The sequence below is a fragment of the Vidua chalybeata genome, chromosome 11 (genome assembly GCF_026979565.1).
Source record: "Vidua chalybeata isolate OUT-0048 chromosome 11, bVidCha1 merged haplotype, whole genome shotgun sequence".
NCBI classification, from domain to species: Eukaryota; Metazoa; Chordata; class Aves; order Passeriformes; family Viduidae; genus Vidua; species Vidua chalybeata.
Window position 1 is genome coordinate 16,442,012 of NC_071540.1, and position 144,179 is coordinate 16,586,190.

At 39.5% G+C, this 144,179-nt stretch overlaps 1 protein-coding gene and 1 long non-coding RNA gene across 2 annotated transcripts; one reads left to right on the forward strand and one right to left on the reverse strand.

Annotated features, from left to right (window-relative positions):
* Positions 1-56,070: 56,070 nt before the first annotated feature.
* On the forward strand, positions 56,071-112,541 carry CDYL2 (chromodomain Y like 2). The gene is made up of 7 exons (XM_053952906.1): positions 56,071-56,430; positions 88,479-89,073; positions 97,122-97,339; positions 104,122-104,294; positions 108,774-108,984; positions 109,667-109,810; positions 111,933-112,541. The coding sequence occupies exons 1-7, from the start codon at positions 56,407-56,409 to the stop codon at positions 112,089-112,091; spliced, it is 1,524 nt and encodes a 507-aa protein (XP_053808881.1). The 5' UTR covers positions 56,071-56,406; the 3' UTR covers positions 112,092-112,541.
* Positions 88,664-119,007, reverse strand: LOC128793593 (uncharacterized). The gene is made up of 5 exons (XR_008432838.1): positions 118,360-119,007; positions 112,390-112,491; positions 98,741-98,877; positions 94,893-95,116; positions 88,664-88,749 (listed from the first exon to the last, which is right to left on the reverse strand). It is a non-coding gene; the product is annotated as an uncharacterized LOC128793593 (long non-coding RNA).
* Positions 119,008-144,179: the final 25,172 nt, after the last annotated feature.

The window sequence follows — 144,179 nt, forward strand, 5'->3', positions numbered from 1 at the left end:
GCTTTTGAACAATTAATTTTTCATTATATCAATCCAATGGTGCAGTCCATGGAGAGGTAATTTGATGGATCTTTTACTGCCACTCGGCCTTCCTGACTCTGCCCTCCCACAGGAGCATCCACTCTGGTTTCCATGTGGCTGCCACACAACACCAAGCACTGACAAATCTGGGCCCCAGTTTTGATGGGCTGTACTCAGCCAATAACCACAGCTGTGGAGGGAGAGCACAGGAGATGCACCCAAAAGTGCCCTGCTGCAACTCACTCTGCAATGTGGGAAACAACATTTCCATTCACGAGCTAAGCTATCTGCCCAGAGAAGAATGCATTGCTTCATGGAGAAGGATGAAGTATTTTACCTCTTCCCTGGCAGAAGGGACAGAATCTAGATTCAATCCTGTGCCTGGAGGAGCATTTGTACTGGGACAGACTGCACAGTTAGAGCCTGGTCCTGCCCAGCGGCAAAAGGAATTGGTTTTTCATTAAAAAAAAAAAAAAAAAAAACACTTGTTAAATTTTTTAGCTTCTTATTAAATACACTCCACTTGTCTGAACAATAAAATTCAGTAAGTTACCACTAGCCATGTTATCGGAACAGTTTAATTTTATGCCACAAGAAACACTTGCATCTGCTGATTAAGATCTATGATTTACACTTTGCACCTCATGAAAAAAGTTACCTGGAGCTAGAAGAAAGGCAGAACATTTCTTTTAATGAAATATTAATATTAGTTAATTCACTGGTAGTAGTAATTGTTACTGAGTTCATTCTTCAAAATTCCAATTTCCATTCACCATCTTGGGTGTTTTATTACTGCCACAGTGCTTGTGCCATGAATTACAGCAAAATCTCTGCAGGACAAAGATGTGCTGTGTAAATTACTCCTTATTGTAAAAATCCAAAGTTCTCTGTTTACAAAATCGTACCTAATGTTTCCATGTGTTATCTACAAGCCAAGTAAATCTGTGCTGCAGTCTGAAATAAGATTTCCTAGTTCAATGTAAACTTGAGTCATGATCAGTAAACACCAGTTTTGGATAATGGAAATACCAAAGCAAATTATGGAGCAGTTTAGGGGTTTTCAGTGTGTTGCATACGGCAGTAACCCCCTTCAGGCAGCAACAGGCTTGTCCTTGGCACTCACTCCTCATCCCTGCCCTTCTCCCAGCACCCCTGGCACACACGGGGCAGTACAGGACAGGGTGGATGCAGGAGGTGACTCAACAACCCGTGCACACCAAACCCCAGCACCACAGGGCCCAGGGCCAGGAGCAGGGATCAGATTTGGCTGAGCAGCAGCCTCTGCCCCACTAATGAGTCCCAGCTGAACTTGCTGGAGAAGGGGTGACTACCTCCACATTGAAGTCATCTCCATCTGTGTTGAGTTTGGTGTTGTGTCTGTGAAAGTCCCCAGCCACAGCTTTTGCTCCCTCTGCCTCATCAGGGCTGGTGGTTTCTTTTATCAGTTCTGTCACTGACTCATTGTCTGACTGTGGGAAATTAATTTCATTTTGTCTGCACTTCAGTTTTCTCCATTGCAAAATAGCAATAAACTGCTTTATATACATGTGTACGCCAAACACTGCACACACTCTTATCACTCAAGAAGGCTTTTTAACATGTTTTGTATGTTGAGGTCCTAACGTCAGCATTTTACAACAAACAAAGTATTTTAAACTTCTTGGCACACATTTCCATACACTAATAAGTTGCCCAATAGCAGCTGTCTAACCCATCAAAAACATCATCAGGTTCTAAGCCAAAAGAAAGATGATTTAAACATTAGTTTAAATATAAAAGTGACTGGGAGGTGAGGTATATTCAGATCTAACTGATCACAGATATAAGATTTTTATAAATATAACATCATGCTATGTAGGCATCTTCAGGCACTCTGAAGACAGAACACCACATCTAATCTTTCAGCTTTGTATAAACAGAAATATTTATGCTAAATATTCAGAGGGAGAATTATGGTTACCACTGGCTATTTCTTTCTTTTTAAAAAGTAATTAACCCCTTTTTCAGGCTAAATGTTTTCTTCATTGGTGATGATGTTTTCCAACTGGTACAAGAGATTAGTGAATAGTTGCTGCACTAAACTCTCACTTTTTCCTAAGGGGAATAATTTAGAGGCAGTGTTTCTAAACTAATTGGTCTAATCACAGTTTCTCAATTTTTATTTCACATTTCTTGTATGTCCAATCTGAGGCTGATTAATCTGTGTTACATATGCATTTGGTGGAAATAAACTTGATAAGTGATTCAAAAAATTCTAGACATTGCTTGATAGTGTGAATTTCAAGTGAATTAGAAACAGGTTTTGAAAAGTCAATGATTAAAGATCCTAAGAAAGCCAGATAGCCAGGCAAACACTCAGATAATACTTGCCTAATCTATTTTATTTATTTGGGTATTTATATGGCAGTGATTAACCCTGACATCATTAATCTTGAATGAGCATGGAAATGTTTAATTTTCATTATTTTGCTTTCAGTGTTTGCTCTTGCTTCTGCAAACATCTCAAGACATTTAGCATCTTGCAAATGCTTTGGAAAATAATTTGTTGCTAATGACTCGGACAGATTTTTTTGGTTTGTCTCCATTAATGACCGTGAACAGTGCAACTAAAAAACAAGGGCAGCTTTCCAATGTTGCTGGACCTAAAGCACCTTCCACTGGCAGTCACGTTTGGAGAGCTCATCACACCCAGCCATTCCTGAGGACACACTGCAATGCCACAAGTGCTCTGTGAAAGTCAGCCAGCCCAGCTGAACAGGTTGTGTCTCATGTGGAACCACCAGGGCGCTTTGTCAGCTTGAACAACCTTTGAGCCTTCCATGACAGCTGATTTCCACTGGCCTTTGGTTTCAGCCAGTATTTTTTCCTGATGAGTATGACTTCAGGTATTATTGACCTTGCTGTCTGAAGTGGACGTCTTGTACAGTATTCTCTCAATAGACTTGATGAAAGTCCCACTGAAGCCAATGGAGAAATTCCCATTGACTCTGTATTGGATGGAGGCCAGGAAAACTGCTCTGTGCTGTTATTTTTGGTTACTATCCATGTTGCTTCACCTTTTATAAATTGCATATTATTCATTCACCCAGGAACTACAACTACAGAATTCAGCCACAGAAACAACTCCAGGCATCCAAGAAACTCCAAGAACTGAAATCCTGACTCTTCACAGGAACTTGTACAAGACACTAAGCTGCTTAAAATACAATAAAACACAGATGCAGCAAACCTTCAGTTCTGCAGTTTTCATGAGAGCCAGGTGCTGGCATGTATATCCCTAATTGCACTGGGACTCACCCTTCTAGCAGTGTGGTAATAAAAAAATTGTGTTAAATAAGGAATGCAACTTGCAGAAATACTTTCTCATGGGACAAGCATATAAAGGAGAAGCTGGAATTTACATATGCACGGAAGAAGTGGAAACCAGAAAGAAAGGAATGAAAAAGAGCAAAGCTGAAGTAGGCAAACTGGAAGTGATGAATAGACAAATTTGAGAGACAATGTAGGGACTGAACGTGAACAAGTAAATGCACCTGTGATGCCTCAGGTTTTAGCTTTTCTATTTTTCACACTCTGTGCTGCTTTAGTGTGTGGTTCTGAGCTTCATATTAGGGGATGGTGAGCTCTCTTCACAGAGCAGGGAGACAAAATAATTCCTTCTCTAGCTGGGGACCAAGGACAAATGATCCAAATCTCAGGCCCAAGAGCAACATGGGCTGAAGAAAGAAAAACAAGAAAGATAGGACTTCATGGGCTAAAGCTGGAATTGGACAATTAACTCCAATATGCAAATGGACCAAAACTTATAAAAATTAGGGACCCCATGATTGGTCATCCATTTTGTGACCATTTTGGTTCATCTTGGGTGCAGCCCTGGCTGGGCTCTTGTGCTGCCCAAGGTGAATCCGTTGAGGCCTTTTAATAAATCCCTACTTTATTCTTTAACTCTGTCTAGCCTCTGTTCTAGGTCAGCCTTCACAAGGCATCACCTGTAAGAATAAATTGTGTATTATTCCATTTGACCCTCATCCAAAAGTCCTTTCTCCATCCCTTCCCAACAGGACTAGGCTTTGTGAAGCCAATCTTGTTATTCTGTGCAGGTCTGGGAGTAGTTCAGTTGTTGTATCTTCCTGGTAGAGCTCACTCACAGCTGTGTCTGAGTCCCAGCTGCATTGGATCCAGGCACATTCCACAGACCTGCCAGCTCTCCCAGCGTGGATTCTTGTCTGTTGCTTACAGCAGGAGAGCCTCTGCTGCTCTGAGCAGTGGCTGAATACATTTTCCCAAAAGCTGGATGTCTGGGCATCCTGAGCAAATGGCCATTTCACAGGAATGCTGAATCACACCTGCAGAGGAGCCGCTGCATCAACTGCATTGCCCGCATGCTCCCGAGGCCGTGTGCAGATGTGCAGCAGGGCTGCCCCAGCTGGGATGTGTCGCATTCGCTCTGCATGGAGCCAGCAGCTGTGCAGCCAACTCTGAACAGGATGCTCATGGACCTGCCAGTGTTGATAGGTGTATGGCTGAGCTCTGCTTGGCCCAAGGGGGCTCCAGCATTGCTTTTACCTTGGCCTTTCTGAAGCACGTGATTCTCCTCCCCTGTATACACCTTGATCCCTGGTTCACAAACCCTCCTCTCCTTTGCTTTGGTCTTTCTAGGCAAGCTGGTCCTGCAGCTAAAAACATTCCTCCTACCAACACAGCAAAGCTCTCAGTGTCTGCTCCCTTTCTCAGAGATTATTTGCATTCCTCTACCTAGCAGGTATCTGTGATGCCAGACCAAGTCTTAACACACAGTTTTGTAATCCAGTTTCCAGGGGAATTACCACCTTCCAAATAGCTGAGGACAAACCTGGAAGTTATGTTTATTTAATCAACAGCTGTCCATTGCTCAGACTGGAATAGGTTCTAATGTTTACTGACCCTCCAACATAATATCACTGTGAAATACACAGCCTGTGGATAATCCCACATCCACAGGGGAAAATGGCATCAGACAGGAGCTTCATAACATCAGACCTCACAGGTAAATACAATCCTGAACATATCACGTTATCATTACATAAAAAACTAAATGTCAGATCATCATTACTACATTATAATTTCTCCTGGCATGGGAACTGATCCTGTTCCACTTAAGCCAACTTGAGTTTTGCTACTGAATTCAATTAGTGGGAAGCAAAAACATGCAGAGGAAACACAATGAAAAAAGGAAGAAGAAGACCATTTACCTCTGAACACACAGTAAACTCTTAGTTTTTCCTTTCTTCAAGTGTAATTGTTTAGGATGGATATGCAGAAAACCTGTATATAAACCTCAGTGAACTTCCAGACTCTCTGGGCACCAGAAGGATCCTCCTGTTGACCAACTGGAACATCCTGCCTGCTCTGTGGGAGTTTGCAGGAGTTCTGTTCCAGCCTTCTCATGCTCCCCTCGAGATTCATCTGTCTCTGACACGAGCAACAAGAGAGATAGAGCAGCTGGGGAATCAATAGGGACAAACTGAAAGTTATTTACAGATGTTAGCTGAGAAAATAGGAAACCCACAGAGCAGGGCAGCGTGTGCGACTCTGTCTCAGAGGGAGTGTTCTCCTGTAATTAGAACCCAAAAGGTTTTATGCTGATTTTTAGCTTTTGCTGTGAGCAACAGCAACTAATAGCAGCAACTGCTGTCCAGATATTCTAATATTCCTGACTTGGGGATTCTAGACTCTCAAACAAAATGAAAGGGAAAAGCACTGTGGCACAGTTCCAGTTATCTGCAGACACAAAATCTGCAGCATTTTCTGTATGTCAGTTTGCCACAGCAGCACAACAATGATTCAGAAGAACACAGGATGTTTATGAACCTTGGCTAAGAGCAACTGAGTTACATCAGCCTTAACACTGTCTTCAGTAAGTTCAACTAAATCTGAAATCTATTTTTAAATTTACTGATGATTCTGACCACATCTCTCCTTGCTTCACCCACTGCACCAGACTCCAGCCAGTCTGTGATCATTTAACCTCCCACAAATAAACAAGTAGAATTGAATCATAATTATACCAACCATTATTACCACCATCCCATCCTGGATGTCAGGTTTGGAAGTATGACACATCAATACTGCCCACAGATGTGTATTTGTTTCTAATCTCATAATTTTAATTGATCACTCGAGTAAAATTACACGAGAACATATTGTACTTGCAGGATGAAAGAACTGAGCAAATCTACTATATCCTTAACAAATTGCCTGTCAATTACATTTGTAACATCACACTTCTCACTACAGCCCGTAATTGAATTCACACTTTGGAAAAACAGTCCCTGCTACCCAGTTCACAAAATCTACTGTAATTTCTATTTTAATAGTTCTTCTCCAGCTCACAGAAAATAATTAACTCAAAAAATTATGACTCCTTACTCCAGACAGATTGAAACAGTGCAGCCTTTAAATTTATCCCCTAACTAGTTGATGTTATATTCCAACTGCAGTTTGTTCATATAGGCCATAAATCCACATTAGCTTCATAGTGACCACTCTGAATAACAATTCTGACTAAAGGAGACAGTAAAAATATGAATGTGAAAACCTGTCACAAAAACAAATCTGAACTTAACATTTCTAGAGAAATAGGCCTCAATTTTAGGATAGATGTTCAACACAGAAAATAAAATTGGAGTGTGCCCCTGGCACCCACCTTCCCTTCATACAGGTGGTTGCATAACTCCATGCAAGCTTTCTCACCAGCATTTTCAAGTCATTCAAAAAATTTATTTTGTTAAGTGTTGTGTTTCCAAGACTGGCCTTAATTAGCCCTGTAATGCCTCCATAGCAGGCTCTTGCTCTCAGACTTCTATTAAGACTATAATTAATTCTACAGTTCTAAATGCTCCATAGCTATAATTTATTTATGGATGTAACATATTCCTCACATCTGAAACTAGATTTGCAGCTCTTTTGTTTTTCCTAAATCTTCCCTTGATCCTTCTCTGTATATATGGTTACTATATTTTGCATTTTTATCTCCCTGACATCTTCAGAAAAGGCCTCTGGTACGGAACTTTTCTAGTTGAGTGAGTTGTGATAGTGTCACCCAGACGAAAGGTCTGCACTAGTTATTTTCTCTGAAAGGCTGACTCACTGCTATCATTTGCCTTTCCCTGTTTTAACTTGTCTTGAACAACACATTAATATTTCTGTTCTCACCAGATATCACTAATCTTCAACAGTCTTTTCTAAAAATTAGAAAGGAATGTCAGAAATGCACATTGTGCCTTCTTGAACTTTCAAAGCAAGGGAATATCAGGACCTCAGTGTTTAAAAAAATCAGTAAATAATCACTGTAGTATAATAGATTTATTTATTTTAGCCATTACTTAAACTAGTTACACTAAGTGGTTTAGGACTTTGTACTCACAAAAAGCCAACACATCCCAATCAAGCTGCCCAGCCAGCACATCCACACATCCTGACACAGCTCAAAGGCACTGCTGCAGCCCTCACTGCTAACCAGGAGTCTCACAGGGAGATAATCCCCTCAGATAATCTACCAAGAGAATGAGCCTTAACTGTTTCTTTCTTAAGAGTAGGAGTGTGTATGTCTGCTCAGACGCACTTGTTTTGCAAACAGTTCTACAGACACAAGCATGGGAAGCATCTATTTTCCAGACATTAATTTCTGTAGCCCCTGTTTACAAGGAAAGACAGGGTGGTCCAAGGGACAACAGAACAGCCCACAAGTGAACAGACTACTTTGTCTCTTCAGCTGTGTCCCTGGCATGCCTTGTGGAACAGCACATTTAGCTTTTCCTTGGTCATTTGTGCATGGCACAGCCACAGCTGGAGACTCTGTGACCTGTCCTTACCTTATTATCTGTGTAAACTGGTTTAGTCCATCTAGGAAATGCTGTTTGTATCCTGCATTTCCCTGACAGGCTCGCTAATGCTGATCCATTACTCTGTGGTCTCTGCAGTTGATACTGGAAAGTTAAAACTGCCCCCACTGAAGAGAAAGAGCAAGAAGCATTATGACTCTTTTTTTTTCCCAATAATAGGCATTATGCAACTCCACCAGAAGCATTTCCTTGGAAATCTCTCTGTTGAGTCCTCACATGCTTTCTCTGTCTCTGCCAGAATTCTGCCTTTCCTAAAAATTACCTACCCAGGAACTCATAAAAGCACAGTTTCTTCTGTTTCAGGGGTGGAGAAGAGAGCTCTGGAATGCCAATGCCTGGCTGCCAGAATACCTCTCATCCTCACCCGCTTACGTCTACCGAAGAAATGATCCTCTGTGTCTTTACACATTATGTCAGGGCACAACTGACAATATTATGGGAATTAGGTATGTAGTGTAACAAGAGTTATGTTTGCTGATCATGTGTTAAGAAAACAGGAAAGTCACTTGGTTCAGTTTCAAGTGTGTAGGCAAACCAAGAACTTACTCCTGTCAAGCAACCATACCATGAGCAGTCTGTCACGCTAGGGAAACCAGGCAATGCCACAATGATCCAGAGTCTCCTTTCCAGATTTGTGTCACATTTATTCTCTCAGCTCAGAAACACATTTGGTTCACAGAAAAAAAAAGACAAGGAATGGCTTTAAATGACTCATTTATACCTCATCCATACTGTGCTGCTCTGCAACACTTTTTCCTAAAAGCAGCCACTCCATTCAACTCAGAACCTGTTTTATTCAGAGTCCTGCCAGGGCTATTTCCCCCACTGAGAGCAGAGCTCCTGGAGTATATTTGCATATTAAATCCAACCAGACATTTCCATGATGAGGGAACCACAGTGAAGGAGAGGAGTAGCAGGTGGGTGCCAAAGAAAACCAAGGAGCTCTCTGGAATGTTCACTGGGACAGGAGATGAGCTGGCTGCTCCTCAGGTACGAGACCCCACTCATGACACAGCAGTGAGAAGAAAAGTAAACGAGAGTGTCAGAGGGAAAAGAACATGGTACTGGTGCCTCAAATTAAATGACATTATTGGCAATTCCACTAAATGAACTGGATCAAGAAATCAACCTGATTAGGGCACAGAAGCTCCTGAGGAATCAGGGGCAGGGCTGAATTAGTGAGCAAGGCAGCAAAAAAAGGCTCTACAATAAATTCAGAAGAAAGCAGGCAGAGAGAAGAGAGTTTCTGGTTGCCTGTGTGTAGAACATGTATCAGTGTTCAGTAAAAACACTGAGTCTTGCTGAATCACTTGTGATGAGGGAAGTGATAGTCCATGCATATTCCAAAAGGAAATAGAAAAGGAACAAATAATTTTTAAAAATAGAACCAGTTTTATAGATGGGAGCATATCTAGAGATAAAAATGCCCTTGTGTTCAGCCTTGGTTTAGGAAGTTTTAGGCAAGCACACCGTGATTTCTAGATACTTATCATGTCTGTACTTGAATGTCCTGCAAGAATTTCCCGACCAAATCTCTCTGTAACCCCAGCACTTGAAACAGGTGAGTTCCTACAGAATAAAAAGGGGAACAGAATAAATATTTCCATTTTATTCATTTATTTCAACCTTACGCAGTTCTTTAAACACCTGTGATTGAAACTCCTCACAATCACTTAAATTCAAGATGCAAGAAAATGATACTTCTGATTAGAAAAGCAAATAGAAATACATTTAAAGTAATTAACTGTGAAAATTTATATTAACTATCATTATTCTTTACATGGGAAAAATCTGTGCCACCTGAGAACTGGTGTATCCAGCCATTCAAAATGCATCATTTATCCAAGGCAGGAATGTCAAAAATAATCTCTCCACATATTCAGCTACACAGACTTTTACATAAATCACTGAAGATATCACCCTAAGGGAACTGAGAATGACTTGCCAATTTCATTCTGTAGGCTTGCAACAAAACTCTCTTAAAATGAATTTTGTCAAATCATAAGACCAAGGGCTGTTTGGAAAAGGCACAGTATTTTGCTGTACTCTTCTCTTCCCACTTGTGCCACAAGAGATTTCCAGAGCACACAAATTAGATAAAGAGTTGCACCTGAATCCAGCACTACTGCCAAAGCTTGTTGAATTATTCCAACCCATGACAACTAAATTAAGGAATATTGCTGTCCACAGAGTGACAGATCCATTGACTGAATCAGGAACCAGATTATCAGCGCAACGCTGTGCTATCAAACCAAAGCAAACAGGTTTTATTGCAGGCACTACAAGAAAAGCCAAACCACTCCAACTCCCCAGTTTTAAAGGAAGGATTCTTGGGATGCTGAGTAACACATTAGTGCCAGCATAAGCAGCCATGGGGAAACTCCCCATGCCAAAGAACAGAACTGGGGAATTTGCCACAGAGCATCAGGAATGAGGAACAAGCACTCAGCAAAGGCTCCCAAACAAATGCCAGTGAACTTCCAAACAAATCTGCTCTGACTGCATTGCAGCCTTCTGTGATTACCATCCATGAATATTGTATCAAATGAAGATTGCTCACTGGAACACTGAATTTTAAAGGAATGTTGCACAGTAGCTGAGGAAAGTGAACTATGAATTTTTAATTTAAGCGTTCACATCAGAAACAAGCCTCTAAAAGTTTTGGGTCTTCCAATCAAATAGATACTTGGTGTGACCTGTGAGAGCAAGTAATAAAGTTTTAATTTCAAATGCCAAATAAGAACAATGACTCCTGACAAGCAGCAGACCAAGAATTAATAAGACATGACTTGTATTTTCCCTGACACTAAAATATTTGAATTTTAATGGCATGGTATTTTTCAATCTTATTTTTTTTTAGTTTTTAGCAGAAAAAAAAATACAAAAAGAATTCAAATTCTATAGTCTACTGTCAGCCACATGTAGCAATTTATGCAACTCCACCCACTCTAACTCCCACTTATACCAAAAGAAGTTGATCCAGCTGATTCAAGCCAGTGACTTAAGAGGAGGGGGATCCAACTGATACCATTCCTGGAGAAATAACAGAACTGCAGCTCCCTGGCTAAATCCAGTAACAGGGAATTTTTTCCTTCTATTGAGGCACAAATGATGTCCAAACTTCACCAGGCCTTAATGAAGCTGAGTCATAAACCTACATGACAGCAAGTATATCAATCTCTCCCTATTTGGAACTTTGCAAGATATTTTTGCAACATAAAATTATTTGGTATCATATGCAACAATATATATATATATATATATATATATATATATATATACCAAAAAAGCCACATTTTAGGTTACACTACACAGAAGTTTTTTCAGCTGAAAAGAAATTCAATCAAGTGTGCTAACCATCTAAATTTCGGGAGCTATTACGAAAGCATCAATGAAGCACTGAAGACAGTCATTATTAATTAAGGAAATAATTAAGAGAACATGTGCACAGAACTTAATGATCATCCCATACATTGTCTAATTGATAGAAGAACATGTTATAAGCTTGATACCACTCTTGTTAATAATAACAGCATTATTTTGTCATGTAGAGCCAATACCATTAACTTCCTGTATGGCTCATTGGAAGTTCTCTCTCCAAAGTCGAGCTGAGAGGAAACAGAACAGCAGGAGAAGACACAGAAGGGAAAAATACACAGAGATGTTATTGCAGAGGTTCTGCTGAGCTGGAAAGGCTCCATGTCACCCCAGAGAAGTGACTCCTGTGCCCCAGTTAGGCAGAACAGCACATTTTAAATAAAGTGTGGGACAAAGGTAAATTTCTGTTTGCTTTTTGCAGCTGTGCTTCCAAAATAACTCTCTGCAGGAAAGAGCACCGTGGCAAGGTCAGAAGGGAGGATTAACAGCTCTGACCAGGCAGAGCTGGAGCCAGAAATCTGTGGAAACCCAATGGGGTATCAAAAACAAAAACAAAAACCAAAAACACAAACCAACAACAACAACAACAAAACCACCAAAAACACTATGACAAAATGTCTGGAGTATCTAGGCTAGAATGAGGGGGGAAATGAATTATCCATATGGAATCCTCATAAGCTCAGCCCATTCTTCAAATCTGGGCTCCTCCGGGCACCAGTGAGTTAGACAGCAGCTTTTACATGTTTTAGTGATTAAAAAATTAGATGGATTGTCAGTGGCTGGACAGGTATGAATCAGTATGTAAACATCAAGACAGAGTCCTTGTGAAAATATCATCTTCTACCAGGCTTCAAGATTATTTAACATGCCAAGACATATGTCTTAGGCTTCCAGATTAAAGCTTTCATGACCTTTGCTAAATATCATCTTTTGTTCTCCTCTTTTATTCATGTGGTGACCCATGAAAACATCAAACCTTTCTTTCCTAAACAGCAAGTGCATAATACCTGCTTTCCATTGTCACACATCTTCTCTCACTGTCACTCTTAAATAAATAAATGAATAATCTTTCTCTTACTCAGTCTCCTACAATAAATACCCCAAAAAATGTTTGCTAAGAGCTACAATAGTCAGAGTAATTTCATGCTAATATTTCATGCTCTGATTATCTCTTTTTCCAATGCATTACCTTTCAAAAAAAAACCTGTTCAACAATACTATATACACGTCATTTATGTCTTCTGACTGTTTTGTGCTTATTCATGATGCTGTTCTTTATTTCTTTGGTTGATGACACTGTCATCTGTCACCTCATCTGCCATTTACATCTCATTAATATCAATTGTGCCCTCAGGGATCAGTTTTGTCATCAGAAAATGGCACAGAGGGTCTGTAAATGGAAGAAATACCAAGCATCAGTGCCAAAAATAGCAGCGAGGCATCTCATTTCTCCTTCCCAGACCCCACAGATGCTTCTGTGTATTATCACAGCATGTTTGACAACATTCTGGTTACTAAGGTATAAGGAAATTGTATTTAATAATTACACTGGTTTTATTGGAAAATAAACTAAATAGCAGAACAGCAAGCTGGTCTTGACTGAAACCCACAACTTCCCAGTGCCCACAACCTTGAAACACAGAAACAGAAGTGACTGAAGACAAGGCTGGATCATTCAGAGTGAGACAGAAGCACTAGGATGCAAGCACTGAGGCTACTCTTCAGGTCTTCATTTCCCAAGAAAAGCCAAGTAGGTTGTGATGTAGATAAATTCTCCACAGGCCAGCGAAGGTAGGCAGAAAAAAACATTTCTCTGAATACCCAACACGCTCTTTCCATGTTTACAAACCATGAAAAGCCCCCACATTGTGATAAGGAGATGCTCTTTGGAAAGAAACTGAAATGTACCCTTCCAATGACACCATTCCAGCAGTGCTGCCAGTCCCACCCACTGGAGAAGGTGTGAGACAGGCTGCCAGTTCAGCTTCAGTCTCATGACAGATACCTGATGCCTTGAACGCTGCAAGTTTTCCTACAGAAGAACCTTGTGAGCTTTCCTGCAGCTGAGAGCTTTGGGGTTTGTTTACCTGTATGGCTTTGGAAGATGCAGGTTCAAGAAAACACTGTGAAACACCTGCTAAAGCCTTGCAGCCTACTGGGCTGTCACACTCAGATGCGCTCGAGTGTGTTCTGCTGTGCTGCAGGAGGTCCAGCAGCATGTCCAGCTCCTTCTTTTTGCTCATTTCTATTGCTGAAACACAGACCACCATTTGAAAAAATCAGTGAATGTCCATAATGTAGCACTGGGAGGCCCCTGTGAAAATCGCAGATGTAACAGCAAAATTTTATGTTCTATCAATGCTACAGTAATGTCACTCTCATTTCACATTAGACATGGCATTATTATATGGCATTGCAGCCATATAATAAACCAACTTTTAAACTATGGACATGCCTGGTTTATTTGCTTGCAATTATATTTAGTGAAAATATCTCATACTGTTGGCTGCTCAGTCACTTGCCTCTGCACCTTATTAGCCGGAGCACTGGGAGAATCCTCCACTGAGTCCCAAAAAATGCAGAGCAGCAGTCTGCACAGACATCTGCCTAACTGCAGAAAAATGAACTTGCATCCTCTTTTATTGCAAATAATGCCTACCAGATTTTCCAAGAAGTATGTGTTTCATACCTCCTCCACTACTTACCTCCACCCCCAAAACCTTTATCCTAATTTCACTCATCAGTATCTGATGTCTTTATAGAACACATTAGCATCTAGCCTGCCTCATCTTTTCCACTCCAGTGGCCCTAGATCTCATTGTGCTACGGTTTATCCATGAGGCCCACACCTTCCATGCTGCAGCATCATGATGACCGCTCATCCAGATAATCCTGGTCAGTCCTGTCACAGCTTTGACAACGGACGACTGTACCTGTCACATTAGATAAGCCATCCCATTTGCTTCACATTAAACAGCAGGACAATACATAGATATCATCTGTCACATGAGAAGCCTTGGTGAAAAGACAGCTCTATCACACACAGTACCTATGAAAATGAGAAAAAGCCCAGCAGCTGGAAGAACTGTGTTTTAATATTTCAAAGATTCCCCTTCTGAATAAAAATTAATTACAATGAAAAATCTCACACAAACACACCCCTAAAGACAGTCACTTTTCTGAGAGGTGGCCTATTGTTGCCCTTGACCCTGACCAGCCATCTTGTTTCCATCAGAAATGCTCTTAATATGATAAGTTCAAAAAATGTGAAGAATCAGACACAAATCTTCAACCAAGTGACAGACTCTGCTCCTTACATTGGCTTGAACAGAAAATGCAATTATAAGGGTTTGAAAGTCTATAAGCAGAGTCAGGGGAAAGATGCACTAGAAACACTTGGTAAAACATGAGCAGGTGAAATCTCTCTTTATTGAGCTTTGTAGGAAATATATTGCATGAAAGTCACACCACTTATGATGTTTTATCCAAACAGATTGATGTGAATGTAAATTGTCATCAAGCTTCAGCTTTTCATTACCTGAGCAGACAGGATCCTATTACCCTGGGCTCTGGAAACACAGGAGCTCTTCCAGCAAAAGTCAGGGCAGCAAATGCCTGACAGAAAGGGGCAAAGGCAACCAGGTGGGGTGATGGACACCTGACCAAACCATGAGCATCTGTACAGCAGTAACAATTCAGCTCTGTAATTTCACTGATTTAACTTTGTTTTGATCTCTTAAAACTGATTTATGGCATGATATATATCAATTATTATCAAATTCCAAATGAGGTGTTAAAATCATTCCTTGTATGCAAGCAGAAGTGAATTTGGGAAATTATTCAACACTTAGGGGACTGTATAAACTCACCTCCTCTACTGTGTGATCTGTTCTTGTGAAAGGTGAAGTTTACAGTCAATTAGAAAGGACAGTGATTATTAAGGTCTCATGGCACTGTCCTCTTGGTGAAAATCTAGAAATCAAGTTCTTTTTTAGCAGGCAAAGCCTGGCTCAATATTACCATGCACTTTTCTAAAATTCTCCTGGGTGAGCTTGGGCTGCAGTGCCCAGCTGACACCACTCCAGCTCTCACACCAGAGCCGCAGATCAGGTCAGGATCTCAGATTTTATGCCTGGACACCAGTCATAAAAAAGAGCAACATCCAAAATCAATTTCCATGGCTGGTGGAAGAGAAGTTGGAATATCTCAGAATTTGCTGTCTTCTCTCTCTCTACCCCAATCTCTAAAAAATGTAGACTTTTTTGTCAAAAAAATTAAAACTCTAAGGTTATTTCATTAATTTTCTATATTTTGATAATTTTCATAGCAGCTCTTCTACCTTATGGAAAACTTAACATTTTCACTTAGTAAAAAATTCAATTTTACATCTAGTAAAGTGTTGTATATCAAATTTTCAGGAAGCACTCTCAAGGTTGAGTTTATATTCCCTTATTAATGAGGATAAAAACAACCAAAAAGTGCTAAGAGAACAGCAGCCTAAATTTAAGACAATTGTGGAATTTTCAACCCAGATTGAATCCCAAACCAAATGTGAATTTCTCACCGAAGTGATGCTCTGCATTATCACATCTGAAACTCTTTTCCATTCACCTACATGGATTATTAGCAATCACATATTTGACTGGAGTGTGTACATACACAAAGCCACTTAGCTTTTAACCCAAGCAATATTATCATCTCAGCAGGAATCTGTAAGGGTAGAAACATTCAAGATCCTGCAGCATCCATATATTATAACAGCAAGACTAATACAAGAATTTTAATAGAATTTTCTGCCTACTGCTAACAGATTTGCCCATTAACTCTGGGAACACAGGGAGCCTCACAGGTACAAGGCAACATTTTCAAAACCCTCAAAGTGGTTTAGACATTCCTACAGGACTTGGGCTGAGTCACCAGGGAGTGTTAAAAATGGCACACAACAAAACTTCAGCCCAGGAGCTTGTTTCCCACACAAAGGGCTTCACCAAAGGCAGAGACAGACAGGAGCCCATCTCTGGGGAGGGGACTCTCAGAAGGGAAGACTGACATTAATTGGAAGATACTTTTCCTGGGGCCCACTCCAGGTGGGAGCAGAGGCAGTTGGGGCATGCAGCTGCTTGGCTACTGCAGTTCTTGCTGCAGTGGCCACAGTGCTCGAGGGTTTTCCATGCAAGACCAGCCCCTTGGTGCTGCTTCAGCAGAGCCTTGGAACAGGGCTGGGGCTGTGGCCGAGCAGACTCAAAACCCAAGCACACAGCCTGTGCCTCTGAGTGTGCTAAAGCCCAGCCAGACAATAATAGCTGTGATCAGTCACAGGTGAAATAGAAAACTACACCTAGATGGTGGAATTCACAGGGAAAAATGAATGCCTGAGCAAGTGTTGGGTTTTGTTTTGACTTGATATTTTGCTAAACCTTAAAAGATTAGTGTCCCCTTCTGTGGGTTGGGGATGCTCTGGGATCCATCTGTGATGGTAGTTACTACCTGCTCTACAGGAGAACTGTCAGATTTAATCAGTTTATACCTAAATTTTCCAGAGATGGAAATTCAATGTCAGGCCAAAGTACTACTGTTGCTTAAGTACTACAGAGCAGGTGCAGCATTTCAAATCTCAGGTGATTAGAAAACAGGCACTGCATAAAGCATAATGCAAACATTTCATGTTTGGGGCAGCTGCTGCTATGTTGCTGTTATTATTTTCTTTCATTATTTAAATTCAGCATTAACAAAAAGTTAGGTCATACTGGAAATTACTGTTTAATATTTTATGAATTTCACACATTTTTCTCTTTTTTTCACCCTTGTTTATGTACTTGGAGTAATTGATGCTTTTTAAAAGGATCGATTCATTTTTAAACATGAATCACACAATAATCTTACAGGGGGAAAGAGGAATTAGTCATAAAAACAATTGTGTATTTAAGCAGAGAAGAATGTGTAACACAAGATGGGGGGGATGGAGGGAGGCTGAGATAGACACAAAGCTGCCACAGCTATTTTAATCACCAAAAATAATAGTGTCATGGAAAAAAAAAAACTAAAGGAAAGAAAAAAAAAAAGCTGAACCAACTTCATAGCCAGCAGAGGGAGCCAGGAAAAGCTCTTCATATCCACAGTTTGGGAATAAAGACAAATTAAAACAGTTGCATCTTTTCTAATACTATTTCTCCCATCTTCCTCTTTCTGGGAAAAATCTCACACTCCTGGATTCCAAATCCAGATTATCCATTTTCAGTCCTGTGGAGGCATATTATATGCAATGAAGAATCTTCAAATATTTCAACTCACTTTCTATCAGACACCAACAGGATTTATCCCATTTGTAGAGAAAACAGAGAGTTCTGCATGGACTTGGATGACTTGCTGCTGTGGACATTGATCCTGATACCAGAGACACCAGTTCTCCTGCAGTTTTCTGCAGAGCTGAGCCATAAAAAGGATGCATGCACTGATCCATGGCTCATGCTTCTGCCAAAATACCTCCCCATAGACAACTACCCCTGAACAGAGAAACTGATACCACACCTGAGCAGAGAAATGACTAATGCTGGATTAGCCACGGGCTCAGACATTGCTGTTATTCATCAAATTGGACAGCAGATGATTTGAAGCCTTATTCAGCCAGCAACAGAAATGACTAAAGAACTTACTGGATAGATTAATAATATCACATAAATCAACTCTATTTCTAACTGAACAGACTGGAGCACTATGAGTTGTAGAAAAACCCAGGAGCACTTCTTTCATTGCAAGTTGTCTTATTTACACAGCTCTGAATTTCTCACTCTGGGCTGGGAAAATGCTCCTTTACAATAAAATCCAAAAAACTTCCTTTGGGAGAAGGGGTCCCTCCTTTGCATCAGTTCAGCATTTCTTGGGGACTCATTTTGGGCCCCGCTACAGAATCACAGCAGCAACTATTTGAGTAACCCAGAGTCTGAATGGTCTCATCTTTCAAAGAGTTGCAGCAGCATTTGACTTTGGGCAAATTGTTCATAATTCATTTTTTTCCTCATAAGAAAAACACTTGTTCCAGTACATGATAACTTTAATGTAGATCATCAGAGTAGCTCAACTAGCTCCAGTTTCACTATTGCTGTATCTTGGCTGTTCAAAGACAGAATGTTTTGCAGGGATCAAGTTGCAGGCATTCTTCTAGCCAAGTTTTCCAAGGTTTCTGAATTCAGATTTTTGTCTAATACTAAAAGAAAGATATATTCATATTCATAACCCTTCAGGTTCACAAAAGGCATTTGAAGCAAGCCATAACATTCAGCACAGCATCACTTCAGTTGTCCCACCTGAAGGACTTTGATCAACATTAGGCATTCACAATGTACCAGCTGTAGTGAGGCAGGGACCAGGATATTTGTTGAAACTTATTTTGTAAACAATTCTGGAGTGCAAGGAAATGTCAGTCTATTCATGAACAGGATGTCAACAGAAAAATTTAAAATATGATTAATAAAACCTAGCTCCTCTTCAATATTCTTCTGTGCCCTTTGGACTGCCGGAACAAAAAGTAAAACCAGGCATTTTAAAAGTCTGTAAGTTGGTTATGAGTGCACTTAGGACAAAAATGATTTACTGAAGTTTACGTCATGTGCTATTATTTTCCACTCTGACACAGAATCATGGTTGTTCAGCTCATAACAGTGATATGCAAACATCTTCAGCCTCAAGCATTTGCTCTGTGACAAGGAATACAGGGCACATTATGTTCCCAACTCTCAGAGCAAGGATAGGGCAGTATTCTACTGGTGGAACAGAAAAGAAAGGAAGAAAATTATTCCACATAGCCTGTATTTATGTAGAGTCTTCTGCAATGGTTTAAATGTTGTGTGTTTGGCTGCATGCTTTGGATTGCAAATGCTGTTTGATCTACTAGACTTACCCTGAACACAAACATATTTCCTTTGCTGTTGCATATTATTTTTTCTCTTTGGGTTTTTCTCCTGAATATTACTTAAAAGTCTTGTCAGAAAACTTTACAATGTTGTAAGCATGGTGATAAAACTCACTCATAAGGAAATACTCAGCGAGCATGTCCTAACTTCTTCTTTTTACAAATTCAGTGATTATAATAGTCCTGGTGTTTTTCCTCTTTGCAAAGTGTATACATGCTTCTAAGAGATACTGATATGTGTGCCTTACCAATGTCCTTTATCTTAAAAATAGCATTAGTTACACACAATGTAGCAGTTGCTTTGGTAACTGATTTTTCCCCTTTTAAAGGCTGAATAAATAATTGTGTAATACCCATTTAAATTGTCAGTGTATGTGATTGCATTGGTCTGAAGCAACTTTTATACCATAATTTTTTCTGTGGTGCCATGAATATGCATAAATGTTGAGGTATGGCATGATTACTAAGTAAATAACTGTGTCAGCTTGGCATGTTGTGATTAAAGGAAAGTATTTGGACAATGATGATTTTGAATAGAAACTGCAAAATTAACAAGTGTTGTGGAAAGCAAAACTTCAACTAGTTTCACTCTACTGCTAATCTCCATTTTAATGAGAGTCCCAAGTACACAGGACTTTGGGAATTAAACCATTACATCATGTGTGTTTTGAGATGATCTCAGTAGCAGAATCCAAGTCTGTTGTTTTGGGATTCTGGGCAAAGCAACAAAAATAGACAAATTTCTTAAACTGCACAAATTATTCATGCCTGGCCTGGAGTCCACTTCCCCTGAAGATCTTCATCTTTTAGAGCAGCCACAGCTCCCAGCAGAGCAATCCTGCACTGCCCTGGCTGTACAGCACATTCACAGTGCTGTGTCCCAGGAAAGCAGGGGAAACTCCCTCCAGGATTAACACCCTGGGCAAATCAGGGAGCAGCTAATTAAGGGTCAGGTAACTCCAAGGGACTTCACTGCCAGAGTCCAGCTGATCTCAGGGAGAGGAAGGAAGACACTGTATGTCTCCTGGCAAAATCAACCACATGACTCAAAGCAGGACCACTTCCACTGAGAAAGCTCTTGTGACTAATTTAGGAATGCATTTATTTTACATATGTATGGGCATACTTGGACATAGTTAAAAAAAAAAAGATAAATCATACCACTGTGTTATATAATTTCTCCCTCTAGAATGAGTGCAAATATACTCGATCTCAACTATTATAACATCTTTCTAGTAACTTACTTAAAATAAAATACTATTTTATTACCGAGAGCATTAAAATGTCATGTTTATATAGCAAAGATTTAATTAAAATTCAGATTATAATAATAATTTAACACCGAAGCATAGAGCTACATTTCTTCTGCTGAATTCAAAACAGTACATTAGCAGAGACAGATGTGTCAGGAAAACACCACACCATCACATCGGGGAATTAGGTGCAGATTGGAGCAGATGACCACATTCTTGAATCTGCTGTTGAATGCCCAAGTACGTCATCCAAACCCAGTCCAAGATTCCTGGCAGTACCAGAGAATGAATAAATAAGGGTAAGTATTTCCTAAGAGTGATTCCTTACAAAGATGGACCAACAGATCAAATGTGTCTCAGATATGCACTACCAAAGTTAACCCAACAACTCCTACTGATTTTGGCATTAGACCTTAAGAAAAGAAGCTGCTTTGGAAAAGCAGTAGCCTTGACTCAAACTCTCTAGGAATGTAAGGATGGTGGGTTAAGCAGGAGCTCCAGTCTTGAAAGTCTCAGAGGTCCTTCAAGGGTAACAATGTAGTAAAAAAAAAAGCCATGAAAAAGGCAGAACATCAAATATATAGAGGTTTATTACAATACACTCTTATTGAAGCATTTTGTAGAATGGACACACAGAGCAGCCGTACAGCTGACAGGAGTGACTTTGTGCATCACCTCCAATGAAATGTTAATCCTTCTGCACTGTTTAATTCTAACAATTTACTTTTCCTCAGCCTCTGAAAAGATTGCCTCATTGCCACCTGAATGGGCAGTACCTCAAAATTAGAAGTATCCTGGTTTACTGTCTCCAAGTGCATGATCAGGTATCCTCAAACATCATCCTGACAGCGGCTACTTTAGAAGAAATAAGCAAATGAAAACTCAAGTTGTTTAATTTTTCTCCTTAAAGGTCCATACCTACACCTTGGCCTGCTCAGGAACTTAGAAAGAATTTTATTCATTGTCATGTTATTTCCCTGTGTGTGACAGTGCAGAGATCTGTAACATCCTTGTTGGATTGGTTCCACACTCCCAGCACCTATAAAGGTTTTGATGTTTTCAAACAGCCATTTCACATAATCTGATGCCCAGTGGGACCTTTGTTCATTTAATGCTTGTTCCATGGGATTGTCATATCTACTCTGCTCCTGTTTCAGACATCTAACCTAATTTAAGACACACAGTGCCACTAACCTGCTCTGATGCCTCCCATTAACCAGAAGTTCCACCAAGTGAAGCACTTCCCTTTTATCACTATAGGCAGTGAATTTCATGTGATCTTATTTTCAACAGCAAATTACTTCCTGTTGTGAGTTCAACTGTTTGAAACACTCTGCAAAGGATCCTACGCTGCAGGAAATAGTCCTGTTCTATTTAAATATTTGCTAGTTATACAAATTACTTCCTTTCCAAATTGTTTTGCACTTTTTTTTTAGTTTTTAAATTGTTCTGTTTAATTATCAAACTGCTTTCAACTACAGGGTTGCTTATTTGGGGTTTTTTTCAGAATACTATTACTTTTAAGTTATTTCTGTAAATAATACACATTTTTCTTACATGCATTTCAACTCCCACAGAAGTATTTTGAAAAGAACTACAGCATCAGAAAAAGTAACACTGGAATATTTAAAGTTTGAAGGATAAAGTTTAAGTGACAACTAAACAGTGATTTTTTCCATTCTGATGAAGACAGACCTTGTAATGCTGACCCTTAAAAAATCAAAATAGCTAAGAAAGCTAAACATTTCCTTTATTTTTTTCAAAGCCAAAACATATGATGATTTTATTTCCAAATGGAAAATAAGGTAGTCTTGAGTTAAATTAATTGCATTAAATGAGTACTTGGAATACTTGATGAAATGTTTTGGAGGCAAATGCAGAGTGACATGAGCCTAATGAACTACCAACAGCTCTGGTTTGACCCCAATGACAGCACTTCCAGGTTGTTTCGAAAGGTCACTGTAAAAATAACCATGCATTTTTAGGATTAGCCCTGATACCTGCTTGCTCAGTGGACCAGCAGGCATCAAGCAATGACAAAAGCAGTTTTATGAAAGTTGAGTAGTTAGGGCTTAGCTCTGGGGTTGACATCAGGGTCTAATTTTAGGCAGCTGGGTCAGGCGCTGGCTCTGCCCTTCCTTGGGAGCAGCAGCCCCAGAGAGCCAGGGAGAGGAGGCTCCCCCTGGGACAGGCTCCTCTGCACCTGGCACCAGCTCAGAAAGGGCTGCACAGCCACATCTGATTTCAATGTTGACATTTCTAACACAAAAAAATGCCCAAAAGGAAAAAAAAAAAAGAAAGTAGCAGAATGCAATGATCATTCTGAATGGCTTTAATCTTCACCTATGCAAAGCTCCAAACGCAGACTTTGCCAACAAATAGGTTTCAAGAATTGCAATTAAATGTGTGAAGTAAACTATTTCTAGGGTTGCTGGGTTTTTGACACCATTTACTTGATCATCTCATTGACAATTAGGGAAAAGTTCACAAACAATTTTCATCCACAAAAAATGAAATCATCAGAGGGGCTGTAAACTCAGACTTCAAGAATGCTTTCTAAAAGCACCAAAGACCTGCATTATTTGTAAACTTACAGGAAATTTGTCTGCTGTGCAATACAATTGTGAAACAACTAAATTGTGTAGGAGGAAGACAGCATGTTGTAAGTGGTGGATGGCTCTGAAAATTAATATCAAAACCTGCACTTAAGAATGGAGGAAACTCTTTAAGTTTCTCATGCTGAAATGGAAATATCAAATTGTAGCTTATCTAGGAGCCAGTGCCCAAAATGCCTTTGTTAATAGTGTCAATACATTCCTTCTTCTATTTTTTATTGGCTATGCTTCAAAAATTTAGTCTACTCCTTCTAGATAATATTTTAACAACTTCTCCATTTACCACATTTTAATCTCACAGGGCAACAGAGAGAAAGGTCTGGTTAAATGAATTTTCTACAAAAAAAGCTGGTAATTATAGATAAGAGAAGTACTGTGAAGTTTGGGGATATTTTTTGTAGGCATCACCAACCTTTCCCAAGACTATTTGTTCATGATGTTTTGCATCCAGGGACTTTTACAGTGATGTTAAATGTTGCTTTTTGTACAGTTACAAATTACAATTGAAACTCTTTCCACAGATTGAAGATTTTATTAAGACAGACATATGTAATCATATCTGAGGAAAGAAATGTAATGAACTTACAAAATCCATGTTGTCTGATGAGTGAGCCCTAATTCTGAGTGTGCTGAATAACTCCAGTCTGAAGGAACCGGAAGGGTTACTAAACACAGAGGATATTGCAGTATGAAAGGAACACAGTATCTTCATTCAACAAAGCAAGGAGCAAGAGAGTTCTGAAATTAGGCAGAAGGCAGAGTGCTTACAGTTCTCCTTTTAATTAAGGTGATAATTTTATATGACTGTATTGAAAACAAAAGAAGGTGACTGATCATTGCTGGGAAAACACTGCCTGAAGGTCAAATTCCACTGCAGCTGCATAGAAGTCACCTGCATTTCATATAAAGGGCAGAACTGGCCCTGTGCTAGGAAAAGAAAATACCTCTAACCTGATGTGGGTTTTTTTTTGGATACTTACTGTATGATTATACTGAAGTTATTGTATAAATTTATAAATATGAGGAGCCCAGTCTTTGAAGGGTCTTTCAGAACTCATCTACAGCCATAAAAGAAGGCAGGCATTTAGACATCTTAGCAGGCTTTGCCCACCAAGACATTTTCTGGCAAGTAAAATTATTTCATTATTTTAAAGGTTGATGAAATTAAAGCATAATAAAAGCCATAAGTTACCTCAAATACACAATGACTCTCAATATGTTCAGTGCAAGATATCAGAACTGAATCAGTCAGCTGAACACTCCCATTGTGCTGCCAAGTCTTGTAGGTTAATATTTAGATCAGTGAACAGCCACTCCTTCAGATGGAGTCATCCCCTTCTGTTGACACTAGGCCAAAAGGAACTCTGATATTTCTCTCTCATAAAGGATATTACAGTAAACTTTGTGTCCTTCCCTCTACAAATACATGTTTAAAATGCAGTCAGAAATTATAAAACATGTTGTTTGACTGGAGAAACTGATAGTGTGACACAGGTTGGAAGATTCACATTAATGGCACTGTCCCCAGAATAAGTCCCAGAAAGCTTAAGTGAACCTCATCACTCCAGGGAAGGAAGGAATTTTAAAACACTGTAACCAAGAATTTAATAACTAATGGGGACAATGACTCTTTAGTTCTGTGAGCTGCTAGGTGTCTGACTGAGGAATATTTTGAAAACCATCCAGCCTTGCTGTTTACAAGAAACTACAAACCAAAAGATTCTCCAAAAACACGACGTTGCTTCATTTTACTGGGAGGAAGAATGACAAGAGGTGATTGCCCTGCTCTGCTCTGGTGCAGCCTCACCTCGAGCCCTGTGTGCAGCTTTGGGAACCACATATGAGAAAAACACAAAGCCATTAGAGAGTGTCCAAAGGAGGAACATGAGGATGGTGAAGTGGAAGTTGTGTGAGGAGTGGCTGAGGGCACTTGCACAACACTCTCAAGTACACGGTGGGATTGCTGGAGCTGCCCTGTGCAGGACCTGGAGCTGGACTCGATTTTTGTGGGTCCCAACTTCCAACTCTGGATATCCCATAATTCTATGACTGAGAGTTGACTTAACATCAATACTATTACCAGATAATATAACACACAATTTAGCATTCACTCTCATTTTTCCAGAAAGCTGCTGAAGTGAAATATTTAGAAAAACGTCTCCATCATTAACACAAACCGTGGAAATTACAATACAATGTTACCATACTTTTAGACACCAATTTTCATGTACAGAATACAAAGTTCACCTTTGGGGCTTTGTCTCATGCTTCCTTGCTTATGCTACGCACACTTTCAGGTCAATACCGCTCCTCCCAGATTCCATAATTCAGCCACAAACAGCTGGATCCTCTCTTAGCCCTGAGCTGCACTGGGGATGTGGGGTTGTGGGGCAGGAGGGTGGCCATGGCAGGGCACCCAAGCAGGGCACCACACGTCCCAGCAGAGGCTGTTGGTGCAGACCTTCCCTGCAGCACCCAGCAGGGCCAGGGATGGTGATGATGGGATTCAAGGGCTGCTGTCACACCACCCAGCAGGGTCACACCCTGGGATCCACGACTGCTACACGGTCTGACATGTGAATTGATTCCAGCAGGGACACTCCATTCTGGTTCCTTAGCAGATCTGGGATTCATGCCAAGTTTTTAGTAAATCATAATTAGGAGCTCAGATGGCAGGGATTGGTATGATGAACAGATCCAAGCAGGGAACTTGGTTCCAATCCCCTTTTTTTCACCACAGAACTAGAAGAATGACCACCCAGCACTGAGAAAGCTCAATTTAGCAATGCTTATTGCTCAGTTTAACAGAGTGAATTGCACGTAATAATCTTCCGCTCTAAGAGCAATCCGTCTCCTGAAAAATTCTACTTCATCATTGTGGACTAGCTCAAGAAGAAATTATTCTAAACTTGGCATGAGAATTCTGGATAAGATGTTCAATACTCACAACTGGACAAAGAAAAAGGTCAGAGAAGACATATTGCTCTGAACTCATTTTCCTTTTTTATAGCTTTCCAATTGTATTGGAGATTAAGGAAAGGAAACTGTTGGTCAGAAACAGATCCTCTCCTCATCAGAGCTCAACTTGCTGCAGGAGGCAGAGCAGATATTAGTCAGGACAGAGCTCCTGGGCTGAGGTCCAGCTTTGCAGCCCCAGCAGGGAATGCTCCTACAGCAAAGGATTTCTATCCCAGCCAGCTGTGGCTAAACCCCATGTCCTTTGCATAATGGAACACATAGACCAGGATGTCAGAATCCATTCCAAGGATTTTGCCAGATAACAGTTAAAAAAGATACTCATTTTTACATATTTTATAAAAGCTGATGGCTTTTATATGAAGGCTTTGGGCTTTGCTGGAGAATAAGTATGAAAGAGTCTACTTTACTTCCTCCACTGAGGTTACTTCTCTAGTTCCAAGCAGCAGGACTGCAGCAGAGTCAAGATAAAAGGGTAGGTCATGCACAATTAAATATTAATTTCTACCACGTTTTTAGAAATACCAATAAGATTATTCTCAGTATGTTGAGAATTTGAGTATTTCATTACTTTTCTTGAAAGTTTTACTTACAATAACCTGTTTGTGATATTTTCAATAATTTATTTTCACCTTTTATAATTAATAGATTATCTATATAAGATCTTATTCTTCTTATGCTGCATATTTTTTCTCACAAAGTTAGTCTAATACTAAAAGTAATTTCAGTTTGGCTGGATTTTTTGAGGGAGTGAACATTTCTTCTTAGTAACTTTCTACAGGAATTCTATGTTTGGAGGATTCTACTAGCATTAAAGTACTCTGTATTCTACCACTGATTTAAATGGGGAGATTAAACTAAAAAAAATGTATTTGGCAAATGCCATCCCCTACACTTGGTTTTGAGTAGGCACCTCTTTTTTTTTTTTTTTTAATCAGTTATAAATAGATGTCATATCTAACAGGATCACATTCCTTCTTGTTAGTCAGCACTTTAATAGTAAAATACTTGACCACTGCAACATTTTTCTACTGGAGTAGTTAATGGAAACCTCAGTATAGCTCCTATTATGTATTCAAAGTATTTGCCAATTTCCTCTCAGCATGTGAAAACCCTTATTTGTGAGCAATGTGCTTCATACACTGGGACTGTCCCAAGGAAGGCAATTACTGCACAAACTGTGGTTACAGTGTAACATCCTCCAAAGCACAGAAACATCAGGCAAAACACACCAGAATTAATTTTACTGATACCAGACCCTGCCAAGGAAGAGCCACCCTTCAAACCAGCTGTACCCAAGGCTGACCTTTCCTAAGGTAACTCAATCACATTCTATTTGGCAGCACAGTGATTTTATCAAAACACCTTCTGTTTTCATAATTGACGTCATCAATTTTTGCTGAATTTGCAGCATGTTAAATTTTTAATTCAGGTGCAGCTTCTCTTTCAGGAAATACAAAATATTGAATCATCTGAACTTTAATATACAGAAGAAACAGATTTACACACATCAGTGATGCCTCCGTAAGTTTTATGGACATCTACTTTCCTTTAAAGTACCTAACAGATGGCTCACAAGTTCCCAGAAACAGTCACAAAAGTCAAACGTATAGGTCAAACCGTCTTCTCTGAATATTAACAATAGAAATGGCTGTAATTTAAAAACCAAAAAACCACAGCCCTACTGAAGTACTCTAATATAAAAATACAATGAGCATAAAATACTCTAAAACCTCATCAGAATTCAAACTGTTCACAAGAAAGAGTGAAAAAATCCAAAAATCATAGCAAGGAAAAGAAAAATGTGATTAGGGATATACAAAAAAGAGGTTCAGGAACAGTTGTTCAAAGACTTTTCAAAATAGGCATGTGGAACTAAACAGGAAATAAAATTCATGTCCTAGAATGCAACACAATCATCTTGCAAACTAAAAACATGACAGCAAAACTCATCTCATGAGCAATGATGAAACTAAAAAAATCATGGTATTTATGACTCCTGTAACACCAAAAGGACACCAGAAATCAGACCCCAAAATACATCAACAACCATTCCCAACAGACACTGAAAGCAAGATTTTAGAAGCCAACTTCAAAATGACTCTTCACATTTTAAAAGCATCTTGTGTGATCAAACTCCTTAATTCCCTTTTAGATCCAGTTCATCAGGAACTGTGCTAATTAGCAAGGAACTTTAGGCTTACATTTTCCACTTAAGGAATTTTCAGCTGGGTTGAACTTCCAGCTGTGAAGCCACAGAGTAGTGCCAGCCTTTGAACAAACCCAGTGGGTTGTGTGTGCAAAAGCCCTCTTGCAAGGCAGACTGGAGTGACTGGCTGGTATCAGTGAGAGGGTCCCATTTCCTTAGGCAATGGTGATGGCTTTTTTTTTATAATTATGAAGGTGTTTTCAGAGCAAAACACCCACATGATTTTAGCAGAGGCTTTGCTGGCCCTCTAAGCCTACCCAGGTGAAGCTGGCAAAACATGTTGGCGTATTTCAGTGATGACTTATGCCCATTCATTTTTGTGTCATTTTGGTTTTCTTGGCATCTGGCTGTACTCTTCCTAAGGCAGTGGAAGGGGAGAAGAAAATTGGCTTTTGTAGATTTTTTCCCCCCACTGCTAATGTTGAAATGGTAGGGCAGTAATTTGTGAGTTTGGGTGATGCCTATGCAGTGAAGGCAATATCCAAATCTGGATCTTGTGCTGGGGAGGGAAGTTTGCTCCAATGGATACAGATATTTCTTATGGACAGAGTTCTTGCCTCCCCTCTCATCACTATCTCATATCTAAGATCCCCTTGCACCTTCTCTGCCTGTATATTTTTTAATATTTTGAAGTCTTTGCTGCTCTGGAGGAGGATCAACTCTTCTCATATGTTTAGAAAGAACATCACTGTTGCCTTTGTGAATGTTCAAGCAGCATGTCAGGCCAAGGAACTGCTCAGGGCAGCAAAGGACTGGAATCAGTTACCCACTGAGTTCCACGTTGTACCTCTGAAAGCATGACACAGCTCATGAATCACTTTTCCTTTACATCAGTATGGAATATGACTGGAAAATACATCCATAAACTATACAAGTTCATGTACTATAAGGAAAGATGCAATTTCTTACCTCTCATATATTGACTCTTATAGGAATTAACCCTAAATTCCCAGTAATGAAACGTAAATGAAAACTGAGATTTTGCCACGTTTTCTGAGGTCAGAGTAAGTTTTCCGGGTGATGTATCCCAGGCAATAGAAAGATTTTTGCTTCACTTTCTTACTCATGTCTTCATCACTATTGGTATCCCAATGTACAATAGGAGCTCAGCCAGGGAGAAGGAATTTTTCACTGCACAGGAGGAGGAGGAATTCCACTAAGGAGTGGAATGCTGTGTCTTCAGAACCAAACTCCAGTGCTCTGGTGCCACCTGCATTGCCCCATATGAATGTTCTTTCACCTTTCTTTGGAGCCAACCCTTTCTATGGAAGTACCTCTCTCACAGTGCAGCTCCTTCTCTTTTTTCCAATGAAACCTTCTTACTCTTTGAATAATTCCTAAATTAATTGTCCCAATCCCATGTAAAGGATGGGCTGGGTAATGAAATCTCCCCACAAATGGAGAAATAGCTCAAGCAGAAGTGATAAGCGTCAAATTCTTTTCTGAGGGCTCAGCTGAAGCCAGAGGTTAGTTCCACATTTCAAGCTGGCCACAAGGTGTGGCCCCATTCTAAAAGAGGTGGCAATGCCTGGAATGTAAAAATAACTGACGCAGACACTGCTCTACCTGGGGTTTTTCCATTACAGATGTGATATCTTAATGATAGGTTGGACTTGAATAGTCCTGCATGGAAACATTCTTTTGGAAATTAAAAAATCATAGTCTTCCGATTATTTGAGAGTTTTTTCCCTCAAAAATCCTATATAATTTTCTAGGAAGCTGTGTCACTGCTATCGAATTTTACAAGCTACTGCAAAAGTCTATCCAAGGTATCACTTACTGTTTTGTTCCAGGGGTAATCTTCAAAGTTTTGGTGGGACTTTATTAAATTCTTGTAGAATCCTACTATACTTGCTCCTATTAAATTTCCTATTGTTTTTCCACAGGGGTTTGCACAGCCTGTTAAAGCAAAAGCCTGGAGTCAGTATAATCTAATTTGGACATTCTGATGAATGAATTTAAAGGGGAAAATTGAGTCATCATTAATTTGTAACATATTGCCAGACTTAACAGTAAATACTATCACAATAGTTTTGGAAATATCTATCACAAAGCTTATGCTCCAAGTCTTTTACAAACTGGTTTACTACCACAAACAAACAATCTCAATAATTTCATGCTGATATAGACAGCTGGATCCTAAACCCCTATCCTTGAAAATATAAATTTAAAAGTCAAAATAACTTAGCTTCTACCCTCAAATATTCTCACAGAAAATAAAAACAAGCAAACAGAAAATGGTTTACTGTTATCTACTTGCAAAGCAGAGGTTTTCGTTTGAAACAAACACATTTTATGACTATCCAGGATGAACAAATTGGAGCAGAGAGCTAATAATTTATACCAGCATTGCTCCATGCATCAGGGATCTTTTATGCTCCTGGGAGGGCATTACAAAAATTAGAGTAATGTAGCAGAAAGAATGAGTTTGATCTTCCGTTACAGCATTATTCTATCACTCTTGCTTTGCATTTCTGCCAACTTCACAAGGAACATCTCAAAGACTGAGAGAAGTGTGCCTGCTGGTCGGAATTCACTGGGCTTATCTTGGACTGTGAGACTTCTAAAAAAATATGTAGCAGATGAGAAAAGTGGTATTTCCTCTGTGCTTGCTCCCTTTCATGCAGAAAGCTGTATATTTGATTAGAGTATTTAAAATCTTCTCCAGCCTCTTTGATCATATTGTTAACTTTGTTTAATTGGCTCCATCCCTGATTCAAGAGCAGGGAATTTATTGGATTCTCTTTACTGGCACATGAGCATCATAAGGGGACTGACCCAATGAGTTTCAAATGGCAGTTGGAAAGATACTGTGAAAATACTGTGACAAGCAGAAGACGTTATGAAAGTGAACTCAGGAGTCACGTTTTGAACTAATTCAGTACTTCAAGTGAAGGAAAATTCATATACACTCATTATTATTGAGAGTAAAGTAAGTAGATAAAGCCCAACTCATAGGCATTATGCATAATCTGCTTTGCAGTGATCACAGAAGGCAGCCACCTTCAGCATAATAACCCAGGAATGCCCTCACAGGCAGTATAAATTACAGGGATTTGATGCTGAATACACACACACACACACACATACACACACATATATATATATATATTTTCCAATATATATAAGATTTCCAATAAACATTTAAATGAAAACAAGATTAAAGTGGCTACTGATTTATAGTCCTGTTCTTCAGATATCAGGATACAGTTTCCAGAGGTGGTAAGAAATTAAGCCAAGAAGGGGTCTGCAATGTACTTCTCAGGGCAGGCTATATCTCCATATCTCCAGCTACAAATAAAACCCAATGCAGAATTCTACCAGAACATGGAGCTGCAGCATTTTGTAGGAGATGCTGCAATAGAAACTTCCCTGCAAAGTCTCACCCTTTACAAGACAAAATTAAGAAAGACTTTAAGAAACTTTTTCTTGTAACCAACAGAAAGTCTTTCAGTGACCCTTGGTTTCCATTATTAACTTGTAACACAGTTGAAAATAAACATCTTTACTGGAAAATAACAAGCAAGGACAAATGAGGAGGTTCTGCTACTGAAAAATACATTTCAGCATGAAAGCTCACTGGCTGAGTAAGCACTTCACAGTACTTTTTTTCAATATATATTGTAAAACAAACTTCTCACATTAATGATACAGATGTGCATATATGACAATTTTGTACTTCATGCACTTTCTCCATTCAAGGTACATTTTGTGAACAAACCTCCAAGACACAAATGTTAGTAACTCATTAGCATAACAACTATTAATATTAATAGTTGTTTGTTTGTAATATACTGTTATTAATATTAACAGTATATCAATAAAATCAGTGGCATAATAAAAACAACAGTAGCTTAAGCAACAACAAGACTTTGTCACCCATGTATCTTCCATGAAAAATAATACTAATATAAATGCCACTGGTAAAAGCATGACTTCATTCTTCTGTCACACACAAAATACCCCTACCACAGAATTAATGCCACTAAACTCACAGGCTGTACACGTGTGTTGCTTTTATCCCCCTTGGAAGGAAATAATTCCACTGGTTTTCATCATATGCAAGTCAGTTTTGCTTTTCAATCCTAAAAGAAAGGCATTGTTTAAGAATTCATTAAGCACTGTATTTTCAGTCCAGACTCCTGTGCACAAAAGGAAGGGGATTCACAGGAAGGGAAGGATTGCTTCTGCAATGGAGGCAGCCTTGCCCATGTTTGGTTTGCCACCATTCTGTGAGGGACTGAATCCTCACTAGCACTTGCTCTGGTTGATAAACTCCTTCTGCTTACCAAGACCCTAAAAAACATCTTCCAGCAGGTGTTACATTAGGTTCTAACTGAGCTGAAAGTAAAAATATTTCCTGCAAAGAAAGAAGGAATTGCAAATGCACGGAAGGTACGAATGAAATTGAGCCCCTTGAGATCTGAGCCTGCTTTCAAGACAGAATCAACAAGTTTTGTTCCTGACTATCCACCTGCTGCAGGCAAAATGGGGCTGATTTCTGTTATTGATCAGCCCACACATCGCAGTAGCTGGTTCCAGCACATCCAGTGATGCAATCTGACCAGAAAGGTGAGAAAATAGGTGAGTCACTATCCTGAGATGAGACACACACGGGCACTGATGCAACTGCAGGGGGTGTCAGTTTTTAAATTAATGCTGGAGTGCCAGAACAGCCCTCAGTCCTGGGTGCTTTGGTAAGAAGACCCAAAGTTAAGAGCCTCTCACTCAGAAGAAGCAATACTCATCTGGACCCACTTTTTAGTGATGTTTTTTCCTCCCCTCAAAAGTTACTTGGGCAGGGATGATGTGGGGCCCACTGAAAGCCACCTGCAGTACCAGAACTCTGAAATGAGGGAAAGAAATCCTTCCTGATGTCTGCAAAATTATAGGGATTTGATACTTATCCATGTTACTCCTGACTAGAGGGTCATGCATTTAAAATCTCTAGCCTTACACTAAAGCAGATGTGTGTATTAAGATCTCTTCTGTGATTCATTATCAATTCTAGAACACAATTTTGTTTCCTGAACAGACCAGCATCATAATTCATTGCTTTTCACTTGCAAACAGCTGCTATTTGCATGTGAGTGGAGTCCTGCTTCTTAAAACAAAGAAGAGAAGGGGAAAAAGTGTGTACTATTGTTCCTTATGATCGCCAGCTCCAGCCTTCATTGCTGGGCATGAGGCCTCATAAAAGAGATCTTGCAAAGCTGAGCTGCTCATTGTGTTCTTCTGCACAGCTAAGACCATGCATCAAAAGAATGTCTTCTGCTGCAATGTCTTTTCCATACAGAAGAGAATATGTGAAACTTAAAACTCCATGAAGAATGTGAAAAATCTTCAAGAGCAAGGAAAAATTAAATGCAAGCTGCTGCAGCCTCTGAACTCTGCAGCACAGCTCAGTTCTAACAGCATGAAAGGAAGAGGTGGAGTAGACAAATGATGGTAAATTGAATGAAGTAGGAGGTTAAAAGGGAAGAAAAAAGGTAGTATGTCTTCTGGAACTGAAATTGCAGGAAAACACCAGAAAGTTGGAAACCGAAAAAAGAAGTGGAATGAAACCTTTATATGCTGTGTGAATCACTGTTTGGCTAGAAACCAGGAAATAATTGCTGGAACAGGCAAACAGTGAAAAGCCATTGTAAGACCCTCAGCAGGAAACAAGCAAGATGGCTTGGGAGAAGCTGCTGGGCTGGCTCTGGACAATCCCATTGGTGATGCAGGTTAACAGAAAACAGGGAAAACAGGAATTAGGGAACAGACTCCTGCTCACTGTGAGATGTAATAATACAATGGTCTGATCTGACAAGCTACAGGAAACACTGATCCTAAGAATCATAAATTAACTTGGTAAGAATTAATCTGCCTAAGTCAAAAGGTGACGTTAAAATCTCTAAAATGGAAGCAAAAGATTTCCTTCCTCTATCCTTCCACAAACTGGATGGCTACATCTGGTTTTAAAAGGAGTACTTTTTTGTTTCCGACTAAAAAAAAAAAAATTTAGTTTTCCATAAAGTGTTGGCTTTTCTTGGTAAAATGTTGATTGATTAAAATAGAAAAAAAAACATTGCAAAATACACAGAGGGCTTTAAACTGTTAAGGTTCTAGAACAGACATGTAGTTTAAGTCTTGTACTTCCATGACAGGAAAAATAAAATGTAACTCTGAAAAGACAATAGCAAAAGTAAGACACCCTGGAAGTTTCCAAATTCAAAACTTGAGATTCTAAACCAAAATCTTTTGATTGAAAAAATTTGTGTTTTCACTGTTTACTTTTTTTTTTTTTTTTACAAAAAAAATCAAAAAGTATTTCCATTAGCTTTAAAGACAAACTTTCAGAATAATTATCTCTAAATAGACAGAGATATTTATTTAGCTTGATAAGTGCAAGAACAGTTGAGTAGGACACGTCTTTGAGAAAGAGCAGGAGGATCAGATTGTACTAACTGGGTTTAGGTTAAAAAAAATGTTCTTTTCTCCCACAAGATTATTAAGAAGCTGAAGACATTACTGCACTATATTTATCAAAGTACAAGGCACAAACAGTCACTAAAATCTCCCTCCTGTGAGGTCAGATACCGAGTCACCAGCAGGAGGATGCCAAGGAGGAGCTACTGCAGTGTGAACGAGGCTGTGGCTCCTGACCCACCTCAGAACATGATTTGAGTGAACTCTTGCTGTCAAGAGACTGGCCAGGGGAGTATCTGACCACTGTGCAATTAATAAAAATATCCAGTCCTCACTCTTGGCAAGTCTGACTTCTGGGTGGTCATTAAATATTACAGTATTAAGCCTTTGTAACAGCCATGAAGACACACTCAAGTGAAGGAGATTTTAGCCCTCGGCCATTAACATAATTAGCTTTTATTCTGTTTTTTTTCAGGCCAACTCAGAGCATTAAATGCACGTACAATTTTCCTAGTTCTTATAGAAGACACAGATGTGAGCTAATTGAAACACCTCAGAAAACATGCATCTTTTGGAGGAAATATACATTTCTTGTGCCTACTGATGTCTTTGTAATTTCACCCTCTTAAGAGATAATAGCTGCCTTCTTTTCCCCTGTAAATTAAAGGTACTCTTATTAAGTCAATAAAATAATAGTGGTAAAAGGGAACAAGTATCAGCCCATTATACTCTTGCATTGCATAACACCAGTATTCTTCAATAGAACTTTTCACTGTGACTGGTCTTTAGAAATTAGACCTCTAAGGAGAAAAAGTATTTACACAGGACTTCAAGATTTTAAAATTTAACTTCATTCTAAATTAAAAACCAATGCTTATAAAAGCTGTCACACAAAGACTGCAAAGAACAACACTAGTAGGGAATGGTATTTTTCCCAGAATACTCTTTCAGATTACTAAGCCAAATATTGTATCTCTTAATTAATAGTTGTAGATTGTTTTTCCTTTCATAAATTTTTGCAGTTGTTTTAAATTTATGAAAACTTTTGCTTTCCTGTGGCAGAGAGTTCCACAGCTGAACCCCATGGCTCTAAAGGAGCACCTTCTTTTGCTGTTCTGAACCTGCCTGATGCTGCTTTCATTTCATGCCCCACATTTTGTTGGGAGACACAGTGAGCAATTTCCTCCTCACTTTTTTCCATGCCACTCTGATTTCATGGATATCTACCATATCCTTCATGTACAGCCTAAAAAGTCACACTCTTCATTCATTACCCAAGAGGATGCAGCATCACTCCTTTGATTTGAAATGCTGTTTCCACAATTTTCCATCTTCTGGAATTCTACTGCATTTCCTTTGAGGCACGGAACTAAAAATTTGTATTCAGTGTTATGGATCAAACAGCACAACATGCAGCAAGTTTATAATGCCTTCTTGTTTGTTTATATTTTTCCTGATTTTTGTCAATATCCAATTTTTTTGACCACTCCTGGGTATTAAACTGACACATTGAACTGAGTGACACTCAACTGAGTGATGCCCTGACCCTGCTTTGAGCACGGGGGTTGCAGTATAATTTCTCTAGATGTCTCTTCCAATTTCAAAAGCTCAGTGAGTCTGGTATTCAAGCTTGGGGGATGGAAGATGAAAGATTTCTATTTTGCCACTGTTCAAGACACTGGAATCACTCCTGTCTGTCCCAGAGTTATGCACAGCCTCAGCAAACCCCGTTGGAGAAAAATGAACACAAACTGGATCAAGCACAGAAAATCATTACTAAGATGAATGGGAAAGGCAGAGCTTATCTTCCACAAGAAAACTAAATGAACTTAGGCTCAGTCTAGCAGACTGAAGCCTGCAAAGGTTTATGATTGATGTCTGAAGTACATTAGAGAGCTTAATACATTGAATGGCTATTTTAGCTATATGACAGCATTGAATTAACAACAAATTGTCCAGGAATATGAACCATTCTTGAAAAAACTCAAGCTAGAAAATTGGAGAAATATTCTGTGAAGGTTTTAAACAACATTTTCATCTCCCAGTGATTCTGGCAGTACCAAAATCAAAAGCTTATTATATTTAATATTGAGTTTACCAAGTTTTGACATTTTTGTGAGTTCTTTCTTTCTTGAAACTAAATGATGGGAGAGACAATGTAATTTTACAATGTGCTTTAGCTTTCATGAAATTTCAGACTGTAATGGAATATGACACTTGAAATTTCTCTATCCACATCTATCTCAAGTGCAATATATGCAGCTTGAATCTATGAGTTATAGCAACAAGTCAGGGAGAGGCTTCCCACAAATTCTGGATAAAATTCTTAACAATATAATGAGGAAAAACTTCAAAAGTCTCACAACTGTCTGTATTGAAAAAAGAAATACAAGCCCAGAGAAATACAGCTCTTGGAAAAGGTGATTAATGACTTAGAAATTATAGCTGCTAACTCTTTCTAAGGAGATGTCACAAATGTTTACAGAGCTAAAGCAGCAATGGTTCTATCACCTCAAATTAAGGTCCTTATTAATGACTGGAAACAACAACAAATTCCTTGAACATTAGGTCAGAAAACTCAAGACAACAGCCTATATTCTGCCTATTAAAGCAGGAGAAGAAAGTACGATCAAAGTAATCAAACTGAACAGGCTTCTACACTTGCTTTTTAAAACCTCCTGTTCTCTGACCTCCCTGTGCATGAAGCATTTAAGCTACACAAAGGTGGGGCAGAGTTTGGGAACCCATTGGCCTCAGCCCTGGAGAGCTGTTCAGCTGCTGATGTGGCAGAAGACCCAGCATGCCACATTTTATTTGAGCTGCAAAAGTCAATCTGATCGTTAGGAAGTGCAGAGCATGAGACATTATACACCTCATAAACTCTTCTAGTCAGAGCATTCTACACAAAACACTTTGAGTCACTGACTTTTTCAGGACTAGTTAAGTACATAAAGCATGTCCAGTGCATTGCTGCTACAACAAAAGGTCTGTCACACCATGCAGAGGGTTTGTGCCTACTGAAAACCAGCTTGGGCAAGACCTCCCCCTCCTCCCAGGCTGTGTCCACCCTGACACATGTACATCGTATTTTGGGGAGCACCACATGCAGGGAAGGATCAACTTAGGTGAGAGATCTCTTTGTTTCCTAAAGAAAAAGCAACAAAGCTTTTCTAACTCTTTAATTTTAAACAGGAAAAAAATGTTATTCCAGTTTTAGACAAATCTCAGCATCTCTGAGGATGATTTTATTCCTCCTTTGATGGAGCAGCATTACCACATTATCTCTGGAGTGAACAGAAGTCTCCCTACAATTCACATTTTAATTCTCATTTTAATCACTCTCTCTTACCAAGTCTTGACCTCACTAAGGGAATGGCACATACATCACTGGCCTCAGGCGAGTCAGTTCAAGACACTTTTTTGTACATAAATTATTTCTGAATATGTACGTAAGACATACAAAAGTGCGCAACACTTAAATCTTTAATTGCTATTATTGCAGATTACACGAATCTCCCTCTTATTAAAGTGGTGAACTTCTGACAGGATTTAAACAAATTACTCCTGTGTGGTGGAACAGGTCACATCTGGAACAGCCACTCCAGTCAATCACCATCCTGCTGTGGAGCAATAGTGATGGCAGTTGTCTTGTAAACTTCTTTGGAGAGCTCCTGGGGAGTAGAGCAGGGGTGAACAGGTTCAAGGTAAGCTCAGTTGTCAGTGTTTGCTTGTGGATCTTTTTCATTGTTTTAATTTAATTGCTTAACTGATTTTGTCTTTTGGACACCTGAGCTGATTTACCAGTATAATTAACTCATTTAGGCTTTAATATTCTGATCAAAAATTTAATTTGCATAGGAATACATTTATTTGCCCAAGCATATTCCTTTTTCTACTTAATTCTCCTGTCATTTTTTGAAATTTACTGCTTGAAGAGCACACTTAAATATCTCAGCCAAAAGGTCTGGCTCAATCCCGTCTCATTTGATGGGAAGTTTTTGAAAGACTTGGCTGGAAGTGGATGGGTTCCTAATGGTTCCCTGAGGGAACACCAGGTGTAAGGGACAGCTGAGTGGTCATCATTGCACTTTTTTCACAAATATTTACCTCAGTGCCAATGTAAAGTTTATATTCTTCTTTAGGGTCAACACACCCTGAACATTGAATAACTTTCTACAAACTAATAAAAGTTAAAGAAAACTTCCTTGGAGTTTCCTGGAACTCTGGATAGAGTAGAGCTCAAGGCTTTAGCTCCACTTCACTATGCTGTCACTTGAACCATCCATTTTCTTTACCTCAAAGATTTATGATGACCACAAATGGTTCAAAGACTACAGAAATAATGCACACAGAATCCTCAGTAACACATATGTAATAATATGAACATGATGGATCTTCATTAACTCAGATTCTACACTTTTAATATTCTGTGGCCCAGATTTACTGACATCTTGCAGCCATTCACTGGTTATTCTGGTACTTGCCTGTATGGAACTACTAAGAGAAATAATATATTAGCCTTGTCTCTGTAAGTTACAGTAACTTCCCATTATACATAAATGGAATCATCTGGGACTGCATCATCCTAAATACTAAAATAAATGTGGAACAAATACCACCATCTAGATGTAGCTAATTTGGTTCTATCAATATGTGCCATATTCTACTTAGATTTTCAGTTTTTCTGTAACTTCCCAAGTTGACTTAACCATTAATGCATGAAATATGTTGATAGTCAGAAAATTCATCAAAACCAACCTTAGCTAGAGATTACCACCATATTAACACAAAATGTTCATTGAGTTTTCCTGCAAGTGATCAAAAGTCACAAGACTACAGCTGATGCTGCATCTATTCTCTATTTCCCCATCATCATTTCAGTTAATACCATGAGTCATATCCCACAAGGTCAAAATGTTAAACACAACAGAAGATCCATTCTATATAATGCAGCTCTCTGTAACATAATTTAGACTTACTCTGATGCAATATTGTAAATTACTTTTGGTTTGTATGTTTAAATAATAAAATTCATGTAGCTTATAATAGGTTTTGATATTATTATTCTTGTGTTACTATAATATTGAACACATTAAAACGCAACAGGATGTAAAGACTCCAGCTTGTACCACTTCAGTGGAATTAAGATCTTTGTAACCAAGAGGCAGATCAAACCCAAACATAAATTTTACTATCTACATAGTTTAGAAACATAAGACAGGAACAAGTTCAGTAGGGCAAATAGTACAAAGTAAATTTAGTACTGAAATATATTTTCCATATAACAGGCTGACAAGTTTTTGAAGGGTTGCAAAAGGCACTTTATGACCCATTAGGAATCAAATGCAATATTTGTGGCACAAGTGCATATACTGTAACATTTATTGAGTCTATTTATCTGAGATAAAACACGTAGGATACAAAATGTGAAAGCCATTGCCATGTTTTGTTCCCATTTATTTACCTGGCCAGGATACACTATTGAATTTCCCAACTCGTTTATGACGCAGTCATGGGAATATGGCAATTGCATAAATAAAAGTCAAAATGCGAAGCTGTAACTATTGAAAAACTACAATTGCCTTTCATAGCAGTTCTTAATCTGCTCTTTCCTCACCACACAAATTTAGCACATTAACCATTTTTTGATGTTTGATGTCATCATGTGACCTTTAAAATGAAAATGCATGGACTTAAACAAAACCCTGTTCTGTAACAGATTCATGCAGTCGGCCTTTGTTGTGACACTGTTACACCTTCCAGGGCAAATGTTTGTGATGCTGGATGCCAAATATCATAATAATGGACAGAGCAATAGGAGAGAGAGGCACCATGGATCAGCATCATTGGTTTAGCCTGGTAATGAGAAGAAACCTTAAATAGAAAATACTTTGGTACATCTAAAATAAATCATGTCTTTGTTGGAAACAGTGATTAAAATACATGAAATTAGTAATGAAATTAGTTTCCAACTTCCAACTAGGCCATACCCAGACTGCAAACACAAAATAGCTTCCACCATGAACACATCTCAAGATAGAAGTGCTGGAAACTCCACACACAAGGAATTAAAAACCACCCAAATACCTGGGTCCTTGCAGTTTTTATTGAATGCACTGAACCTACAGACAGCATTCTGCCTGCACTGACAAAAGAAGTACTAATGATGGAGTCATATACTTTAATTACTTCCGCCTTTTTTTTTCTTTTTTTTGTACCAGTCATACTCAAATACCTGTAATCAGATAAACTGCTGAGTCATTCAGGGTGCACTGCTGACTCATGGCTGCTTCAGTTTAGTTGAGTCAAAGAAGAGCATGAGAGAAATTATTTAAGTGGCTGCAGCAGAATTAGAATTTCCTACCCTGGTTCTACTCACATAAAAATAATTGTTATATTTAAGTGCATAACTACCTGAAAGCTCAATAAGAGCTTTGCTTGCTGACAGAAAAAAAAGGAAATATATTCATTATGTTCTCTTAAACAAGAGGCTTCTAAACAGAAAAGGTGATGGAAATCTCACCATTTTAGAAAGTGCAAAGTTCTGTACCAGTAAGCAACCAATGCCTACCCTGGTTTTGGTCTCAGAATTTCCCATCATTTGGCATGCTGGAGTAAGTGATCTGGAGAGCTCTTCCTGAGCTCCCAGCATTTATTCCAGAGGCTTCCCCGCCTTTACGCTCTCTGTGAACAACTGCAGTTGACGTTCTACATCTTACTTGATATTTCCACAACAGAAGTAATGGGACATATGTTTTCCAGCTACAACAAGAACAATGTGTGGAGAGATGAGACTCTCAGACGAGGCAGTGCCAAATCCTTCTCTGCTGCCATGATGCGGCCCCAGTGATTTCAAGATGTGGCTTTAGGGATAAAAGAAAGAATGGAAATGCAGCTACATCACAGGCCAGCTTTAGAATGAAGAGGCAGAATATAGAGGAGTATGAGCAATATTATGAGTAACATATAATTATGTTTTGAAGCAGAACTATGAATCAAAATAGTCATTAATGGAACCCCTGAATTTATTAATTTTGGTAAAGAGGTAAGCCACTAAACTGCCTTCAAAGTGGTGTTAATAGAAAGGTCAGTCAGTCATTACCAGGATAAAGTAACATCCTGCACTTTGGAGAATTTGAATGCTTAGTAATGGATGTCAAAAGAAAAGCTGGAGTTTTTTCAGTGCATTTTAGCTGAAAATTGGAATATTCTTCACATAGAAACATACTGGGAAAAAAATTATAACCTTTTCACAGCAGGAAATGTCAGTGCTAAACTACAGAACAACAGAAATATTACATTTCTATTGGGGTTTTTTTGAAATGCTACTCTGTAAGCGTTGACTAATGGTGAGGAGGGAGAGACACTCAGCAAATATTACAAGTACTTTTTAGCCTATTTATTGCAGATGTAAGGGATTCAAAATTCCCACAGACAAACTCCACCTGTGGAAATCCAAACAGTGTAGAGCAAGGCAGCTGGGAAGCCATATTTTTTATTTCTTGGAAAATTTTAATCAGCAACAACAATATTTCATTAAATTTGGGAAAGGGGTCTGTATAAAACATGCTCTTGATTATCAGAATTGAGAACATTTGCATGTTTTCAGATTTTAAGTAAAAAATAGATGTCCCAACTAAGTTCTTCTTCCATCCCCAAAGTGGTATTTAATTGAAAAGCCACTTTCTTCCCAGAAAAAAAAAAAAAAGAAAAAAAAAATTTAAAATGTCCTACTTGTAACTACTGGTTTTAATGCTCAGCTTAAGTCTGGAAACCACTGACACTGATAAATTTGCTTGCAGTAGCAGAGCAATGCTGCAAACTTCCTGCCATCCCCACCTCCCTTCAGGGACCCAGAAATAGCTGGTGAAGTCCCACCGTGGGTTTAGCTGACTCATGAGAAATACAATTAGGCCAGAAAAAAATGCACTGATTAGTCATTTCCAGATAGGTTTTTACAGGTGAGAGCTGCAGTCTTGGAGAGGCTTTTGGGTCTTGAGAAATTCAGCCAAACTGGAGAGGCAATACCAACTGCCCTCATTAACTGACTCTTAATCCACAAGTATAAAGTAATTTGTGTTCCGTTTTTAGGGATTAATCTAGGCCAGAGCAAGAGTTTCTAGTAAGCCTAATGCACAAGAAAATCCCAAATGCTGAAGGAAAAGCTTGCAAACAAGAACATGGCTTGATACACATCTTATCACCCCCCAGTTTATTTGGTCCTACTCCAGAGTGCTACAGCATTTCCAATCAGTAACAAGATCGCCCTGTTGATAAAGGAAGTCTGAGTAATGGGCGTGGAGAATTCAGTTACTGAACCAGTGTTCCAGACCTGGTAAATGTAGCAAAATTTCTCTGGAATATATAGGAAGTGTTTTACCAACAAATGAAGAAGAACATGTCTTAAAATTTCTTGTCCAGTCTCCACAATGTTTGTGGACCTGTGATTGCTACAGACCAGTCTTGGGCCACAATTAATCCACAACAGCACAATAATTTTCCCTTGACAGGATTATAACAATCCTTCCCTCTACAGTTGATGAAAATGGAGCTGCTTCTTCCTCCTCCTGTAGGTTAGGGGGGAAGGATTCAGAAAGTTAAAAACAAAGCTATTAAACATTATTGTTACTGACCAGTCCAAGATTTATAATGTCTAAAATCCTGTATTTGGAAAGATTCTTACAACCATTTTGACAAGCTACCATGGTTGCCACAGGTCTTTGAAACTCAGAAGGCAGAATGCCCTTAAGCTTAAAAAGTGCCTTTTCTTCATCCCATTGAATTGTACTCAAGCTGAGCCCAGTTACAAATTGTTTAAAATTGACATTTTCTTCTTATACTTGAATTGCTCAGGAAAATTTAGGAACATAGAACTGGAAGGGATCTCCTGAGTCATCAGATGCAGTCTGTAGGCACCATGTTATATAATTCTTTTCATAAAAGTATTGAGCTCCATCTTAAAAGCTGCTGTTCTTTTTCTGAGCCCACTACTTCATTTTCAGGCTGTTCCAGAACCACATAAAAATCAAAAAGCCTTCCTCTGATTTCCAGTCAGTTTAGACCCATTTTTTTTCCATAAGCAAATACTGTCCTCTAGCTTAATAGTTCTTTTCCTTGTCTTGTATTTATTCCTCAGGTATTCATATTGTCTCTGGTTTTCCCCTCCAATGCTGAACAAGCCAAGTCTTTTTCAGTCCCTTATCCTAAAATAGGTCTTTCACTCTCCTATTGAGCTTCAGGAGCACAGCAAAAGTAAACTGTCCACAGGCATCCTAAAGGGCCAGGTTTGCAGGGCTAACCTAGAGCTGCCACACTGCTCTTCTCCAACCCAAACCATTAAGCATTCATCAACAATTTCAGTTAAGAAATTGATTAAGCAAAACTCCTCCAATGCACCCATTTTTGGAGCTCAGCACCAACAGGGAACAACAGGAAGACAGCACTGGTGCAAGCTTAGGTTTTTTATTTCTCAGGTTCTTTTGGAATTGATAATTCTGGAAGTATGTGATCTAAGGACAAAACCAGAAAATATCAAGAAGGGTTTTTAAGTGTTGTATAAAAAGCCACTGAAATCAGTCTGAATTTTCTGGAAGCTCTCAAAAGGTTTTTAACCAATGGGGGGTAGGTTTTAAACAGTTAAGTGACTGCAGCGACGACAGAAGTAATGGGACGTAGGTCCTTGCAACAGCATAGTACACAAAGACTGGTGTAATTATGTTGCCTATGGACTTCTTGGTGGATTAATAAACATAATTCTGGGAAAAGAAGTGGGGAAATACAACATCAAAAACAGGAAAGAAAAAAACAGAGATTATATAATCACATTTGGTGAGTCAATGTTGATTTGGATAAAAAAAATAAACACATGGAAAATTAGCTTGCGTATTAGAAAAGGCTTATAATTTCGTAGAGCTTGGAAACTGCAAAACAGGGAATATCTTAAAGTTTGTAGCAAAAATCGCTGGATGAACAAAGTAGAGTTGATCTGAAAGCATTTTAATGCTCCATATTTTCTGTCTTCTATTTCTCAGGGCTTGAGATAGTCATTCTTTGCTGGGTTTTCTTAGCTTTTTTTTGTATTCTACCCAATAAATTTCCTTCTAAATTCCACCCTGAATTTCTCTTTGTATAGGAATTTCAGGGTGACGGATCAGAAAGGCACCACATCTATTTCTCATACAGTGAACACACCTGATGCCAGAGAGCGAGGAGCCCCACCACTGTTCCAGCATTCCTTTTGTGTAAGTCCAGGGCTGAGAAGCTCTGGAGAAGAGCAAGGGAATAATTTGCCAGCCTAGAAGATGAACGCTCATCAGCAGTGTTTATGAATTCAGTATTCAGAGTGCACTTGGGACAGTCTTGTGCCCATCATGGACACACACAAAGAAAGACACATAAAACAGAAAATTAATCCTTTATATGTCGTTTTAGCCAGGACAATTTGTCACTGCCGTGGTTCAGTTCAGCCTGACTTTACAAAATGCATTCTGAAGATGCCACCGTGGGACAACAGCAATACATTTTAGCAAGAAGGAGACTTGTTGCTTCAATATTACATTCCAAAGTCCAGCCTAGCTGAAGGAAAGGTTGGTACATCGCTTCAACATATTGCCACTTTTCTGCCCTCCTTGGATAGCTCTGAAATCTGCAACAATGCAGATTAACCTCTTTAAAAGAATAGGAAAGGAGATGTATGCACTGAAAAGAGAGGTGAGAATATATCACAAGAGTCTTTAAGGCCACCAGGCATAGCTTTCAAGACCAACCATAACTCAAAGGAGCAGTTGATATCATAACTGATTATTCATTTGATTTAGAAGTCCTCCTGAGTCAGTTTTATCTGTTATTGCTCAATTTTGCTGTAGATCCCAACAGCAACTACTCAGTGGATCCTGATACAGTAGTCTCTATCCTCTTATAAGAAATACAGTATCTTTTTTTAACTTTGCATATTGTCTGTCCATATTTGAAATTTCCTCCATGTCTGCCCTCACTCATGAGAAAGAAATCTTATTCCATCTGAAGGAAAATAGCTCAATTTGAAATTAATCTTCTACTTTTGAAATCATTCTTCCTCATTACACATCTGCAGAAATAAATTTTCTAAGTGTCAAGAGCAAATACTGCTTCTTAGGGTGCCACCTTCCAACTCATTTAACATCAGTAGTGTGTTCTCAATGTTGTGCTAAAGCCTGCTCATGGACCGAGTTACTTCTATCCTATTAATCATGTGAAAGTAGAGGCAAGGTTTGGTCTCTAAGGAATTTTACTACCCAAGAAAGGTGACAGTTAACAGCCATAAAGTCTGAAGTGTACTCATGGATTTCTTGGGAGCAGACAGCTGATACACATAACCTTTGGGCTAAGCACACCACATCTGAAGATGACAGGGACATTCTGGGTTTATACCCCTCAGCATTAGTCTTTTGAGACCAATAGAAAAAGTTGCTGGTTTTGTGACATGAATAACTGTTCACCTAGACTTGAAACTCAAGATTCCAAACATATTTCACAGACATTTTCCTTTTCTAGCTGGGAGCAGACTACTGCTTTTATGAGCCTTCCTCCACTTCAGCTGCTTTTTCAGTCTTTCAATTGCACCGACAGAGTCAGCAAGGAGGCAGCTACTGAGCACGACTGGCTGCACAGAAGGAGCCAAAGGCAGTTCCTGCCTCTGCTGCTGTCACCACCATGTGACAGCAGAGCCACTGAAGCAATCTCATGAGTTAAGCAGAGTCCACAGCCCAGCTTGTCCATGACCTGTGAGAAGTCCATGGCAGCAGCCAGCACAACACACACACGTGGCCACGGTGAGACATCACGGGTGGGTCAGGCAGAATTCAGAGACAGGCAGTGAGGGAATGAGACTTGTGGACAGGAGAGGAGCTGTTTCTGGGCATGGGAGGGTGGTACCATTGGGGCTGTAAGTACAGCTCTCAGTTCAAGCACTGTCTCTGCTGCTCTGGGCAACCAAGAAAACACCCCCTGTGACAGTACTGAACCATCCAAGAAACTCTGGTTCAGGCTGCAGCTCCTGCTCAACAAATAGCACCAGACTGCCAAGACAGAGAGAGCGACCAGGCACAACAGCCAACTCTACCCCTTTCTGAATGTCAAATGTTGTCAGGTACACCCAAGAATCATCAAGCAGCCATCAACGATCATGTCCCTGGGTTGCAGTGCCTTGTACAGCCAACATTCTGGAAAAGTTCATGGGTCAGACTCTGAAATAGCCTGAAACCAAAACATAAAGGCAAAACATGTGATCTGCATCACAGAGATGTAGAAAACACTGTCCTCCTAGCAATGCCAAATGCCCAAATTCAGGTGTGGTTTACTAACCTTTGTTTGTTTGTTTGTTTGTTTGACTACACATTTGAGTAGAGCATCAGCATCACAACAATAACTGGCAGACCATGATCACCTCACAGGTTCTCTTGCTTCCTGCCTTTCTTCAGCTGAAGCCATCCGGGTACTCGCACACAAGGCAGTGAAGAAAGGGCACAGCAATGCAGAGAGCAGAAGCTCCAGAACAGAATACATTCTGCTACCACCCCAGTTTAATTACTATTTGCTGTTCAAGGCTGCACAGATTACCTCCACCCACACAAGGTAATTTGAACACTTTTATTTCGTCTAACTATGTACTGACACGATGTTAACAGTTGCAATTTCAAGGAGTAAAATCCTTAGAACTGAAGTTACAGATCAAGGAGGAAAATCTCAGATCTCTCTCTCTGGTTTCATAAAATTACAAAATAGCTGAGCATGGAAAGGACCTCTGGAGGTCATCCCGTCCACCTTCTTTTTCAAAGGGTTCATTTCAAAGTCAGGTAAGGCAGTCCAAGGTCTTGTCCACTTGAGTCTTGAAAGCCTCTGAAGACGGAGAACCCACGAACTCTCTAGGCATCTGTTCCAGCACTTAATCTCTCTCATTATGATTTATTTTCTTTCTGTCCAGTCATATTTTCCCCATTTACAACTTGTGATCATTGCACCACATCATTTGGCTATGCATTGCTCAGAAAAGTCAAGCACATCCTCCCTATTACCACTCCTTAGGACCACGATCAGATCCACCTTAGCCTTCTCTTCTCTGGACTAAACAAACCTCTGTCCCTCAGCCCCTTCTTCCATGAGGTTCTCGGTCACTCCATCCACCTTAATAACCCAAATGCTCCCACAGCACAGCCCTCAGCACAGACACACTGTCCTGCTCTGCACCAGTGAGGCTGGGAGGGGTGAAAACTGCCCCTACCCAGGACAGTGACATCAGGTGTGAGTCTCCACATCAATTTAAAGTTTGCAGTGAAGCCAGGTGCCCACCTGACACCTCTGCATTTACTGGCACATCAGAGCCCAGATTCAATTCAGGGGGTCAACAGGGTAGAGAACACACGTCAAAGATTTCTGCATTAAAGAGCAAAAACAATCAAAAACACCAATAAGGAATTGAGTAGCCGTTTTCACAGGGATACTTAGTTGACACATGCTCTGAAACCGTGCTATTAAAACCAGAACAGAAGATTATATGTTTCATTACCCAGAATTAGAATGAGAATGAACTGGTTTGTGCACAAAAGAGAGTGCAACTGAGAGGCTGTTCAAGATAACAAAAAACAAACCAAGACTGTCATCTGATGATATCAGCACCAATATTCTGCACTGTCTTGAATGAAAAATTATCTGTATCAGACACACTAAGTTGCACAAACTCACAAATAAACAAAACTCAGCTCTCATTTCCATACAGTGCATTTAGACAGGCTGATCTGGTTTGGTATAACTTGTTAACAACAGAGGGAACACACAGCAACACAAGTTAGTGAGAAGTACAACCACAACTGACCAGAATGGCAGGCTGACACAAAGTCCCAACTTCTGCTGTCAGGGGACTCTGAAAAGTAGGAAGTAACAGGTTGCCAAGAGAGCAGATGAAGAAGTAGAATTAATGCACTGTTATAGAACTAGAATAACACTGAGTAAGACAAAGTGGTAAGAGGTAAATTGGGAGTAATCCTTGGTTCCTACCAACATTATCTCCAGTTAAAGAGTCCAGGTGGGAATTTCAGGGAAGGTGAATTGCTGTTGCTATGTTGACAGCATTATTTAAATTCAGTGGAAGTTCAGATTTCAGGTTTTGGTTTTTAATACGCTCCAGCCTGCTTTGTTCTGACAAGACCACCAGGAAATTTGGGGTTGAGTGTAAAGGTACACACCTGACTCTCATATCTCCTCAGGTTTTATGTTACCTGATTTTTCAAGAATTACTCTTAATTCACACTGATAAATGAATTAGTCTTTCTAATTAAAACTAGGGTTTTTTTCATTGAGTTCTCTCACTCTAGGACAGTCCATCTTGGTTTAAGAAAGACTGTTATAGAGGCTGTGGACCAGTTCATGCCTCCCACAAGTGGGCTGGCTGCCATCTCATCTGTACTGACACACTGGTAGAGGCACTAAAGAAAAGTTAAATGGTTTGTTATTTGGAAATCAGTATTACAAATGGATTTACAACTTTTAAAAATCACTCTAGCAACAACTAAAAAGAGTTAAATTCTTGACAATTCTAAAGTTGAGAATATTTAATGTCTAAAAATAAAAAACAATATAAAAACTTAGAATAATGTCTAAGAACAAGATATTACGACTTTCTAAGTTCTTTATGAAAAATTGTGTGAGTAACACTTTGGAAGGGTACTTTTCCTGCAAATAAATGTAATGCAAACACTAAGTCCCTTAAGACCAAGTTTATAGCCCTTACCCTAAAAAGCAGTCCTAATTATTAGCATAGCTAAGTATGTACTGTAACACAGAGCCTGTTGCATATTCATTCACAGTGGGTATAATTCTCTTTTTAGAGACACTACCAAACCACCAGCAGCTCTTGTATGTAAATGGAGACTTCCACTAGCTTGTATTTAAAGGCATCTATAATAAAAGATAATTAACATTAATATTTACACATTTTTAAAGTGCACACTGTATGATAAGGCACCATTAAACATATATTATTTTAAAATATAAAACATCTTAGCAAAATAAATAAAAAAGAAATATATTCCTTAAAAATTTAGTTTCCACACTTCTCAAAAAAAAAAAAAAAAACCTCCTGTGAACACATATATCTTTTAAAAAGTGTGCCATTAGGAACTCCAGCTAACTTGGCACAGAACGAATTTCTGAACGACCAGCAGACAAAATGAATGCTATTCTCTCTGGACTATATTTGGTTTCTCCCATTTTGCCAAGATCAAAAAGCTCTTATTTTAGCTTTCTAGGCAAAGAGTAGCTAATCCTTGACTAGCTCATAATAATATTTTAGGCTGTGCTATAATATTCACATACAACATATATTCATTTTCCTGAGTGAAATCTAACATAATGTACAAAGGCCCAAGAATCCTATAAGCTCAAAAAGAAGTCTCTCCTTAAAGAATGTCATCAGAAACAATGCCACAGAGATGCCAATTAACTGATGGAGGAAGGGCCTCAGAGTTGGGGTACCAATTTCATCCCTGACTATGCAGCTATACTCAAAACCCAACTGGAGACAGTCACGAGCAAATGCACTCTAGATAACTCAGGGCTGAGCTGCAGGGTTGGAGCAGACAAGAAACAGAAATTGTCTCCAGCCACCACTATTCTATATTTTCTTATAATTGCATTTTTAAACACTTTCAGTGTATCATGGAGTTTTTGCTTATAAGCCCACAAAAACAGACTGGAAGGTACGTTGTGGCTTCCATCCTCATAAACAATGATATTATATAATCCTTTTCATGGATGGATCCAGCTCTATACTTTTTCTCATTAGTAAGGAAAAATTCTTTTAGTATTCTGAAATGTTATGTGTCCTTGCATAGTTTCAGAGTTATTATTAGATCATGCAGTGATTTTCCTTTTCTTGGGCAACCCTCATGAGCAGCCTGCTACGCACAGAGGGTTTGTGAGAGGCAAATACAGAGATGCAAGCTGAGTCCTTGATTAAAAGCCACAAAACACAGTATAGCTTAACATATACAATTTATACACCTAGGTTCTAAAACCCTGCATATTTGTAGGCTGGGTATCACTATTTCAGTGCAATTTTTATAGAGCACAGATTCAGGGAGAAAAATCAGCTTAAAAAAAATTAGCTTACTAATGTGCTATAATACACTGTGATCACTCTGAATATCACATGCACTCTATGTGTAAACTACACTGAATATGTCAGATGTCTTCCCTTAAGAGAATCACTCAGATTAATCTGTTTCCTATTGTCTTGCTATTTGTGGATTCTTTCTAACAGTTCTAATACATCTGGCCCAGATAGTTCTAATAAAACATATCCCAACCTCCTTTAATTTCAAGTTTCAAACCCCATATTCTACTACAACTTACAACATTCTTAGGTGTTCACACATTGTTATTTGTTTCTTAACAGAAAAAGCCACTGGAGCTTCACTTCACACTTCAGTTTCAACCCACATAAAAAATAAGGCCATAACTCAAAAGTCCAGTATAACACTGGCCTCTTTCCTGATGTTCAGGACATATAGGAATATAGGAAAACAATGTGTGCCATTTGCTCCTGTTAGATGTACACCATGACTTCCTAAATCAGCTGCAATTTTGAAGGTTCTGAGTACACAAGAGCTCCCAAATGAGACTGACTTCTACATACATGATCTACACTTTGTCTTTTTATTTTCACCTTAGTTGGAAAGTCAGCAAACTGTCCAACAAGAATGTTTTGGCACCTTCTTATTGTCTCTGACAACATGTCAAGTGGGAAAAAAAAGCATTTGCAAACAAGAGGGAGAAGAATGTGCAAAGATTCTATTTTTGGTGCTATATTGGGAGGTACTCAATGTCTTCAGAGAAAGACAAAGTTATCGAAATTTTATCTTTGGACAAAGGTTTTTCCCCTTCCCCAGTTAAGGCAAAATGGTATTGGCCATAATAAAGAGAACAGAATAGACTCATAAAGTTGAAAGAAGCGAAGACACTTTTCAGAACAGCAGCCATTAAAATGTACTATCAACCCTAGAAAAGTTCTGTTCCACGGTATATGATGTACTGCAACAAACAAACATTACTTTGTTTTCCATATATTACTGTTTGTTTCATTATATTGTGGTATTTCAGCTTCTATTTCAAATGCTTCCTCTTGATGATAAGTAATTGCATGTTATAAGATCCAAAGAAGGGTTTGGAGGAAGACATTAATTTAGCATCAGAATCAAATGATCACAACTACTTGTTTGCTTCCAAAGACAACCATGGCAGAGGGCAAAGTACATGGGGCTTTCCCAAGCCTAGCTCTCATCACAAAATAATGCAAATCAATTATTTAAAAAACATGCTGCTTTCTTAATTTTCTCATGTTCATCTTATTTCTAATTTTTAGATGCTGTCTGTATGCCAAGGACACCCTTCTCTTGTTTTGCAGTCCCTTTTCGACTTCGCATCTTGGATAATTTTTGTGATAAACTTCCTGTGGTGTTCTTCCCCACACCTACCTGGTGAGTATGGAGCCACCACAGCCCCAAGCCCTGGGGAATCCCTGACCCTGCCTATCTCCTATCCAGGACAGTGGTGCCATAAGCAATTCTCCTTTTCCTGCAGTAGCTGCTCACCATTTCCTGTCATCTGCTACTCTGTGAACCCACTGAGACACTTTTTTCATTTTCACTCACCAACTTTTTCCATGTTCTGATCATCCTCCCTTCTTAGGTTGGCGATAGACATCTTGCTACCTTGTTCTCTGCTTTTGCTTCAGATACTGCTGCTAAAATATTCCTTTGCCTCCCCCATTTTTTCACACAACCAAGGCTTTGCACAGCCTTCTCCTTACATTTGCCTTCGGTTCCTTATTCTTCACTCATGCCTTGTTTTCCCCCATTCTCTCATATAATTTTCATACCTTAGGACAGGAATTCTCTCAGTTTCTCCATTTATTAATTATTCTTGCCCATCATTCTTGTTCCTCTTCAAGAGCCAACACAACCCCTTCATGGCAATGTTTTGTACAAGGTGTTTGCAAATACTTATCTACACTCCTTGGGGGACAGTGTCAGTGACTGTACAGTCCCCACATATTTGTATAGCCCTGGACTGATTGACTAAACAGTCAATAACAAATCAATAGTCCAGCTATGACAGCAGTATTTTTGCTTTCTGGAATAGAATACTTTTCTAGAATACTTTTGCTTTTAAGTTTATTGAGACTGAGAGATAATTCCTTCAAATAAAGTAGTGGAAACCAGAGCATCCATCAAATCCAAAAAAGTGTTCAAATGTGATGTATCTTGCTTGGAATGCCTCCCTTGCCGGCATTACTCTCTTGGGATGGGAAATAGGAGAAGGCAGCAAAACAATAAGAGTAATGAATAATCACATATTTAGCAAAACCATTAAGTTTAGAGCTTGAAATTTGTACAACAATCTGGATTTTGCTGCAATTTCATTTCATAGATATTACCATTGAAAGGCAAATGAAATTGGAAAAGATGTATTCCCAGAAAATCTATTATCAGAAACCCTAAAAAATTACCATACATTTTAGCATTTCTATTTTTTACACAAGACTCAGAGGAACACCGCCTGCCCTGTCTAGTTACAATAAAGATCTGCTGGGCAAATGAAGGTCACTTGAATTTTTTAAAATTTAAAACTTTGTCTTTTGCTCACTCACAGGGAAATACACAAAAACCATAACCAACTTTTCCTGAGTTTGACAATCGTAAAAGTTCTCTTTATGCTCCTCACTATTGACTCACAAACCACCACATCCCAAGGGACTGTGCCCTCTGAAACGAGGAGTGAGTAATCAGGAAAAAGATGTTTCCCCTCTTCAAAGTATTCACTAAAGCATTCATCCTTTCAAACTTCCAAGCTACTGTTTGTTTGGGTTGTAAATCTCACAGCAACAATATTGACAATGTTACTGTAAACACTGTACAATGTAAATGAAATTGTCTAAAATATAGACCAGGTCATGGAGACTTCTTCCAATATGGCACAGGGTGAGTTGGTCTCATTTCATCTCTCTGGGAACACAGGAACAGCAAAGCCAGAAAGAGCAGTTTGATTATTAGACCTCTCTCAAAATAAAAGACTTCTACTCTTCTACAGCTTGGAAAGGGACTTTTTAAAATTCATTCAAGAGACCTTTGGAAAGGGTTGATACTATGAAAGAAACCAACAGTTTCAGAGAACAAAAATTTTAGTATGCTATCTGAAAAATTACTCACCAGCTCTGACTGCCATTTTGTTTACTGCTGTGGAAAGCTGCAAAATGTAGTTGTAATAAAGCAGACATTGAAAAGATATACCTACTTATTGATGGATATATTCTTATATTCGGCTCAGTGAGCTAATTTGCTACTGTAAACAATAAACATCACTTTACAATAAAATAAAATAATTCATTTATCAAGAAGAAACCATGGGGTGTGATTATTAAGTAATGCACTGCTTGGCAATTAAGTAGTATTGCTGCATTAATTATTGGAATTACTACACATGGGTAGTTTACAGTATTTCTTTATCTTTTCAACATTTTACTCTTCAAATACCAAATCCCAACAATCCAAATACTGCTGGCAAATTGGAAAGCAGAGGACAACTCTCCGCTTACCACAGTCAGGTAAAAAAATTAGTTTAATGTAAGCAGAATGTCTTGTCCTTAGGAGTCCAACATCATCACACACCTCTGTAGACCACAAAAACCATAAATGTCTTTGAGCTCCAAACTACCATTAGATAGTTTTTATTGAACTCTCAGTCAATACTAAACTGGTTAGCTGGCAAGTTCATAATCACCAGAGGTAATATTCACAGTTCAGGAGATGGGGTCAAGCAAGAGCTGGATGCACATGTGTGATTTCCTACTTTCACAATAAAAAGTGACAATGTTCAAAATACCCAATACTGATATTTTAAAAAGGAATCCTCTCAGCCAGAAGAGTCTTTGGCTTCACACCACTTGAACCATAGCAGGATTTTTGGTCATAAATAAAATTTTGGAAATAATTCAGTGCTCAATACAAGCGACTTTTATTAACCATTATCACATTCAATAACCCTCTCCAACCTGTGCTCTGAGCAGTGCCAATTCTCACATTCACATGGAAAATCAAGAAGGAAAAATGACAAACACAAGAAGATGGTTACAGGGAATGGCTGAAACTCAATAACAACTAGAGCTGGCTGGCTACACAGCCAAGGTGTGAAGAGCTGGTCAGAGCTCCTTCCTACCAATAAATAAAATACCGAGAGGACACTCAACACTTTACCTGGAGAAGCACATCCTCCACAGCCCGAAGCTGCAGGAACACGACGTGGTGCTCATCAGCCTCCACGGGGAGCAGCCCTTACCTTTTGGATGGCCCCGGCTTCCTACTCAGGGTTCTTTGCCGCTCCCCGGCTCCTGCCTCCCCTGGAGTCCATCACTGCTGCAAAATGCAGCTTCTGTCACCATGAGCTCGTTCCTCTTCACAGAATCACCAGTTCACAGCATCAGTCATAGTGGAAGGGATCCTAGCGGGTCATCTGGTCCAACCACCCTGCTCTAGGGTCATCCCAGAGCACATGGCACGGGATTGCGTCCAGACCGCTCTTGAAAATGTCCGGACTCGGTCACTCACGGCCGGGCTCCTGTGAGAGAAGCTCCTCGGGCTCTGCAGTGATGCGGCGAAGGCCGGCGAAGGCCGCTGGTCAGTGAAGGCGCAGCCCGGCTCACCCGGCATCACCTTCACACGTTCCCCATCTCTCAGGTAAGCACCGCGGGGACACCAGAGGCCATAGGGCGGCATTTTTCCTCCAAGAAACGACACGGACGGCTCTAAAGTGGCGATGGCCGATGGCTGCGCGTCGCCGAGCATCCCCCAGCCGCTTCAAAATTCCGGCCACCGCCTCCACGTGAAGAACAGGTGGCGGGACGCCGCTGGCTTTCATATCCCCGAGTGGGCTGGCGAACCTGCAAAATGGCTGGGGCACAGCGGGAGAGGCCCGGCGGGGAGCGGGGGCGAGAGGTGTCCCCGAGCCCCGCCGCGCTTCCCGGGCCGCCGCTCCTCGGGCGCTCCCGCCAGCTCGGCTCCCTCGGCGATGGCCATGGGCGGCGCGGCGGCCACGCGGCGCCGGGGGGGGCGGAAGGTGCCAGCAGGGCCGCCCGAGGCCCCGCGCCCGCCTCTCCCCGTGGTGACCTTGGGCGGGCGGCGCGGCCCTCCCCGCCGAGCGCCCGCTCCGGCACCCACTCCTCCCGCCCGCCCCTCTATTTCTTTCTTTTTTTTTTTTTTTTAATTATTATTTTTTTATTTATTTATTTTAGCCGCGGAAAGAGTTTGAGGCGGGGGGGGGGGGGGGGGGCGGAGGGAGGAGGAGGGAGAGGAGGCCGCCGTCAGAGCGGCCCGGGGACTTTCCCGGAGGGAGGGCGCGGGGGGACCCGTCCCAGTCCCGGTCCCCGCCCGGGGCGGGAGGCGGCGGCGGCGGGCGGGGTGTGAGGGGAGGGCGGGGGGCGCCGGCCCCGCCGCCGCGGGGGAGACGCGGCTCCCGGCGCTGTGCGCCCGAGCTGCTGCTGCTGCTGGTTACGCCAGCCCCGCCGCCTGCCTCTCCGCTCTCCTCGCCTCTGATTCTGCGCACAGCCAGCCCCAAAGCCTGTCATTCTGCAAAACACAGTTTACTCAACAGAGAGAGCGAGTGGGGGAGCGGGAGAGGTGGAAAGAGGGAGACGGCGCGGAGGAGCCCGGTCCCGCACCCCAGCATGGCTTCGGGGGACCTTTACGAGGTACCGGGGGCCGCGGGGCGGGCGGGCGGCGGGGGGGCGCCGGCCGGGGCGCCGCCGAGGGCAGCGGAGGCGCGTTCGGAGCCGCTCCGCCGAGCCCTCGTAGTTGCCGAAGAGCGGAGGAAATCGCCGAGGGAAGGGCTGGGGTGGGGGAAAAGGGCTGGCGTGTGTGCCCGGGGGGGGCAGGGAGGGATGGAGCGGCTCCCCTCCCTTCCCGCTGCCTCTCTCTTTCTCTTTCTCTCTCTACTTTCCATCGGGCTTGATCTTAGCAGGCCTTACAAGAGGGAAGGAGGAAGGAGTGAAGGAGAGCGAGAGTTAGCGGTAGGATGGGGAGGCGATCGCGGTGTGATGAGCCCGGAGAGTGGAGAAAGTCCAGGTAAAGTCATAGGCGCTCTGGACGTGCTGAATGTGCAGATTAGTGCGAAAAAATGCGCCTTAGCGCTGCCGGGAGGCGCAGGGATGGAGGCGGCTCTGCGCCCGCTGTGCAAAGTGCAGGAGCCGGCGCCAGGTTGCTTCACCTCCTGCCCGGGGTGCTGCGGGGGTGGCGGGGGCGGCGGCCGGGCCGGGCCCCGGCTCCCCGCGGGCCGCAAAGTTTGGCGGGGGCCCCGCTCCGGGCGGTCCGGGGTGCGAGGTGGGGCGGGCGGCGGCCCCCGGCCCCGCAGCCCGGCGTGCGCTGCCCCCCGGCCGCGGCGGCGGCGACAGCGGCGGGGCAGCATCGGGCGACGGCCGCCGGGTCGGGGGCAGGCAGGGAAAAAGGATCTGGCGGGCAGTGGGCGAGACCCACCCGAATTTTGACCTCCGGTACCCAGTTCCAATGCCCCAACTGAGAACGAGTCTAGCCACTCTTGCCACGCCAGAGAAGAAGAAGGGAGAAAGCTGAAATGAAAAATAAGACAGACTGGACATGGGTGTTTGAAATATCCAGTTCCAGTGAGTGGAACCAGGGTGGAAGTGTTAAAAACACCAAAAATGACTGGATGTCCTGCGCTTCTTGGTCTGGAGCACCTCCTCAGGCTCCACATTTCCTGGTGAAATGGCCGTTTGCATTGAGGTTCTCTGGAGTGCACAATTTAAGAGCTAGGACAGAAAACATCACCTTCCAGTTGGAGCTGTGTGCCAGTGATGGGTACTGCTCAACCATGAGGGTGTGCTTGGGTGTGGAACTGCTGCTGTGGTTGGTTGGACATGGTTGGACTTATTCTCCGTTTGATGATCTTGATGATCAGCTGTAGGGTCTTAAGTGCAAGTGCAGAATCTGACAGGTTTCACATAGACAGTTTTCACTTTGTCGTTGTCTTTCAAAGTCTTTAGCAGAGGTCACAGCTAAGGGATGACATTGCTCTATTACGATGGTATTTTACCGTGTGTGACACAAACCTCCTCTGAAGTGAACAGCACTTAAACTCTCCTACGTGGTGTTAAATTATCGGAAGTACATGATGATCTGAATAGTGTCATTGACCTTCCCCCCCCATTTTGCAGTATCTGCCATTTTTAACTTCGTAATTTTAAGGATATTATATGTCAGCTGTATTGCTGTTGTGACTCCAAAATAGCCAGTGGGAGTTCTAATTAACAACTTTGACCCAAAAAAGTTAGTGATACAATTTTAGGATTAGTAGTTTCTGGGATGCATAGAAGACCTTTGCCTGGTGTTGTCTGAGTTCTCTTTAGACGTTTGGATTAGTTCTAGAAAGAAATAAAGCTAGTATATCTTAGGCTAATGGTAGCCTTGCTGGTTTAGCTCTGACTCATCATTAAAAAATTTTGCTGTTTTATGATCCTTGTGTTGCAAGACGATGACGTTTGGTAGCTGGATGTGGGCAGTGTCACCGTGTGACATCCAAGTGAGGTTGCTCGAGTGGTCACCTGGTGTGTTCTGTGAGGGAGCAGACCAACAGCCCAGTTTGCAGGCAATGCTAGGCCCAGTCTCTTTGCAGGCATTTGCATGGAGGAATGAATTTTTGGTAGTGTGGTTCAAAGCCTCTGAATCACTTCCTTTCTTTGTTACTCCACTTGAAATACTTTTGCTTATCATTGTACAATATGGAAGAATTGTCTCCACCAGAACAGGTAGGTGGAAGAAGTGTGGCTGTTCCTTTTTTGTTGTGTGAGGTGTTTGGAAAATGACCTCAACTGGTCACAGTGTAAAATCTTCATCTACATGTTGGACATGTCGCAAAAATATGTGCAGGGCTTCAGTTATCAATCTATTTGCATTTTGCATCTTCACTGGGAAGTTCTCCATGACAGAGGTCAGAAGAAATGTCTAGAAAGCTGAAGAGTTTGTATGTCTAATAGGTAGCAACTGTGTAGATGGTAGGGGCTTCATTTAAAAGATGCCTCCATTTTGCCTCCCTTCTTTTTCCCCTTCCCAAAAAGCAGCTGCATCCAGGGGATTTATTAGAAAGAAGTTCTTAGAGCTTGGATGTCCCACACCAGTTTGCAAATGAGATGAAATGCTTTGTGCCCTCAGAGCAGTCCAAATTCTTGAACAAGTAAAATGTTATCACAAGATAACCATTAAACAGTTTCAGGATTTTACCTTGAAATAATTTGGGACTGTGGGTGTAAATAAACAATTTGGATCTTATGGTGACATTCCAAATGTATAATGCACTCCTGATTCCCCTTTCAATCATTAGTAATATCCAAATCCTTTAAGGATTCTTACTGAACTTCATCAAGTAAGACCAATAATAACTCTGCAATTGGAGAATATAATACTGGCTGAAAAAATGATTTTTAAGGCCAATCACAACATAGAAGCCCTGATAAAGCACATGGAAAAGTGCAGTGTGTATATTGCCTGTATGAACTCATCATACTTTGGTGGTACCCAAGAAACTTTTATAAATTTTGAAGTTTTGGAAATAGATGTGCATATTTATCCTGTCAGTTCTTTCATTTTCTACTGTCATGTCATTTTAAAAGGCTTTTCAACCTTTTAAACTTAAAGATAAATTCAATTACTGCCTTTATATTGAAGCAAAATAAGATCACAGACAAAATAACCTCAGTGTTTGGTTAGGTAGGTACCATTTTCCAGTTAGAAATGGCTTTTAATAATCTGTAATGCCTCCTATTATATTTAGGTTAGGAGTGTGAAACAGGCACTGATTTATTCTAGAAGCAAAAGAACACCCATTAGGAGTTCTGTGTTTCCTGGTAGTCAGTTCTAGACCTGTGTGGCAGAACCAAGACACTTCACAGCTAAAGATAATGATTCAATTATATGGTAAAATATAGGTGTTCATTTTGATGTTTTAAAGTACATTTTTTTTCCTTTACCAGTAAAGAATGTTGTGTATGTTTTAGTGTAATTCTCAGGCTATATGAAATACTGGTTTGGCTTTGCTTGACTTTCATGTGCTTATGATTTCAAGCTTTTATGAGTGGGTGAAAGTGTCATGGAATATTCCCTTTTTTTTTTTTTCCTTGCTTTTCCTCTTAAGAGGTAACCTGTTAAATATTAAAGACCTATGGTGCATGTTTCCTTAGAAATAATAATCTGAAAATAAAGGACTGACAAAAAGGGTCTTCAGAGTAGCCTTCAGTAAGGCTGCCCTGGTTTGCCTTGTGTTTTACAGTACACTGTTGGATGCATTGACAGGAAATACTCATTCATTTCGGCAACAGACAGAAAGGGAAATGTATTTACTTTTAAATACCAACTTTCTTGATTTCACATTAAAATTTTCAGTAACTTGAAGTAACATTTTTAATTTTTCATGTACAGTTCCGTGTATATTACCTGAATGCAGACAGTTATCTCACAGACTCTGCTATTTTAAGTCAGTGAGATGTCTGTAGAGGGCAAAAGAAATCCTAACTTTTTTTTTCCAAGCCCGGAGTATCCTTTCTACTGTAGTAATAAACCTCCTTTGCTGATGAATATGTGAACCAGTTATCAGTGTGACGAGATGCTCTTTAATCGCATCTCAATGCTTTTTTTTATTTAATATTTTGGGGAAGTGGTATGCAATGAACACCATTAGACTTTCAGGTGTGATGAAGTTGAAATCTAAAGTGGTAATTTACCATTGTGTCAGATTGCATTACACCTTTGATAAGTGATCTAAAGATTACAGCCAGTTCTCTGAAGGGGACTTAACATGTACACATTTCTGGATCACAGTAATAAAACCAGTCTTTAAAGCTCAATAGTTATTGCATTAAAGGGAAGAAATGACATTTTTAAAAATGGCATCTTCTCACTGAAATGATGCAATGTCCGTGGCTAGGAGCATGTCCACCACAGTGGCACATTTCAATTCAATCTTGGTCTGTTTAATCAGCAGTGTAAGAATGAGCTGCAGTTTATTTCAGCTCACATGATCCACTAGAAAGATAACATACTTCCAGATAATTGCAACATTTCCCATTTGTACCTGCACTCAGGTACCAGCAAAGTCAAAACTTGAAGATAATAATGGTACTGTTGGGGCTGCTGAATCCCTATGACATGTGGAGACATGCAGATGGGAGAGAACAGGGTTGAACTTTTGGATGCAAGGTTTGGCTTGAGATGCAGGCTTTAGAAAATCATCTTTGCTTTACAAGGAAATGCAAGTTTTTGAGTGTTGTGCTTTCCATCTTGCATCTCTTTCAATGGAGTCATTTTTCAGCAGAGATAAAAACCTGCTTATTGAACTGAAAAGCAGAAATCTATTTTCTAATTATTTCACGTGTATTTTCTAAGACAGAGGTGACTTGGAAGAAGATGGTATATTTTAGTAAAGGTTATTATTTCTGAAATCAACTTCTGTATTGATACAACTGCTCTGTGGTGAAGGAATAGGATTTACTTCACAAGCAGGAAACAGTGCTTTGAAGTGGAATTTAGGAATATAGAACAGGTAAGCACCCACTCCTGTACACTGGCAAACTGTGGATACAATGCTGATTTCAGTAATACTGAGCTGGCACTCATAAGCTGTAAGATTTAGTTGTCTGTAAGTAACATCTTTTCAATTTTTTTAGTGCAAAAGCTTTACTAACAACTATTTTGAAGAATCAGCTATTTATCAATACATTATCACTGATCTGTTCTCAAAATCAGTGTTTAGAAGACAACTGTCCTCAAAATCAAATAACCTCCAAGCAGTATTAACGTCAGTAGGTAGAAATCCAGAAGATTTGTTGCCTAATGAAAGTTTTCAGGACTCTGTTCCAAATGTGGTGTGATTTGCAGTGCAGACTGTATTCCTCAGTCCTATACTGGCCAATCATCTGAGGTATAAATTGAGGTATAAAGACAGTAACAAAGAGTTAACCAGAGCTCCCCTCTGCCCACGCCATGGGACTTCTCTAAATTAAAGTTACTGAGCAAGGTTCAAAAGCAGACCTGGATAACTCTGGCAATATTCATTGTCTTACTAAGAAATTCCAATTTAGAGCTGCATATGGAACATTGCAATGGCCGTGAGTGTCTTGTTTACCTACATCATCACTGTACCACAAGCCAAACTTCCTCATTACATTGTAAACTGCTGAGCATATTTTGGGACACCCAAAACCAATTGATTTCTTGTTACAATCTTGATAAAGCCTTTTATCTGGCTCAAGTGTAGCTTGTTTCAAGGTACAAGTCTTAAGTGTGCTGCTGCTTGGGAGGGACACTGAAATGCACCCTTGTCACTCTTAAAAGCATGAACATTTGATGTGAAGGTACCACCAAAGCCACTGAACTGAACTGACTTCCTTCCCTTCAGTGCCCATAAAAATCCAAAGCTTAAAATTGCATCATTTCTTGTAACACTTCCTGAATGACAAATATAGTGCTTTATATTGGGCTGGTCTTTGATTGAATATTAAAATCCAGCAATAAACTCACTGCTTAGTAATTGCTTCTGAAAGTTAAAATACTTTGAGAGAGACAGCTCAAATAATGGCAAAATTTAAATGTGGTCTAATATTGAAGGAAATGGGCTAATTATGTTTTTTTTAATCAATGGAGTGATTGTGATGGCCAGCTACGTTGTAAATAGCATTTCTTTGTCCATTCATTTGACTTCTAGCATTAGTACAGTTTCTTGGCTCTGTACATTTTCATCAGTGCAATCTCTTTTTGTTGTTCCTTCTTATCCATATATTTTTCAGATCATTTTTGCAGCACATTTTATGGCACTGGCATCCTGACACTGGCAAAAAAAATATTAAATAGTTAACTGTTTCTTGCATGCAAACTATTAGAACAATATCATTAAAATCAAATGTTTGTAATGTACATTTATGCAAATACAAATATTTTGGTTTTGACAAAAGGAAATTCATCCTTTCTGCCTGTGAATTACAGAGTCACACTCTTTGTTTACTATTAAAACTTTACATTGGTAATATTGCAACACTAAAAGGAAATACACTTCCGTCTGTTTTACTCTATTGCACAGAGCAAATGTAGATTACAGTACTATTTCAGTACTATCTCATTACAAGTCCTGATATAAAATATTGCTGCAAATCTATTAGGTCTCTAAAGATTTTCACAAGAAATTGATATGATTGACCTGTGTAAAAAAATGGTTCATCTCATGCCTCACCAAAAAGAGGAATTAGGCTGACTCTTACAAAATGGTAAAAGGTAGTATGAGCAGGAGACTACAACAGAACACTGAAACAGAACCATCATTTAAAACATCTGTCAGAAAGACACTTCTGTCTGAAAATAGCAGTTCCCCTACTTGGGCTTTCTCAGATGTCTCACAGAGCACCCACAAAACTTGCACCCCATTCCTTCAGAGGAGCAAACCAGAAACAATGAGGATATTTTCTTCCTTCAGGTTCTTCAATGCATTTATTTAGATTTTGTTGGGGTTTGGTGAAATCATCTTACATTAATCACTTATATATGCTCATAACAAATGGATTAAGAAGGACTACACAGTACTAAGTCTGAGAGCCATTGCATGCAGATTAGTAGCCACTGTCAAAAGAAATAGAATTAGCAGAGACATGTGAACATGTCTTTGTTTGGACAAGAGGTAACATTTTTATACGACATCTCACACATCCTAGGGTCAATATTTAGAGAATTACTCTGGATGGTGTAAAGGGTTCTTCAAGAAACCTTTTTGTAAGATCCCACAGGAGCAGCTGGTAACAAAACCAAACTATGGTCCAGAAGGTTTGATCATCTCTTAGACCACCTGGTTTACAGAGAGGTGTCTATGAATAGAGGTTTCAGACACTGGTATTGAGACCTGTGTTGTATAACAGAGCCATCAATTTCTTGAAAATAATCACATTTACTCCTGATAATTTATAGATTATTATTATTATAATTGTCAAGACAAAAGTTGGCAGTGAAGAGCTGAATGACAGCAACTGAAATTCAGTGCTTACAAATGCAAGCTAATGATCAAAGGAAAAATAATCCTGACTATGCATGCATAAAAATGAGCCCTGAAGAAGATGTTACTATTCTGGTGAAATCTTGCAATCATTGTGGAAGGTTTCTGGGGGTGTCCATGTTAGTATGTTAATTTGTTAGTATTTTACTTTGGATCACATGCATGCTTTTGAAGTGAATCTCCCTATGATCCCCAGTTACCACACCTCTGCTTGCATCACAGCACTGTCTTGGAGAGCAGTGACCACACTCCCTTCCAATGAAACCAAACCAGAAAATGTGTTTCAGCTCCTAAAGAGTGTCCAGTCCATGGGATCAGACTTCTGGCAAACACAAGTTTACATGTTATTAAAAAAGCAATTGAGAATGAAAGAGAAGACGATCATCCTTGTGTCCCTGTGGAACATGGTGCTTCCACCTCTGCAGTAGTGCACCCACTGCCAGGAGACACAGAAGTGGTGCAGAGAAGGCACATCAGGGTGTTGCAGGGGATGGAGTGGCTGTCAGTGAAATGACACCTTATGAAAACTTTCTGGCTGGGTAAAGAAGTGATAGGATGGTATAGAAAAGACAGATGGGGGATGTTCAGTTAAGTCAGAGATGAATGCTGTTTCTCATTGCACAAGAAAAGATATGCAAGCAAAGGTAATAATTAGGCAAGTGATGGAGACAAGGGAAGTACTTTACAATATTTAAATCTTAAAACTCTTTGCCATGGGATGTTGTGGAAATCAGAATTGTAAATGGTTTCAAAGAATGGTAAAACAGGTTCTTGGCAGATTGATCCCTTTATACTTTTCAGCACAAACCAATCTTTAAACTGCTAATCATGAGAAGCTGTGAGGGCAGAGCAAGGGCAGCACTTACTCTATAGATGCTGTTTCCTAAGCATCCAATACTAATTTCTGTTTGAATATACAACACATTGAGCTAAGTGGACCTTTAGTCTGACCTCATATAGCAGTTCTTAGTTTTGTACTTACTACAGTCATTAAACAAACATAGTTATTGACTAAGGTGTTGATATGGTCTGCAGAGATCACAAACACACTTGCCTTAGAAGCTGTATCCCAGTATTCTAATTTCTACACCTTCTGAATTAATATCTTTGCAAAGCAAAGGACAAAACAGAATAGTGGGCTTGGTTTCTGCTTTAGAGCCCTCACAGTCTAGATTTAGAATCATAGGATCATTACGTTTGGAAAAGTCTTCGAAGACCATTGAGTCCAACCATTAACCCAGCACCACCATCTTCACTGCTGAGTCGTGGCCCCAAGTGCCACATCCACCTGCCTTTTGAACACTGCAAGGATGGTGATTCCACCACTGCCCAGGGCAGCCTATTCCAGACTTCTAATAAGTTGCAGTGTGTGGTACAAGCAAACAAAAGGCTAGAAAAAGAGAGGAGGTGATTAAGTAACATTGAATCAAACTCCTGAAATAAAAATGAAGTTTTGGCTCCTTGTTGTAGCTCTTCTTAATAACTGGGACTAAGGGGTTAAAGATAAACTAGAAAACTTTCCAGTAAATGCATGGCATGAGGCAAATGACTGAGTCAATGTTACTGGAAAGTTATATTAATGGAATAATATGTTTTTGATGAACAAAACAAGGTTTCTCCTACGAGAAAAGCATTTCAGCATCTAAAAGGGTTTATCCACAGCTTTTCCACATTTATGGTTTTGGATTGGATTCATAGACTTCCTTAATACTGTACAGAATTGCCAGTCTGCCTTACCTGAATATACATCAAAAATCCACTAACTTTTAATTAACTTTTAATAAACCCACAAAGTGGTTGTTCTGTTGTTAGGGGTTTTTTTTCCAAGAAATGGTGATTACTAATACATGGATATATAAACAGTCTCATTTCTAACTGACCAGCCTGACCTGTCAAATTCTTTCACACATATACAATGAACTTTTTTGTGACATCACTTGGCAGTCACTCCAACAAAAGAAAGAGCGTTGCTCATGTATCTTATTATTCTTAGTAATATGAGAGATCTAAAAATAAAGTGCATGATCTAAAAATCATTGCATGATTTTTTAAAAGACGACTTTGTAAAATTTGTTTAACTCTACTAATGGACTTGCCTTTAAATCTTACACAGTTGAAATTTGCTCTCAAATTTTTCTTTTTTTGGGGAAGGGAGAATTTTGCAAAATATGAAATTACATTAATACACCTAATGAATTTGTCTTCCAGAAATCTTTTGTGATAAGTTTCAGGTATTTTAGCATATGAAATATGACAGGAAAGGTGCTGGAGAAATGCTGAGAAGTAGGGTTCACATGGAAGGGAAAGGCACTGTAATTATTACAGGGCTTGTAAATGGGTTCTGAGAGAAACTGCAAAGATGTTGATCACAAAGTCTTTTGGTGATTAATGTAAGGGAGGAATGGCAGACTGCAGTGCAAATGGGAATGCAGGAATTTAGGATGACAGCACAGAAGACCTTCATTGATGAGAAGTGACTGAATATATCTACATAAGCAGAAGAAGTAGCAAACTTTTAGGTTCAGCAATGGTGCAACATAGCAGCAAAGTTTCAAATTAAATAGGAATGTGACTCACATATTAAAAGCTATACGGGGAGGAGGAGGGAAACTTTAGATCCCAAACTAAGTACCAGGAATTAGAGGGAAAACTACATTTATGTTCAAAAATGATTTCACGTGATTTCAGGGGAAATAACCTGAAAGTTCATGAAGGAATGATAAATACTGGCTGAGGAGGGACAAGAACTTTGTGATTTGTCTGCAGTAACTGGAAACAAGAGTTTGTAATAGAGTCCAGGTGCATAAACTCAAGCTTTCCACAATCTGAAAATTGGGAAAGTTGAGAAAAAACTTGCACTATTGTGTTCAGTAAATATTAGCACTGGTTCATCATTTTCTACTGTGCTGACAAGTCAGAACCAATGTACTGTGCTACAACAGTCAGAAAAGGACATGGTAAAGATGATGAAGAACTCGACAGTGTTGTTTTCATGTGGTCACTATTACAGACTTTATGCTACTGTTTGCTGCAGATTAATACATGGCGGTATGCAGTGTTTGTACAGTCAGCAAAATACATCATGGTATGGAAACAGTGATAAAAGTAACAGGAAATTGAAAGAAACAATGAAAAAGAAATTATTTCTGGGGGTGTGTTTTTGTGTGTGGTTTTTAGGGTATTTTGCTTGTTTCATTTTTTACGGTGGAAATGCAAAATGGCCACTTTTCTGTCTTTGTGTGTAAAAACAATGTGAGACAGGCAATTAAATAGACAGGCAGTTCAGATAGCAAAATTCAGTAAGACCGGCTGTTCCTCTAACTTACCTTTATGGTCTTTATGTCTTATGTGCAGTAGAAGCCCTAATCATCTGTGCATTGATGATACACAGAAGGTATAACGGAAACACCAGAGAAAGTTGATAATCTGTGCTTGATAATCTGTTTTTACATATACCAATGAAATAGCTTCTCTTTCCCCCTACACACACAGAAACCCTCAGGTTTCTTAAGAAAAGGATGAGGCCCTTGGCCAGCTTTTACGGCCTTCCCAATGCTGCATTTATTTGCCTCTTGGTGTCAAGAATGGTGATTGTCAATTAACTGTGGGAAATGTGGGTCTCTCAGAGGAAAATATTTGAGTGCTGAGCAACACCTTCAGAGCCCGCATGATTTGGATCAGCTCCTTCCTCTACTTTTTGCTGGTTTAGGACCCTCTGCAGCATTCTGCACACAATAGTGATGTGTTAGTGCTTTTAGGGAAGCTGAAGTATAAATACAGCATCAGAATACACAGCAAGCAGGCTGCCTGTGTGGCCTGATGGAACTCAGGAGCATCAGAGAGCTGTGCTCCTCCCCTGTCCTCACTCAGCATTTGGAGGCCATTGGAAGGAGACTTTTCACCGGCAGCAAATGACTTCCATTGCCTTTCCCATGCACTTGCATCTGATGATGGGTTAAAGCAGGAGTGCCACGGTGGCATTGTCATCTCTCCCTGCTGACTAAGGCCTGTGTGAACAGTCTGTTGTATGGCATTTATCAAATGGATCAAGATAATAAAAATTACAAGCTCCAAGGGAGATGCCCCTTTTTTTTCATTGTATACATCCCAAGCTTTGCATTATTATTCTCATCAATCTTTTGTTACACTGAGAATGTGCTTTCATTGAAGAGCAGCATGGCTCAACATGTGGACTACCAGTTGTAGTTCATAATCTCCTATGAGCTGCCTCTTGCTGCCTCAGGAAGCATTTAAAAATTGCCAGAATTGATAGAAGACTGTTCTTTCTCCCAGCTGAATAGCATCTCCCCAGCTTTATCATGGGCACCACAAAGGATGACAGATCTTTTTCCTGCATTGTTTCACCATCCTGTGCTTTGGCTTTCTGACATGACATCACTTTCAGCATTTCTAGTGAGTGCCTCTCGGAAGCATATCAGGTATTGCAGTGGCACAGGGTGACCACTTACTGACAAGCTGCTGTGGGCTGTGATTCAAATTGTTCTGCAGCTGTGCTGCTGTTAGTTTTTGTGCTCCATCCACTCATGTCAAACACCACTGACAACCTGCTCTGTTTAGAAGAAAGGCAGGTCTCCGTTTAACATGAACTGAACCTTCTATTTGTACCATGAATGATGCAATTTCTTTCCCTGCTATTAACTGCTACTCTTGTAGCCTATTTAGTTTACGGGGGAAAAAAGGTCTTGTTTACTGATCAATAAGAGATTGAGTTTACATATAGTTTTTATTTTGGATATGCAGTTTGCATTGCTGATATATCTTAGCTTACACAACCCTTGATTTTCTGCAGTCCATTTGAAGATATGTGTCCAAAGGACAGTGGACAAACCAAGGACAATATTCTTTTAAGTTTTTTTTATCCCCAAGCCACAAGGCAGAATTCCTTTAGTTAACTGAAATAAATTCTGCTTTAATGTAACACTTTTCTAAGATGTCCAGTTCCCCTTATTAATTCTAGGATTTTGTGGAGCTCAGAACAGCTTTAACAGAACCTTTCCCAAACATCTTTCTTACTTCATGTCCATCTGCCATTTCTCCTGTTACCACCAAAAGGCAGCCATTCCACGATAACAAGCATCTTAAAAGTTGCAGTGTAATGGCAGTTGATCTTTCCAAGAGCTGGGTTAGACACCGAGGATGTTGTTTAGTAGTGAGAAATCACCAAGTTATATTTTGGATGTACATTTAAATGCATACACTTTCTCAGGCATTGAGGGGATATCTGGGGATTGCCTACAGATATTTACTAGTTGATATATCACTTACTCAAGATTTGGAAAGTACTTGAGAAGTAAGCCTCAGGGTTAGCAGAGGAGCTGTGTGATAAGCCTTAGATCTCACAGAAGAACTGATAGCAAGACCTACCTTTTCATTCCCCCTCTGATTATACGGTGGTGCAGTACGGCTTCGCAGAGACACGTACAGCCTAACTGAGGGAGGCAGAGGATGAACCAAGGCTGGTTTACAGCAAGTTTTGCGGCTTTTTTTTCTTTTGAAGTGACTAGTCTGTAGCTCCATTTCTGAGAAGGTTACTTGAACCTGTGACTCAAACAGAGACATTTCTGAACGGGGTAAACCGGTGGCTGCAGCACTTGTGGGACAGAAACTGCTGAGTGCTCAGAGCACGTTCCCCTCTGCAAACATGGTGGCAGCTGCTTTCGATCTGTGGCTTCTCACTGCTATTGTGTGAGGGAATCACACTCCGAGTTTCAAGAGCCACAACAGAGAGTAAGTAAAGCTGTGGCTCATCTAGGACTGGGTGTTATTTTAATGAGCTTAATAAATCCTATATAGGACTGAACATATCTTTGGAGTTTTCAGTCCTACAAAGCAGTGCTGTCAGTCTGACTTTTGAGCCTTGTACACTGCAGAGCTCTGAAAAACTGCACCAGTTCTACGCTGCACCAATTTCAGCAACATCAGCAACCCCAGTGGAAGTAGCTCACCCACTTTAGCAGCTGTTCTCAGCATCAAGTTGATCAGACATTGTACTGCAGAGGGTTTCCACTGCCACAGCTCACCGTGGTCACAGACACTCACTGAAGTCCAGGAGGTCCACACTCACTTGGAAACAAAATTATTTGCTTTGTGCAAGAAGTACAGAAGATGAGTTGGGATTTTGTTAACCAAACTCATCACATTATTAAAGCTGAACTGTTCATGAAAATGTTATTATTGCTCTTGTAAAGCATGAATGGCAAGGATTCATTCCATGTATGGATACTGACCTTCAAAGGGAAAAATTCATTGCAGCAGCATTTATCTCACTTTTGGCAAAGCTGGGTGATGAACTAATATAATTTTTTTTAAAAGTACTATCACAACTGTTTTCTGGCTACATTACAATTTCATTAATGGATGTGTATTGTAAGTTATCTTATCCTTGGACAGTCTACTTTGGAACATCAAACTAAAAAACTGCTTTTATAAAATTATTTCAGTGAAGTTAATACCAAATGCTGAGAAATATGGTAGCTGTACCAAGAAAATGAAAAGCCCTAGGGCTAAATATTTTTATAAAAGTCATTTAAAAACAGACTTCAACCAACTAAGTTGACCTTGGTTGTTAAAGTGCTGGAGAGCTTCAGTTTTGCACAGCTGTAAGTATGACACTGTTTGAATTACTTATCAGAATCTGCCAGTGGTGTAAGGTTATGACTTCCACTAATAAAAAATCTGCAGCTTTTGATTGAGATGATTAGGGAAATGTCCAACGTGCCATTGAAAAGGTTTTCAGGTATCTAAACCCAAAAGATACGTGAGGGTTTGGCCCTTAAGTGAAAATATTCACAATTTTCCAGAACATTCCTGGAGCAAAAGGTTGTGTCTGTCTTCCAGGAAAAGGATGGCATCCTAGAACACAACAGGATTGCTGCATCTTTCCTTATGGTAGATCTGTGCTGCTCATTTTTGTGTGAGTGTAGCACAGAGAAGCAGTAAATCTCCCATGTGGCATATGGATAAGGCAGTCACTTCACCAGCAGGGATGTACAATTTGGGCAATACACACAGCCATTCCAAGATCATTCCTAATCCCAAACCACTTGTTCTATTCTGAAGGATCTGTAAGGAACTTCTCCACTCAGCCCTGCTCCGTTGCTCTTCCCATCCCTTCCCTTTGTGCTGCCAGTGGCATTTCCCTGGATGTTGCTAGCCTTGTCTTTGGGAAGTCCCCTGGCAGCCCTGCTAAAGCCCCTGCCCATCTCCGGCTCCCTGGCATCCCACTGCCTCTCTCTGCTGCCTCCACGCACAGGAAATCCTGGAGGACAACACAGGCTGTCCACAGCTGACTCCACAGAGAACTTGGCCTCAAAACTAAACTCGGGGTGTATTTTTGAACATCATGTAGGCTACAAAAGTGCTGCAAGGACAGGAAAGTGTTGCTGATGTACTCCCTCTGTCTCCCTCACACTTGGCTGCACTGGACCAGGGAGCTCCTGTGCCACTAATGCAAACACTCACTGAATTCACCCCATGGAGTTCCCTGATGATGCAGAACTGGGTTATTTCAGTGGCAATTGATTCACTAGTCATGAATTTCATTTGAGAAAATCATGTAATTTTTGGTTCACTGTCTTCTCTAAAGTGACAGCAGCTCTTTTACATACCCTAACAGGCTCAGCAAACTATTTAGTCAGTTTGAGATTGAGAACAAAATGCTGTTACGTCTTCATTTCCCAAATGCAGCTGATGGTGAATCACTTGTGCCTAGTGAATGGTCTGTCAGGTCAGCAAAACCAACCCCTTTCTTATTTTTGGGCAGATATATCCAAAAGACAGTTATTGTTTGGGTAAAAAATGTGAATGTATTTTACTACAGTAAAAAATATATGAGACACTAACTCAAATTATTTAACTCCTTACACTCTATTAATATTTCGTGTGCCTGCTTTCAGAACACTCCTAGAGTGTTCTGTTTCAATTTGTTTAATTGGTATTTTTGCATTCATGCCATAGGATTTTTAATAACCGAAACACTGAAAAAAAAATTCTAAGGTTAATTGTTAATTTTTTATAGATGTGCATCTTTCATAGATGACTTCTTTTTAAGCTTTTGCACTTAGGTACTATTATGACTGTAAATGAATCCAAACACATATTTAGCACTTGAACTTTTTGCAAACGAACAAGGCTGTTTTCCTGTTTCCAGCAGGGTACAGATCTGTGCAGATGTAAAGCAGTTTGTAGACAGATGTGGGTAATTATATAGTTGTTTGCAGTGATCCAGTATAGCACAGTGAAAACGTCTCTTTGGCCATGTGACTGAGCACATGGGTACAGATTTAAGACAATAAGTAATAAACTTTTTTTTACCAGAAATAAAACTGGGGCATAGAACTGAGCGCATCTTCCTTGCATTTAATTTTTCCATTTTGGTTAGTCAAAATTTTGCCGTTTTAAGAGGAGGTACATTCTTTTTCTAAGCAATAAAATGAAGGAAAGAAGTTACTTACATTGATCTGGTGAATGCAGTTATTGTAGTCCCACACTTCATAAAAGTGCTCTCTCCCAATAATATACAAAATAACATGAATTTGAACTTTAAACACAAGTAATGAACCCTAACATCTAGGATGAAGTTTCAGAATATGACTCTAAAGCAACTACAAAATTTTAGACAGAGCCGTCACATTAGCTCCCAAATTTTACAAAATGTAAAGAAACACTGAGACCATCTGTTCAGTAAGTTACAAACCACTTTGCAGGATTTAATGTTTGGAAAATTAAATTAACTAAGAGATATAAAAAGTGCCAGTGGCTGGAAGTTTACCCTTCAAAATTAGAGTTGAGACACACTTTTAAACATTAAGGTTATAGCATTCTTTTTCTGGGACTTTGATTCACTACCAGCAATGGTGTACTTTCTGTGAATCACTTCGAATTAAGACATGATAACTTTGTAATAATGTGGTTTAAGTAAATCAGAATTTGGGACCTTATGCAGAACATGGATGAAGAACGTTCCTGTGCAACCCAGGATGGGTTCAGTGGGTATAATTGTCCCTTTTGGCATTCAAATCTGTAAGTGTGAGCCTGTAAGTAATGTCATGACACACAAATAAGCAAATTTGGGCCCTCATACTGAAAAGGAACATGGGTTCCTCTTAACTGAGTGGCTCTGGGACTTCTTTGGTGCCCTGGTATGCAAAACTTGTTCTAGATCTGTACTTGAGTTTTAATCTATGTTTCTTTGGGTTTTTAGTGTTACCAAGACATTATATCCCCAAAGGCTTATAGCCACAGAAATAAACATTTGTCAGAAAAGGAAAACTTTGATGACATTGAAAAAAAAAAAAAACTTGTGATATTATATATCATTTATTCCAGAAGGTCACTATTATTTTAATAGTTCTGTGGTTTTCATTTCATACTATACACTAAACACCTAAAATGCTAGAAACCTCAAGCTCAAATATGCAGAGTCTGCCTCACCATTATTTCTAGAACATTTGATGAACGGGATATTATTACCTTTTTATGTTAAACAGTGGTTAATCTATAGTTTGAAGAAAGGTATGGTGGCCAACTGTTGGAGAATGAGTTCTAGTGTGTGAATAAAGTGCAGATCATTCTAATGGAACAAAAACTTCAGATATTTTATGCTGTTTCAAATAACAAGTCATTTCAGACTCTAATTCTTTAGAATTATACTTTTTTTTTCACTGTATACACAGCATATTTAGATTATCACTGGATGCCCTTCATTGAACAATGCCCACAATTACTTGCATAATTAGATTTAATCTTGCTGACATAGGAGTCTGTGACTAGATGGGCACTAGAAAAGGAAAGAACCATGTCTTGGGGATGGTTTATTATCCCATATAATTTTTGGGGTTTTTGATCTGTTTGTGTCCAGAGTGGCAGCTGTCCCTGCCCCAGCTCTGGGGCTATCGATCACAATGTTTGAAAGCCAAGATGGGGTTTCCAGAGGGAGATGGAGGTGGGATGGGAGGCAGCCCTTTCAATTCAGCATGTTCTCTTCAACGCAGCCAGTATCTCTGACCAGGGATCCTGCTATTTCTGTGGGTTTTGCCTGCTTCTTTTTGGTTTGGCTTTTTGTTTTGCTTCAGCACTGTGACTTGCCAGCTTGTCTTCTTTGGCTGCTCTGCCATTGGAAAGCCCAGTGCCAGTGCGTGCCCGCCAGCCCAGGGAACACCCTCATTTCCTGCTGAGCGCTGTCCCCACCCTCCTCACAGCCCAGACCCAGGGACAGCCAGCGCCGGTGAGCAATCCCAGGGACTCTCTGTCTCTGCCATGTTCGGGAGCCAGGCTGCTGCTGCCCAGTCCCCGCCGTGCCTCCACAGCTGCTCCAGGGTCTGTGCTACACTGGAGCTGTCTGGGAGGTGCTGTGGTCCAGCTACAGCTGCAGAGCTTCTGCTGCCTCTTGCTTGCTGCCCCAGGTTGAGCCTGCCCTGCCGTTCCAGCTTGCTGCTCCTGAGGTTTCCTGCTACAGCTCCTTTCGCTATGCAGAGGGGGCACCGGTGGGTTTGTGAAGGAAAGCTCTTCTCCATCCCACGCCATTACGGTGCGGAGAAAGGCGGCCGGACTCGCGCCACAGCGCCCCCTGCAGCCGCGGGGGAATCATCGCACCCCCTGCCCGGCCGGGAGCCAGCAGCGCCCCTGCTGGCTCTGCCCGGAACTGCAGCCAAGGAGAAAGCGCCTGCGGCCAAGAGAGGCTGTGGTTGGTTTTCTGGGGGGTCAAGGTTCCACAATTCAATATTTATTCAATTTTTTTTTAATAAACATGATTTTTTCACTTTCACTCCCTGGTATCCATTTGTCTCATTGACAGAAGGAAAGGGAGCTATTGAAGCCCTTTTCTCCTTAGAGGAAATGCTCATTCCAGGGCACTTTCTCCTGAAGTTTGTCTTGAAATCAAAACAAACTGAAATCATAAAACACAGATTCTGGGGTAAAGAGAGCCTGAAAAATATCTTTGTTTCTTAAAGATCTGACTTTTTAATCATATTTTTTAAGACTATTAAAAAAAAAAATGAGCCCAAATAGATTTTTTTATTGAAGATAAATTGCACTTCTGACCCATACAAAAAAAATTGAAGTGCTTATTGATTAACTTGGACAGGACTGTTCATTTTGATACATATAGTATTGTGAAGGGTTTAAAAAATGAGAAAGTACATTACCAAACAACTGAAAGTAGAAATATTTCAGATATTCAGATGATCTTGAATAAAAATTTGATATTCTGTGGCCATCAGAGGAATTAATTAAACACCTCACAGTGCTCATCTGAAGGAACATTTCCAGCAAAGTGTAGGAGATGTACAGGTGATTCAGACACTTTTTTCTTGCTGTTAACTTTGGAAGACTCCTTCTAGCCATTTAGAAAGAAACTAGAGACTATTCCATCTATTTTTCCCCAGTGTCATTAAACCAGTATTTATCCTTATACATGTCATAAAATATCTGTGATTCCCTCCAGAAGTAATTCACAGGTGCAAACTTGCCTTTTAAAACCTGCACTAACTATTTATGATTGTTGCATTAATGGAATCAGCAAGGCAAGAATTGTAAAGATCCTGGAGCATACAGTGCTGCCTTTGCCTGCACTGCACAGTCCGTGTGACGTTCAGCAGCCAAGGGCAAGGTCTTTTCCAGAATAACACCAAATTTTTGCACAGCAAAACTAACATCTCTGTCTTTGGGGCACACTAGGCAATCATTAGCACTTTTCTGACAGACATTCTGTACGAGAGTTTGTGATTAACATATTCTGACCATTTCATTTCAAGAACAAGTCAAACATTATGGCACACTACGTACTAAAGGAAAGCGCTCACTGCTCTAAGCTCCACCTGTAATGCTGCTAAATAACAGTAATGAGCATTAGTATCCATGTAGTAGGATAGGTTTACATGGTGCTTTGTAACTATTTGGAGTGGTAATTGGGAAAATATATACTCTCCAGGGAAATCTTCTGATTATCTAAAAACAAACTTGGTTTGTTTAAATCCTTCTTGCATGGCCACAAAAGTTTCCTGTTCCCTTAAAATTAAAAAATTAAACATGCGCACATCATCTTGAAATCTTCAAAACATGAAATACTTTCTTATTATCTAGAAGGCAAGATTACTTATTCTAGATACCTAACATTAGTTATTAGCCCTAAAAATATTCCAGAAGGCTGAAGTTTATGTTCCTTCATTGGACTATAGCATATAAGCACATAAAATACATTATAAGCATTATAAAAGGAAATCTTTTCCCAGTATTTATCAGTATTTCTGCTAAGGTACTAAGAATATAGCACCTCTCCATTGTGGGTGTTATTGTTTATTTCTGTGATATTCTTTCTGTGTATGCCTTTGTACACAACTGCTCTTTGGAGAGAAACAACAGCTGAAGTGTGATCAGAAATTCCATATGTTATTCCAGAGCCATATAATCCAGATGTAGTCTTTTTCCCACATATTCATCTCGTGAGTTTCTTACCCTTCCCAAGCATGCCAGGAACCTTTTGGTCTTACCAGGCCATTATATTGCATATTCTGCTCCCAAACTGTGAGGTGCAAGCAGCAAGTACCAATACAACATGGACATACACAGCACAAGTTAATCTTGGGATTATTTTCCCTTTTTTTTTTTTTTTCACTGTGCTTCAAAACAGATGTGCTTCACCAAAATTTTCATTTTGTACACTGCTCCACATACTTATACTCCACATAATTATTTCAATGCACCTTTCCCATTTTCCACACCAGATCTGAAATTACTTCACAGAGTGGGTGTTCTTTTTGAATATGAGACACATAAAAACAAAGAGAACAGTTGAGATGATGACAGGGAGTAGAAACACAAACTCTGACTTTGAAGCCCCATCTAAGCATCCTATCCTGCAGTACACTCTATTACTACTTCAGCAGAAACCTTCAGGACAGGTACAGGAAACAAAAGTTTTGATTCACATATTTCCTCTTAGCTTTGTGGTAAAGTTTGGCAACTTATCCCTCTTATCCCTGCCTTTAATTCCGTTATATTGAACAAAAAGCAAATATACAGCTGTTGCCATAGAGCATGTTGTATGTTTACACCCCAGCTTAGCACATTCTTTCTTCTGCTTATACCATGAATACTGACTGTTCATTTAAACACTGAAAAGACACTTAGGAATGACTTCACAATGTATCTCACTACTAAAAAAACATCAATTTAATGACTAAGAAAATCTTTTTAACCTCATGAGCAGCTGACCTAGGTCTTCAAACCCATCTTTTTGTACATCTCAAAGAATGGATGGCTCTTGCTGTATGACTGAAGGCAAGCAAACCCTAATGGTACCAGGTCAAAGAAAGTTGGAAACTCAAAGCTTCTTGTGGGAAACTCCCTTCCAGCTGCCTGGTGAATCTAAACTCAGATTAATTGAGTCAATTCACACACACACACACACACACACTTCCACAGATTGCACAGAAGTCGGTTTTCCAAATGGAGATGCTTTTCTAAGTGAAAAAGAATGAATAAAGAATTAGTAAATTATTAGTAAATATTTTAGGCAAAATGTATTACAGAATCATATAATAATGCAGGTTGAAAGGGACTTTCGGAGATCATCTGATCCAACCCCTTGCTTAAGGCAGCACCAACTTAATTAAGTTGCTCAGGGTCTCGCTCATTAAGTTCTGAATATCTCTAAGAGTGGATATTCCAGTGGATATTCCACAGCCTCTTGGGGCATCTGTCCCAGTATTTGACCACATGTATGGTTTGTGCTAGGCATGAGAGTGAGGACAGCAGAAGATTATTACTGATTCATTAGAATTAAATTAATTAGCTGTCCAATTTGTAAGAGTCCTAGAAGTTAAAAGTCCTTTTTTTAAGCTCAGAAAACAGTTGCAAGTGCGATCTTAGTATTAAAAGTGACTCAGAGGTTTGTTATACTAAAGTGGGAATTTAAGCGTCCATTCATGAAGTATCTGGAAAACAGTTTGGGTGTTGGAACACCAATGTGCATTGGTCTCTGCACTAACCCTCAGTTAATAACAAGCAGACAGCTGCAGCCTTCCCCAGCTCCAGTTTGTGACTGGCATAGTGCCACGAAAAGAACATACACTAACCCAGTCCCAGTGAGACAAATGTAGGGAATCAATCTCAGAAAAACCTACATTTATAAAAATATAATTCTGTAATTGCCCTATTCTACGGAGGGACATGGAACAAAGCCCTTTGCCACATTGCTGCAAATGCATCCAGGAGCAGCTGAGATATTCACACAGCCGCCAAGTTAGGAATCTGACTAACAAATACATGGAAAATTTCCTAAGTAATATATTCACTAGTTACATATTCAATACTGCTTCGAGCATAGACATTTCTAATGGTTCCTCAGCTTCATCAGAGTTCCTGTCTCACCCTGACACTTGATGGGTCTGCACCATCTCTGAACAGAAACAAAATGTAGCTGCAGCACAGAGATGTGCACATGCCTTCACAGGAGCCCTTGGAGTGATCTGGCAGGCATTTGGAGCAGGATGGGAGGATCTCTACCTCTCCACCTGAGAAACCCCAGTGTTGTTCCTTAGGACCTCCCTGAAAGGAGTAGTGGATTCCAATCCTGAGCAGCCCCTATGACTGGAAGTACTGCCTGGCAGGAAGTACTGCCAACACTTGGCTGAAACCTTATAATCAGGAATCATGATGACCTGAAAGAACTCAGGACTCATCAGTTAACAAGTCCTTGGCTTGAGTGAATTACCAGGGCTGACAGAGGACTCACTGAGATCAAGGAATGGTGTCCATCTGTTGCCAGAGGCAGCTTTCAAGAGATGTAGGGCCTGAGGACAGCAAGAGGGTAACCTGTGGTTGTCTCCTGGGCAGCACCATCAGTGCCTGTGATGGCAGCTCCTGGGGACTCTGCATTGCCAGAGGAGTTTCAGGGCAGCGTGTGGCCTGAGTGTGCCATGCAGTGTGGTGTGGTCAGCCTGACTCACTGCAGACACTGGGACAAGCCCAGATGTGTCAGTGCCTTTCACCCACCCTGGAAGCAAACAGCCTCCTCAGAGCCCAGCTGATTGCTCCAAAGCACACTTTGTTAAATCAGTGGATATGTTTTCACGCCCTGTGTCTCTGTGTTTAGAGCACTGTCCCCATATTTTAAATGCAGATTTCTCATTAGCTGCACTCTCAGATGATTTAAGATGCATCTGCCTGATGAATATTGACAGCTTTCATAACTGCCTTTGCTGCTGTCCATAAGATAGTTTGTTCCTTCCAAGCACCAGTAAGAAGTTGGTTTTACACTGGGCAGAATTCAAATCTCAAACACAGATTAAATCTGCAGTGAAAGCCAATGCCATAATTGAGGCCAAAACTCGGCCTACTGACCCTGCTCATCTGAATACTATTTCTATGGGGATAATGATGTATTATTCTTCCTTTTTGACAATTACTTCTTCACAGATAATTTTTGAAATTTTCTGTGCCATTTTTCTGTGATGTTGCTCTGGTATCCTGGATACTTAGTTGTAATCTTCTGTGCTCCTGTCACGCCATTATAGTTGCCTAAAGCATGTTTCTTTATTCCTTTTTCTGCTCTACCTTTCTTTTTGGCTCTTTCCTGTATTCTGCCACCACATTAACTTCATTTGTGTAACCACAAAAATGAAGAATTCTACTGAATTCTGAAAGAAACCTTTGTGTTTCATGAGTTTTCTTCCCTTATTATCCCACTACTTTACAAACTGCTACTTCAGCTTTTCACTCAAAGGATCACCCCTCGGCCTTCTGTATTGTACAAAGTCATCTATTTTTAGCCCTTTCCCTTTAAAACCTATCCCTGCATGGTATTATTCACAAATTTGACTGTTACTGCTTTTGCTATATGGATGTTCCAAACCAGCTGCCCCTAATTCTAGTCTGGATACAAAGTATGAGGTGGATATATGATTTATCCTTATCGTCTCACCTTATCCCTGTCCAGTCATTCATATAACATGGACAAGTTTTTTTAACATGGACAAGCATGTTCTTCTCCCTTCTGTGTCAGTGATGGGGAGAGATTAGTGTCCTCCTTCACATTCAGATCCATCAGCTGGGGATTATTTTTTACTTGCTTTTCTGTCAGGTATGTATTACTGTTTTCCTGGTTCTGGCCAGGACAGGGTTAATTTTTTGTGGTAGCCAGGAGGAGCATGGCCAGGACCCTGATGTTGTTCTATACCACCTCACATAATTGCTGGGGACAGGGAAAGGGACTCTTCCAGGGAGTGGGGGTTTCTTCCAGTCAAGAAAATGTGGAAGAGGGAGCTGTCTGGTATTGTTTACTTACAGGGAGTTTTTTCTGTGTGAATTATTTATTTTCTTATACCTCTTGTTGCTGTTACCGTTAATTTTTATCTCATCGCTGTTTCCAGTAAATTGTTTGTATCTCAACCCATGGTCTTTGCCTTTTGTGTCTCCAGTTGGAGGGGGATGGAGAGCAGAGGGTGGTTTTAGTGAGAGTACTAAATTGGAAAATATAAATTCTAAGCCATGACAATCATTTAAAAAATAGTTATACCTCCCTGTGTGCAAGAGCTACAAAATGCACACTGCCACTGGAGATTCTTTACACAAAAAACACTGTTTCATATCCTAGATCTAGAGTAACTACATCTCATTGTCCATTTGTCTTGTTTTTCAACACAGAGCCTTCATTTTTACCAAGCTGTCATTTCAATCCTTGAAAATCTCTGCAAAACTATTGCATTATCCTGCCTTAGATATACCTGTAAAATCGACTTTAAGCCCTTTAATACAATGGCCACTTGGACTGACCAGTGTCCCCTTGTCCCCCTCTTGTCCCTCATCTCCTCTTTGCCACGTCACCTATGCAGAGCCTCTCTGTTCAGTTGAACATCTGAACATCTGTACTGAACATCTGAAATCCCAAATCCTCAGCACCTATAGACACATCTAGTGATGCAGGGCTCCCCAAAACCAGAGCTTTCACATCTCTGTGCTCAAGTTTACCACTTTGCTGTAAAAGGGCTAAGAAAATATTTTTCTACCTACCCCACAAGAACATGTGGTTTGTTTTATGACAGTCGTACCAGTAGCATTTGGAAAGCAATGACTCACTGAGTGGTAGTACAGCAAATAGTTCAAATATTTGTTTATGCTGTATTATAGCTAAACCTTTGTGTTTTTTTAATGTGGAATCTTCACTTCTGACTAAGCTTTGGGATGGATGTAAAAGTGTTGAACTGAAGTCCTGGCCTTGAGCTGAATCTGAATGAAGCCCATATGGTGAAGAAAAATACTGTGTAAACTGTACAAAAAAACACCCAAAAAAGCCATAACTGAACAATGTAGAGAAGAAAGAACTGCCAATGAATATAAAAGAAAACAGTATTAATATTTTTCTAATGATTTCAGGTAAAATTTTCATGTAAATTAATAATTGCTTCCTGCAATTCTGGAGTTGCTTTAATGTTGAAGAGCACCTTTAATGGTAGTCATATTTTTATTTTTTACGTTTTATTTTTTATTTTTTAAGTATTACTTAACACATTTCAAAATCTGTTTGGAAACATGAGTATTTTTAACAAATTCCAAGCAGTTGTACTGAGAGAACAGTGATCTGTTCACATAAACACTGGTTTGCTTAGAAGTCTCTTCAAGTTGTGCTCCTGTTCCTATAAACTTCTTTTAAAATAAAAAAATAAAATCTTCATGGTTGTAATCCCAGAGATTCCTACTTAGGTTTTACTTGCATGTAAGTAAATAGGGAGTAGCTGTGCTGACTTGTAGTACTGTAAAGGAAGCATAGGCAGAATCAGAACCATACTAGGTTATGCTGAACCCTTCTTTGCTGATAAACACACACATTTCCCACACACACATTCTTAGTAGAAATCCAGAGAATCCCATTGAATTTGGTAGAAATTAGTTGTGCCAGCAAGTTTTATGTGGGTGTGTTCAGAACTGACCACTTTTTAGCATAAAGAACACCAAGAATCTGGAATGTCCTGCTTCTTGCTTTCTTTTCAACAACTACCACTGAAATACAATAACAAACTGATTTATTGTACAAAAGAAAACAGAGATTTGATAAATAAAATGTGTTACTGTGCTTTAAAAGAAACAGAAACCCCCATTTTTTTTTAATTTCCACATATGTTGTATGTGATGATTAATGTTTGTAAGTCAAAAGGATTTAAATCATGTATGGAGGAACAGATCCAAAGAGGTCTCCCCCATATTGCATGACAGTTTTTGATGACATCGATGCACTCTTGGATTGCAAAGAAAAAACTCCTGTTCTTCCTCTATATAAAGAACATTCTCAAGATTACCTTAACCTGCTGCTATAAAGGATCTTGATTTTTTCATGCACTTCTTTTGCAACTTTGAAAACACACTTGCTCACCAAATGAAAGCCTAAAACATTTTTTACAAAATGAATGCATTTAGGAAGGCACAGCTGTTTGCTGGGCAACCTATGAGCAATAAGCCTGGGCAGAAATATGTTCTGTATCACAAACATGTCCAATATGAAAGGGTTTGTATGATGTCATTGCCTACAATGACAGGAACTACATCAGTTGACCAAAAAGTCTCTTTCTGATCCCTATGTCATCTGTCAAGTTTCCTTGTGCAAAAACAGTATCAGTTTGTACAAAAACACCTGCCCTTCAGTGCAAGACTCTTGAGTATATTCTTACTCCTGTTTGCTCCAAAACCCACTTGTGGCACGTCCCCCACAGGTACAGCTTATACACAGACACTTCAATATCATAAGAAAAGAAAGTGATGTCGATTACATCCTTAAATTTATAGTGGGAGAGGGAAATGTCTTTAACTGACTGAGATATTTGAGCGCTCTTAAGTTCTGACCAGGAAAAATCTTGGAAACAAAACAAGAGAGGACAGGGTTATGAAAATGGGTTCTGTTGGTAGAGTGAGCAGCAGGGACAGATGGGACCAAACCGGGGCCCCAGTGTGGGAGTGGAGATGCAGCAGCAATAGGATGGGTTTAGAAGAGAGTCAGAAAAGAGCAGTGGAAACCAGAGCAGAATTTCAGTTTCAGTGAGACTGAATTTCACAGAAACGTGGGACTCCCCAGGAAGCTGTTATAAGGTCACTGAAGATATGAGTGTTCATGGAAGCTGTGGTTGGTTCAGGCCCTCAGCCTGGGCTTCACTGGATCTCTGCTGGTAATGAAGGGAAACTCTCTCTGCCAGAAGGCCCCTCACACAAATGTTGCTCAGGGAAGGTAACTAACAAAATGTGCTTCTGCAGCAAAGTGTTGGGTCCAGAAAAGAGGAATGTGAAAACACCACATTGAGCAGTAACTTCTAAGGGCTGCACCACTGCTAAATACAACTGATGGCATTGCACTTCTGGTTTTCCATCTAAACCCCAACCATGGAATCTCACAGCAGGACACCTCTGCAGTGTTACTGTCTCTCAGGAGGGGAAAATCAAAGGTGCAGGACAGGGAGCAGCAGGAGATCTTACAGCATTTATTTGTTCCGTTGTGAGTCTTCCCATGCCTGTGTTGATGGACACACATACCCAAGGCAGTGGTTTCCATACCAGTGGTTTTTCTACTAGGCTGATAGGCTTTTCCCAGTAACAGTGCAGAAGTTCCAGGAGTTCCCAAATAAGATCTCTTCTGATTCTAAGAAAATTGGAAAACCAAAAATAAAACCCCCATATACTTAAAAAGGAAAAAAAAAAAAAAAAAAAAAAGGAACTGAATAAAAAGCAATGTCTTTTGAGATTAATAGGGTGTTCACTGGTTTTCCTGGGAAGATGTCATTTGATGTTTTGCCCAAAAGTAATTCCAATGAGGAATGGCTTCCCTTTTGTTTTTAAGACTATCTAGCCCTTTCATTTTGACCTTCCAGGTAACAACACAAATTTAGTACTGAGGGGGTTTCATAGCTGGACCTACTCCGTGGGTCAGATTCTGAAGAGAGTCCCAGCAGCCATTCCATTGTTATTTTTCTAACATGAATACTGGCTGCATCAGAAGATATGTTGCTGTATTTTTTGTACATCTGGAACAAATGCTCCAATTACCAGATTTTGTGAAATCAAATACAAGGACAAGAAAAACAAAAATAAGTTACAAAGACAAGAAGGCAAAAGATTAACTGCTAATGAGATACAGTATTTCCTAAAGCAACGGTAACAAAAAGGGGGAAGTTAGGGCAATACTGAATTTTTAAAAGACAAACATGTTGAATCAGATGGCCTTTATCTCTCTCAGAAATCTTACTGCCTTTCCTTCCTTGGCATCTTCTTCAAATACCCTTCCAACACCCTCAGGCACAACATGGGACAAAGACCTCCAAAGGAAAAAAAACCCACATAAACCAGTACAAGTCCTGTAATCATAGTAATGAAAGGCAGTTTTTCTAGTGTCTGTCATGCAGTTGCTGTGATGCTCTGAAGAGTTCACTAACGGAGACCATCTGAACACCACTGATTACAGTTTAAATTGCTTACACGGATGTGCATGGCACGAAGAGGAGATGACAAGTATTTATTTTGGAAATCACTAAGTAGATATGCTACCTTCCAAATGTTTCTAGAAGTTTACTGATCTCCCAGAAGGTGTTTTCTGGGAGCACAAGGATTTTTATTTGTGCTCTTCAGAGCTGAGACCTGAGATGAGTATGCTGTGCTTTGACTTTATAGTTACAGCTGTAGAAATAATTCCATAGGAATTATCCTTTTTTAACTTAGCATAGATTTAATTTTTTTGATAAGCAAACAATAACATCGTGTGGTTAAATGATTTTGACCCAGAATTTTCTGTGAAGGAAGGGTGGCAGGGTTGTTGCACTCTGCATATATAAGCAAAATACTTAAGTTTATGAAGCTCTAGATATTTGTACTTTAATCCACTAATGTATTATTTTATTTCACATGAAGTATAGAATGCAGATATATTTTTAAAGGCTTTTTGTTTATGACTTTCATGCTAGTTAGTGCAGCTGTGTATACAACTAGGTTTAATGCTACTTGGAAGCTAAAAAGTGTGTTACAAATGCATTTGCACAGATGCCATATTCTTATTCTATTTGTTCTCTTTAAAAGTATTTATATGGTAACATAACAGAACCTCAGTTCATCCAGAATTAGGCAGCAGGGGCAGGGAGAGAGAGAATCCAGGGATGTGATGGTACATGACATTTCTAGCAATCTTTAATCTGTGACACCTCTACAAGGTTTATTTGTAGTCATTGCACTTTTATTAAATTTAATTCCTTTGTTTTCCGGAGTGAATATAGTGAAATCTTGGATTTGGCAACTGCAACTACCAGGGTCAATTCAGGAACATTTTACTCAGTTCTGATTAAAGATGGAACTGAGGGGGGGAATGGAAAATCAGACACTGAAGCCCTAGGTATTTGCTGCATATTCTCAGAAACATGTATTGCTTATTCTAGGGGAGGATTTAAAGTATTATTTCTATTAATCACTAGCTGTCACAGAATTATTTCTCATTAAGAAGACTGATATGATCTGTGCAACCTTAAGTAAATACAGAAAGATTATTATTTCACTTAGTACCTCTTAAAACAAATACACATCATTAAAAAAACAAAGCAGTGATGTTTGTTGTTACTGTGGACTGTGGATAGAAGTAAGATGAGACAGACAGTAGCAGGTGTGGCTAAAACCCTGATATTTATGCCTCCACTGAAGCACTTCCCAGTGGCACCTAAAGGGGATAAATATTACTGAAGAACTTAAAACCCTGTGATAGAAAAGGGACCATGTTGAGAGGTCAAGTATATTCAATGCTACCCTCAGATGCATTCAGTGAACAGTGAGGCAGTAATGAGGACAGGAAAATATCTACTCAGTCTTTTTATGCATCATTTGTCAAGCCAGTGGGCATTATGGTTGAACTAAAAAAAATAATGGAAAACAAACTAATTTTGGATTAAACCACATTTTTTTTCATTTTCTCCCCAAAAAACCAATAAACTGAAATGAGGGTTGACCAGAAACAAAACATTTTGTCTTCAGTTTATTTAGTCTTTATTTTAGTTAGTTAAATTTGAACATTGATAGTTTTCTTCTGAAAGTGCTGTAATGACATGGTCAGTCTTACCCAAATATATTTGCTTTCTGAACGTTTTTTTCAGAAACTACTAAATTTGACCAAATTTCATTAATGCTTTTATTCTCCCTTCATGATGTGTTTAAGTGGTTAATCACATCCTCCATTGCTATTATTTTATTTTCCAGGAACAAAGACTACTCATATTTTCTCCTTTTATCCTCCTAATTGAAATGCAGGATGCCTCATCACCAAAATACTTGAGTGTGTTCCATATTAAACAACACCCTCCACAAAACCTCTTCACATAGAGCAACAATGTGAAAATAAGAAATCTGTGTAGTTAAAGATATGTGCACAAGTGAAAAAAGGAGAGGGTGGGAAGATGGTTTTTGTATGTGATCCCATAAAAGGTATTTGTCCATCCTTTCTGAAGTTCTTCCTTCAGTGAGCAAGTTGGGGAACAAAGCTGGTGCAATCCCTCAAAAAAAAGACAAGTAACTCCCAAGTAGCACCAAATTGACACAGAGTTTGTGTTCCAATTAAAAGGGAAGGGGAATGCATGTATTGTTTATCTGTGCAGACAGAAAAGCAGTAACCCAGACTCTCCTGTCCTGATAGCTGTGGTCTACCGAGTTTAGCAGCAATTTAATTTCTTCCCCAGGACATACATGTATGTGTTTTGCTCCTTGGTATAGCAAGCTGCAGTAATTAAGGTAACAAATCCACAGGCAGCCCACACAGAGTTCCGTGGTTCAATGTACAGCTTTTCTGGCTAGTCCCTGATAGGAAGATGAAAGTATTTTAAAGCCAAGGATAATTTGGACAGCTGCTCTCTATAAAGTCAACAAGATCATAATAAGTCTACTATTAGTTTGACAATTGAAAGCCACACATCCCACATGAAGAAAAGAAATGCTAGTTCATTCATTTTTTGAAGCCTTTCCCTCTTTCAGACAAATGATCTCAAACTTGCCCAGGCTGAGCTTCAGTTAATTGTTTTGCCTCTCTGAGCAATCCTGAAGGGGACTGTGCTAAATTCAGAGAAAAGAGGATGCCTTGCTTTGCTTCTGAGGTGGTTCTGTGTAGATATTTGATAAGCCAGAGCACAGGAGGAGCTGTTTGAGATGCTGCAGTGGGAGCCCTGGAGATGGAGGAAGGTGTCCACTATGACTCAGAGACAGATATCTTAGCACAGTTCCCATGTAAATGAACTGAGATAGAAGTATAATGTTTAGTTGCTAATTACATTTAGACTCCTTTGGGGAACCCACCAAGATTTCTATGAATGTACAGTTCCAGCCAGTGAACGAACAGACAGAATTAATGCATTGGTTTGCTCTAACAAGGGACCTAAAATGAACAATTACTTACACTGCTGTGATTGCCCTTCTTCAAGGTTAAATTCTCCTTACAGATTCCACTGTTGTTCTTCACATGAGATGATTTTTCGTTAAGGAGCAGTGAAAGCTGTTACATGATCTATCCACTTATTTATTCTTTTAAATTAACAGTATTTCTTTGGGTTAATGATAATGTTTTTTTTTTTTTCATTTCTGGCATCTTTATCCTTCATAAATCACATATTAAAAACAAAATTTAAAAATTAAACAATGAAAAAATAAAACCTGGGAGAGTCTTTGAAATTTTCGTTATTATAACTGATCTTCCAGCATTGACTTTTCATGGCAGATGTATATAACAAAAAGTTTTTGTTCTAAAAATCCTCCCTACCTTCCCCACATTACCAGGTATTATTCTAATACTTAATTCCTACTGCCATTACAACATTTTTCCTAATGACTTGATCTGAATTTTACTTGGTGCAGTTTAATCCCAACTGGCTGCCACTGGTGTGGTGTTTTTGGATTTTCCTCTGCATCCTCCCTCTACTTGAGGCTTGACCAGCATCCAGGTTTCATATAGGTATAATGATGTTAATTCACATTCAGGGTGCAGTCCCAATACAGTCCATTAGCCCTTGGTGTAGAAATGTTCCTTACAATGACGTTCTCCAGCACAGGCTGATAAAATTCATTCATTCAATGTAAGAATCCTGCCTTAATGCCCTTTGTTTCCTATTTTATTTTGTAATTGGTGCATTCAAAAATGTTGTGTATTTTCTCAAATATTAAATTCCTAAAAATACAAATTTGTGTAAATTGGAAGCAGTAAAGTGGATGTATACTACTGCAAACAAGAACTTTGCTATAAAATACTGAAATTTGTTGTCATCGGTCTCTGTTCAAGGTAGTTTCAAGACACAAAGAAGACTGGGGAAGCTAATAGGGACAAAATACATGTGTGGATTCAGGAGAATGATCAGTAACAAACAAAGCAGCAAAAAACGCTTTATCTGGCTCTTTGAAACTAGAGGTAGCTGAGGAATGTAACAGTAAGTCTCATTTTGCAACCAGATTTTGAAAGAAATTGTGCTTTCATTAATGATCTCAGACTCTCTCTTGTTTCGTCAGATTGGAGCTACTGCAAGTGCCCAGATCAGATTTGAGAATGTGTTTATGTCTCTTTTAATGTTTTCAGAAGGGGCAGTGGTCTTGCTGTCAAAATACCACTGGGGCTCTGCATTTCACTCCTGTACTGCCAGGTCTGTTCATGGGAATTCTTTCTGATACAGTTTTGGTTTTTCCTTTTAGGTAGAGAGGATTGTAGACAAAAGGAAGAACAAGAAGGGCAAATGGGAATATCTCATTAGGTGGAAAGGCTACGGGAGCAATGAAGACACCTGGGAACCTGAACATCACCTACTCCATTGTGAGGAATTTATTGATGAGTTCAACAGACTACACGTTACCAGAGAGAAGCGATCCAGGCACGGGAAACAGGCCAGCGCACCAAAATTACTACGGGAAAGCCGAGGGTCGTCTGTTGAGAAAATATCACATAGACCTTCTGAATCTGGGAAGTCTAAAGGATCAACACACAAAAGGAAGAGAATTAATCCATCTCATCAAAAACAGAAACGAGGATATGCAGCAAAGCCAGGATCTGCAAATGACAGGGCTGCTAAAACTGTGACTTACCGAACTACTCCCAGCGGTTTACAGATTATGCCACTGAAAAAGCCACATAATGGCCTGCAGAATGGAGATGGCAGCCATGAGAAAGATTCTAGACATTTTGGGAATGGCTCACAGCAGCAAAATGTGGATTTAAATGATCACGAAGGAGAACAAAACTTGCCCAGCGTGTTGGAAGTCAGTAACAATTCCCCTGTTGTGAATGGAATTGGTATGTGATTTAAACAACTCCTCTGTGGGGGAGGGGGTGCTAATTGCAACTGCAAGTAGGGCCCACTCGTGGAAAATCTGTTGTCACACAAGTGATATGGTGAGAAGCACACAAACAAGTTCCACACTTTCCCTACATTTTATACACTTTTTTTTTATCAGTTGGCTTCTCTCTTTCCCTTTCCCACGGAGTGACACGAAGCAGTGTGGGCTCTGTCACGAGATTTGCAGTGTAAATCCCTATGGGAAGTGAGGACAGAGCATGGAGCAGGAATGACAACTGAGATATGTATAATGCTGCAGCTTTGGGCTTGTGTATCACCACGTAACAAATCACTCCTCAGCTAGGTGTGCTCAAACCCAGTGGTCTAGAGGAAGCAGAATTATTTTAGAATTAATACCACTCTTGCTAATAAGATTCAAGTTCTCAGTATTAATGCTTGTCATAGTCAGGAACACGCAGAACAGCCAGGTCCTTGTCTCTGGCAGTGACTGGACACATCACAAGTCTTAAGACAGACTTTAGAGAAAGGTAAGTCTTGAAGTGAACAAGAAGATACAGGAGAAATTTCTCTCTAATCCTCATAGTTACTGACTGGCTTAGTTCTCAAAGAATAAGGTTTATATTCTCTATAGAAACTATTCCACTTAATGGAAATTAAGTAGCTTCTCATTATCTATATGTGTCCAGTCTTTTTGGTTTGTTTGGTTTTAGTCCTACCAAATTTACAGCCTCAATGGCATTTTGTGACAGTAATTTCCAGGAGCTAACAATAAGATGCACATTTCATTTGATCAGGTTTTGGGATTTGGGATTTTGTTGGGGGGGAGCTGACCTTTACTTTCATTGAATAGCCTCTTGTCCCTCTATGAAGGGATGAAGTGGAGGATGCCCTGTCAGTCAGTAGGCAGCCCCAGCCTTTTCAGCCTTCCTGCCACCTGGAAGGCTTTACTGATTCCGGAGAGTTTTGAGTATTTTCTTGTGCCCTTGGTGTGGGGGGTGGTTTTAATACATTTTAAAAACAGCAGGAGCTGTTCCAAATGATTTCCCACTGCTTACTGATACAGTGATGATAGAACCTTTGGAGAATTATTTTTTCTGCTCTTACACACTGCATAAAGGTTTTCATTGAGTGATCCACAGTTACTCTTGGGGTTTTTTTCCTTCCTTGTTACAGTTAATTTAGAACACAGCTTTATGTACGATCCCTTTCACTATGCATTTAATCTGCTTTACTGTTGCCAATTCACCTTTTTATTTTGATTCAGTGAAGCTCTTCAAAATCTTTCCTAGTTTTCAGTCTACTTATTTTGTATTGCCTTCAAGTTTTCCTCTCATATTTCTCTTCCCAGCTCATTAATACATACATTAAATAAACTAATCCTCCTGCAGGTCCTTGGGACAGCCAACTTGACATGATGAAAAAAAAAACATTTGTTCCAATTATTTATTTTTATTAGCTACTTTCTATAGCCCATGATAGTACTCATTTCCTTAACAGCTTCTGGTGAATTGCCCTGCCAAAAACTTTTCAGAAGTCAACATAAATTATATCACCCTGCTTTCCATTTTCCACCCTACTGGCAACTTGGCAAATGCTCCTTGATTTGGAAAGGAGAACTGACCTTGCCCAGTCTTACTGGCTATGTGTGGTAGCTACCATAATCTTTCAAACCAGGCATCAGATATGCTATTAAAAACTCCCAAACCAGCAAAATGCATGGTCAGATTTAAATGCATAAGTACTCCTGATGATATCAATGAAATTTGAAGTTAAAGCACTTAAAAGTGTATTTTGGCTTTTGCATTTTGAGAAGTTTGAGCTCATGTAAGAATGTTTAAAAAGTTACCTGCCTCTTTAAGACAATCTGAATATCTAATTACAGATGTGTATAAAGATGTGGTGGGTTTTTTTACTGTTTCTAATGAAGTATTTCTAATCACTTATGTTATTTGTGGGGAAGTTCAGATACAAAATGTATCTTTGAAATGCATTAATCCCCATATTTTAGAATGTTTTGTTTAATGAAGAACTGAAGGGTCACAAAGAACTGTAAGGCCAAATGAGCCAAAAGAGCTAAGGAATGGTCTCCATCACCCCTGATGAATAATCTCTGGCAGAGAGCTCTCGTTTAGTGGAAAGCTGCTTTGCCTGAGCAGCCAGGTGTTCTCTCCTGGCCCAAGAGCTGATTTCTGCAGCTCCTGTTAAACAGTTCTTTATGACAGCTTTTGCATTCTCCAAATCTATCACCTGCGTTCCGTATTTTGTTCCCCTTGCATTCTGTAGGCAAAAGAAAGAGATCTTTAAACTCTGCCTTGTTCTTTTCTGAAAAGTCCATACTCAGCAGCTCTGCCAAGGTCAGAAATCCCTTGAGTCCTGCAGAGTGGAGAAGACCACAAAGAAGAGAGATGAGACTGCCTGAGTAATAGTAGATAGAAATTGGTGGAGAAGGGTCAAAATCAAATCACTAGATTTTTTTCTTAATATTGCCCTGCAAGCCACATTTCCTGATACTTGATGAAACATCAAGTGGAAGCAACTTGCACTACTCTTCACCAAGTCCAACAATTTCCTGAACTTCCTCAGTGTTCACACTCACACAGAGGATGCCAGTGTGATTCTGCCCTGTGTCCCATTACTATCACAGAAATCCACACTAAAACCAGGCTGAAATTTTACAAATTGCAAATGAAGAAAGTTTCAGAGAAAAATGCCCAATTTGTTGAATAACTGAAATTTTGTTCCAAACATCTTGGGTTTCAAAACTTTCTCCAAATCTGAGCCAAGGTCCTAAGGCTGTGTCCCTAGGGAGCAGGAGCAGTGTGGCAGTCTGCTTGGCAGGACTCCCACGTTTAGTTTGGAGGCAGCCAGCTATGCCAGAGGTTTCAGGCAGTCTGCCACTGAGTCTGGAAGTTGAAAGCCTGGCATGCTCCATCAGTGCTCACAGGGCTCCCAGGCACTAGATGTGGAACAAAGAGGGAGCCTGGAGGACCTGGTTTGGCTCCTGAAGCTGTGGCTCCTGGGCAGCCCCATTCAGAATCCAGGGAAGCAGATGTTTGTGTCAGCTTTGAGATTGCCTGTATGGGACCCAAATGGAACCCAGACTCATTTCACAGCTAGGTGTAAAACTGCACAGAAAATACGTATAGAAATTTATGGTTTGTCATGAGATGAAGCCTAGATGTGGAAAAGTCAAAAATTCCCAACAATTTGAAAACCTGGCTGTAGGCCCAGCTCTGCTACCAGTGTGGGCCTATGCTTGAAGGTCTCCAAACCCCACCAACCTCAAGCAGTATTGTTTCATATTATAATAATATTTAACCACCAGTGCATTGGTGCACCAAGCAATATAGACAGTAATATTTAAACTAGAAGTAATCAAATAATAGCTGTTTTGTTTGTCTGTCCATGCCAGTTCTGTTCAAACAAATAACAGCTATTTGAAAACCAGCTTTTGATGACTCCTTAAATGAACATCCACCAGTCTCTTTAGTTTTGTGTATAAATCCACTTGGGTACAAGTGTTTCTTCTTCAGCCTCTAGACAAACTCCCATCAGGAAGCTTTTTACCCCAGAAGGATGAGCATGTACCTACAGGTGTGTGCACAAAATGTTCAGGGCACCCCACTGGAGGCCTGGTACCTTGTGGAAGTTGGGACAGATCTTTAATACCAAAAACTGTCTTCTACTTTCTACATGTCCTGCCATAAGGAGAGCAGAATCATCTTTACTGACAGTTATTTAAGGGGCTGCAAATTGGAAAATATTGAAAAACTCTGTGAACAGCATCCATTGATGCTCCCAGGAGCTAACAATACTGGTCTTTCTGATATTTGTTGTCTTCTGTTATCACATTTCTGTTTCTCTCCGGATACTGTAATTGAGAGTTATTGTTTTGTCAAGTTTCTTGACAGCATCAAAAAACATCCCGTTTTAATTCTCTCTTTCCTTTTTCTGCATCGCTCTTTTTCTGTACCATCTGCTGAAGAATTTCTGCCTGTCATGTATCACTAACTACTGTTTTTCTCTATTACGAAAATCTTTGTAGTCTCATGATGCCCTTGATTTAAATACTCTCTGTGACTTAGTCACTGCTTCCTCTTGGTTTTTTAGCTTATTCTGGTTTATTTCTTCTGAAAGAATACTGGCAGTAAAAGGCAAGCAAACATGCTTGCTCTCTTAGTTTGGTTAAAAAATCATTGCTTTTAGATATCTTACAGATGCTCCCTTAGCTGGAGAAGTCTGAAATTATTAGTAAATTATCAACAGAACACAGCTTTTAAGTATGTACAGTATTAACCATTACCCACAAGAAAGACAGAAAAGAGGCAGTTAAAGGCTATTGGGAAGACTGAGGAATGCCAAGCTGCTTTACCAGGGAGAGTGAAGGAGCATGGCTTATTTCACCTAGAAAAATTAAAGCCTCAGCTCCATCATCTTTTCCATTCAGCATAAATGCATACTGCTCATAAAAGCAGCAGTCCAACTCTCCTTCCCATGACACCCTGATTGTAATTCCCATCCCTCCCTCTGCACCAGTTTTAATACTTTTGAGGCGACAAGGTGAACTGCATCTCTTTGAAAATTAACCAGTTTTGCAGGGTGAGTTTTCAGCCAGAGCAGATCACCAGGCCAGTTCATGGTGTGGCTGCTCTTACTGGTACTGGGGTTGCTGTGGAGGGTGGTGGCACAGGGACTGCACCATTAAACTGGCTCTGATGAAACACTCAGAAAACATGTATCTGAAAATAACAGGAGCTTGAGGTGTCCTCCAGCAGTGGGCAGAAGCAGTGGAAGGAGATGTGGAGCCCCAGGTCCCCCAAAGCACTGAGGGTCAGTGCAATCTTTCCTCACTTTCTCCCACTCTTTGTCTGCCTCAGCCTTTTAGAGTATAGATTTCTAATGTGTTTTCTGCGGTGCCTGGTAGAATGGAACCCCAGTCTCAGACCCTTTGGCAGTGGTGGAGTACTGTAGAAAATGCAGGGATGGGCAGCTAAAATGAAGAGGATTACAGGATTAAAGAGGCTGGGAGAAGGGATGGCTGAGGGGCAGCACGATCAAAGTTTACAAAATCATCAAGGCCTCAGATATAATAAATGCAGAACTGTTGCTCCTGATATCCCTTGATAGCAGAATTAGGGACCACTCACTGAAACTGGTGGAACATCAGATAAAAGCACAGATGAAAGGAAATTCTTCTCTGTGTAGTGGCTACCCAACTTCTCAAACTCATACCACAGGAAGCTGTGGAGACAGACAGCATCAACAGGCTCAGAAGGGGATTAGAGAAATCCATGAAAAGGTCCACAAGCAAACACTGAAGGAAACAGAAGGGATGAGCCCTCTCATATTTCTGTACAACACTTAGGGATGATACTATGGGAAAGGACTGCAGAAAGCAACCAAGCTTGCATTTTCTCCTTAAATAGCATCCTTTACTGCCCTCTTTTACTGCCATTCTTGGAGAAGGATTACTGCATGCAGCAGTGGTCTGGGAACATCTTAGGTTCCCTTAAAAATATTGAAGCTTCTTATAAATGTCCTTATAAGTGTTGGCTTAGGTATTCCACAAGTTCTGCTGATTAAACACAAATTAATAATTAGATTTAAATCCCAGTAAAGAGCATTTTCTTCCATTCTGTTTTCTTTTTGTACTTAGACTAAGCATCAAATAATCAGTATTAAACCAGAAAACCACAGTTAGATGTATCTAAAGCTTCCTTAGTTAATTGGTGACATCCTTAATTTGTTTCACGTGCAGTATAAATTGCTTTGAGTCTTTGAATGTCTCTTTTTGCCTACCACAGTCCTTTTTTACCTTGACATACTCAGGTGCTGCTCCCCTTGTGTGCACTGAGCAGGTGCTGACTGTTGACCCTCATGCAAGGACAATCCCAGTGGCTCCAGAGCAGACCTTCAGGAGCTCCACCACCTCCACACAGCAGACGTGCTAAATTGGCCTGGCTCCACATCAGTGCTGTCTTTAGAGCGTGCTGATCATTTTCTCCAGTTTATCGGATTAAACAAGATTACAGGGATGCACTGGAGACAGGGAAACAACAAGCCACTCACTATACATTGTTCTGTTAATGATCCACTTTTGGAAGTGGCACTTTTTCATTTCCATTTCTCTCATATTTAATTTACATCTTTCCTCTGAATAAATTTCTTTTAGCTGGCATCCAAACATCTTACTGTCATAAGATCTATAGTTTCTTACATTATACATTCATTTACAAACTGAATACGTAAGAAAGAATAAAACAAACCAAAAAAAATTACTGTGAGGCTTTTTGTTGAGCTGGATTATCTGAGTGAATTAATCTTCTACTATTCTCTTACCATCTGTATTTAAAATAGCTGTAGCATAATCTTCCACATGAGGTGGATATTCATTACAGTTAGTCTGACACACCTTCCATTCAATGGGCATTTGTGCCTCTGATTTTGTAAGTTCTTGACACTTTTGGGTAGTTTGAAATCACCACAATTCAGTAGCTTATTGCTGATTAAGCATTGAATAGATAAAAATGCAATATTTAATAGCCTGCCTTAGTCAAGGAGTTAATTTGTTTCAGTACATTATTCCAAATGACATTGGTGTTCATTAGTAATTTTACAAGTTGATTTCTGTGGTAAGAATACATGTCAAAAAAACAAACTTAGGAAAAAGAAGAAACATGCCATAGGAAATTATTCATAGCATTTAAAGTTCAAGCACATAGTAATTTCTACACTTGTAGACACTTTTTGTCAAGAAAAGAAATTTCCAAGTCTTTTGGTTTCAAATTATTTTTTTAAAGTGATGATTTAATGGAATTTGGCCATGTTTGCATTGCACCAGGCAAACCCTCTATTCAGTATAACCCAAGCAATGCTTTAGATGGTATCTCTTAATTCAGCAACAAATGAAGAGCTTCCTGATTGACTGAACAGGCTCCTGGACAAAGGTGGACCCCTGTGTGTAGATGTGTGAGTACCCGCATGCACACACCACATGAGACCCAGTCACACACCGCTGAGCACTGGCTGTGTTTTCACATCCCATCTCCTAACTGCAGTGCACATACAGGATTTCACACACTGTGAACAATTCCACAGACCACTGCCAACTGTGAGGTGTCAGACAGATCAGTTACCTACATAAGCATCAGGCTGAAACATAGCTAATCCAAAATGAGGGTAAGTGATTTTGGTTTAGAGGCATCTATCATGAATTCACTGTTCAATTCTATTCCAGCAGAGTATTTTTAATTAGATGGTGATCACTTAAAGTATAAAATTTAAACCTGTATTCTAATATTCATGTCATCTGCCCTTTAAAAATTCCTGGCTATTTGAAACCAGGAACTGGAACAGGTCAGCTTTGGCAGGAGTAAAGAACAGAGCAAACAAAGGTGTTTTCATTCAGCCCTGTCTTGGCCTTTCTTAAAAATGGTGCATTGTGGGCTGGTATCTATATAAACAAAAAACAGTGACTTTAATCTCTGTCCCTCAACAACCTGCCTCTGCTTTATTTTTAATGGCAATAGTGTGAAACATCTGTAATTAGAAAAGGATTATTACATACAAACCTTGTAAAGCTCCTTCAGCACCCCTGCTCAGCACTGTCACCAGTCATCATCTATTGCCTATTACAGAAATACTGGAGCCATCAGCAAAGGAATGGTTTGCAGTTCATACACAGAGTAAGTCAGAATAAACTGTCTTTTAAAACTGACTTACTATTGCTCTTACTTGTTTTTAAGGAGGAATTATATCTTTCTTCTCACAGTTCTCTTTTTTCCCTCCTACTGGATACTCTCCAAAATGGCATCAGTTCCTTGGGTCTAGAGGTTGTCTGATCAGAGAACAAAAAGTTCTGCACGTTGGAGTACAGAATAAGAACAATGGCTTGAGGCCACATTTGACTAGCCAGGCACATTTTTTTTATTTATATTTTCCTATTATTTTATATTTATTTATTTTTATTGAAGCTAATAAAGAATATCACTCCATTTCTTTGATGGTATGGAGGTAATTATGCTTCATTCTTTCCATCTGCAAGGTTCTTCTCTGGCCAATGGAACCTTGAATCTACACAGCACTGTGAAAAGGAAACTTGATGGAGAGAAAGATTACGTCTTTGATAAGAGACTGAGATACAGCGTGAGACAAAATGAAAGTAACTGTCGCTTCAGGGACATCGTAGTCCGGAAAGAAGATGGTTTCACACATATTCTGCTGTCAAGTCAGACTTCAGAGAACAATGCACTGACCCCAGAGGTAAGTGTTTAGCCCTAAAAGCCAAAGAAAGCCATCCCAATGTGTGAGTTATCTTGCAAACACTGCATTTTCAATTCGATTTTATGTATTTTTTTTCCTAATTGATGAACTTAGAAAAGAAATCTGGAGTACAGACATATCTAACTTCTTCACACTTGGGACTCCTATCCAAAAGAATGCAATGGAAATTAAATTTTAATTCACATGTCTGAAAAAAAAAAATAAAAGTAACTAAAGGAATGGCAGAATCAGTATTTCCAGCATGGAATTGTGTGAAGCAGCTTTTCACACATTGAAGTTACTGATATTTACTATCCTTAGGAGAAATCTGGTCTCTTTGCTTTTACTAATTTAAATAGTGCTCCAGTTGTATACAGAGAATTTCAGTCTATATCCTGAGACAGCCTTTATAAATTCCATCTTGATCCCTAATTATTTTTTCTCTGAATCACTGTATTTCTTTATGAAATCTTAACCAATTAGGGGCTCTATCCTCAGGTGAATTGCATAAAGTCATACAACATATAAAAGATAAAAATTAATTCCCTTATTCCAAACATTATACACACAAGGGCAGACTCAGACTTGCAGCTTGTACTACCCCAGTACACACATGGATTACTGGGAGGGCTGAGGAGCTTTTCCTTCCATTCCCTGTGGCTGCAATGCCCTGTTATACCATTCCCATGTCAGAAGAAAAGGTGTGTCTGTAAGTGCTTGCTTCAGGATGGATGTCCTGGAGAGAAGAGAGCACACCTGAGCCCTGTTCCACAGGGGCAGTAGTGACCTGATGGACAGGGGCTGCCATGGAGCAGGGAGGGAGCACCAGGAGCTGCCTCCCAGCACCAGCCTGGCCTATCTGAGCATCCTGCAGGCAGAGCTCCTCCAAGGGCTGCCCTCACTGGGGAGATCTTGGCCTTTTCCGCCCTCTCTGTCCTACACAGCAACTTCAAGAGTGTATGAAATACCAGTTTGAGCACCACCTCAGGGAAGAGTAGATTGTAGCTTTGAGGAATCATTTTATTCAGTAGGAAAATGAGTAACTTTGAAGTTAATTACTTACAACGGGCAGGTATGATGAGTCCCCTTCTCAAATGCACACGTACACATGCACAGTAATCCACTGAGTGATATTAAATGGCTAAAACTGATGGTACATAACATTTACCACTCCTAGTTTTTAAACTATCTAATATTTAGAAGGACTATCTAGTGATTACCACAGAACACCAAACACTTTTAACACTAATTTCTTAAAATGCATTAGATTGCATCAAATCTATCACATCATCTCTATCTTAATTACCACTAATTGACACTGCAGGTAATTTAAATGAAGGAGCTCAAGAGTCTGAAAAAATATGAAATCATGGACTCTGTGTTCAGTCAGAACAGACATACCTTTACATTGCTGGCTGTGCTGTTCCACATCAGCAGTGTTCAGATGCTCTAACCAGGGGATTAATTCAGGCTCTTTGGATCTGCCAAACCAATCCATTTCATCCTTTGAAAGTTTTCAATATGGCAGGAACCCACCTCTGTGGAAGAATAAATGATAAGCATGTAACAGTCCTTTCCCTGCATCACAAGCGTAGACTATTTCTAGAACCTTTATTGAAGCTCAATTGAAAACCAGGAAATACATTTTAGAAAACCACTTTACTGACCAGGATGGTCAGGAATTAATCAGGTATTGAGTTCTCCACATGGAAATTGTCTGTTTAAACCTCATCCAGGCCAAGAGCAGTCGCAGGCTCTTGCCCTTGGAAGACTCATGGCTGTAAACATGAAACAGCTTCTTTGGCCTCAGTCCAGGCTGCTGCCCATGATCATTCACACCACAAAATCCAGCACCTCCAGGACTGGCAATTTGACATTCTTGCTGGCAATTACAGCAAAAACCCCAGGAACTGAAAGGAAGAAGGTGTTGAATGACTTGTCCCTGCAGTTTGCTACCCATAACCATAGGTGAGACAAACTGACAAAGTGTTTTAGGGAGGTTTAGGGCATTTTCAGTTTTGATACCTTTTATCCCCAGTGAATACGAAGTACAAACACACAATTCCTACAAAATGAAGAAAGTGTGTCTCATTTTGTGTAAAGAAATGCTAACTTCAAGCTTTATTAGACATTCAGTAAATTATGTTTGCCACATAGCAAATTAATCATTTATTCAGAGCAGGTTTATTTGATGTGCTTAAATAGTGGCCTGGTTATACTTGGCCATTTATGTTAAAGAAAAAAAAGGTGTGCACTCAAACAATCATTTTAAACTTTTAAGCTTATACAAAATCCCACTCACCTCTCAACAGCTCTGCTTCCCTTTGTGCTTTATAGGAATCTTCAGATGAAATTTAATAGTTGTGTTCAACCATTGGCCCCTGCTATTTATGCCAATTTAATTAAAATAGCAAAGAACTTACTTATACAAAAAAAAAAAAAAATCTAAAGAAGTCTACCTGACTCTTCATCCTATGTTATTGGTAACTCCATTTGTGCAGGTGATTTTAGCATTAAATGTGCCAATGATCTTCCCAGCAGCCTTTGCACTGATTGATGTTGGCTCAGTGCTTCTTTAGTAATTGAGTTTTTTCTACAAAAATGTTCAGGGCAGTATAGAAATTCTTTCTTATTTTTTACAAGAGCTTATAAAACTTCCAAGACAGTGTCATGAAACAACACAGCTTGTTCTTATTTCAGTAGCTTAGGCTTGCTACTTTTGTTTTTTTTAATACATTTGTGAAATATTTAATTATGAATTCTATTAGGGCATTTTTTCTTGTAGGACTTTTGCTGCTGCTGAAGCTCTTTCTCCAGTGATGCTGCTGCTGTTTTAACTCAGCACATCTCAAGGATCCAAATTCTTTTTCAGGCTAAATGGACCCATCAGCTCTTCTCATTTAACACTATTAACAGAGCTAGGAGTTAATATTCCCCTGAATTAAAAGTGAAACATTTTCTAAACAGCCAGTGCTTCCATTGAAGAGTGACAGAACTACCTCAAGTACATTCTCATATATAAGGATCAAGTTTCAAATTTCAAATGTGAATAACAGGGTTTAAATTTCTGCCAGGTGCATTTTGGAGCACTGGTTTGCCTTCACTTTTCCTAACCTGGAAATAATAAAAAAGAGGCAGGCACAAGTTTACTGTTCTCTGTAGTTCTGCTCTCTACACAAAAGTCAGTTGTGGGTTTGGATCAGTGCTTGAGGCTGGAGCTTTAGAGGTTCTTAAGTCCTTTAGGTGCCAGACAGAAAGGACTTGGAATCAGTAACACAAAGTTTATTTATGTAAAAAAAATCACAAGTGGGGAAGAGATTCTAAGAACAACAGAATGGCTTTAAAATTTGGGTTTACAGTTATATTTACAGAATAATTATCTTTAAGAAGATCACAGTGAATCCTCAGAGAATCAGAAAAATCAACTTTTATTAACTAGTGCTTCTATGTGAACAAGAGACTTCTGTTCAAGATACTTTGTGTAATAATGGTGATAAATTCCTAGCTCTTTGATTTTCCCAGAATGTAAGCAAGATAAAAAGCAAAGGGCACCAAATACCTTTGGAAATTTCCTACATCCAGCAAAAGGCATTAAATTAAGCTCTTAGAAGTTTAATCAAGTTTTTAACTGGTTCATGTTTATTTTGCAATATAAGATAACCTGTTCAAGAACTAATTAGATTACTTACTTGACAGGATTAAAAATATAAGCAACTTCTGAGAAGGTGATAATTTTATTATATATTTGTGTTTCAATAAAACAGTAAGTGAAGCATTAGGTCTAGTCTAAATTTACAATCCAGTCAACTATCATAACCTAAATAACTGGCCCATACTGTTCTGTAAATACTGCCTCAGGAACTTTCATCAAATGCATTCAAATAGAAATACTGTCCCCACAACTGAAAATTACCTGAAAGGCCATAAAAAAGCTAATTAATAAAAGCACGGATCTGGAGAATATTGCTAAGGAGCTCTGGAAATAGTAGTATTAGATCTGGTCCACTAGAGAAAATAAAATTTAATTGGACAAATGCCATAGTTTTAGCAAGATGGGGAAAGGTTTAAGGGCTATGGTAAAAAGAAAAAGAATATGGAATCTCACCAAGAAATGTAACTAAAGACAGGTTGTATCTCTGTATGTGAGAACTGAATTCACTTCCACATTAAACAGAAATTTGTCCTTAGAAACAGAGAGCAGTTCTAAACTAAAATTATATTTACTTTACAGTAGTACAGTTCAACACACAGTTCTGCAACCCTGCAGACAAACCAGCTCTTTTATAATTATTTTCCTGTTTGTAGCTTCCCTGTAATCATAGAAATGGCTGGAGAGAAATGTCCATCCCCAGATAACCCACAGGGAAAACCAAGGCTCCAGAGGCAGCAGTGAGTAGCAGCTGCTGTAACCAGGCTAAGTGACAAAGGGACCTGGGGAATTTTGGGCTGCACCAGCAAAGGAACCATGGCAAAGTTCCTGACCAAGTGAGCATTGACTTGATTGGCATTGCTGGATTCCAGTGAGCCTCCAAGCACCTTTGGACGATAAAGTTAAGGACAAACTTAAGGTCTTTAGAAAAAAACATGCTTTTTGGAGCCTGATAATGCTGATACATAATGGTTTCCTGGTTTCTTTTGATAGAAACAAGTGGAGCAGGGGAACTAAATTTCCCCTCCTGCTCAAAAGTAGTAACCAAAGTTTTCCCACTTTTAACCATATCTGAGAAACTGATTCCTAAAAACAGACTCAATGTCATCCTCTCTAAATCACTGAAAAAACAGTGATGGCAGAATACTGTTTTTTCTTACAAGAAATGTAACCTCTGCTCAAAAGTTTGGATGTGTTGCAGATGGCTTTAGTCATCCAGATCAGTGAGAAGTGAGATAAAAAAGAGGCAGGTTTGTAACAGGAGTGATGTGTGTGAAGGAGAGCACTGGTAACAGCAAAGAGGTGGCACATAGGCAAATACCACTGGAGGAAGGGGAATAATAAAGAAACTTGCTGAACGGGTATCATCATGGCATCATACTTAATGCAACATTCCTCACTGGATAGAAAAATGTTTGACTGGTATTCCCTAATATTAATTATACATTAACCCTAAGAAAGAGCAGATTGTGAGATCTTTTACAATGAATTAAGAGGATAACATTGCATTCACATGGAACTAGGAAAACCAAAATACTATTTTTTTTTAAATTTTAATAGCTACCACATTCTAAAGTTTTTATTTTAAGAGTGAACAAAGGTTTTAGTGGGTTTCCCCTTTGTTTCCCCATTATATGTGCAGCGTTGCTGTGTTTCTCTGAGCTGAGGGCTCAGACAGCCTCTGAGACTCTCAGAATAAACAGTGCTCCTAAAATTGCTGATGACATTTTTGTACCTGCATAAGAATTTCAAATACACTTCCAAATTCTGCAGCTTTTAATTACTTCACTTCCACCCACTGTCACACACTGAGTATTACAGGCGTTCTGAAGTGCTCTTGTAGAAGTGAAGCATCTAAAAGTTCACCACCTGCTCTCTCGTGCCCAGTCCCAGCAGCCAATAATACTCATCTTTACACAAACCCATAGGGAAAGCAGCACAATCCATAGGATTTCTATTAAAAGGCTAACCAGGGGGTGGCATCAACAAAACTTCAGTGTTTAGGGACATTTCTTAAACAAGGCACTTCAGAGATCTAAAGAAGTTTTGGTAACAGAAAGTAGTGAACAGAAATAATCACAGGCTAAAAAATCTTGGCTTTCTCTCACATGGAAACTCTATTTAAATCCCCAGCCACATTTAGCTCTTTCTTACCTAAATTTACACCAACAGCAAATCTTTCGGTGCAAAAGAGAAAAATTTGAGACAGCAGGAGCATGTCTGTAGGAACTACTTTGACACATGGGTATGATTAAGGATAGGAGGTGTCACACTAGACAAAAGCAGGGCCCTTGCTGTGAGGAGCACATTATAGAAGAGAGGGGGCTGAAGTGAGTTACAGATCACAAACCACACCCAACTGTCACCAAACAAGAAGTTACCCATCAGAAGTTTATGAAATAAAATTTCCTTTTAAAAATCATTAGGAAACAATTCTCTGCTCAGGTGAAAGGCCATTTTCCTACAATACCAGCAGCTCAATTCTATACAGATTTTGATTAGGTTTGATTTATGGTGTAATTAATAGCTTGATCCAGTTGTAAAACAAAGTCAAAATGTCTCTTTTGCAAGGGACTTTTATAATTTAACTTCCGTAAACTGTAAAAATGAATGTTTGTCATGTTGATGTATATGATGTCCTCTTGTCCTGCTTTGCTCTGGTTGAAGTCATATAAACCAAAGTAGTTGAAGAACAGAAAACTGCGGTTTACAAATTTTACTTTCAAGCTGTTGAGGTTAATAATAGGATTTTGCTGTGATAAGCATGTTCCCGAAGATACAGTGATATACACAATGAAAATAAAAAAGTGATATTTGAAATTATTAAACTGCAGTCAAATAGCATAAGCTGGGTAGAATTTCCCATACAACAAAAATCCGCCAAGTCCTAAAACCTCTTTGAATTAGTAAAACATCAACAAAGCACTGCCAAATATAAAATATTCTGCAAACTCTCAGTGGTATCATTCTAATGATTCTAATATCATTTTATATTAAAATTATATATATAATTGATGTAACTATTAATAGTGCCCAAAATTTAAGTCTCTCAAAATCAATAAGGTTTGTAAAAGTAGGGAAATGATATTGCCACGGCATGCATGTCGAATTGTTTACTTTTCTTTATCCACAGATCATGAAGGAAGTTCGGAGAGCATTGTGCAATGCATCAGCTGATGACAGTAAACTCTTACTTCTCAGCGCAGTGGGAAGTGTATTCTGTAGTGGCCTAGATTACTCATATTTAATTGGCAGGTTATCCAATGACAGAAGAAAGGAAAGCACTAGGATTGCAGAAGCTATAAGGTGACCCAAGCTTACCTATGATCTCTAAATTATGAAATGCAGTGTGTGATTATAAAGATATTTACCAGGTCCAAAAATGTTGTATATTTAAATGTTGATTGCATTCTAATTATAGTCCTGCAAATTTGTTTAGTAAAAAGAAACTTGGACCTTTCCATATTAGAAAAGAAAGCACATTTATTTCAGTGCTAATATCCATAGGGATTTATTTTATTCTAATTCTCTGTATTTAATATTTCAAATCATTCCTCCAAATTCAAATACAACTTTGTTGCTGTTTTTCCAAATTCAGTATTGCTTCATGTTCTAAAGTGATTCCTGAAAGGCAGATCTTTTACTTGTTTTAATGTTCATCATTTTAATTCATTTCAGTCCAAATGGGAATCCATGGCTTACTCATATTCTATTGAAGTAGCAGTCTGCCACTGTATTTCAGAACCTTACTAGAAGGGTCTCCACTGTTCTTCTTAAATTTAAATTACTTAATATGTATGTAAATGTAATTTTATTTTTGTAACTAAAATGCGACTTTCCTTATATATATATATATATATATATATCACATCACTGTAATAGAATTCCAGGGTTTATGACATGCAGTCTGCAAATCAATCTGCACAACACATCACCAAATGTTCCATTATCCACAAGGCAGATTTTCCAGTATAAATCAATATTATTCCACTAAAATGGTATTTCACCAGTCTGTACCAGGAGATGATTTGGTCCCCTTTTTTCCCCCCATTTCCTACAAATAAATATTCTTCTGAGAGCTTTAAAACTTTATTCAACAATTCTATGTAGGAATATTGAAGAATATCTCTACTTGGGATTTATTAGTATAACGTAAGATCAGGTTTAGGTATTACACAAAGTATATTAACCACCAATTATCTTGGTTATAACTACTGCAGATCAGTTTGGATTCCAGGTTAAAAACTTTTGAAATTCTCAAAGTAGCAATTCTTTTGAAAGACTTTAAAAGATACTTCTCAAATGTAGTAAGTTACAAGCTGTTTATAAGACCCTAAATATGCTTGAATGTCATGGTGTGATATTTTTTAAAAGAGAAAACCTTTGAAGGACACAGCCTAAGTTTATTTTTTAAATGTGAGGGGTTTTTAACAATGTGGAACCAAAAAAAAAGTGAGGGTAGAAAATCACTATTCTTGTTTGAAAACACAGGCACACTCATCGCCCACCCAAAGATACAAATTAAGTAATATTCTTGTAAAAACTGTGCAGTTAGGTGTTGTTATATAAGTTTACATTTATTTGCACACATCTAATATACAGGTATACTTATCAATCCAACATTTAAATAACTATAAGCCAGACTGTGATACTCAGTTTGTCCACCCTTGGACTCACAGAATACTCTTGAAATACTGGTACAATGTACTGCTTGTACCTTGTCAAGAATGTCGGCTTCAGGCCCACTGAAAATAGATTTTTATTGTACTTCTGGAAACAATACCCTACGTTTTCCATTTAGCACTCTCTGTGCTCTCTGTGAACAAAGGACTCAGCTCATGGAAAATAAACTGTAATAAGAGAAGAAAAAATGTCCATTGCTTTTTTCAGTGGTTTGGATGTCCTAAAATACATCCATGGATCTCTGCCTCCACTGCTTTACATCAAGTTAGAGTTGTATCAAAGTGAAATTGAAATCTTGGTTACCATGTGTTCCCACTTCCCAAAGCATGGCTCTCTTATACCAGGCCCAAGTTACAGCTGAAGTTTCAATCCCTACCAAGTCTCCTCTCCCATGAACGGTTCAGTCCCTGGTGCCATGCCCTCAGCCACCGGGCTTGGCAATGAATGGATGTGCAGCACTGCAGCTCCTCTGCAGGCACTGGTCACAGACCCATCCTAGACCCATCCCAGGCCCACCGGTCTGAGCTGCCACCATCCCCACGCCCTCCCGGAGCGGGGAAAGTGCAGACAGGCTGCACAGTGTGGCCTGCAGAGCCCTGAGATTGACACACTCCTGGAAGGCATTCCCAGCACTGGGCTCACCCCATCAGCTGGGCAGCGCTGTGGGACCTGAGCCACAACATTCTGGGTGTGCTCAGAAGAAAACAGACAAGGACAAATGTACTTGCTCAGCTTCTTTACAGCCCTGGATGTACCTACAAGCCCTGACCAGCAGCAAGAGCCTGAAACAGTGCAGAGGTGTCTGAGCATCCCAGCATGTATTCCACGGTCAGCCTCCCAGATATGCTCTAGCAAATCCAGAAGCCTTCTGCAGACACTTTCTCCTATATTTAGGCATCTGGATCTACAGTGCAACAACAGCTGTAATCTGAAATCCTTTTCAAAGACTGCTTTGAATTGAAACAAGGATCCTGTAGGCCAGAAACTCCCTGTGTGAACTTATGGTTTGAAGACAAGGAAATGTGCCAGTTTCAGGGTACAGAGACAACCCACTGAAACAATGCACCAAACAGGAAACAATGGACTGCTGGTCACTGCAGCTTCTGGAGACCAAAGGCAGGCATTTGTTCCCCTCACCATCTCCCAGCATTGTAGCCTTCCACTCCATCCTATAGGTAGCATGTTCCATACCCATCCATTTTGTACCCATCCATCCTCTGTGCTCCTCGTTCTTCCCTCACAATAGAGGCTCGCTGTGCCTTCTCAACGTTATGTTCCACTCTCTCCAGGTCCTCCCTTCCTTGCTCACTCATATGAAGACTTCCTTCAACCCTTCCCCTCCATTAATGTGTTCTGCTTTGTTCTTCCTTCACATTATCTGTTTCCTCTCCACATCCCAAATTGCTCTTCTATATTCACTTCCAGTCCCATTTATCACCATGATTCCTGCTTTTCTCCACAACACTGGTTTTATCTGCCTCCACAGGGCCCTCAGATTTACTGCCACCATTTATCCTTAGTTTGCTTTCTTTTTACCTATCATTCATCACATCCCTATTCAAAACTGTAGTCCTGTCTGAAAGACTTACATAACTACTGAGTTTCTCAAAATTCTGGAATTAATGAGGTGCAGTGATCCACAGTCACTGCTCAGTCATAAACAACCAAAGAAATAATGAGATAAGGGAACAGCATTGTGTCTGCAACGAAAACGAATCACAACTCTCCTTAACCCTGCTCTCCTCTAGACAGAAATGGTCTTGAACAGACAAAAACAATGTTCCTTATTCACTCTCTTTGTCTTGACAGTGGTTTACTACTGTGAACAGAACTGCATCAATTCTGTATTTTCCCATGGTCCTCCTTACTAGAGGATTCGAAAAACAGAATGTATTAATTGAAAATTTAATGCTGGGTCATCTTGGACACTTTGTCCTCATTTAAAACACAGCCAGTGTCCCTGCACTTCAGCCCAGTTGCCACATGTGCTCTCTAACCTGCAAGGCCCACCTGTGCTCAGGTACAGAGGCCTGGATCCTTTTGATCTCAGCAGGAAAGCAGCAACTCATCAAAGGGCAGATTTGACAAAATGTTCTTTCCTAAAATCTGTCAGCAAAGATGCACTCTGGATCTAATAAATACCCAGTGCAGGGACAGAATCTCCTCTTTTGCTTGGAATTTGATTTTTCCATGTCTTTTTTCTAAAGTAATTGAGCATCTCGTTTGCCTCCATATACCTGCTGTGCACTGAGCTGCTGGAGCCCATAATTTGCCCACAATTACACTCTTGCTTTTTCCTAATTGGTGTAAAGGCCATTCCATTCAACAGATGTCTTTCCACAGCTGCTGGTAGGTAACTTATTTAAAAGATCTCCTCGTTGCACAGAATTTAACATATTCTAGTTCGTTCATCCAGGTGAATCCAATGACATTTAACTTCCCCGTTATTTCTCATCACATTACTGGGGTAGTCAGGCAAAGCATCTGCTTTGTAATGGCTTTGCTGAAGATTTTTGCAATGAAGACCCAACTGAAGATCACTCGTTCTGTTCAAACATTTCTCTGACTCCTCTTTGTACATCTTGTTCTTTCTGCTGGTGTGCCATAAACTTCGACAGTCTCCCAATCCACTGATGGGACTTGCGGTAACCTTTGACACAGGATCTTAAGAGAACTTTTTGAAAAAAATATTCAGACTATAATATTTCATCAGTAGCCAAACAAGGGCCATCCCAGCCACTGTGGAGCAAACCAAGAAGTGCTGTGTGTACAAACTCCGGAGTTACTGGTCCAGAAGTAAAACTAACCCAGTCAAACCTTTCTGCAAAAAGTACAACACTCAGTGCAATCCACTTAATCAGGCCATATACAACATACACAAAACTATGCAATAGCCCAAGTACTCAGAAAGATTAAATAACTAAAAATAAGCAGACTTTTCCATGTGCAAACTAGAAAGTATCTTGCAGTTCTGACCTCATAAAACTGGGCATTCGCTGTGTTCTTCTGTGGTTCTAATTTCTTTTCAGATTAAGTACTTTAAACTTGGATATATATGTGTTACTTCTGTATTCAAGATCTTTCTTTTATTTTTTATTTTAGGGATTTTGTAAAAGCTTTTATTCAATTTAAGAAGCCAATTGTGGTTGCTATCAACGGTCCTGCTCTGGGGTTAGGAGCTTCTATTTTACCACTCTGTGATATCGTTTGGGCAAGTGAGAAGGCTTGGTTTCAGACACCATATGCAACAATCCGACTCACTCCAGCTGGCTGCTCATCATACACATTCCCACAAATTCTGGGTGTTGCACTGGTAAGGTTTTCCACCTCAAATTGCTGAAGAACCTTTCGTAAATTCCTGATCTTTCTCTCTTTAAAAAGGAAACAATTTTTTTAATTGTCTTTAATGGAAAGTTCATCTAATCACTACCAACTTCTTCTCACAAAATAACCTTGGAATTCAATATACAACACCTGCTGTACACAAGAAAGATTGAAAAAGCAAAGATTGTCAACATCATGGTAAAAGTGAGGAAATACATCAGTACAATAACCTTGCAGAGTAGTTGTCTGCATTATGTCAGGAGTGGGCAGTAATACAGCCAGATACAGCTCTCTGCTCTTTAAAGATAATCCACAATGATTCCAGTAAGACTGCTTAGCTTTTACCAGTATAATAAATTAGAATTTGCCCCATAAATATTTCCTACTGGGTTCCATGACTCTCCACACAGTATCACTGATAGTTACTCTTGTAAGATCAGCAATACAGATTCACCATGAATGCCAGCACATTTCTCTTAAATTAAACCCATGCTGTGCTCTGGCCACCTGCACAATCCTTAAATAGCTACTGAAACTCCTTTTAAAGTATTTTGCAGTATGGAAAGATACAGAAGAACATTTGTAATTTAATCGTAAAAATAGAAGGCAAGTATGAGAAAAATTTGAAGGGAATTATAACCCAAGATTACCAGAGTCTTTTGGTTTCACAGGCAAATGAAATGTTGTTCTGTGGGAGAAAGCTGACAGCACAGGAAGCCTGCAGCAGAGGACTGGTGTCACAAGTATTTTGGCCAACAACATTTAGCCAAGAAGTGATGCTACGAGTGAAAGAAATGGCATCCTGCAGTGCAGTGGTAAGAAATCAAACTCCCTCATTAAATGACATTTCACATAGGTAAGGTGTGCTCCCAAGGCTTGTCACATGTGGGACCTCCGTTTCCACAACCATACCTGTGAAATAAGGTTGACATCAGAAAACCTGGATAGGGATCAGTGAGCTCATGGAGTTTCTCATTTTTCAGGGATTGGGGGAGGGGGGTTATTTCCTTTCACAATATTAGCATTTATTGAATGAGTGGCACCTCCTTACCCCAGATTTTGAAAGGGGATTTTAGCACAGGTTTCCTTCATGAAGGTGTAACAGTCTGAAACTCTTCAACTGTACTGGGAAAGCTGTAGAAGACAGGTTTGCCCTGTAGAAAACAGATATGCCCTTCACTTTGTCCTGGCCTACCATGTTTCAGCTGAATCTGCCTTATTTCTGCACCTGCACAGTTCCTACTGCTGCAGAATGTTCCACACAGCACCCCAGAAGGATAGGATAGTGCCAGCTAAGCTCTGCTGTGAAGGAGAGGTGAGATCTAGACAAGAGGGATTTGAACACATTCTGGTCACAGTGTATTATAACTTTCCTTTTGTGTACACGAAAGTTGAAAGAAAATCCTTTCCTATCTTCCTAGAGGTTTTTCCCTTCAGGCAGATATACTCCTATTCTGGGCACATCCTTGTTTAAAAAACATGCAGTGAAGAAAGTGATACTGGCTGCAATAAAATTGCAGTAATTAAAGTGAAAATTGTTATAGTTTCTTGCTGTATTTCCTATGTCTGAAACTGTCTCAGCATCCCTCAGTTTCATTTAAAAGATCTGCTGTAAAAGGAGGTAGAGACACAAGAGATTTTTAATTAAACAAAGTGTAGATTAGATCTCACAGAAGACACTGAGAATGAAACTCCCTGGAAATGTAGCAGAATGTTATTTGATGATGCTGATATAACATGTATTATTTGAGTTGGAAAAATCTCTGGGCTTTACTGTGAATTCTTCCTTCCCTCACTGCTATTGGCTGTCAGTGAAATTTTCTCAAGACCCCTTAGAAAGACCAGTGCTTGTGGATAAAGATAAATCTTTAAAGACTTGTTCACAAACAGACCACAAAAAAATGCACTGGGCCCTTGATTTGCTATTAACATCATTTACTTGAGTTATAGACAAGTACAACTTTGCAATAGCAGTGTTGAAACCTATAACACGTAGGAACTGGATTTAACACAAAGGTGTTGACAAAGCTGAGTGAAGAGAATACACCTCCTTTCCCACAGAACACTGTGTTACTTATATTAAACCTCCTGTCCTCAGAAAATCAGTGATGTAGGAATTATTATTGGGTTTGTTTGACCAGTTGAGGTCCTTGTGAGATACATACTAGTGGTGTGTATTTAAAAACTAATTTTAAAGGAATCAATCTCAATGTGCTTAAAGATGGGTCTGGGAAAAATGAGCTAAACTATGGGAGCAACCATGGACCTGCAGTTTGTGCCTTTCAGAACTTGCAACAATTACTAAGGGCTTGAGGTTGGGCTATTGCAAAGATCTCAGGTGATTTGTTGTATCTGCCAAGTAAATCTAATTCCAGAATACAGTCAGAGGGTGCTTGTTTTGCTTAGCACCATTGTTATACAAAATATTTCACTTTTATAAAAATGTAAGCAAATAGGCTTAAAAAGGGATTTGCAGTAAAGGCCCTTTCCTATTAATTTCTATATTGATAAGGAAATAATACATGAGGGGAAATTGTTAAAGATAATGGATATCCACATTTGGGTTTCCAACATGTCTAACCTTAAAGGCCACCTTCCCGAAAACAGGTAGCCAGTATATTGTCCCTCACACATTTTCATTTCAATGTGAGGAAGTTCAGCTCCTTGTGCTTCATGGCAGACCTTCAATAAGCAAAGGTACATTAGAATCTATTATTCTTTTTAAAACCTGGCACTAACCCATCAACCCATCAATTCTTAAAGATGCTGACTATCAGCAAGTGGAGTTGTGGCTAGAAATCAAATGTAATTTCTGTGCCCAAAGGAGTTATTTAGATCGTAAAACAGAGTCAGTAGTCTAAAAATGCTGGTCACGCCATTATCCATAGTAATTTTTTCAGATTCAGAATAAAATACTGAGTTGTGTTTTGGCTCTAGGTATTGGAAGAATCCAAATGTCTCGTGCGGAGCTTCCTGAAATCCGGACTTGAAGAGGTGAACGAGAAGGAGTGTCAGATGTTAAAACAGCTGTGGAGTTCTTCCAAAGGACTGGATTCATTATTCAGCTACTTGCAAGACAAAATTTATGAAGTCTGATATCTTGGCCTAACTTAAAGAGAAATTGCTCCAGTTGTGACCAGAGTCAGACATGACCATGTTTGAGAAGCAGAGGCAATGCATCAGTGAGGAATTTGTGACAGTGATCCCAATGCCCGTAGCTGTGTGAGCTACACAGCTGCTTGTAGCCGGTTTGATTTTGTGTAACCAAGACGTGGGCAGGTGTTCAGTGCACGTAACCTGTGCAGAGGCTGCATCTTTCACATTGCTCATCCACATCCAACTCTACATTCCATGTGCTGAGAAGCACCACTGAGGCCCAGCAAGGCACACCCACCTGTAAGGGTTTCTTTTGTCTGTCCTTCTTAACTTATTCTTGCTGTTGCAGCACATCTGGGCTGACACAGAGGGCTCAGTCTAAAATCCGGGTCAGCGCGACCTATGGTAGACCCAAAAACCATACGTTAGAAATATGTTAATTATTTTTTTTCTAAGTTCTAACAGTTTAATGGAAAAATCTGATAATTTATATGTATAATATGTAAAGTTAGTTTACAAAAACTTCTAGAATTTTTTTCTTTGATAAATTTATTTAACTTATTTATTTTGTGTTCATATTCAGCTGTTTATTGATCACAGATCTTATTTTCATATTTCCCTTTTGACTGAATTAAAGGCATCACATGAGAGTGCAAACACATTTTTAGCAGCAAACTGAGTAGAAAAATAAAGAATATATAAAAAACCCACAGAATATTGTGGGCAGTTAATGAAACAGCCACGTGCATGTTCCTCTCTGTGTAAAATTGTACAAAAAAATGTATGAAAACAGATTCATTTGCCAGGGTTAAGTGAAAAAAAGTGGGTTCTTACACAGTGAGTCCCCCTTAAGTCTCTCTTCACTTTCTGCCTTCTTGAGGAGCACTGAAGGGCTCGCCAACCAGATGCTTTATTTAAGTTTACTATATTCCTGTTAGCCGGATATCAGTAACAGGGTGAGTGGTGCCATTGCGTGGCATCGTACTGTTTTTCAGGTTTAAACACCCCTTATGGTCTGAAGTCTAAAAGCAAATCCTTATGAGCCTTAGTCTAGTTGCCTGATTCCTCAGGTGTGAGATAATTCCTGCTCTGGAGGCCTTTGGGTGTGGGCCAGCAGTTTATACAAGGTGCTAGGCATTGAACTCAGTGGAGGCAGAGGTTTTATTTTGCTTTTCCCAGCTCTCCACATCTGGCCACCCCACCACCTGTTACAAGAACTTACGGCTATCCATAAAAGCAGTCCACAATAAACAAGGAAAATCCAATCTGCTCTTTTCGAATGTGATCCCAGTACTGTTCAGTGACACTGACTGACTTCTGAACACTGGATCTCTCTCAGTTCTTTCCTGCTATGGGCAGTTTGTGTGGAAAGGACAGGAGCATGCTGAGACTTCACCTGCCATCATAGTACGCCCAAACTGAAACCTCTTGAAGCAGAAGCTTTGCACATTTGTTTGCTTTGTAATTTGTGCACTTGCTCTCCATCCTTGAGCTCAGTGACTTATGATTTAAACCTCTGCAAATGAGGCTGCTCAGCTTTCTCCCTCTTAGCATTTCCATAAAGAGTTTCAACAAAGCCTTTGTAAAGTTAATGAACAGGTGATTACAGTAAACAGCAGCCTTCAACATATTAATGTAATATTTCTTTTTCCACAAATAATTAGAAGTGCTGTTTTTATGCCCTAATTGTACCACTGAATTTTAAGGAAATCATTACTCTAAATGTAGAAGTTCTCATGGAAATTCTTCATTAAAAAGACAGAATCTGGCTTCTAATTAGCCTGTTTAAAATGGTTTTTTAAAGAAACTTACTGAAACCATTAGCTTATTTTAAAATGAGTGAAAGAGAACTCTTTCAATAACTATTTGAAGTGATAGATGCACCACTTGTTTTATGCCAACCCTTGTTTTTGTCCACAACCTGCCAGCAGCGCCACGGGGCGCGTTGGATCGAGGCCCTTGGGCCCCTGGCAGGGCAGGTGCTCATCGAGTCACCTGGAAAAAGAGGGATCACCCAAGTGAAAACCACACACACACACACACACACACACACACACACACACACACACACACGAGTTTGCACAATCAGGCCTCCAACACACACCTTCAGAAAAAGAATAAAAGGCAATGGAAAGTACCACGATTCCTCAATTTCCTTTATTTCCTTTATTCCCGTCCAGAGAGCCATAACTCCTAGTCATGTGTTAATAAGATATTAGGAAGTTTATTTCAATACTATGCTTAGTTTTTGTAGATAAATATAGCAAGACTGCTCAGCAATGTGAAGGAATGCGTTCCGAATGAGATTTGCAGAGAAGAATCTTACGTTGTTGGATCTTTTAAACTGCACCATTTCATCTGAATTTTCAGATATCTGTATCTTAGCATTTTTTATGACAAAGGAATAGTTGAAATACATTTTCTATAATTATTTTTCCATTAAAGCAAGCGCTAATCATAGTTAACATTTTTAATTATTCATATCTATACAGTTACAATCTAGTTTTCATGGAATCTATTTTCCCTTCAAAAAAGAGTAATAACAATGTTGAAAGCTTCTTTTCCAGTATTTAAATATCAGAATCTGAATTTTCTCTTGTGTTTCTATCCTTACTAGGTATTCAGATATCTAGATGTACTGTACATATTAGTCTGGGTACCTTTACTAATATTCACAGTATTTAAGATTAAAAATGCAATTTGTTGTTTAAGTATGTTATTTTATTCTTGTGTAAATTGTTTTGTACAATCTTTAAAATTCTACAGTTTTGCATTTGTAGATATTAAAGGTAAGCAATTTATTTTGTGTTGTCCTGCATGTATATTTTTGCTGTAGATACGTGTTGCTTAGTTTACTATTTCAGTACATTTCTGTTGAAATAAATAAGCTTACAAACTTTAATACAGTATATATTTTCAAAATATAAACTTTTATATTTCTGTGGTAGGTTAGGGTATGCGTTTTAGGCAATCTTTTTCACTACTATGAACTGTTCTTTTAATCTATAATATAATGGTTTTGTGCCAATAGTTTTTCATTAGAATAAAATGCTCTTTTAATGTTAGGGATGAACAAACAATTTTGGTTGGGTTTGTTTTATTTTTGGTTTTGGGTTTTTTAATTATTTTGCCAGCCTTTACAGTTTTAAATATAATTTATAAATGCATTGCATTTGTGAATAAGCCTTACCATTAGGTACAAGAAATCTTTAAAGTTGCATAATTGCTTATGCAGCACTAAGGACTTCCCCAAATAATTGCTGTAAGAAAGTTAGCAAATCAGAGTACAGGGCCTTAAGTTTTTCTTGTGAAAAGGATAATACGGGTTGTTTCTTTTGAACAACATAGGTAGACTTGTCAGAATGGGCTTTGTTATATATAAACTGTGCATTTGTGCTCCCAACCATGGTAGTTTAATCTCAGGCTTTGTGTGGCTGGGTCTATAAAAGTCAAATCTGGCTAAAGCCAGCACTCTTTAGGAGACACTAAAGAAGTTTACATAAGAGACTTATAGACAATCTTATCATAGTACATTTGGGTACTGGCTATCCTCGATGTGTTATCTGTGTCTGCCCAATTAACCGTATGTTTTAAGCCATATTAAATCTCTTTACTGCTATTTTAAATACTACACTGAAAGTCATTCACTAGCTTGCTTGCTCACAGACAGGATTTTGATTTTTAGTGAATAAAAATGTTATGCCTTCCATAAAAAACAAAGGACCAAAGAATTTCATTATTCTAATCAAGCATTAGTTCCTTTGCCAGAGAATTAGTTTGACATTTGTACCGAAGATCAGTCTCTTTCTGCTTCAAACACTGCATCCTCATCCATGTCAGGTGTAAGGGGGAAAGATGTATCCACTGAGCTATTGGGAAAGGAGTGATGTTCAGCTGGGATGGCATGTCTATTGGTAAGGCTTATTACCAAACCTCTGAGATGAAGCAAAGAACCAAAAATTCACAAGTTATGTCAATGTAAATTTATTTTCAGAACTTGCACAAATAATTAATTGTAGAATTTTGCAAATTAGGCCCTTAAGTTATTTTGTCAGAATGCCATGGAACAGACTAAAACAGTTTCTAATATTTGTAATGATGAGTACATATTATAATATTATAAGGGTACAGGCACCCCTATATCACAGTGTTGTAAATATTTTCTGAAACTGGTACAGTACTGAGGGACTTGTATCTTCTGATATATCAAATATTGACTGTCTAGATCAAATTGTACACAATTTATTTGTTGATGGTCCTGTAACTAGTGTATGGACACATTTCTGGGTGCCTTAGAAGTTGTATTTTTCATGTGTGTTAATATGCAGTATTTATACATTGTGAGAAGCTGCTTTGAATAAAAACATTGAAACTTCATTTCACTGCAGTGATTTTCAGTTTTACATAATCAGAATGAATGTGATAAGTGGTAGGCATTATATATGATAATCCTATTCACAGGCTCCTGCCTTTCCAAAGAGACCAGGCACACAGCGGGCTTTTCAAAAGAAAATTAATTTTTTTCAAATGGCAAAACCCAGGGCACTGAGAGACACTGCAATTAACAACTCTCTGAAATCAATTATGATCCATTTCAATTACCATTTCTTGATCAAGTCCAGGAAAACCAGCAAGAACTGTCTCCAAAAGCACTTCTAGGACACCATTATCACTTCTCCTACTTGATATGTTCACAGCACCTAAAGCATTCCTGCCCAGAACCAGCTGCTCCAGGCAGGATTTTGGCTCCACATGAGGGAATTTGATTTTGAAGTGGTGTTTGCCAGGAGGGCCAAGATTCAGCCCAGCTCCAGCCTGGTGCAGGAGAAGGTGGATCAGCCTGTGGGCCCCCCACATGGCTCCAGACAACACTTGCCAGGGGCTCTTGTGTTCCAGGGGATTCTTTGCCCATAGCATCCACAAATAATATTTGCAATCATGTCTCTTCTGTGATTAGAAGAGTAACTGTAAATTACTTCTGCCTGGGGCAGAAAAGGAAGGATATTTTTACAGAGAACCAGAGTTAGCCAACCCAGCTATCTAACAAGGTCTGAAAAAATTACCTACACTTCACTCAAAGGAAACAGTTATGTTCTGGCAATTATATTGGTTGGCTTTAAACTGACAGACACTGTTAGTAAAAACTGTGGTCAGCTATTTGGAGCAGAGGATTGAGCAATTTAGTCTTGCTTCACTATCAACAAATCCAATTATTTATTACAGTGACTCTTGTCAGGAATTAACTTACTGTAGCATCCAATGGACCGTGAGCAATGTGCACATGATGAACAGGGTGTGACACCTTTCCTGTCTAACAGTTTTATTGATAAGTTTGGTTTCGTTTTGACACAAATTGTCAACATGTGAATTTCATTTTAACTAACTAATTTTTAAAAGAAAGCAAAATTCTTTAAAATTAAAAACTTCATCCAGATATTTGGAGGAGGGGGGTTTCAAGCTTTTTCAAATGTCAGTCCGTGTTGCAACAAATTAATACACAAATTACATGGAAGAGAAATCTGTTAAGTAGATATAAAGAAGTAATTGCATGTATAAAAGAACAGGAAGGTATTAATCCCAATTAAGGTATAAAAACAGGACAAAGCCCTCTATACACTAAGATGTGCCGCTTCTCATTTTGAATAACAGAAACAATATTGCATATGGCAAGAACAAGGAGAGGTTCTGAAAGTAAATGACAGCATGTGAAAAAAACAAAAAGACAATTTTAAACACTGGAGGAGTTCAAAACAATTGTCAGAAGTTGGACTAGGGGACAGTTTGCTTGCAAAGGAAAAAGGTTTGATTCTGGATGTATTAACTTCAGGAATTCACTTCTCCTTGTGTGTCTTATTTGTCATGAAACTCCTTCAGAAGTAAAATTTAATCAAACGTAATGCATCTCTTCATGACTCTGACTTAACCTCAAAACCAATCTCCAGTCACAGCATGGAGAGTTTCAGATTACTAAGAAAGCCAGACTAACAACCCCCTCTAGAATTCAAACCATTTGAACTCTGTTAGCACCACTTTGCTTTAATTTATACTCTTCCCTTGGTTTTACAAATTTACTCATTACAGATATATAATAAAAATAGAACTGTTAAAAGCTTTGTTAAATTCCAATTATTAAGTCCATCTGGTGACGCAGTAATTTTCATCTGGAACAGTTAAGAGTACTATGGGAGAAAGAAGGCAATTTTCATTTTGAGAAAATGAAACATTTTGTATTTAGTAACTTTAAATATTCTATGTTGGACTGTATTACCTTTCCTTATCACTTCATGACACTGGTGTCACTTAACAAACCCCATGGATCCAAGTCAAGAGCCACCAGCATCAATGGAGATCCTCCTCCTGACTTGCTTCTAAAGAAACCCCAGTGGCTGACAGATACCACAGCAAACTCTTTCACAGTAATGGTATAGGAATATCTTGTAGCCATCTCTTGAAAAGATAAAGTGCTGTTATGAGAAACACATTGTTAGCTTTGGTGGAGGAGTTCCATTACTTGAAAATGTAACAGCAGTGTCTGTGAAATTTTGTATAGATTTAACATTTTCAATGTTATTGTTGACTCCTGTTAGTAGAAAGTCTTGCCCTGCTGTGTTTTAACCTTCCTCTTCAGTCACATTTATCAACTTGAATTCTGGATGACAGTGTAACACATCTGTGAAACTGATTTTATACACTGGTCATAGACAGAAATATACTGGTGAACAACTGTAAAGAGAAAAGTGAAAATGCTCTTTGCAACCAGGAGTCATGTTTGAAACAAGGGCTGTTGAACTGCTGCTGCTTCCTAAGATGAAATAAAAAGCTTCATGCAACACTGGAGTTTCTAGAATGAAAAATTATTTAAGCATTAAGCAGCAATCTTGACTCGTTAGAACTGAGTTAATTACTATCACCTAGAAATAAGTTATTCACAGTCATCCAGAAATGTGTTTCTGATGTGTATGTAAATAAGTACTACACTATCTATTACTCCAAAAGGATCAACAATTTCCTACTGCTGTCCATCCAGATGCCTGGCTACTCCATATGCTGCCCACCAGGCTCCGGGGTATTCACTTGCATTAAATTATACAGGAGTTCAGGAATACAGGAATTCACATTAAACTCTTCCCATGTTTAATTATTTTAGCCTCTCATTTGTTTATTTTGTATGCAGCTGCAGCAACTTTGTCAGGGGCTCAGACTCTGATAAACAATTCCCTTCTAGTCTACCTTTTGCCCATTAGACTCAAAATGAGCAACTCCAAACTCCTGGCGGCTGCACTGCTGAGGGATGCTCCTGCTCCAAAGGGCAGATGAGCACAGCTTTGATGGCTGGCAGCAGCATCCCACTGGTTGGACTGTGGGCTTTCCACTTATTTCTGAGAGCAAGCCTAACTGAGATCAGTGGTCCAGCCCTGAGTTTTCATGTAATGACCTTTTATCACTCCTTTGCATAGGGCTGCTCCCAGAATGAGGTCTGAAGCCACGTAATTTATTTACTAAAAAGCAACCCACAAGCTCCTTATGCCCATGGCCAGGGCATCTGACAACAGCCCCAGACATGGTGCTGATAACACCCATCCCACCCCCAGCACCTGCCTTCATCAGACCAGAAAAACAGCACATTTTATTCTTCATGTATTTACATGTAGCAGGATGAAGCAGACTTATTTTCCTGGATGCTAATGTGACGCCAGTTGGAAAGGAATATCCCAAAGCAGTTAGACCTGGTAGGACTCACCTTCCATATATGGCTGTAACTAGTTAGAACACAAAGACACTGTCTCCTTCTAAATGATGCTTTTTAAATAAATGCTTTTCATCTGAAAATATATTCAAAAATTAAAACTGAACTTTAAAGGAACAGTCTGCAATGTGGCTGATTTGAAAGGCTAAAACTTTTCCCAACCATTTCAAGTATGAGAAAATCCAACAGCTCTCCATTTGTGATTCAAGCACTTGGTAAACACACTCCACAACTGCACCATGGCTGTGTGCCAATGAAATGGTGAGTCAGCAGGCAGGGGAGGGAATCAAGGCAGGAGTCAGGCATTTAACCCTCCCTCAGAGAACATTCTTCTTACTAACAGAATGAAAGTACACCATAAAAATGAAAAAAAATTACTGGAACTTTTAAACCACTAATACAAGCAACTATCTCAATTTTCTTCCAACTTTACAGAATTTCTCTAATTTTAAATTACGACAAACACTGAAGTAAAGAGCAAACTAATGAGAAAGAGGTTCATGAACACTTATCAGTGCAGCCCTAAAATCCTTACTCTGACCAAAATCCCAGTGATAACCCTGGCAAGACTGAATGCTGAAGGGCTTCACAAGAGCATTACAACTGGTAATATTTAATACTTGCACAGATAAAAAAGGAGTACATTTTCCTAATGAAAATACAGTTCAACTCATCTGTCCTATTCCCAAAGGAGTATCTGTGCACACTGCTTTGCTTCACAGTGTTCTTGTGGAGTGGTTGATGGAATCACAAGATTTCCTAAATAATTTTTAAATTAACCTATCGTAAAAAATTCCCCACTGAAACATTACTGTGCATGATCTCTCTAGGTACTCTATTCAGGATGGCAAAAGAGCATAAAAAGGTGAGGATTAAAAAAAAATGTTTTTGAAAGAGTACTCAATCATCCACCTGAAGATTTGAACACTCATTTACAAGGTTGTTAAATACTGCCAAACCTGAATGACAGCATTTTATACCTACTTTCTTACTCACTCCTCACAGGTGTAAATAACCACATTGGACACCTGGAGAGGAAGGGAAAGGAGGGAGGAGAAAAGACTCCAGTTATTACCTTCAGAGTGTTAGTTAAGGGTAATTATGGACCAGCTGTGAATTCACAGCTTGCCCCCATTAGGGAACAGATTCCCAGTTATGGCTGAGGACAGCCAGCTCTGTTGTCCTTATGCTGCTTGAGCCTACAAAAGCCTACACAAAGCAGTTTTTTTTACACATCTGGCCCCACTGACCTCCATGGCCAGAGCCATCTCCTCCAGGAACTCAACTCACAGCCAGTATCATCCATTTACTGTTAGTTTGTCCTGCCCTGATTAAGCCTGGGCTGTGAAATGGCAGAGATAAGAATTAGTTTGTGTAGACACCTCATATGTCCAGGGTGGAAACACAGTAAGTGTCCCTTCAGAAATACATGAAAGTCTTTTCTCCCATCTAATGGCCCTCATTAAGTTTAGATAAAACCATCACCTATGGCATTAAGAGACAAGGCCTGACAAACCCTGCTGGAATGTCCAGAAAAATTTTCTCCCCATCCTACAGCTCTGTCTTTCTGGCAGGTGTTAACACCTGCAGCAGGGACTGCAGATTACACAGACACATCTGAGCCAAAGGAGATAAATTTGAGCTGACTGTGAGCTCAAATGGTTGTCCAGAATCTAGGACACTTAAAAAGATGACAATGTCCCACAGAAGAACACAGCACTAGGAAGGAGATTTTCTCTTCAAACACCACATTCCCCTCCATCATCTTACAGACTGGAAATACTGAACTATGACCAAAGAATAACTTTATCAGAAACCAATGTTACTCACTGTGAAGGGTTCTGCCATGGGTTGCACTTAACCTAGAGAAGTGTGAGAAGAGAACCAAGTCCTGCAGAACTTCAGTTTAGAAAGCAAATTGCCCATGCATGCTGCTAAATTCCTCCATCTGAGATTTTGGAAAAAAGAGAAATGTAAAAGATTGTCAGTGTGCAGTATTGAGCTTGCAGTTTATGGAAGAAAATCAAGACACATCTTTCTTGTATGCAGAAGGCTCTAAGTAATCTTCCATCATTATAACAACACTAATTCTCAAAAATCCTGCAGAGCTCCAGAACTCTCTAGAGCACTATTTTAATATCCAGCACTCCTCCATTAAAAATTATCTTTAAAAAAAAAACATTCACAAATAGGAAATTCTTTAACTTTTTTCCCAAACCCAAACACCCTTTTGGTTCTCTTTGCGTACCTCCCTGGGAAATGACAGCATCTCCATGTCATTCCATTCTACAGTGCTTGGAATCTATGGAACACACCAGAAGAGTCAGAGAGCAAAGGAAATGACACATGTAGTGACACTACAAGGCTAACACAATTGTTGATTTAGCACTAGAAATATCTGAAAACTTTGGAGCTTGGTGGCTTGCTGTATGAAGGCTCAGATAATGTGAATAATTGTTGAGAATTTTATATATATAATTAACAATTTTTATGCAGAAAGCATTAAAAGATACTATTTTAAATAATTTCAGATACTCAGCACTAAATAAGTGGCTCACTTTCAAGAAACAACCAAGAAAAAACATCCCACAGAATGTCATATATTCCTTCAAAAGAGGAGTTACATTTCATTAGTATGGATGCTTAAGTGGAATAAGTCTCAGTATGGGGACTGTTTTCAGCAATAGTTGGTAATTAAGTGGTAAAGTACTAATAAAATGTTTAGGCAGGTTGGATTTAAACAGCAGTATAATGATATGTAATTACTAAAAAAGAGAGCCAAAACCATTCTGCAACAGACCACGTTCAGTTTTCACGCACAATGCAAATCCATTTGAAAACAGAAAGGATTCCAATGTCCACTGTACAGTGGCCAGGGCACAGGCAAGCTGTGAAACTTACACTCTCAGTCATTGAGGAGAAGCTTTTACTTAAAAGCACAGTCTAAGTTTCTCTCACAGAAGCTACAGAAATTAAAAGAAAATATTCTTAACACATACAGGAACAAATAAGCATGCAGTGGCAGTGAGGCCAGCAGCTCTTCTGCAGGGTCATGATGAAAAACCACCAGGAGAACAAGGAAGAGCCTGTGAGGAAGGATAATACTCACTGACCTCACCATGGGGGACACAGCAGGAACCTGTCCCCAAAGGATGTGTCTAAGGGTCAGGCATTCCATTCAGAAGTAAACCTGGTGGAGAAAGTACCAAAATGTTCTCTGCTGCAGCAAGCTATAATTCTTCATGGGTAAGCAAAACATGCAGTAGGCAAAAGGAACTTGGCATAGCCAGAATGAATTTCAACCAAAAGAAAATGCAAATATTTAGAACTTAAAATGTGTAAATGAAGATAAAGGGTCAATGGAAAAAACACATAAGGGTAAAGCTGAATGGACAAGACTGCCACCATAGCAGAAATTAAATAAAAATACTGCATAGACAAATGTTTATATTTTAGATATAATTTATATTATTATCTCTAGAAGATAAAAACCAGTAACACCAAGTACAGAGATATTCTGATTTTCTAACAACTCCTCTTGTGATGACAGTAGTTCTCAAGCTGTGTATAAATGCAGTAAGTAGCTGACAATCTAGTAGGTCCCAAAATTGCTTGCAGGGTCTTTATATTCTTTATAAACCTTTATATTCCTCCATAACAGCCATTGGTGTCTTTTAGACTAATTAATGACAGGTTGCCATGAGCATAGGCCCCTGTTCCAAAAAAGGTCCTGTTTGTTCTTAAATCAAAACTAAGTGTCATTCATAGAATTACTACAGTGAGAAATAGATTATAAATATAGATAATAATTGTGAACATTTTAATTCTACTGTCTGTGAAGCTAAAGCTTGGCAGGCCCTTCCAGCTTAAATTATTTTATGATTTGCAAACTAACAGAGTGCATCTCTGCACCACTGAACCCCTCTGACTTCCCAAGGCCAGAGCTGCACTTGTGTTTAAGGTGATCCATGGAATGACATCATGGCAGCAATGAGGCTCCTTCCAAGTCAAAGACCAGGCATCTCCTTCTGTGATTTTTTCAAAATTTGCATCAATGGAAATTAGGTACCAAATCCACAGAGTTGCTTTGGTAACACATCTTTTGTATTGCCCTGGCAAGCTTTCAGTGTTTTGGCAAAGCCTTTGCTCACCTAGAACTGTGCCAATAATCCCTTTTAAAATACCAAAGTGCCTGCTTTTGTGAGCACTGCCTGCATCCAGCATGGCCAGAGAGCATGTGCTCAGTAATGCACCTTTCAGTCAGTCATATTCTTATCATGTCCATGTGTTTAAAAACATTCTTTCTTGATCACAAACCTTCCTATCACCTTTCAAAAAACAGGCTGAGATACTGGATTTGCAGAGATTTGGATTATTTTTGCCTTTGTATTACTTGCAGACAATCTACAAAAACACTAAGTCATTGGTATGTTTTATTTAATTAAAGCAGCTGACCACAGGTTATGTGCATGAAAATAATTACCTTTTTAAAAACAGGAGGAAGGTCTTGTTCATTTGACAAGAATGGTTCATTTTTTAGAGATTCCAATCTTACAACTAGAAAAAATAGGTCATCTTCAATTGATATAAAAAGAATTATAACCAAGCAAGTACAAAATGCTGAACCCACATGCTTGGGGTGAGGTTCTCACCCTGTAAGTCAACTAATGCTCTAAAATGTTCTCCTTTCTATTCTACAAGACCTCCCAATTTTCCCTGTGTATAATCTGTGCTTTGAACATTAAGAAAGATGGCATTTATATTAAGGGAGTAAGATTTTCAGCAGGTTAATGTTCTACTTTGTGAACAGATTACCAAGAAAGAACCTTCCCTTGTTATAAAAGGCATTTCTGTTCTTTGGATTCAGAAAGCTGATTTCACCATGTAACTGAGTCATCAAGGAAACTGCTGAGCAGCACCAGCCAAGAAAGAAAGATCAGGTTGCATCTACTGCTGCTCGATCCTGCACCTTTTTTTGCTCAAACCCATTTGTACACAATCGCCTCAATCTCTTTAGAACTCCCCTTGTGCAGCAGTTTGGTTTCCAGATGTAATAATCCAGAAAGTGCCATTGCTGAAGCACAACAGGAACTTCATTCCCACACTCCCAGACAAGTGTCCTGACCCATAAATCCCAGTGCTGTGTTTGCTCTCTCTCACTAATCTACAGAATTAAGAATTATAAAACTGAACAGACAGTGGGCAAATTCACTGCTTCCAATGTGGCAGCAAGGTGATCAGTAACACCCAAATCCTTTTTCCCTTTTCTTTCCCAGACTTTGATGTTGGCAGACCTGGTATTAAGGGACACACTGAAGTGGTGGACTTAGCAATGTTAGGTTTGGTGTTATGATTAGACTCAAGGGTCTTAAAGGTCTTTTCCAACCTAAATGATTTTATGATTCTATTACAACAGAGATGAGATCCTAAACCCAGATTTGTCTCCGTTGCCAAGATGCTGTGGTAACAGACAAAGATAGTTCCTGTCCAAGGAGGAGGAAAATTCACCATCAGAAATACAGTTATAAATACAGATACATGGAAATTTGATATTGACCTTGCTGCACTAAAATCAGGAAGAGATTTTTCACCAACTTGAATGGATCAAGCCCACAGATGGGAGATCTGCCAGCTTTGCTCATCAGCCTCTACCTAGCCTTTGCACAGTCTCATTTATTACAATCATCACATTAGAGGGAGGTCTCTAAGATCAATACAAAAGAGAAACAGACACAGTAGGTTTTTATGAAATGTAAAAATGGGGATCAAGAGACAATGAGACAAAAGACAGGGAGGAAATAGCACAGGTTAGCAGGTGATCAAATCATTACAACTCCAAGAGAACCATGAAACTTCTTCATGAACACAGGGCTTGGAAACTAACAGGGTAAAGCACAGTGAATGAAGAGATTGAAAATGGGGCTTTACTCCAAGATAAGAGGATAGTTGAGTGCATTTTTATATAAAGGTAATTAGGGGAATAAAATGTTTCTCTCAAAATCAGGACTTAGAATTACTCCATGGATTTGTTGTCAGCCTGCACAGTGAAAGGCATTGGGTAAGAGGGCTTTTAGTGATTTGAAGGGAAATAGGGACTAGTCTGAACATGAGGGACAGAGTAATGCACTGACTGATTTACACAGTCTTGAAGTTTGAAGCAATAATTGTTAAAATAACCGCAGAAATTTAAAAATACTGAAAATTGAGTGTTCTCAGAACGCACAATTACATTAATAAGCAAACAAGGCTGTTAGTGGGTATCACATGATTGATTTTTGGGTTCACTGCTATGAAGATTTGATTCAAAAAATAAAGATACTTCCACTCTGACTGATAGCAAGACAAATGAATTAGGGGCTGCCAGCCAAAGAGCCTATTTTATCTCAAGAGAAGGGTTGCTTACTCATCTCTAGTCAACAGCCCCTTTTAAACATACTGGAAGTCATTTTAAAACCCCAAGGAACAATGGAATTTAAATCATTTGTGAGGGTGGAAGACTGAGAGGTTTTCCTACATGACCAGTTATTTCCCAGAAAAATATCAGATGATCTATCATCATATTTATGATATTTTCCCCAAATTAAACTCCAGCTAATACAGTTAAACTCAGACTCTTCACAGCAGATCGAATTTGCTCTCCCTTTCTTTGCAATGTACAGTTGTTGCAATCTGCTATTTACTTTTCTCATGGTCATATTTCTGAATAAATCAGTGCATTCAAATAATTCCAGTGAATCAGTTAATACTTCAAATGAAGTTCAAATTAATTCAAATTAATCAGACAACTTAGATAAATAAGTAAGTAGGTCAAGGTGGTGAGTTTAGCTCCATGAAACCCAGGTTCAATCCTCTGCTCCAGCATGAGGTGCTCCACACATGTGGCATGACATGTGAATTGTTTTCGGTATGAGTCTGCAAAATATTTAGCCACTTTTCATTGAAATCCCCATAACCAGACAATCAATGAAGAACCCTAGCCCATCAACAGTTTCACAGAGCCATAGAATGATTTTGGTTGGAAGGGTCTTAAAGATCATCTCATTCCAACCCCCTGCCATGAGCAGGGGGACACCTTCCACACCTGGTTGCTCCAAGCCCCATCCAACATTTCCAGGGATGGCACAGCCACAGCTGCTCTGGGAAACCTGTGCCAGTGCAGGCACAGTAAAAAAATTTTGAGTAAAGAATTTCCTCCTATCACATAGTCTAAACCTGCCCTTTCAGTTTAAAACCATTGCCCCTTGTCCTGTCACTCTTGGCCCACATAAAAAGTCCCCCTCTCTCCTTTTTGTAAGGCCCTTTTAAGGCACTGGAAGGCCACAAATGAGGTCTCCCTGGAGCCTTCTCTTCTCCAGGATGATCAGCCCCAGCTCTCAGCCTGCCTCCATGGGCAGATGTGCTCCAGCCCATCTTTATGCCCTCCTCTGGACCCCTCAAACAGATCCACATTTTTCTTGTGCTGTTTTCTCTTGTATACAAATTATCACAAATTGTAACTCCAAAACTGTGATCAGCTGTTTAAATCAACAGAGAGACAGCAAAATCATAAGCTTTTTAAAAAGCTCAGATATCAGAGGGGAATGTAGATGTATTTTTGTTCTATACATGCACACCACTCTACACTTGAGTTAGATCTCTCTTTCTGAGATACTAAGGTTCCTCTGAAACATCACACAGACTAACTATTCATCCATCCATGAGATAAACTCAAATTTCCAGCTCCACAGTTAAGCAAATGCAAAATAAAGTGACTAAGAAATTAGTCACTGAACAAGAACATTTGTAAATAAATTATGCATATTACATGAATGGTGTCTACCATTCTCCACAAATCTCTTTTGGAAAGGGTATAATTCTGTAAGCACTGAAAGCAGTGATGCAGCCCAGGCTAATTTCCACAGGTCAGGATGAGAGACTTGAACCCCCTACTGACACCCTAGGCATTTACCTGCGCTGGATCAGCCCCTCAGCAGACAGCAGGCAGGTACTCTCTACAGGAAATCCACCAAGGACACAAAGAAAGAAACATTTAAAAGAAAATGAAGTCCCAAAAGTCCTTTACTATAAAGACAGACATTGTTTGTGGCTGAGTGAACCTCAGCATTTAGCTCCAATACAAGGCAGAGAGCTGCAAGGGAGTACATATTTTCACCTGGGCACAATTCCAATTTTATATTAATAAACCTGCTCTTTTTTGTAAACAGAATCAATATCCTGTTTAAAAGTGATTCTCAGAAGAGCAGGAAATTAGAAAATATTAATATTAAATTAATCAAACTTCTCTTCATGAAATATTGTTAATGTTAATGAATAAATATATTTTTTGGTTTTTTCAGTGTATATGCACATGTACACTGAAAATGCTACCCTAAACATATGAGCTATGTGCTTATTTGGGATATGCAAAGCTACATTATTTCCTACTTATTCATTCTGATTCCATGAACACTGAGTGTAATTTCTACTTTCAGGTATTATGAATTATAAAAATGATACCATTTTTCTGGATGAATCATAAAGAATAAGCTTCTTTGTGGTCTTTGGTATTTCTCAGCAATATTGGATGTGCCTCTAAAAGTAGAAGGGACAGGGGAAAACCATGCAAGAAAGCTGAAATTTCCTAAAACATTTTATTTTATTACTGGCACACAAAATCCTCATTTCCCTGTCCCTGTTAGGAAATTTCAGAGATTCAAATGTCATCAGTTACATCATTGAAGGCATGCTTGTCCATTTTTACATAGCTAAGGAATTTCTAAGTTCTCTACAGTTTTTCTTTTCCAGAAGAGTAATAGCAGTTCCCAGTTTAGAAGAAATGTATCCAAGACAGAGAGGCCACCCTGGGGAAAGAGAAATGAAAGCAGGGACAAGGAAGAAAGCCACAAGAGTGAAATGGGGTGAGGTCTGGGGGAACAAAATGTCCAAAAAGATCAGAAATGTGGCTTGGCTTGTGAACCTAATGAATATTAAAAGCACTCAGAAATTATTTGGTCTGAATGTGGATAGGAGACATGGGGATACGAGAGGAAAAGAAAGATTTTGCAATCTTTCTCAAAATCTAAAATCATAAAAAATCTTCTTCAAGATGAAAAAAAAAATCTGCTTAAAAGAAATTAGTTTGTAAAGCAGGCTTACTGTGCAAGTCTAAATTTAACCATAGCATTTATTACCAAGCACACTTTAAAACACATCATACTCAGGGAAGGTTGGTTACTTACTCCATCCAGGCTGTCTTTCTAGATCTCAAAACTTTGCTTCCTTGCTGCATCAACCTATTTTAACTTTTAAATTGAAGAGTTGTAGGGATTTGGGTATTGACCTATGAAGGGAGTTACACTCGAGCAGAACATACCTGAAAATATCAAGTGCATAAACCAAACACCATATTGAGAATCACATGCAAGACTGGTGTTTTATTTACTGAGCCTTTTTCCTTTTGTGCCTGCACATTCAGGAATGGTAACATTTTGTGACGTCTGCTGGAACCCCAGGGTGAGAGTTCACTGTGATGCCTTTGAGGCTGTAAGTAAACATTTTTAACACACTGTGTGCATGCCAAATTAGCTGGGAGCTTCCCATGTCCTGCCCTGCAGCCAAGACCACTGCTGACTGCCCCTGAGTGTGGATTCCACAGGTTGGTGAGTGGGAGAGAGATATGACAGTTCCCTGAATTACTCACTCATCCCAACACACACTTGGTCTTTTATTACAACGTACAGAATTCACTCGGGGGAAAGAAAGTAAAGCTATTCACAGTCTTCAACATTTCTACCCTTCCACTAACATATTTCAACAACTTCCAATCATCCCTCTTCTCTGTTATCTTTGAAATGTTCAGGTGCTCATACCACCAACACTGGAGATACATGTCCTCAAAACTGGGCATGTGAATCTCTGAGTTCTAGTTTGCAGCTCCTGACTTATACACACAAGTAAAAATGTCCACAAATTAAAACATAATGACTACAGATGCTCAACTGCACATACTTGCACATTTAGCACAAGCAAAGGCAATTTGTACTAGAAAAGGGTAACACAAACTACAGACTCTCCATTGAACATACTGCAAATGAAACCACAGATCATGGCCAATGTTCTCCTCTATTGTGCTGTATCTCTCATAAGGGTTTTAAAATAAACACTAAATAGAAATTTCTTAATGCACCTTAAATATGCCTTTGGGATGCTCTGTGGACAACTGCAGAAAGTCACAAATCCCACAATATACGCAATACATTTGAAATATTAACTTCTGTTAAAATATAATTATTTTCTATTGTTACCCCTGTGAACAATAATTGCCAAAGGATATTTGTATAGAAAAATTCACTCTTCTGTGTCACTGATTAAGGCTTCAATACAGCTCCTCAATCAATGCAATACAATGCCCACAGATACACTGTATTTTTTCCTACAGTCATAACCCAGAGTAAAACCTCTAAATCAGTAGAGAATTTGCTGTTAAACACTAAAATGCTAGGATGCCTCTTTATCCTTATGCACTGAAGTAGAGGGATATAAACATAGTCAAAGGTTAAAACAGTCTTATTTTATACACAATTGCAGGATCAACACAGTACCATGTTTTACATATGGGACTATGTACAACACATAACCACACCTACTAGGCAGGGAAAACTGAATTTTCATATTTGGAACAAAAATCAAATTTGTCTTGCACACTCTAAGCTAAGAGCACCTTTATCGAAGCAGTTAAATGTTCTTGTTCCAGGTACAAGGTATGATCTCTCAAAGTAAGTCTGTCTATTAAAGAGGTTTCATTGCAAAAAGTAGTGACAGGTTACACAAAGTGCATATAAGAAGGATACTCAACCTGATTATTTGCTTTATTCTTTAAGTGAACAAATCATTACACCTGAAGCCTAATAAAGGCTCCTGCACAGTCCATTGCCTGGGAATGGCACAGCAGCAGCTCAGTAAGCCACAGCTGAGCTACAGGAGCCCTCTGGCCTGGCAGCCCCAGCAAGGGAAAGCCCAGCACGGCAGCTCTCCTTTCAGCTCCCAATGCCTTTGCCAGACTTTACACATCCATGCCAGTTGTCTGTCTAGATGGAGAAGAACAGCAGATAAATAGAGAAGAGAACTAAACCACATTTGGCAGGATAAGACTTTTCAGTGGGAAGGGAAAGCAGAGAACTTGGGCGGTGCTCTGCAAGGTGCCAGCAGAACTAGTATTTGCAGAAACATCCCATACATTATGTAGTACCACATGGCCCTAGATTATGTCATTTCATAATATTCTTTTCAACACTCCCTGGTGCTCAGGACAGAACATGTGCAGCTTGGTTTCAGACAAAAAGGCTCCCATGTTACTGTCAAAGGTCATGAGCACATTTGAAATGGCAGGGAGAAGCAGAGAAAGGCAAGCAAAAAGAAGCAGGTCTCATGGTAGGACACCTGCATATTGCACAATGGAATGGGATTTCATCCCCATCTCTAATTTACTTTCTCATCACTGGAAAATCTTCGGGCTCAAACATGTCCCACAGTTTCAGTGCTTCTGACTGGATACAATGTTTCTGAATACTGACCAACTGCACTGGAAGCTGTTCCCTGATCATGGAGTGTATGGGCCACAAGGGGGTTGGAAATAGGTAACTTGAGTTCTAGGTGTCACAATTTTAGGCCATCAGAATTAGTCTTAAACTGTCATTCATTTCCTTTGCTGCAGTTTATTACCTGTAAAATGGGGGTGCTACACACATCTCTCAGACTGTTTTGAAATAAAAATTATAATCCAAGAACAAACATGCAAGAAAGCCTCAGAAGGAATTAATCTACTTGTCTATGTGGTTGAGAGTGAATGTTGTACATAGGTGAACTAAAAAATCAGAAAAAAACAAAAAAAATACCAAGTTCCTGTCCATTTTAATATACAAGGAGTTCATTCACAAATTTCACTCTTGAAAAGACAACCTTTCCAGCAAATCTGACAATGTGCTTTCACCATTTTGCATAAAACATCTACAGAAGGGATACCACTCATCATTAAACTCAGCTGACATATAACCCTACAATGAGCTGGAAAGCAGCAATCAAACCTTCAGTTTTCTGATGGGAGCATGCATATACTGAAATTCCCTTATTTTCAGAGCATGACAAAGGAGGCTGCAGAGTATTTTGCATCGCAAATCTCCCTCACCATCACTACTTTTTTTAACAGAACCTATTTTTCTATTGCACTCACTCTGCTCTACACAGAGCAAGAAGTACAGACGAATTCTTGCTGTTAGAGAGAAGAAATTAACCGTGAAGTAACATTAAAGCTTCCAAAAATAACCTGCTCCTTTTGAACTCTGACTATAACTATTTCAGAAAACACACACACTCCTGCAGAACCATGTGTTTATTAGTGGAAGCCCCAGCTTCCTTACTCCAGTCTTTGCATATGCGTACTGCATAGCAAGAACAGTTTCCACTACTGCTGAAAAGAAGAGGAAGAGACACAATGTGGAACAGAAAAAGTATGTGCACAGCTTATTATGTTAAAAAACAGCTGTGAATGCATGCATTCATGTGCAAGGATTACTGCAGCAAAGCCTACAACCACAGATAAAATTAAACTGATTTTTTTTCAGCCTCCTGGAGATAGTCCTCATGTAATATAAGATTTTTACTTTCCCTTTCTGAAATGCCCTAAAGCTTCTTGCATTCCGATCCCATGGTCTTCAGCAGTGCTTAGAATGAACCCAAAGCCTCTTGTTCCAGTCAGCTGCACTTCATCAGACCTACTGGGAAACACCAATACTCAAACAGACCTGCTGGGGAGACTCTCAGCTGTTTGCAGCATTTACAAGATCACAAATGCAGTGCATTGTACATATTTCACTTATTTCATTCTTTATGTTTTAATTCAGAAATTGAGAAGTCAGGTAGATGAGAATGACATTGCAGAAGCTGGTTGATTTGGTAACCACAGCACTTTGTCATAATATTTTTATACAAGGAGAGCCAAAGCTAAATAATATTAAAACAAATTCTAAACCCAGTTCTTGTTTCTTATTGATCTGTAGGAAACAATATCAGATTTTTACTAGTTTGTATCATCTGCTAAAAACAACACTAATCTATCCAAGCACACCAACACTCGATACCCTTTTATAGGTGTCAGTGAACACAGCAGGAAGCTGAGATCACATCAATTTCTCAAACTTAGTTTCTCAGTTTTAAAACCAATATTGTCCCAGCTAAGACTTTTGTCATTTTCACAGGCTGAATGAAGCATGAAGCTCAAAGGCAGTACTTGGATTGGCTATTCCTTCTCTCAAACTTCTCAAATAATACATTTTCTGCTTGGTTTTTTGTTGTTGTTGTTGTTGTTTTGTTTTGGTTTGGTTTGGTTTTTTAATACAAGCAGAAAATGTTTGCAAATCATTTAGATTATCATGGCTGCAAGAAAGATAAACATAAATATTCATGTCATCAAATATTGTAAGGAAAATTCTTCAAGATCCCTAAGTCCTAAATTATATACCATTATGTAGTAAAATGTATGGAGCTGTCATAATTTACATCCATGGAGAATCTTGTTCATTTCATGTTTACTAAAATATTTTGTCCCTTGGTCATGATACAAACATCAAATTTAGGATGCTTTCATTTTGCAGGTCCTCTAGTGAGCACTACACTACAGAAGGCATTGAATTGTACAAAAAACAAAGCATCCAGATGAAATAGTGTCACTAATTTCAAAACATGCAGCTGATTTTTATCACATTTCAATAACATTTCTAATCTCCCATCATAAAATATAAACCAGCTCTCTGAAAGGCTAAATAACCAACTTCAGCTGCTATGATCTGCACAAAACTCTGCTTTAGTAAAAGATACTTGCTTCCATAATTTTTAATACATCAGTTTCTGCTGTACTAGATAATCATTTATCCAAGTTTTAATTTCCAAGCTCTGTGCTGTTGACATTTTACAGTATTTTCAAAACATGAAATTCAAGAACAAAAATATGACAACAAAGAGGATGGTGAAGATGATCTAAGAAAATCTTTCTATTTTTTTCAGTCTGTCTTAAGAGTGTTTTATATTGTGTGTACTGAACTCCTGCAATGACAGGAGTTCATATTAATTACTTATCTTACTATTCTCTTAATAAGAATGTTCATAACAGATGCTGGTTCATCTTCTGACATAATCAAGAACTCAAAGTTTAAGAAGTACATTCTATACACCCACAGGAGATGCCACATAAAGGAAAGGTTTTCATTTATTGCTGTTTAAGGACATTGCTCCCAGTCTTTAAAAACTGAACAGGTTTGCTCTGCAGACACACATGAAAGTGTCCCAGTGCTGCTGGGGACAGCTGAAAGCTGCTGCTCCAGAGCAGAGGCAAGCAGTAGCTTCACTACAGTGAGAGCCAACACCTACTTACAGCCAAGTTCCCTCCAAAACTTTGGTGGCAGAGCTGGAGAGTAGAAATAAGAGTTCATTCTTTGTTATAATTTCATTTTTCTTTTAAAACAATGCCACAGGTTCTTAATCAATGCCTCATTAAGGGCACCAGATTGGCAATACCATAAAACACAACTTCTGCCATCAGCTCTTCCCTGCTTTACCTTACTACAGATCCTCAAATGCCTTGATCAAGAGATAAGAAGAGAAGGAAAACGGGGCCTTTAATTTCTGAAGAAATGTCATTCAATTAATGGGAAAAAAAAGAAAATAAAGAGCAATATATTCTCAACATTTTCTTGCAACCATGCAGAAGGATCTCTGCCAATCCTTTAGCTAACAGTATGTTCAAGTGTGTTTTCCTGAGACTCAAGACTTCCTTGAGTTCTGTATTGCAATGAACTAAAACATTGTATTCCAATAAAATAATATACTGCACAGGAAAGAATAAGAGAATGGGAAATTAACATGGAGAGCTTCCACACCAAGTGAGCACCCAAGGGGTTTGTAGGCAGCCATCTGTTTCACCAGACCTTTCCTTCAGGCCTGCAGAGAAGAATTTGGGGTGTGATGTGAAGGCTGTATTGGTTGAAAAGGTTTATCCCCAGATGTTCATCACCATCAGCTGCAGAGGTTTCTGCCCCTTCAGAGCAGCTCCCAGTCTTCTCTAACCAGAACCAAAACCACTTCAGCCAAAACAAAGTCAATTAGCACAGACCTGCCTCTTAATACTGTTAGAAAAATGCCAATGAAAGCCGGCAATACATCCCCTGCCCTTCCCCCTCCAATCCACTCATCCTCTCCCTCATGTAAGCAACAGCACTTAACTGACCCCTTCAGGCATCACAGGACGCTAAAGAGACAAATAATGATTTTTTTATTGAACAGGAGAAAAAGCAGAAGAGGGAAAGAAGGAAACCCTTCTTCAGTTGCCAGCTTCATGTCTTCTAAACTAAAGTAACCAGCAAGCCATGGCTTTATCTTCAGTACACAAATGGGAGAAGGAAGGTTAATTTATTTCACTTAATGAGAAATAGGATATATATTTATAATTAAATATAATAGATTAAATATATTATAATTATATAATTATATAATTTTAATATGTTAAATATAATATATACTCTTTAGCAGATAAAACACAGAATGGGCCAGAAAAGTGTATACAAAAGTGTATACAACAAGTGTATAAACAAAGTATACTGCAAGACAGGTCTAAACTATCCTAGGTCTTCCTCTCCTTTAGAATCACAATCTTCTACCCTTCTCATGACGAGAAAATATTTTACTGTTCACCATTTAGAAAGACTATTCAGATTGGTTTACCTTACATTTTTCAAACCTGAACCACAGAAGGAATAATTGTTCACCCTTTTTATTACTTTAGGGCCCTCTAGGGCAAGCTGATTAACTCTTGCCTTTAAGGCTAAACACTATTTTTCCTTCTTGAGAAGCAGTTCAGAGAAGGCATGGGTTAGATCAAGAAAGATTTGAAATACAGAATAAAAAGAATCCTCTTTTTATTAAAAACAATAAAAATTATGGGCAGATGCTAGGAATATCTTCCCACCACCTCTTTTTTCTGTCTTTGAGGAAGACAAATCACTAAAAGTTTAGACATATGAAAACTAACAGCAGCATCAATTTTGAAGCAATGTGTATTTCAACAAACAGCACATCAGTCAGTTTGGTCTACAGAATTTGAGAAATTATGTTTTAACCTTTACTGTTGCTTCTGTCAGAGTAGAAAAGATGTAGTTTCTCTGCTTTGGAGTACAACAGATAATGCTGTCATATTCAAAATTATACTTATTGCTTACACAAATAATAACTACAGCATTTGTCCTGCATTTAATTTTATGTCTGTGTTCAAGTGTTTCCTTGGTTAAAAGATAAAAAAATGGAGAGAAAAAACAGTGCATGTGTGTTCTTCATGTAAGTGCATTTTTTGATGTGCAGTGTCTAATTGGGGGGTGGGGGGAGAAACAAAAGGAAGAACACAATGGAAACAAGCTCAGACCAAAACTTTCTGAACTCTTCAGTTTCTCCTGCCCTGCATAGATAACCCTCACCAACGGTGTTGGTCATAGCTAACATGATTTAATGCATGCTGGGTAAATCTTGCAGTGATAAATTTAACCCATTCACTAAACTGCCCTGCACAGAGCTCCAGTATGAGCTTTTCTTGCAGAAGGTAAGGCCAGAGCAACCATGTTTGTAACCCATGACAAAAACACCAGGTTGGACATAATACTGATGTGAACCAAGAGATGTCTAATCCCTTCCACACTGAAATGGAAGGTGGAGGTGAATGCTCCATAGAGCCCATCCCTGTCTCCCCTCACACAGCTGAGGTCAATTAAAGTAGCAAATAAAGCAAGTGCAAGACAGTCCCTTCCCTCCCTCCATACCTGGAGTCCAAGCTCTTCTCATTCCAGCACAAACATTAATCTTTCCTCCTGAGACATATACCCAGAACAGCTTAACCCTGTATCCTAACTCCAAGTATTCAATTCCAGAAACATCAGCTCATTCTCCTTCCTTGAAAGCTGGCTAGCTAAAATGTTTTAAGTGCCAAAATATTAGTATTAAGCCAGAAGTGCATTATTCAGCCAGTCAAACAATACCTCAAAAGAGCAAGTACAAGTAGCACTGCAGCAGGATCAATAACATCCAGAGGACAAGAGCAGAACAGATCCCCAAGGGTCAGCCTGCTTGAGCTCACTGACAATAACAAAGACTGGATTACAACAGGTATCTCTGGCAGTTGAGGCACTTCACAAATATAGTGCCCTGGAACAACATACTCTTTGGCCCTGATGGAAGTAGCCCCTTTAAACAACACTCTCCCTCATAAAATCACTACCACAGACAGGCTTGAAAATGACTGATTTATTCCATCTGTCTTTGAAAAATGACAATAAATCCTCATAATTTCACACACTTCCTTAATCCTCAGCCTAGTCTATACAATTGTAAGCTCTTCAGGGCAGAAGGTAGGGGCATTTTAATACTGCAGTGAAGAGTACTAAACCAAATATGACTTTAAGCACTACTTTATTGTCAAAACAATAAAGGTCTACTTCATCCAAATATTGCCTGCTTTGTCAAAAAAAAAAGCACCATCTAGAATCCTCCCCTTTTCCGTTTCTTTGTTCTAAGACAAGTAAACCTTTCACTGGGTTCATCACTAAAACATATATTTGACTCAAAAAGGACCGCTAATAAGACTTCCCCAAGATGCTACTCTTTCCTCACTGCTATGACTTTTGGCTGCTGACTCTTCCTTGTTTTGCTGACTCCTCCTAATTTCCTCGTGTGTGTGCATGCTTACGTGCGCGTGTGCGCATTTCCTCCTCCACTCCCGAGTTCTTCAAAGCAAGCACAGTGCTCCACAGAGGCAGTAAGGGAAACAAGGAAACCAATCTGACTCAGAGTGGCTGTGAAGAGATAACAGTTCAGTGGTGCAAATCAGCATCAGCACTCCTGCCAGCAGCGCCTTGTGCTGCGGTTCTACTGAACGAACCGGTCCCTTCCCCCACTGCAAGAAACCCCTCCCTGAGCTCAGCTGTCAGATGGAAGTGACAGCCAAGAGTCAGCTCTTCCTTTGTTACCAACATTCGTGCATTGATCTGTGTCCCCTCAAAGCACAAAACTCCAGCTCAACCTCAGCTCTCCCACCACAAGCTGGTTTAGGTCCTGGGGCAAACAAAACATTGAAGTCTCATAACTGAGACCCCCTGCACAGCATTGCCTCTTTACTCCTGAGCTGGCATTTTACATTTACCAATGGATAACCCTGCCCAGGAGCCTTTATTCCACAGCTGTGAGTGTCAGTTCAAACTGAGAGGAGGGAAGATGAGAGATGCTAAGGTGGCACAGCATTTCATTTCTTTAGCTCTTCCAGCCCCCTTATTATTGCTGGAATATAACATTACCTCTTTTCCTATCCTGGATGATCCTGACCTTATATTTTAACACCAAAACTCTCTGCATCACTGTCTCAAAGAACAGCAACAACAGACATCATCAGAGAAGAAAAGAGCCTGACCTAAGTGGTGCAAAGGAGAAAAACCACTGAGACCGCCTGTATCCTCATTGTGATCTGCTTTTCCTGCTTCACCAGAATTATGGGCTATATTTTTTGTTGGTGTGAACCAACACAGGCTACATCTACATACACAGGGTTGACATCACAAACCTTGGAAACACACAGATGTCTGGAAGGAATTTGCATCCTTCGGCACCATGCCAGCACCACCATCTCCAGACATGCTTAGCAAGACTGCCCCAAATGTTTCAACTAAATCTGACAAGGTACAAGAAAAAGCTGTAGAAGAGGTCTCTAACTTGACAGAAAGAGGCTGCAGTGCTGGAAGATGGCCACCTGTCCACAAACTATTGGAAACCACAGACAGAGACAGACATCTTTGCCAGATTCAGCTGAAGTCTACACCCATCTCCACTTTCTCATCAATATTCACCAGAACTGTGCCCTCCAGCAAAGGTGGATTAACACCTCTAGGAAGAACTTCCCAGGGAATGTTCACACAGCTTCTGCTGCAATATAGAAACCTCTGGCAAAGATACGTTTCTGAGATCAGCAAACTGTCCCTGTAGCTCAGAAAAAATAAGCTTCATTTTATGGCACAGGGATCTCTGCAGTAGATGAAATGATATAAAGGCAGAAACAGCTGCAATGTGGATCTAGGAATTCTACAGCTGCTTATGTGACCATGGAGAGCATACAAAGAGGCAATGCAAAGGAGAAGTGGAGGTAAGAAACAATCCCACCTCAATGGATCTGTCCCTGTGAAAGCAGCAGACTTTTGGATTTAATGACATTCTACCTGTACTTTGCACAGGTATGAAGCAAGCAGTGCTGGAGCCACAACTCAGGGCAGAGAATGGCATTTTCCTGAAACTGCTTTGACACAAAAGCATCTCTTGTATCCCAAAACCTGTCTGAAGTACCTAAATCAGCAGTTATTCTCTTGATTGAACAGTTTGAACAAGAAAGGATATTTTCAGGACAGTTTTAGGTATTGATGTGTGCTAACCACTGTAAGAAAAAATCATAAAATCCTTGAAGGATGATACAGACTTTCCAGGTGTGAAATATCCACTTGTCTCTAAGAGGTAACAATGGCTACAGCAGTGAATGCTGAGAAGCCTTTGCTGGCATAAATGCTGTGTTATTTTAATATAATCTTGCTTTTATATTCACACAGAATCCAGCCCCTTTCTTGCACTGGTAATTTTATGCCCTCTAGAATGCAGTACTGTAAGAAACACTCAACACTGTGGTGAGTTCCAGAGAACTGGTGATGACATGGTATTGTTGGCACCAGTTTTAATATCCACTGAGCTGGGATACTGAACAGACATGGGGAGCTTCCTCACAGACATACAGAAATAAAAGGCCTCTGTTTGTTTCTGTAACAAGATCAGTATATGCATTAAAGGAGATTCAAAGCAAAAGTAAACGGTATTTCAGAAAAGCCTATGCAAATGGAAAATCAGGTACATTGTTTTAAGTATTGGGCAGCCTTTTATGTGATATGACAGAGGATGCTGGTGTGTCTGAGTTCCTGTGACTCACATCTTCTGTAATATGTTCCATACAAGTCACTGTCTTCCAGTCCCACTGTCTTTGACATGAATTCACAGGAATCTGATGACACAGAGAAGTCTGCAGCTGGTTTTGGTGGCAAACTCCCTCCCTGAACATCCACATGCAATGCTCCATGCACATGCTCCTCAATACTGTGCACAATGACCCTGCCCCAAGGAGATTTCATCTGAAAGCTGCATGGCAGAGCACCCATGGAGCATGAGGGGAGACAGGAAAAGTGATTCCTGCCAGCATTCAGTGCTGCACCAAGTGCAGCTTCAGCAGCTTATAGATTCACCCTAGTTAAATTTATAATATTTAAGTACACAGGGCTTTCTGTTTTTCCCTTTTTAAGGCTAGAAAATGAGGTTATTGTGGACAGCTCAGGTATCTTGTAGATGCTTCTGTGGGGTTTGCAGTACCAATTAACTTTCCCAAGTAATGAGGTATAATTCCCCCTGAGAGCGCCCGCTCCATCTGTGATATACTCCCCACAGAAGCATGGAAATTTTGCAGCCAAGGCTCAGATTCATGAGAATTTTTTTCAGTATTCTTTGAGAAGCGATAGGAATAAAAATTTTACATGGGAGCCCTTCTACTGTTTTCCTCTCTGAGACAAACACTATATAATCATTGAGAAGTGTTTTAACAGTAAGAAAGGTAACAATATTTTATAATCAGTGCCCATATAAAACTATTAAAAAGTTCAGCCAATCTCTGCAGAAAACAAAGAAGATAAATGATTGCTCTGAATTAGTTTAGGGCTGCTCCTACAAGATGGCTTTGTTTTTCTCATATAATAGGTAGTGAAATTCAAAATTTACTCTGGTTTTCATTCACTGCCACTGTAATAAAACACCCCAACAATTTTGCAGCAATATAAATGGTTTCTCATCAACATGAATAGCGTCAGTGTGTGGACCTCTATCTATTTTTACTTGAGCTCAAGTAAATCAGAAGTTAACCACTTCAATGTGAATTACAGTGATACAAGTTTAAGAAGGAAGAAACCAGACCTGGACACTGATTCTGCATGGCCTTTGCTAATGAAACCAGGTCTGTCATTGTTTATACCCTCACTGAATCCTCTCACAATCATTTGGCTACAACAAACAGCTCTTGCAGATGGCTGACTGCTAAAGAGGAGGAAAAAAAAGAGGTGTATAATGGCCACACTAAAAGGCTTTGATAACAACACATCAACTTCATAAACTTGTGTCCTGCAGTAACACAAGTGAACATTCAGCTGACCACAAGAAACAAAGGAGAATGTGGATGACTTCATCAGCCATTAAGTCTGTTGTGCCCTGATCTAACACCATGATTCAAAATTAAAATCAAGGAAATTTGTCAACAAGCATTTCCTCAGCTCAAAAGAATCCTTAATTGTTGTGGCTTTTCCTCTGCACCCATTTGGGAGTGTCCCACAGACAATGAATGGGGAGGACTGGGAGCAGACCGTCCCTGTATTTTACCAATTCTGAATCAATAAACCCAGTCACTGAGGCAGAGGCTCAGCCTGTATCGGGTTTAATTTACTCTGGGGACTGGAACAGATCTACACCAGCACACTCCAGCAGCTCCATCTCCTCCTCCTGCACCCAGACCTGCCAGGCTGTTCAAATGCAGCAGAGCAGCCTCTGCAAGGCTAAGTCACAGTGGTCCTGAGAAGTGAAATCCAGAGTGACTTTCTGTGGCTGTGGGAAGATGTTCTTCAGCAATGGGAGTTACATGGAGAACCAAGAACAGATTAGATGAATATTCATTATTCAAAGTAGGATTATAAGTAAATGATGGTTTGAGGATGTAAATTATGAGGGAGAATGACACAATCCCATACCATTTAAAGAGTGCCTTCTCAAACTGCCCCCGTACTTTCACACCCACACTTTTTCCCTTCCCTTAAATGTTAAAGAGCTAGGGAAGAGGCCTCATGCACAGAAACTGCATATGGATACCTACCCATTTCTTTATATATTTGTGAAAAATATCTGAGCTCTGGAATACGCAGGTAAGAAATGGCATACAGAGCAAATTACTTCAAGGCATATTTTACCCCTCTAGCCAATAAGTATTTCCAACTCATACACGTGGCAAGATATTATTTTTCTGATCTGGAACCTTCCTGGACAAATACCAAGCCAGTTTCCAGTACCAGTAAGAGTATTTCATACACATCTTAACTGACTTCACATTTTGCTTTATCAATGAATTCAATCATTTTTCAGCAATTAATCTGTTGAAGTTTTATTTTTAAATCTTATGCTTTTAATCTGATGAACTGCAACATAAACTAAGATCTTTATTCTAGTCTCATCCTTTAGAAATCTACTTTTTGGCAGGTGTTCAAAGCAGCAAGGGTTTCTATAAACTGCAAGTGCAAATGTGTCTCACAGAATGCACTGAAAACAGAAGATTGAGGAGACAGTTAAGAAAACACAACTGAAGAAAGGGTGACCTGGATTACAGGAGTAATTTTTTTTATAAATCAGTATTTTACATATGCCAGTATTTGTTTCTGTCCAAAACTCTATTCTTTTGGAGCACTCTGCTGAGTAGTGTAACAGGGAATTCTTTTTGTACTCCAACTTCTCCACTTTTTAAAGGTCTCAGTCTCGGAAAATTTATGGATTAAAAAAAAAATCAACAGAGAAGAGAAAAAAGAAACCGAACTAAAGCATGGGAAGTAACTCCAAGCACTCTATCCATAGCTGGTAATCCCCGCTCCATAGACACGGGTAAAGCAAATGAATGGAGTTAACCTGCCTAAACTCGCAGCCTAAGTCAACAGGACAGCCAGGAACAGAATGCTAATTCTCCACTCTCACCTGAGCACCAAGCTACAGGTTTTAGAAATGGGAAAATATTCACAAAAAGCCTACTCCTATAAAGGGAGCATAGGAGAGAACAGTCTCATTGAGGTAAATACTTGTTTGTGGAGATTACTGCCTGTCTCACCAATACCCCAGGGACCAACTTGTCTGCACCCATAATTAGGGCAAGCCCCTCTGTAACTGCATGAGGTCATGTTTTTCTTTCAAGCAGCAGTAAATTACCATCCTTGTTATCACTCCTCTCTCTACACAGATTCTCTCAAAAATTAGATTATCTCTAGGGCATGCTTTGCTATTTTGTCATTTGCAGTATCACTCTCAGTATAGTAGGGAAAAAGGCCAAAAAATTCAGCATTTAGGGTTTAAGAAACAAAGATATTAATGCATTAAGGGAGGAAAAAGAGTGAAAGAAGCAGATCATCCTGGAACTGCCAATTTTCTGTATCCTTTGAGGATTAGATCCAAGCTTATAATTTCTGTGAGCAATTATCCAAATAGAAATGCTCTAATTGCACTAGGATTGTGTTTTCTCTGGAGTGTTATTTCTTTCAAGTATCCTGCTGTTTATTTATATTTAGCTAAATAAAAGGTGTGCTGAGTTACCCAGTGATTTACACTGCAGCTGGGATGTTACCAGTGGTACACAGGAGACTGCTGGGGTAGCACAGAAAGCCCTCTAGGCTGTTCTAACTTACTACAACTAAGCCCATTCCAGTCTTTGTTTTCTAAACTCACTGTTTAATAGAGAAAACAAAGCAATTCTTCCTGGATGATTGCCAATGAGCTGCTTTGTTGCCCCTGGAACCACTGCCAGCTCAGGGAAAAATAGGTATGATGCACAACTACCCAAGGAAAACAGCTTACCCAGCTTGGTGTCCCATGAGTCTGGAAGGGTGTTAGAGGAGAGCCTGGCACCGAAGCAAAACACAGCCACACACATTGTGCTCTCAGCAGCGGCAGCAGCTTCCACTGACCACTTCCATGTGCCTCCATGGCTGCTCTAATCAATACTGGATTACTGACAGAGGCAACAGCACCAAGACAAACAGCCAGGACAAAAGACTCAACACTCCTTAGAGTTTCAGGCCTAGAAAAGGGAGGTTACACAGGTTGGCCTCTACCGTTACACACCGTGCGCTCCATTGCTCAGGAAAAGTTCTGTCTGTCTGAAAGGTTCATAAACCTGGAAAATGTGCACACACTGGAGGGGAATGTAAAAACTCTCCTTCACAGGGAATTGTGGGGATTGTCTAAAAAGGGGTCCGAGTCAGAAGAAAAAGCAGCGAGGGGAACCTCACAGCTCGCTGCTTTCAGTTTGAAAACCAAAATGGATCACATTACTCTACAAATCTTTAGTAACAACATCAGGAGTGGGATATAATCCTTAAAGGGTCAGGCAAAAGTTTTCTATTGCACATATTCATATCAAACACTAGTTACTACCATAATTTGTGTTTATTTATGTTTAT

Excerpts from the sequence above, each read along its gene's own strand:
- CDYL2 (XM_053952906.1), top strand. The coding sequence starts at position 56,407 with ATGGCTTCGGGGGACCTTTACGAG. Across the intron at positions 56,431-88,478 it reads CTTCGGGGGACCTTTACGAG|GTAGAGAGGATTGTAGACAA; the intron begins GTACCGGGGGCC and ends TTTTCCTTTTAG. Across the intron at positions 89,074-97,121 it reads CCCTGTTGTGAATGGAATTG|GTTCTTCTCTGGCCAATGGA; the intron begins GTATGTGATTTA and ends TCCATCTGCAAG.